This window comes from Bombina bombina, chromosome 5, assembly GCF_027579735.1.
Source record: "Bombina bombina isolate aBomBom1 chromosome 5, aBomBom1.pri, whole genome shotgun sequence".
In the NCBI taxonomy this organism is placed as follows: Eukaryota; Metazoa; Chordata; class Amphibia; order Anura; family Bombinatoridae; genus Bombina; species Bombina bombina.
In genome coordinates, this window is record NC_069503.1 from 116,743,512 (window position 1) to 116,887,690 (window position 144,179).

The 144,179-nt window shown below is 40.2% G+C and overlaps 2 protein-coding genes and 1 long non-coding RNA gene across 3 annotated transcripts in view; all 3 read right to left on the reverse strand.

Moving 5' to 3' along the window:
* Positions 1–28,895: 28,895 nt before the first annotated feature.
* On the reverse strand, positions 28,896–29,899 carry LOC128661376 (oocyte zinc finger protein XlCOF6-like; the record flags this gene model as incomplete). The annotated part of the gene is made up of 2 exons (XM_053715637.1): positions 29,124–29,899; positions 28,896–29,058 (listed from the first exon to the last, which is right to left on the reverse strand). Coding segments are annotated over exons 1-2 (939 nt in total), but the record flags the coding sequence as incomplete, so codon positions are not given.
* A 2,353-nt stretch (positions 29,900–32,252) lies between these two features.
* LOC128660052 (uncharacterized) lies at positions 32,253–119,017 on the reverse strand. Its single transcript, XR_008402504.1, has 4 exons — positions 118,914–119,017; positions 75,225–75,340; positions 37,195–37,305; positions 32,253–32,401 (listed from the first exon to the last, which is right to left on the reverse strand). It is a non-coding gene; the product is annotated as an uncharacterized LOC128660052 (long non-coding RNA).
* A 15,121-nt stretch (positions 119,018–134,138) lies between these two features.
* The window catches only part of LOC128660048 (oocyte zinc finger protein XlCOF6-like), a 324,095-nt gene continuing 314,054 nt past the window's right edge, over positions 134,139–144,179 (reverse strand). The window contains exon 3 of the mRNA XM_053713647.1: positions 134,139–135,875. Coding sequence (XP_053569622.1) covers positions 134,929–135,875 — 947 coding nt within the window. The 3' untranslated portion in view covers positions 134,139–134,928. The remainder of the gene's footprint in view (positions 135,876–144,179) is intronic.

The following is a 144,179-nucleotide window of genomic DNA, read 5'->3' on the forward strand; positions in this document are numbered from 1 at the left end:
TTGAGTTAAGACCATGTATCAATTATAGGGGTCTTAATCGTCTTACCATTAAGAATGCTTACCCTATTCCGCTCATTACAGAACTCTTTGAGCACCTCAAGGGAGCTACGGTCTTTACTAAACTTGATTTGAGAGGAGCGTACAATCTCGTTAGGATTAAGGAGGACCACGAATGGGAAGCAGCATTTAACACCAGGAGTGGGCATTATGAGTATCTTGTAATGCCCTTTGGCCTATGTAATGCTCCTGCTGTTTTTCAGGAATTTATTAATGATGTCCTATGAGATATGTTGCAACAGTGTGTTGTGGTGTACTTAGACGACATCCTCATACACTCACCCACACTTGAGGCTCATCGTTCTGATGCTACACGGGTTCTTCAGAGACTACGTGTGAACATTCTGTTTTGTAAACTCGAGAAATGTGAGTTCCATCAGACTCAAGTAACCTTCCTACGTTATGTTCTCCAAGGATCCTGACAAGTTATCTGCAGTTCTGCAGTGGCCTCGCCCAGTTGGTCTTCGGTCTATTCAACATTTTTTGGAGTTTGCCAATTACTATAGAAAGTTTATTTAAAAACTTTTCTTCCTTGGTCAAATCTATCACAGACATGACCCGTAAAGAGAATGATCCACTCCATTGGTCACCTACTGCCATTAAGAACTTTGATAGTCTTAAGACTGCCTTTCTTTCTTGAGGTCGATGCGTCTGAGACTGGACTAGGTGCCCTCTTGTCTCAACGTCCTACGCCTGATGGTTCCTTGCATCTGTGTGGTTTCTTCTCTAAGAAATTGTCTCCAGCGGAGTGCAATTATGAAATTGGCAACAGGGAATTACTGGCCATAATTTTGGCACTTAAGGAATGGAGGCATCTTCTCGAGGGTACTAGCGTGTCAGTGCTTATTCTTACTGACCACAAGAATTTAACTTATCTATCTGAAGCAAAACGTTTGTCGCCCTGACAGGCCAGATGGGCACTATTTTTGTCTCGGTTTAATTATGTGGTCTCCTACCTGCCTGGTAGTAAGAATGTTAGGGCTGATGCCCTCTCTCGACAATTTTCGCCTCTGTCCAAGGAGGAGTCTGTACCTACTCCTGTTATTCCTCCTGACAATATTTTTACCATACGTACTAATTTAAATTCTCCCTTGGGGGAGGAGATCCTGGCTGCACAAATCAATGCACCTCCTGAGAAACCTAGTGGAAAGTGTTTTGTTCCTGAGAATCTTCAAACTAAACTTTTGCACACTTACCACTATCCTAAAACCGCAGGTCACCCAGGCAAGAACCAAATTATTTGGTCTGTCACTCGACAATTCTGGTGGCCAGGTCTTCATTCTGATGTTGCTGCGTATGTTGCCTCCTGCTCAGTTTGTGCACAAAATAAGACTCCTTGACGTCTTCCTGTGGGTCTTCTTCAACCTATTGCTAATGGTGAGCGTCCTTGGACACATCTTTCCATGGACTTCATTGTCAAGCTCCCTGTTTCCATTGGCAATACTGTTATCCTTATGGTGGTTGACCGTTTTTCTAAAATGTCACATTGCATTCTCTTGATGAAGCTGCCTACCGCTCAGGAGCTTGCTTCAATTTTTGCCCGGGAGGTCTTCCGTTTACATGGGTTACCCAAGGAGATAGTGTCGGACCGGGGTAGCCAGTTTGTCTCAAGATTTTGGCGTTCCTTTTGTGCTCAAATGGGGATCCAGGTTTGCTTCTCATCAGTATATCACCCTCAATCCAATGGGGTTGCGGAACGGTCTAATCAAGCTCTGGAACAGTTCCTCTGTTGCTATGTCTCAGATCACCACAATAATTGGTCTGAACTGTTACCTTGGGCAGAGTTTGCTCGTAATAGTGCTATTAATGCTTCCTCCAAGTTATCCCTGTTCATGGCGAATCATGGGTTTCAACAATCCTTGTTGCCCGATTCATTCATGTCTCAGGGTATTCCGGCTTTGGAGGAGCATCTCCGGCAACACCGGTCCACGTGGGTGCAGATTCAGGATTGCCTTCATCGTTCTATGCAGCGCCAAAAGTTCCAGGATGATCGTAGGCGTCTGCCCGCACCTTCCTACCAGGTTGGTGAGAGAGTTTGGCTGTCCTCCCGCAACTTGAACCTTCGTGTGCCTTCCAATAAATTGGCTCCCCATTATGTTGGTCCTTTTCGAATACTCCGACGGGTTAATTCTGTGGCCTACGCTCTTGACCTTCCTCCTGCTATAAGCATCTCCAATGTTTTTCATGTCTCCCTCTTGAAACCATTAATTTGTAATCGGTTTACCACTGTGTTGCCTCGTCCCCGTCCTATCTTTGTTGACAACCATGAGGAGTATGAGGTCAGCAGCATTATTGACTTTCGTATGTCCAGGGGCCGTGTACAGTATTTGGTTCACTGGAGGGGCTATGGTCCGTAGAAGCGTTCTTGGGTTCCCTCCTCTGATGTTCATGCTCCTGCCCTCCTCCGTGCCTTCCATGCCCATTTCCCCAATAAGCCTTTTGTCCTCCCGCGGGGGAGGGGTCGTTGAGGGGAGGGTACTGTCAGGGTTTTTTCCCTGTTGTGTTTGCCATGTGCTGCTGGCAGCCATTTTACTCACCTCTCGTCCTGACTATGGTGCATTGTGGGGGATGCTGCTCATTTCCTGCACTTCCTTTTATGGCCAGACTGGTGAGCATCATCCATGTGAGACAGGATGCAGTCTCAGAATTGTGATGTCATCACTTATTATTTAAAGGGCCTCTGTTCAGTATGCTTTGCCTTTGCGTTGTCTCAGACCTGTTTGTGAGAGTTCCTGTGTATTACCTGGCTGCCTGACGTCCTTCCTGGTTCCTGATCCCTGGCTTGTTCCTGACTCTGCTGTTTTCCTTGTTCCTGATTCCGGCTCGTCTGACTATTCGCTTTGGCTCCTGACTCGGCTCGTCTGACTACCAGCTCTGGTTTTGACTCCTGGCTTGTTATTTGACTTGTGGACTTTTTATTATTTTTTGTTATTAATAAAGGTGTGATTATTTTTGCACTTCTCGTCTCAGTCTGATTCCTGACAGTCTGACATCCTTCCATTCACTTAACCCTATAGAATACATACGCTCTCTCCCTACAAATAGCTATATATCCCACACTATATATACTTATTCTGTGAAGTCTTGTACATGCTCAGTAGGAGCTGGTGATTTAAAAAGTTTAAATATAAAAAGTATGTGCACATTTTGTTAATGGAAGTAAATTGGAAAGTTGTTTAAAATTACATGCTCTATCTTAATAATGAAAGTTTAATTTTGACTTGAGTGTCCCTTTAATCAGATCTCGCTTTGTGCTATCTTGTTGTGAATACTTGTTTAATGAAGATAACATCGTGACAAATTTAATAAGATATTGATTACCTAGAATATAATTTTATTAATTATCTGTTATTATTTAAAGTCATTTAAAGGTGCAAAAATGCTCTAATAAATTAGATCAGTTTATTATTTTACCACTGATTGTATATAACTATGTAGATGATACAAAGAAACAAGAAACCGCACATGGCCTAGAACCGTGTATACTGTTGTAAGATGATATATGAGAAATTTGCACTCACATTTGATGATGCACCCCTCTTGGTGCAAATGGAGCAGGCTGGAATCTAACGGTCATCCAGCAGACGGCCTCCGGTGTGACTCAAACTTTAATGGTTCAGGATGCAATATCACAGTATAAGAAGCACCAAATACCAGGTTTATAGTAGATAAAAACAACACCCTGTAAAGGATATAATGTAACAGAAGCCCACATGGCCACACACCCTCTCACTATATGGGACTTAAATATTTTTATTTTATTATATCATCCTGTTTATTGTATTCAGTTGTTCACCTTTGTTACAGAGTGTTATAATATATCACTGATTTCCATTAGCCCAAGGGCGCCCCCTATTTATTTATTCTTTTATATAACTATGTGTTTAACTCCTGCAACGTCAGCTCTGGAGCAGCACTGTAATACTGGGAGCTAGCCGATCATATCTTGTGAGCCAATGACAAGAGACAAATGTATGTAGCCACCTATCAGCAATCAGCTCCCAGTAGTACAGTTCTGCTGCTGGGAATATGTACATATTCTTTTTCAGCAAAGGATATCAAAAGAAAAAAGTAAATTTGATAACAGAAGTGAAATTAAAAGTGTCTTAAAAACATAATTTATGCTTACCTGATAAATGTATTACTCTTGTGATGTATCGAATCCAAGGATTCATCCATACTTGTGGGATATTCCCCTTCCTTACAGGAAGTGGCAAAGAGAGCACCCACAGCAGAGCTGTCTATATAGCTCCTGCCTTAGCTCCACCCCCCCAGTCATTCGACCGAAGGCTAGGAAGAAAAAGGAGAAACTATAGGGTGCAGTGGTGACTGAAGTTTTTTAAATAAAAATATACTGCCTGTCTTAAATAAACAGGGCGGGCCGTGGACTTGATACATCACAAGAGAAATAAATTTAACAGGTAAGCATAAATTACGTTTTCTCTTGTAAGATGTATCGAGTCCACGGATTCATCCATACTTGTGGGATACCAATACCAAAGCTTTAGGACACGGATGAAGGGAGGGACAAGACAGGTACCTTAAAAATGGAAGGCACCACTGCTTGTAGAACCGTTCTCCCAAAAATAGCCTCCGAAGAAGCAAAAGTATCCGATTTGTAAAATTTGGAAAAAGTATGATGCGAAGACCAAGTCGCCGCCTTACGAATCTGTTCAACAGAAGCCTCATTTTTAAAAGCCCATGTGGAAGCCACTGCTCTAGTAGAATGAGCAGTAATTATTTCAGGAGGCTGCTGGCCAGTAGTGATGTCGCGAACCTAAAATTTTCGGTTCGCGAACGGCGGACTCGAACTTCCGGTATTGTTCGCGAATGCGCGAACCGCCATTGAATTCAATAGGCAGGCGAACTTTAAAACCTACAAGGACTCTTTCTGGCCACAATAGTGATGGAAAAGTTGTTTCAAGGGTACTAACACCTGGACTGTCGCATGCTGGAGGGGGATCTCTGGCAAAACTCCCATGGAAAATTACATAGTTTATGCAGAGTCTGCTTTTAAGCCATAATGGGCCTAAATCAACTAACATTCCCAAAGTGGCTGTCTCAAAACATCCCGGACAGAAGATAGATTGATAGATAGGATAGATATACATAGATTGATAGTTAGATAGAATCATTAGAATAGAAATAGATAGATTTGTTAGATATATAATTACCCTAATAAAGTCTAATAATTAAACATGCGTTCTTGGACCCAACTAGCTTGTGTTAATTAGTACTTTTCTTAGCACTTTAATCCCTGTTCCCCCCCCCCCTATCGGGGGTGTTCTATATGGCCTGTCTGATTACCCTGAAAAAATATAATAATAACACATGCGGTCTGGTACCTATTTTAACTAGGTTGTGTTTTAAGTACTACCATTCTTAGCACTTTAATCTCTGTAACTCCCCCTATTTGGTGAGGTCTATACGGCCTGGATGATTACCCATACAAAATATAATAATAAGACATCTGCTCTTGGTCTGCGACCCATGGTAACTATGTTGTGTTAATTAGTAATGTCCTTCGCATTTTAATAGCTGTTACTCATACTCACCCTATCGGTGGAGGTCTATATGGCCTTGCATGATTACCCTTACAAAATATAATAACCAAACATATGCTCTGGGACCCATGGTAAGTAGGTTGTGTTACGTAGTACTGTTCTTTATGTTAAGAAGTGCAATGCACATATGACTCTATGAGTGGTCGCACTGGCTGGCTGCTACGTAGGGCAGCAATTAACAACAGTATGCTGTGTAAGTCAGATAGACAGTTAGACACAGGCCTGATAGAAAATACAATTAGATTACACTAGCATAATGATTTAAAGACTTTTTTTTGGCAATTTAAAGAAAAAGGTTAAGCACATACATATGAGTCGTGGCTAATAGCCTTGGAAGGGCAGCTATTAAAAACAGTAAGCTCTAAGTCGGATACACACACGCCTGATAGAAAATACTATTAGATTACACTAGAAAAATGATTGGGGGGGGGAATTAAAAAAAGGTTAAACACATATGAGTCATGGCTCATAGACTAGGGAGGGCAGCAAGTAAACACAGTAGGCTCTGTATGTCAGCAAAACATACAGGCCGGATAGAAAATTATATTAGATTACACTAGCAAACAAATTTAAACTTTTTTTTTTATATTAAAATTAAGGTGAAGAAGAAGAATAGATATGAGTGCTGGGTGGCTGCCTGGCACAGACCAATTAACCAAAAGACTGAAAAAAAATGAGGTATATTAATGCTGAGTGAGCCTGACAGACACAGGCCTGATAGTAAATGCAATTAGATTACACTAGCAAAATTTTTTTTTTTTTTATTTTTTTTTTAAATTTAAAATAATGTTATAAACGGATATTTACACTGGTGGCTGCTGGCTGGCACAGAGCAATGAACCAGAGTATATGCTGTGTGACACTGGCCTGATAGAAAATGAAAAAAAATTACACTAGAAAAATAATAAAATTTTTTGGTTAGTTAAATTTAAACTAATGTTGTTAGGTGGTGTTATCAGTGGTGGCAGTAGTCGCAGCATATGCTGTGAGCCTTAAACACACAGCCTGAAAGCCAAGCAAATGCTAATAAAAAGAAAAAGAAAAAAAAGGCACGAAATATAGCCCTAAAAAGGGCTTTTTGGGGTGCTGTGCTTGCAGCAGAGATGATTGGAGTCCTTCTGGACTGTAAATACACTAGCCTAGCTATGTTTTTACTATTAATGTCAGGAGCAAAAACACAACACGTCCTCTCATTAAGAAAGCAAGGTCGTTATGAGTCTAAAATGGCGGATTCCGAGTAGCTGGGAGGGTCTGTGAGGGAGTGTCTGATGTTGATTGGCTCTAATGTGTCAGGCGGCTGTGACATAAAGGGTCAAAGTTTCCACAATGATGACACATAGGGGCGGATCAAACATCGCCATGTGTTCGCCCACAAACGCGAACGCGAACAAGCTATGTTCGCTGTGAACCGTTCGCGGGACATCACAACTTGCCAGCAGTCTCATAAGCCAAACGGATGATGCTTTTCAGCCAAAAGGAAAGAGATAGCCGTAGCCTTTTGACCTCTCCGTTTACCAGAATAAACAACAAACAATGAAGATGTTTGACGGAAATCCTTAGTTGCTTGTAAGTAGAACTTTAAAGCACGAACCACATCAAGATTGTGCAACAGACGTTCCTTCTTTGATGAAGGATTAGGACACAGTGAAGGAACAACAATCTCCTGATTGATATTCCTATTAGAAACAACCTTAGGAAGAAACCCAGGTTTGGTACGCAAAATCACCTTATCTGCATGGAAAACAAGGTAAGGTGAGTCACACTGTAAAGCAGATAACTCAGAAACTCTTCGAGCCGAAGAGATAGCTACTAAAAACAAAACTTTCAAAGATAGAAGCTTAATATCTATGGAATGCATAGGTTCAAACGGAACCCCTTGAAGAACTTTAAGAACTAAGTTTAGGCTCCATGGTGGAGCAACAGGTTTAAATACAGGCTTGATCCTGACCAAGGCCTAACTAAATGCTTGAACGTCTGGGACATCAGCCAGACGTTTGTGTAAAAGAATAGACAAAGCAGATATTTGTCCTTTTAAGGAACTAGCTGAAAATCCCTTCTCCAATCCTTCTTGGAGAAAAGACAATATTCTAGGAATCCTAATCTTACTCCATGAGTAACCCTTGGATTTACAACAATAAAAATATTTGCGCCAAATCTTATGATAAATCTTCCTGGTGACAGGCTTTCTAGCTTGAATCAGGGTATCAATGACCGACTCAGAGAAACCACGCTTTGATAGAATCAGGCATTCAATCTCCAAGCAGTCAGACGCAGAGAAATTAGATTTGGATGTGTGAATGGACCTTGGATTAGAAGGTCCTGCCTCATTGGCAGAGTCCACGGTGGAACCAATGACATGTCCACTAGGTCTGCATACCAAGTCCTGCGTGGCCACGCAGGTGCTATCAGAATCACCGAAGCGCTCTCCTGCTTGATTCTGGCAACCAGACGTGGGAGGAGAGAAAACGGTGGAAATACATTGGCCAGATTGAAGGACCAGGGCACTGCTAGAGCATCTATCAGTACCGCCTGGGGATCCCGGGACCTGGACCAGTAACAAGGAAGTTTAGCATTCTGATGGGACGCCATCAGATCCAATTCTGGTGTGCCCCATAGCTGAGTCAGCTGGGCAAATACCTCTGGATGGAGCTCCCACTCCCCCGGATGAAAAGTCTGACTACTTAGGAAATCCGCCTCCGAGTTCTCTACCCCTGGGATATGGATTGCTGAGAGATGGCAAGAGTGATCCTCCGCCCATCGGATTATTTTGGTTACCTCCATCATCGCTAGAGAACTCCGTGTTCCTCCTTGATGATTGATATAAGCTACAGTTGTGATGTTGTCCGACTGAAATCTGATGAATTTGGCCGCAGCTAGCTGAATATCGTTCTCAGTTCTAGAATGTTTATCGGGAGTAGAGTTTCCTCCCGAGACCATAAGCCCTGTGCTTTCAGAGAGTTCCATACTGCACCCCAGCCTAGCATGCTGGCATCTGTCGTTACTATGAGCCACTCCGGCCTGCGGAAACACATTCCCTGAGACAGGTGGTCCTGAGACAACCACCAGAGAAGATAATCTCTGGTCTCCTGGTCCAGATGCAGTTGAGGAGATAAATCTGCATAATCCCCATTCCACTGTATGAGCATGCATAGTTGCAGTGGTCTGAGGTGTAGGCGGGCAAAAGGAACTATGTCCATTGCCGCTACCATGAGTCCGATTACCTCCATACACTGAGCCACTGATGGCTGAGGAATGGAATGAAGAGCTCGGCAAGTGGTTAAGAGTTTTGATTTTCTGACCTCCATCAGAAATATTTTCATTTCTTCCGAGTCTATCAGAGTCCCTAGGAAGGAAACTCTTGTGAGAGGGAAGAGAGAACTCTTTTTTATGTTCACCTTCCACCCATGAGATCTCAGAAAAGCCAACACGATGTCCGTGTGAGACTTGGCTAGCTGGAAAGTCGACGCCTGAATCAAGATGTCGTCTAGATAAGGTGCCACTGCTATGCCCCGCAGTCTTAGAACTGCCAAAAGGGACCCTAGCACCTTTGTGAAAATTCTGGGAGCCATAGCCAACCTGAAGGGAAGGGCCACAAACTGGTAATGCCTGTCCAGAAAGGCAAATCTGAGGAATTGATAATGATCTCTGTGAATAGGGATGTGTAGATACGCATCCTTTAAGTCCACGGTAGTCATATATTGACCCTCCTGGATCAACGGTAGAATAGTCCGAATAGTCTCCATCTTGAATGATGGTACTCTGAGGAATTTGTTTAGAATTTTGAGATCCAAGATTGGTCTGAAAGTTCCCCTTTTTTTTTGGGAACCACAAACAGGTTTGAGTAAAACCCTAGCCCTTGTTCCGCTATTGGAACTTGGCGGATTACTCCCATGGTATGTAGGTCTTCTACACAGCGCAATAACACCTCTCTTTTGTCTGGTTTGCAGACAATTGAGAAATGTGAAATCTCCCCCTTGGGGGAGAGTCTTTGAAGTCCAGAAGATATCCCTGGGACACAATTTCTAAGGCCCAGGAATCGTGAATATCTCTTCCCCAAGCCTGAGCGAAGAGAGAGAGTCTGCCCCCTACTAGATCCGGTCCCGGATCGGGGGCTACCCCTTCATGCTATCTTAGAGGCAGCTGCAGGCTTCTTGGCCTGTTTACCCTTGTTCCAAGCCTGGTTAGGTCTCCAGACTGGCTTTGCAGCAGGGGAAGCTGAAGCGGGACCACGCTTGAAGTTCCGAAAGGAACGAAAATTATTTTGTTTGGTCCTCATTTTATGTGTTCTATCCTGAGGGAGGGCATGGCCTTTCCCTCCAGTGATTTCTGAAATAATCTCTTTCAGTTCGGGCCCGAATAGGATCTTTCCTTTGAAAGGGATGTTCAAAAGTTTAGATTTTGATGACACATCAGCAGACCAGGACTTAAGCCATAACGCCCTGCGTGCTAAAGTGGCAAAACCTGAATTTTTTGCCGCTAATTTAGCCAGTTGGAAAGCGGCATCTTTAATGAAAGAATTAGCCAACTTAAGGGCCTTAATTCTGTCCATAATATCCTCTAATGGAGTCTCCATCTGAAGAGCCTCTTCTAGAGCCTCGAACCAGAAAGCAGCTGCAGTAGTTAGAGGAACAAGGCACGCAAAAGGTTGGAGAGGAAAACCTTGATGAACAAAAATTTTCTTCAGGAGACCCTCTAATTTTTTTATCCATAGGATCATTGAAAGCACAACTGTCTTCGATAGGTATAGTTGTACGCTTAGCCAAAGTAGAAATAGCTCCCTCCACCTTAGGAACTGTCTGCCACGAGCCCCGCATGGTGTCAGATATGGGAAACACTTTCTTAAAAACAGGAGGGGGAGCAAACGGAATACCTGGTCTATCCCACTCCTTAGTAACAATATTCACAATCCACTTAGGGACTGGAAAAACATCAGTGTAAACAGAAACCTCTAAGTATTTGTCCATTTTACACAATTTCTCTGGGACCACTATAGGGTCACAATCATCTAGAGTCGCTAATACCTCCCTGAGCAATAAGCGGAGGTGTTCAAGCTTATCAGAATCTGTCTGAGGGAGCGTCTTTCCTGAATCAGAAATTTCTCCCTCAAATAACCAATCCCTTACCCCTACTTCAGAACATTGTGAGGGTATATCGGATACGGCTACTAAAGCGTCAGACGGCTCAGCATTTGTTCTTAAGCCAGAGCTGTCACGCTTTCCTTGTAAACCAGGCAGTTTGGATAAAACCTCTGTGAGGGTTGTATTCATAACTGTGGCCATGTCTTGTAAAGTAAATGAATTCGACGCACTAGCGGTACTAGGCATCACTTGTGTGGGCGTTACTGGTTGTGACACTTGGGGAGAGCTAGATGTTAAACCCTCATTTCCTTCTGTCTGAGAATCATCTATTGCAATATTTTTAAGTGCTAAAATAAGCTCTTTATAATTTATAAGTTGAACAAAGAGGCAAGGATCCAGTAGAGAAAGTTCAATAAAAGTTGAAATTTATTAGACAAGCTTTAAAAACCAAACGTAGCTGGCAACAAAACCACGGACAAAGCCAGGGTGTGTGTGTGCGTGACACCTAACGGCTTACATGTTTCGGCATTCAGCCGTAATCATAGCCCTAGGTGTCACACTTGTGAACAGAGTTAAAAAGCAATTGATACAAAGTGATTGGTTAAAATAAGAAAGCACGCCCACACACTACTTAATAACGATTTAACCCTTAGAGACCTGCACAATTTAAACAATTTAAGTAATTTAAACAATTTAAAGTTCTGCACAATTTAAAGAACATTTTATATAGCATAATTGTATTAAAGGAATGCAAAATATAACTACTATCCTGTAAATAGATATGCTTACTCATAACATACAGAGGTAATGCAGAGTTCAGAGTATATGTCATAAATACTTCAAAATGGGGCAATATATGTTGAATATATCAAAATTTGCCAAAAACATATGTATATTTTCCAAAGTCATATAAGGACCTAGGACCAATGTTAGGAGATGCTTAAATACATATATAAATACATAAATAAAGGTATTACTGTTATCACTACCTGACATCTATGGTGACTTGGGTATGAAGGTAAAATTTCTGTAAAGTTTATTATGGCACACCATGGTCAGATAGCCTGTGTACACTGGGATATCATGGCCCACGAAAATGTTGGTAATAGGGAACATAATTAGCTAGAATGTTTAAGGGCATGGAGAGCTATCTGTGTATAAAAAACACAGAGATGTAGAACATATATATGTAACATATATATATGTAGATGTATACAAAATCTAGACACACTTATAAATGATTCTAACTGAAGTAGGTCAGATTATTCCCAGAAATTGATAAGGTCGTATTTGGAATTGAGACCCAATGGTAACCTTGTTTTGAGTGTGAATATCCAATATACTTCACGCTTGGCTAATATATTTTCTGGATTCCCCCCCCCCCCCCCCCCCCTTTTGGGCACTTTGACTTTTTCTATTGCGACCCATTTAAATGAGCTGAGGCTGCAATTATGTTTTTGTGCAAAGTGTTGCACCAAAGGTGTAGTGGAGGTACATCTACCTATCGTAGACATGTGTTCCCTGATACGGGTATTGATGTCTCTTGACGTTAGGCCTACATATTGGACTTTGCAGGCTGTACATATGATAAGATAGATTATATCAGTACTTTGACAGTTTAGGCAGTCTTTAATAGGGTAGATTTGGCCTGTGATGGAAGATGTAAATTCTCTAGTGACCAATACATGATCACAAGGCTTACATTTGCGATGCCCACATCTAAACATTCCAAAATGTTGTAGCCAAGAGCTGGATGAGGACGATGTCAGTTTCAATTGTGTGGGGGACAGTATTGATCCCAGAGTGGGACATTTTTTATATGAGCATCTCACTCCTTGTTTCACTGTCTCTACTAACTTGTCATCTGCAGCTAGTAGGGGGAAATGTTTTCTTATAATGTTACAAATTTGGGGATATTGAGCACTAAACGTGGTTACAAAATGTAGCCCCTTAAAGTGGTCTCCAGTATTTTTTGGTTTGTCAATTAGTAGATGTTTTCTATCAAGAGTATCAACCGTGTGTCTAGCTTCTGTGATATGACTGCGTGCATATTTTCTCTCCTTAAGTCTGTGTTCAAGTAAACTCGCCTCCTGCACATAATCAGCTTGTTTGCTGCAATTGCGTTTTAGTCGGACAAACTGTCCTTTCGCCACCGCGTAAGACGTATTTTCGGGGTGGCAGCTAGTTGCGTGCAGGAGGGTGTTGCCTGAAATGGGCTTACGATACACCCTAGAATGAATGTCACCATTTTGTTCTCCTTTTAGGCATAGGTCTAAGTAGTTGATAGTGACTGCATCAGTAGTATAAGTAAAGCTTAGGTTCCAATTGTTATTATTTAACATATCCATGAAACCTATGATCTCAGTGGAAGGGCCCGACCAGATAAACAGAAGGTCATCTATATCATCTTTAGTAACTGTTTAGCATATTGCTGTAGTTGCTTATTTGTTTAATTATATATTTTTTTCTCACATGTGTTCTATTTATCTCCACTTACATGTTTTCTATACATGTTACATCCCTCTTCTCTAATGCTTAGAGATACAATTGTGTTTTTAACTATGTTTCACTATACCACTCCCACTTGGGGAGTGGTTAACAGGTATATCAGGTGCTCTGTTCTGAACACCTGTTATCAGTCTATGACTACGGCCACTTGGTGCCGAAACCGGTCAGACCTTCTTTTATGTTCTCTATGCTAATATGATTTTGTGACTTGTTTTACCACTTGGAAATTTCTAAATAAAGGCTTTTTTACATTTTTTAATATGGAACTGGAGTAACTTTTTATCCCTTTCCTTGGATTAGCATTGGATACTCTTTTTTTTTTTCCTCATCTATATATCGTTTAAAAAACATATATGATGTCTATAGAGATTATTTTCTCCAAAAATATGGTCCAGTTCCCATTTTCCAAGGAACGAATTCGCATATGAGGGGGCGTATTTCGCCCCCATCGCCGTACCACATTTCTGGACAAAATAACGTCCTTCAAAAGAAAAAAAGTTATGTGTAAGCAGAAATTCAAGGATGCATGTTATATATTCCTGAAAATCTGTTGTATACTCTGTGGCAGTACTTAAAAAGTATTTGATGGCCTCAATACCTTTTTTGTGCGGAATTGTGGAATACAGTGATACCACATCAACTGAAAGCCAGTGATAATTAGATTGCCATTTTGTATGTGTCAACAGGTTTAATATATGCTTGGAGTCTTTTGTGTAGGAGGGTAGGGCACCGACCAAAGGTTGTAATATAGCATCAAACCATTGTGAGAGTCTTTCAAACAGTGAGTCTATGCCGCTCACTATAGGGCGGCCTTTTACATTAGTGAGCGATTTATCAATAAATTTGTACATAATATTACTCTTTACTTGAGTTTGTGTTTGCACTTTGGGTATGGTGTTGGCAACGATGTTAGTTTTTAGGATGCTTGTTTGTGCATTAGAAGTAGTATTAGTTTGAGTGACTATGTCTGTTTCATTTTCTGTACCAGAAGTGTACTCATCAGATGATCTGTCTGTGTCACTGTCTGAAAATGTTCCACATGTTCCCTAAGCTGCATAAATCGCTCACTAATGTAAAAGGCCGCCCTATAGTGAGCGGCATAGACTCACTGTTTGAAAGACTCTCACAATGGCTTGATGCTATATTACAACCTTTGGTCGGTGCCCTACACTCCTACACAAAAGACTCCAAGCATATATTAAACCTGTTGACACATACAAAATGGCAATCTGCAAAGTCCAATATGTAGGCCTAACGTCAAGAGACATCAATACCCCTATCAGGGAACATATGTCTATGATAGGTAGAGGTACCTCCACTACACCTTTGGTGCAACACTTTGCACAAAAACATAATTGCAGCCTCAGCTCATTTAAATGGGTCGCAATAGAAAAAGTCAAAGTGCCCAAAAGGGGGGGGGGGGGGGGGGGGGGGGGGGGGAATCCAGAAAATATATTAGCCAAGCGTGAAGTATATTGGATATTCACACTCAAAACAAGGTTACCATTGGGTCTCAATTCCAAATACGACCTTATCAATTTCTGGGAATAACCTGACCTACTTTAGTTAGAATCATTTATAAGTGTGTCTAGATTTTGTATACATCTACATATATATGTTACATATATATGTTCTACATCTCTGTGTTTTTTATACACAGACAGCTCTCCATGCCCTTAAACATTCTAGCTGAATATGTTCCCTATTACCAACATTTTCGTGGGCCATGATATCCCAGTGTACACAGGCTATCTGACCATGGTGTGCCATAATAAACTTTACAGAAATTTTACCTTCATACCCAAGTCACCATAGATGTCAGGTAGCGATAACAGTAATACCTTTATTTATGTATTTATACATGTATTTAAGCATCTCCTAACATTGGTCCTAGGTCCTTATATGACTTTGGAAAATATACATATGTTTTTGGCAAATTTTGATATATTCAACATATATTGCCCCATTTTGAAGTATTTATGACATATACTCTGAACTCTGCATTACCTCTGTATGTTATGAGTAAGCATATCTATTTACAGGATAGTAGTTATATTTTGCATTCCTTTAATACAATTATGCTATATAAAATGTTCTTTAAATTGTGCAGGACTTTAAATTGTTTAAATTACTTAAATTGTTTAAATTGTGCAGGTCTCTAAGGGTTAAATCTTTATTAAGTAGTGTGTGGGCGTGCTTTCTTATTTTAACCAATCACTTTGTATCAATTGCTTTTTAACTCTGTTCACAAGTGTGACACCTAGGGCTATGATTACGGCTGAATGCCGAAACATGTAAGCCGTTAGGTGTCACGCACACACACACCCTGGCTTTGTCCGTGGTTTTGTTGCCAGCTACGTTTGGTTTTTAAAGCATGTCTAATAAATTTCAACTTTTGGGGGCGGAGCCAGCAGCCGAAACAACAAGACGTCTTTTACCAGGGCTCCTGCAGTAGATTTTTTTAAAAAAGGAGTATTTACAACAAAAAATGGAATCCTAAACTGTTACTTAGGCAATACTTAAGTTCTAGAACTTGCAGCAGTTGACATAGACTTCCCTGTCAGAGTATTTGGCGATGTAACAGCATGGAGATCATTCTGGCCTGCTGAGATAAATACTTGGAGTAAGCCGCCATTATATGAAACATGTACGCATCTTAGATATCGGCGGAGCTGCCTTTATTTCTTCACACTCTAACCCAGATCTCACACAACCGATGGAGAAGCAAATTATACTGGCGTTACGCAAATTACTACTCTCCACCGAAACCCACTACCAAGAACTCACTGGGGAACTGAGGGCAGCTTTGATCCTAAAAAGAAACACATCGGTTCCATGGGGGACAGAGGAAACTACCAGACCAGACACCGTAGATATCCCTTACCATGGAGGAGAGGAATCTCAAGTTCTGAAGGAAGGGAGTTATGTGGATGTGCGGAGTGCTGAGCCTGATATAGTGATCAGAACGGATTACTATCAGCGGCCCACTGTCTCTGAAACGAAAGGCACACTGCAATTTGAAGAGCAACCGCAAGATCACTCAACATGGGCTGATGTAGTAGCAGCGGTGCCGCACCATACTACAGATGCGTGGCAGCTCCGGAGGCCTGTTACGCCGGATGATCGTTACTTTGGAGTGCAAAGTGGGAGCCCGCTTGCAGTATCCTATCCACTCAAAGCCAGAGGCAGTATGATTGACGTGCTAGTCGGCGATGCCGAGATAATTAAGAGACTATGGGCAGTACGACATATATCGATTCATGTGCTGAGAGGACTCAGATCTGGAGTGGGGTAACTCTATACTGGCAGCCTTGATATTCACAGAGCCCTACTCTTGCTTGTGAGTGACAGAACTTACAACTGTAGTGTGGTTTCTTGTGTGATTTATTCAAACCTTTCATTTGTCATTATCTACCCGCATTCTTGGACTATGAGTATATCCGTGTCATGTTGTTTTACTTAACTCTGTGCAATGTTTATGGTGGCCATTTGCTGAAGTGTTTGGTTCCCAGGTTGATGGGTATCTAGCCCATTTAGCAAGCTTTCCTATAGGTATCTAACTGTTGGCACTGCTCTCTATCTGGAGATATGTAGCTTCTCAGCAGGACATACGAACTCTGCCTCCTTTACAGACAATAACATAGATTTAACGATCTCCCTTGTCAATAAGATGCTACAGGTCATGTCTGAAGAGTTAAGCTGTGTGACACTGATTGCAAGTCCGGAACGTTCAAATTTTGTTATAGGCGTAAAGTTATATTTTACTATGTTTTTGCTAATTGCACACAGTTTATAATCTAATAGCTTCCAACATGTTACAGGACTGATCACAAGTTATTCAGGTGCGTTAGGTATAGTTTATTAATGTCTGTATTACTTGCCTAGCATAGTGTTGGTCCTAAATGTTCTGTTGTATAAATCCAGTTTTTATTATTGCTCATATGTAAGATATATAGATATGTGCTCATTCACACTGATACGGATGCATAACACTTTTCCACAGGTCTATAGCATACTAGAGGTGGGTTTACAGATCTATGTCTTAAGTAAGAGTGCTCTAATGCTCACATATAAACACTATGGAGGGAATTTCTTTATAGATGGATATTAACATGACTGGTCCGATTCATGGTAATGTCATTCCTATTTCCCACCTCTTTAGTTTAGTTTGTCAGAGGTGCTGTAATAGTCCAAGATAGCGCTATAATATGTTTAGAGATCATCATACCTGATAACTCAGATATGTTGTTTAGACCTATGTTTCATGTCTATGTATAAATACTTGTGCAGGGGTATTGAAAACTGAGTTCGACAACCCTTTTACCTCTCTAAGCACTACACTTTTAAGTCACAATTTCAGTGTATTTTTGCTTGAGTAACATCACTATATATCCTTAGCCAAGTCCTATGCATGTTATATGTGTCCCACATGTTTTTCTCAATGGCAGAATAGATGCTCTGTATATATGCACAAATCCATATGTTAAACAATTGCTACACACTCTTACTTCACCCCTATATGAGTCTCTCTTCTAACAGTGGATTAAGGGTTATGTACTAGACTCTGATGCACACCTTGCATACTTTAACTAGCAGAGTTGCAGCTTACTAAAGTCATGTAGAACCTACGCAGGGAGTCAGCATAGTATGCCTAATAAGCCCAATTTAAAGATTTATTGAGAATAGTTTGTTCTTTTGATATGTTTCAGCCTCATGAACTAAGGTTGAGATACATTTATTTTATTATTGTAATATCAGGAGTGTCTATCCCTTATAGATCAGGTTTAACGTTTACAAATATTACATTAGCACATAGATAAGCTGAGGTAAATTTATCTGCATTATATAGTCAGAGTTGAAAGATAGGTGCAGCTTTCATACATTTGAGTCATATGCATGTTATATGTGTCCCACATGTTTATCTTAATGGTAGAATAGATGCTCTGTATATACGCACAAATCCATATGTTAAACAATTGCTTTACACTCTTACTTCAACCCTATATGAGTCTCTCTTCTAACAGTGGAATAAGGGTTATGTACTAGACTCTGATGCACACCTTGCATACTTTAACTAGCAGAGTTGCAGCTTACTAAAGTCATGTAGAACCTACGCAGGGAGTTAGCATAATATGCCCAATAAGCCCAATTTAAAGATTACATTTAAATGCACTTCAATAGGGCTACTATTCCATAACATAAGCTTGCTCCAGGTAGGTAACCTTTTCTTAGTATATCATTGACATTTGTCAAGGTTATACTTTCTAATCATTCTAAGTTGGTAAGTTTGCTTTAGACACCCTAATTGTGAGTCAGGATGTTACAGTGTACATGGATAATGTATGTTTACTTAGAAGGGTTCGGTATACCTATCTAGGCTTGTTCTGCTGGTTGCGGCCGGACCAGTGGAATTGGCATTATACGTAAATGATACAGAAGAGACTCCTCTCCTCCCTTTCCCGTCGGTACTTGTTGCCTGCGGGTCATACGCCTTCTCCCTTTTCCCTTGTCGCCGGTAGATGGCACCTCCCCAGGAGAGGAGCTCCTCTAGAAGCCCTTTATATCTCGTTTTATACTATGTTTCATATTATCTACCTTATATCTCATGTTACATACACCCTGATACTCTGCTATGAGAATAATTGTTCCAGAATGTAATCTGACCCGTATTATACACAAAACCCAGGATACTTGAACAGGTCTCTACGTAAGCGTATATATAAAGTTCAGCTATAATGATGACAGCCTGGAAAGTCTGTAAACTCTAATAGAATCTATAGCTTCGTCCCCCCCCCCCCCGCCCTCATAGCTATAATCCACTCTTATACTAGGTGGATAAATAAGCGGTATTAACCCGCTACAGACATCATTTTGTCATAAGTTGCTCTTAGTCTTTTGTTTACCATGAAGATGAGGCTTTCTGCCTCCTGTTCACGTATATCTAATAGGAGCAACTTGTTTTGATTCCCTATAATTTGTCAATCCTTCAAAAACAAATACACCTCTATTATAATAAACGTATCACCCTATAGGAAGTATAATTTACCAGGGTTGTTTAAATTCTTTCATTATTATCTTTATGTTATGACATAGGAAACGAAATAGAAAAGAGGTAAACTCAGAATGTAAAAGTTGTACTTCGCATTTACAGCCAATGTCTTATAAATAACATATGTTATGTCTTATAGCAAGCTGCTGATTGTATACTGTCTGATGTTTTGTATCTTTGATATTGCCTCAATAAAAAACTTTGATTTAAAAAAAAAAATTCAACTTTTATTGAACTTTCTCTACTGGATCCTTGCCTCTTTGTTCAACTTGTCATTTTGCACCAGCTGTGGATCCACCTATACTCTTCTATGGATGTTGCAATCCCAAGTGAAGACTGAGTCCCGCCCCCCGACCGGAGTCCCAGGATACGTCAGGTCTGACGTCTGCAGTGACGAATCGGAGGAGCGAGCTACCCTGAGGCTACAGCCTGTGCCGGAAGTGTTGGAGCGAGACGCTCACCGACGAAAGGTTCGGTTGATCAGCACACAGGTTCCTGGTAAGCTCACACTGTATCCCTGGGAGGTCAGCAGAGGAAACACTTGGGGGCGAGTGCGGTCGCATTTGGTAAGTCCCGGGACCAACGTTTGTGTCTCAGACATTTATCTTATTATTTGGATGGTATTTTGGAGTGACAACCACTCCCCCTTTCACTGCTCTTTATAATTTATAGACATATCAGTGCAAGTGGGACACATTCTAAGAGGGTGTTCCACAATGGCTTCCAAACACATTGAACAAGGATTTTCCTTGGTGTCAGACATGTTAAACAGGCTAGTAATTGTTACGGTACCAACAGGATACCAAGGGTTAACACCAGATGAACAATGTCCTGAATATGGGATCAGCAACTCACAACCCAGCCAGTTTTCAGGATTAAAACAGAGTGACATTTATTAAAGGCTCTATGCCTAGTATTTATGCAGGTCTGCCCCCAGCTGGGGGGTTGAAAGAATATTGTACATTAGATAGAGAGCAAACGCCCTTTTACATGCCACAATACAGTAGAATTACATTACTTAAGCAGATAATAATGCAGTCCATCTTATCACTAGCAGTCTGACTCTGGAGATGATTAGACAATGGGAATGTTTATCACTAAACTTAATTAGAGCACACAATAGCTGAGGCCAGCAACCTTGTATTTAGAAAATAGCTTCTGAAAGCTGAACAAGGTTAACTGTTACAGTTCTGACCGAAGGGTCTGTCACATATACATAGCACACAATACAGCCTATAGACAACCTTTCTTACATTATAGTCCAGATGTCTTAGAGGAGAGAAGGGAAAGAGGTGATATGATAGCAACTTTCAAGTACATTAAAGGGTTTAGTAAAACTGAGGCTGTGGGTATTTTACATAAAATGGAAAATTCAAGAACAAGGGGTCATGAGCTCAAGCTAAAGGGTAGTAGATTCAGGAGTAATTTGAGGAAGCACTTCTTTACAGAAAGAGTGATTGATTTATGGAATAAACTTCCTCAAGAGGTAGTAGCAACAAACACTGTGGGGGACTTTAAAAATGCATGGGACAAGCATAGGGCTATCCTACGAACTAGATAAGTTTATACTGTTAGGTAAGGTGGGGCAGACTTGCTGGGCCTATGGCTCTTATCTGCCGTCAATATCTATGTTTCTATGTAGAAGTGGCTAGGTTTGCCACAATGCTCCCCCAGAACCAAGCCGGCATACACAGTCTGATCCCAACGGATCGGCTTGGGGATGTCTGGGGAAGTACTCACAGATCACTTTTCAAGTTCAGTTTGTCTGGATAACCCGTCAGCGTTACCGTTTTGTTTTCCTGGACGGTAATGGATTGTAAAGTCGAAGGGCTGCAGCGCCAAACTCCAGCGCAGCAACCTGGCATTGTCCCCGGCCACACGGTTCAGCCACACCAAAGGGGTGTGATCTGTGAGTAAGGAAAAAGGTTGTCCATACAGGTACGGCTGCAACTTTTTGAGGGCCCACACCACGGCCAGGCATTCTTTTTCGATGGCGGCGTAGCTTACTTCACGGGCAACAACTTTCGGCTCAAGTAAGCTACGGGGTGTTCTCCGCCATCTGCTCCAACTTGGCTCAGCACTGCCCCCCCCCTGTGGAACACTCCGGCAGACCCGGCTTGACCCTTTGGTGGGTCAACCTGGGGATGACCGGACTAGGAGGTGGTAGGCATGTCAGTTTGCCAGGACAATCCATCTGTATTCCCGTTATGAGAGAGAATTCCTGCCCGTATAAATAAGGGTTCAACTTCTTCAGTGCCCAGACCAGGGCTAAATAGTCCTTCAAAATCTCATCAGCTTCTTTACGAGTTTTTTTTTTTTGTACCTGCTCTTTATAGGTATCCACATACTGACATAGGGTGCCCTTGAGTTGCTGCACCTCACTATGAGCCAGCGTCAGCTTTTCCTCCAGTGTCACTAAGTTTGTCTTTAATGTTTCATGTTCCACTCTCAAGATGGTGTTTTCTGCAGTCTGTCGGTGCAGTTTGTCTAGCAGAGATTCCCGTTCTAAACGTGCTTTTTCCTCTGCACTCCTCTTCTCTCCCGCTAGCACTGTTACATGATTATTTAACGTGACCATTTCATCCTCTACGTGACTCTTCTCCTTCATCAGCGCATTGTAACGGGACTTCCACGTATCAATAGCGGATAGAGATTTACTGAGCTCAGCGTCCTGGGGCTTAGCAGCAGGTGGATCAGTCTCTGCTGCATGGATCTGGGCACGGGTAGTCACAGGGTTAACATCAGCGGGACCCATGGGAGCATAGGCAGAAACAAGGGGGGCCAAGTTATTTCCAAGGAGAACATCAGCAGGTAAGTCCTTCTTGACCCCCACATTCACAGGTCTAGCGCCCACTCCCCAATCCAAATGTACCCTGGCAACAGGTAGGCGGAACACAGTGCCCCCTGCTATCCTCACAGCCACAGTGTCTCCAGTGTGCTGTTTCTCAGACACCAAGTTCTTTTGAAGCAAGGTCATGGTAGCACCAATATCCCGTAGACCACTGACCTCCTTCCCATTCACTTTAACCAGTTGCCGGTTATTCCGGTGGACAGCTTGCACGGGGTCTGCTTCATGTAGGCTGCCCCAGCATTCTGGCGCCTCTACGTAGCGGGCCGCAGGCTGAGGATTACGTGGGATTCCGCCGGCAGGTCTTCTCCAGGACTGTGCTTGGTTTGCTGCATTTAGGGGACACTCTGGTCTTTTGTGCCCTAGTTGCTTACATCCAAAGCACCGAATAGGTTGTGAGTAGCCCCGCGAATTGAACCGGGCTCTCTGAGGGTAGTTCATGGCCTGGACCGACATCACCTCATGAAGAATTCCCAGGGGTTCCTCGGCTTGGGTGCTCAACACCTCATGAGCGGCTGGCTCCATTTGGTAATGGTGAGCAGCCGCCCTTGGGGCCAGGTTCTGTCTGACCTGGTTCCAAGCTTGTCTGCTCCGATTTTGGGTGCACTCACGTGCCATATGTCCCCACTGCTTGCAGGTGTGGCATAATATATATTCGCCCATCCGTTGTATCGTGAGGGGGGTGGTGGATTCCCTGGGGCTGGGTGAAAAGGTGTCGCTGTGGGGTTGTTAGGCTGTAAAGGACTGGGTTGTCCCGTGGTTCGAGCGTACGTCTTAGGCAGTAGTCCATGGTGCCTCCTGGCATCAAAATGCTGGTCTGCTAATATGGCTGCTTCGGTTAAGGTGAGGGGTTTTCGATCTCTCACCCATTCTTGGGCTTCTAGGGACAAGCCGTTAAAGAATTGCTCCAACAGCATCAGTTGTCGCAATTCTTCCATGGTGGTAGCTTGGCTGGCCTGTATCCACCCCTGAGATGCTTGATCCAGCTTGTGGGCCCACTCTGCATGGGAATCTCTTTCTGGCTTGCGCAGGCCTCTAAACTTGCGCCGGTATGCCTCTGGGGTAATGGCATATCTTTCCAAGATCGCTCTCTTCACTTTAGCGTAATCCTTGCTGTCCCCCCTGGGTACAGCGCGATACGCTTCCGCTGCCCTACCGGCTAGCTTGCCTGCTAGCACCGGCACCCATACAGACTGCTCCAAATCATGTAACTCGCACAGTCTCTCAAAATCCTGTAAATACCCATCAATCTCATCCTTCTCCTCACAAAACATTTTAAAGGCATGGTATGGGATTTTGGGTCTTACTGGGTTGCTGAGTGCTTCCGAAATGGATTCTGCTCGGGAGGATGCATTCCGCGGACTGTGTGCCATCATGTACTCCTGCACATCTGCCATTACCACGGATAGCATGTCCCGTGGTACAGTTTGGGGTAAAAATTCCAGCCTGGTCCTCATTTCCCTCTGGTATAGGGTCTCCTCCATGGCTGCTGGAGGCGTAGCACTGCGAGCTCTGTCTCCCTCCATCAGCTCGGCAATTAATATAGCCTTGGGTTTGCTGCTGGCTATCTTTCCCCTGGCTTGTGTAGTTGCTCTTCTGGGCGATAAGGTTCATCCCGTCGCTTGCCACCAATTGTTACGGTACCAACAGGATACCAAGGGTTAACACCAGATGAACAATGTCCTGAATATGGGATCAGCAACTCACAACCCAGCCAGTTTTCAGGTTTAAAACAGAATGACATTTATTAAAGGCTCTATGCCTAGTATTTATGCAGGTCTGCCCCCAGCTGGGGGGTTGAAAGAATATTGTACATTAGATAGAGAGCAAACGCCCTTTTACATGCCACAATAGAATTACATTACTTAAGCAGATAATAATGCAGTCCATCTTATCACTAGCAGTCTGACTCTGGAGATGATTAGACAATGGGAATGTTTATCACTAAACTTAGAGCACACAATAGCTGAGGCCAGCAACCTTGTATTTAGAAAATAGCTTCTGAAAGCTGAACAAGGTTAACTGTTACAGTTCTGACCGAAGGGTCTGTCACATATACATAGCACACAATACAGCCTATAGACAACCTTTCTTACATTATAGTCCAGAAGTGGCTAGGTTTGCCACAGTAATGTAACAAGCAAGCTTGGAAAACACTTTAATCAAAGCAAATAACACTTAGAAAAAAACGGTACTGTGCCTTTAAGAGAAAAAAAGCTGCACAAACTCTGCAAAACAGTGTAAAAAAGCAGTAAAATCAACAAAATTTTTACAGTAGCATCATAAAGCCTTAGTAACTTTGCACAGCTATGCAAATAAACAATTAACCCCTTAATGTAAAAACCGGATTGACAAAACGTCAAAAACCAGTAAAAACGTTCAGCACCTTGCCACAGCTCTGCTGTGGCGCCTACCTGCCCTTTAGGAACGATTTGTGGGGAAATAAACTTCTTTACAGCCCTCAAACACAGTAGGAACCTCTGGAGAAGCAGCTGGATGTCTCTGAGGAAAAGAAACTGCGCAACTGAGGCGCGAAAATAGGCCCCTCCCACCTCACTCAATGTTATGGGGCCTAAAAGAAACACCACAGAGTGTTTCTTAACCTAGCCATGTGGGTTAATAACCCTTAAACAAGCCACAATGACCCCTTAAAGTCCCTCAAAAAATGTTATATTTTGCATTTCTTATAAAAAACAAAAACGTTTTTTCCTATCAGTGTCACCAGTAACTAATGAGCCCTTTATGCAAGCTGGGATTCCTACTAAGTCTCTGAATACAGCTTACCCTTCCCTCATGGGGATATTGCCAGCCTTTTCTAGAATTAACACAGTCTGTCTAGAAAAAAATAGACTGAACTTACCTCAATGCAGTTTAGCCTGCAAACCGTTCCCCCAACTGAAGTTTTCCTGTACTCTTCAGCCTTTGTGAGAACAGCAGTGGATCTTAGTTACAAAGTGCTAAGATCATCATCCTCCTTGCAGAAATCTTCATCCCTTTTCTGCCAGAGAGTAAATAGTACACACCGGTACCATTTAAAATAACATTTTTGTCACCACACTCACTTTACCCTTCCTAGTACTTAGAGTAGGCAAAGAGAATGACTGGGGGGTGGAGCTAAGGGAGGAGCTATATAGACAGCTCTGCTGTGGGTGCTCTCTTTGCCACTTCCTGTAAGGAAGGAGAATATCCCACAAGTATGGATGATTCCGTGGACTCAATACATCTTACAAGAGAAATTACAAATTCTATCTGAATCATGAAAGTGTAATTTCCTATCCATTTAAGTATTATAAAGTCTTGCTGGTAATTAATAATCTGGGTTTGGTGTAAGTTGGGGGGTTAATTTGATATTGTTTTATGTACTGTTAAAGGGACAGTAAAGTGAAAATTAAACTTAAATGTATTGGAAAGAACATGACATTTGCAACAACTTTCCAATTTAATTATATTATCATTTGTGCTTAGTTCTCTTAGTATCCTTTGTTAAAGAGTAACCCTATGTGAACTCATGAGCGTGCACGTGTCTTCAGACAGCAGAGTTTGCAACAACATATATAGCATTGTTATACATAGTTACAAACACTGCTGCACAGAGTGCTAAATGCACGTGCATGCCCCTAAGCTCATATCAGCCTCCTAGGTTTACTCTTTAACAAATTATACTAAAAGAACAAAGCAAATTATATAACAGAAGTGAATTGGAAAGTTGGGTAAAATTGCTGCTCTGAATTATCAGCGTTTAACTTTCATTGTCAGATTTGGCTTCTGTATTTGATGATGTTTTCCTAATTATTCTGTGATATTTTGTTTTTAATTATACAAAAAACACAAAATACTGGTCTGGATTACAATCACTTTTTATTTGCAGGAAAAACCATTAAATCATTATATAGTCAAAAGGAGCATTACATGATATCTGCACACAATCGGCTAGATTTAGAGTTTGGCGTTAGCCGTCAAAACCAGCGTTAGAGGCTCCTAACGCTGGTTTTGGGCTACCGCTGGTATTTAGAGTCAGTCAGGAAAGGGTCTAACGCTCACTTTGCAGCCGCGACTTTTCCATACCGCAGATCCCCTTACGTCAATTGCGTATCCTATCTTTTCAATGGGATCTTTCTAACGCCAGTATTTAGAGTCGTGGCTGAAGTGAGAGTTAGAAATCTAACGACAAAACTCCAGCCGCAGAAAAAAGTCAGTAGTTAAGAGCTTTTTGGGCTAACGCCGGTTTATAAAGCTCTTAACTACTGTGCTCTAAAGTACACTAACACCCATAAACTACCTATGTACCCCTAAACCGAGGCCCCCCCACATCGCCGCCACTCTATTAAAATTTTTTAACCCCTAATCTACAGACCGCACACCGCCGCCACCTACGTTATCCCTATGTACCCCTAATCTGCTGCCCCTAATACCGCCGACACCTACATAATATTTATTAACCCCTAATCTGCCGCCCCCAACGTCGCCTCCACCTACCTACACTTATTAACCTTTAATCTGCCGACCGGACCTCGCCGCCACTATAATAAATGTATTAACCCCTAAACCGCCTCACTCCCGCCTCAAAAACCCTATAATAAATAGTATTAACCCCTAATCTGCCCTCCCTAACATCGCCGCCACCTAACTTCAAGCATTAACCCCTAATCTGCCGACCGTACCTCACCGCTACTCTAATAAATGTATTAACCCCTAAAGCTAAGTCTAACCCTAACACTAACACCCCCCTAAGTTAAATATAATTTAAATCTAACGAAATAAATTAACTCTTATTAAATAAATTATTCCTATTTAAAGCTAAATACTTACCTGTAAAATAAACCCTAATATAGCTACAATATAAATTATAATTATATTGTAGCTATTTTAGGATTAATATTTATTTTACAGGCAACTTTGTATTTATTTTAACCAGGTACAATAGCTATTAAATAGTTATAATAGCTACCTAGTTAAAATAATTACAAAATTACCTGTAAAATAAATCCTAACCTAAGTTACAATTAAACCTAACACTACACTATCAATAAATTAATTAAATACAATACCTACAAATAAATACAATTAAATAAACTAACTAAAGTACAAAAAATAAAAAAGAACTAAGTTACAAAAAATAAAAAAATATTTACAAACATTAGAAAAATATTACAACAATTTTAAACTAATTACACCTACTCTAAGCCCCCTAATAAAATAACAAAGCCCCCCAAAATAAAAAAATGCCCTACCCTATTCTAAAATTAAAATAGAAAAGCTCTTTTACCTTACCAGCCCTTAAAAGGGCCCTTTGCGGGGCATGCCCCAAAGAATTCAGCTCTTTTGACTTTAAAAAAAAACATACAATACCCCCCCAACATTACAACCCACCACCCACATACCCCTAATCTAACCCAAACCCCCCTTAAATAAACCTAACACTAAGCCCCTGAAGATCTTCCTACCTTGTCTTCACCATGCCAGGTATCACCGATCGCTCCAGGATCCGAAGGCTGGAGATCCATCATCCGGCTGAATTCTTCTATCAAGCGACGGCTGAAGAGGTCCAGAAGAGGCTCCAAAGTCTTCCTCCTATCCGGGCAGAAGAGTAGATCCGGACCGGCAACCATCTTCTTCAAAGCGGTGACAAGCGGCTCCATGTTGAAGACCTCCGGCGCGGATCCATCCTCTTCTTGCGACGTCCTAAGTCCGAATGAAGGTTCCTTTAAATGACGTCATCCAAGATGGCGTCCCTCGAATTCCGATTGGCTGATAGGATTCTATCAGCCAATAGGAATTAAGGTAGGGAAAATCTGATTGGCTGATTGAATCAGCCAATCAGATTGAGCTCGCATCCTATTGGCTGTTCCGATCAGCCAATAGAATGCGAGCTCAATCTGATTGGCTGATTGGATCAGCCAATCGGATTGAACTTGAATCTGATTGGTTGATTCCATCAGTCAATCAGATTTTTTTTATTGTAGCTTGCCAAGCTTATTTCACTACCAGCAGAGTTTTCCATCGAATTTGGCTCTGCCGAGGATTGTTTGCTTATTTCCACCTTGCAGCATTGATTACATACAAAGAGCAGCTGCACGCTGTTTCTTCTGACAGCACAGCTACTCAAGATTTGGATTCGATTCACTGAGGAGAGCCCACAGCCGTCCACCTGGGATCTCGGATGCCATCCGGCACAGCGTACTGACTGCTGCAAAAACGTCAGCCTGCCTATTCGCACCACTTTTAATAAGGGTGCCAATACTCTTGTGAGTATATTTCCATTTGTTTTCACCTTCACTGTGAATTTTGCATATGAAACCTACTTGCACAATGAGGCGCTGTCTTCTTTTTTACCATTTCTATTCATATAAAGACTCATTTATTCTGTAAATGTAATTATTTCCTCCCGTATGTAAATCAAACATACAACTCCTAACACTGGCATATTAATAAACAACACTGGGGGTACTTTGGTGGTGAATGGTTGTGTAAACTGGTCAGTATGAGGACAGATTTGTATATTCCTGTGTGGTGTTATTGGATTCTATCACATTGATATGAGCGAAGCTTAGGTGCACATATATAGAGGAACAAAGGACAGCAGGAGAGCACTTCCAATCTGGGGCTTTTATAACTGGGATTTAGAAAGTATTATTTACAATAACATCCTTTTTGATGCTTCTATTTAGAGAGTTTGTAAAGTTTATTTGTGTGTAAATATTTGGTGTTTTGTGATACCGGATTTCAATTTAAAAAAAAAAAAAATCCACTTTCTAAACATGTGAAAGGTTTCTTCCTTTGTGAATCCTTTCATGTTTATTCAGATCACTCTTTTCTGTAAAACTTTTTCCACACTCTGTACATGTGAAAGGCTTTTCTCCTGTGTGAATCCATTCATGAATTTTCAGACTATCCATTCGTGTAAAACGTTTTCCACACTTTGAACATGTGAAAGGCTTTTCTCCTGTGTGAATCCTTTCATGAATTTTCAATTACTCATTTGTGCAAAACTTTTTCCACACTCTGTACATGTGAAAGACTTTTCTCCTGTGTGACTCCTTTCATGATTTTTCAGATTACTCATTTGTGTAAAACTTTTTCCACACTCTGTACAAGTTAAATGCTTTTCTCCTGTGTGAATCCTTTCATGTTTTCTCAGACTACTATTTTCTGTAAAACTTTTTCCACACTCTGTACATGTGAAAGGCTGTTCCCCTGTGTGAATCCTTTCATGTTTATTCAGACTACTCTTTTCTGTAAAACTTTTTCCACACTCTGTACATGTGAAAGGCTGTTCCCCTGTGTGAATCCTTTCATGTTTATTCAGACTACTCTTTCCTGTAAAACTTTTTCCACACTCTGTACATGTGAAAGGCTTTTCTCCTGTGTGAATCCTTTCATGACTTTTCAGATAACTCTTTCCTGTAAAACTTTTTCCACACTCTGTACATGTGAAAGGCTTTTCTCCTGTGTGAATCCTTTCATGAGTTTTCAGATACCTCTTTTCTGTAAAACTTTTTCCACACTCTGTACATGTGAAAGGCTTTTCTCCTGTGTGAATCCTTTCATGAGTTTTCAGATGATACATTCGTGTAAAACTTTTTCCACACTCTGTACAGCTAAATGGTTTCTCCCCTGTGTGGGTCCTTTCATGAGCTATAAGTTTTGTCATTTGTATAAAACATTTGTTGCACTCAGTACATGTGTGCGACTTCTCACCTGTGTGAATTTTGTGGTGCTCTAGGAGATGAGACTTATATCTAAAGCTTTTCTCACATTCTGTAGATTTGAAAGGTCTCTCCTTTGTATGAATCATTTGGCTCGACTGTAGACATTTCTCTTCTTTAAAATTTTTTGAAAACTCAGTAAATGTTTGTGGCTTATCCTCAGGGATAATCATTTCACTAGATAAGGCATAAATGTTGTCCTCTTGTTTAGAAACATAGAAACATAGATATTGACGGCAGATAAGAGCCATAGGCCCAGCAAGTCTGCCCGACCTTACCTAACAGTATAAACTTATCTAGTTCGTAGGATAGCCCTATGCTTGTCCCATGCATTTTTAAAGTCCTCCACAGTGTTTGTTGCTACTACCTCTTGAGGAAGTTTATTCCATAAATCAATCGCTCTTTCTGTAAAGAAGTGCTTCCTCAAATTACTCCTGAATCTACTACCCTTTAGCTTGAGCTTATGACCCCTTGTTCTTGAATTTTCCATTTTATGTAAAATACCCACAGCCTCAGTTTTACTAAACCCTTTAATGTACTTGAAAGTTGCTATCATATCACCTCTTTCCCTTCTCTCCTCTAAGCTATACATACTTAGCAAAGGGATCAAACTAAAAAAGGATCAAATACATAAGGATATTTGAGTTATTTCAGAAAGGTATATAACATTTCTCTTTTAAATTGTTGTTACTTGAATAGTTTGTACTTTCAGATAATATATTTTGTATTTCTATTAACTTTATATTTTGTTTTTTTATAGGTGGTAGACCTGAACTGTGAATTAGTTTCACTACAGAAATTGAATAGTTAAAGGTGGTAGACCTGAACTGTGAATTAGTTTCACTACAGAAATTGAATAGTTAAAGGTTTGAGTTAATTTACATTCTTTTGTATTCTGGTTTTTAGTATTGCAATTAGATAACAATTAGATTGTTTGCATAGGTGAGCAATTAGGAGGGACCCCACCCTATCTTTCTGAGGGTATTTAAAGAGATCTGTTTAGCTCTGCTTCTTAGCAAAGGGATCAAACTAAAAAAGGATCAAATACATAAGGATATTTGAGTTATTTCAGGAGTTATTCAGGGTTATTCAGGCTTATTCAGTAGTAAATAATACTTATATTTTTCTAATTGTTAAAGTGTTGCATAGTTTAAAATGTCTCAGATACAGTGCAATGGGTGTTTTGCACTTTTTAATCGTTCTACTTTTTGGAGATTTAGGGGCTGTCCTGTTTGTAAGCAGTTTTCCCTGTTAAGGGAGGAAATAGCTAAACTTCAAGCTAAGGTAAGTAACATACCTGTTACCTCTACAAAGCTGCCTCAGAAAGAAGCCCCTCTACCCCAGAGATCAGCAAGGAGAGGCAGATGGATCACTGTAGGCTCTGGAAGTATTAGAACAGTAGACCAGAAGCATTGCCCACAACCTCTGCCATTGCAAAACTCCTATGCTGCTCTTGCCGAATACACTTGTGATGAGGAGATTGCTGTTTCTGAGCCCTCTGAAGCTGTAACAGGTAATTTAAATCTATTGGCACCTGATTCTCCAGGTAACATAACACAGGAAAGAACTGCAGATGTGTTTTTGAGAAAAAGACTGTTAGTGGGTGACTCTATTTTGAGGAATGTGTATTTAGGTGAAAGTAAAGGAGAAACAAGGGAGGTTAGATGTCTTCCAGGAGCTACTGCTCACAGGGATAAGAATCGTATTTTGAGAATTGTTAAGGCAGCAGGAAAGGGAAGTGAGTTAGATGTGATTGTTCATTTAGGAACAAATGATCTGGCTAGTAATCATGTTGCTGCTGTTCAGAAAGAGTTTTGTGACCTAGGTAATCATTTAGAGAATGTGGCATCAACTCTATCATTTTCTGCTATTTTACCTGTGTATGACCAGGAAGCAGGAAAGATGGAGCGGATAACAACATTTAATTCTTGGTTAGATAAGTGGTGCAGGGAACGAGGATTTGGTTTTATTGGCCATTATAGCTCTGTTTGGAAAGATACTAGGTTATTTAGGAGAGATGGCTTGCATTTGGATGCTAAAGGAACAGAGTATCTGGGAGAGGAGTTCAAATACTTTATTAGAAATCATTTAAACTAATAAAGGGGGGTAGCATTAATATATCCACCTGTCCCCCACAGCATGCCAAAACTGTTAGTCCAAGTAACAATTCTAGAAATTCTAGTAGAAAAATTCTTCGTGCCATGAGCACAAATGCTCGCAGCTTAGGAAATAAATTACCTGAACTCATTTCAATAATGACTAGGGACAACTTGGATTTAGTAGCTATAACAGAAACATGGTACAGTGATTTGCATGACTGGGATATAGTCATACCTGGATACAGGTTATTTAAAAAGAACAGAGTAGGAAAGAAAGGTGGAGGAGTTGCTTTGTATGTTTGATGACTAAATTACTCTCTGTACATAATGATTGCTGCCCAGTTCCTGCCAATTCACCATCTCCTTTAAATATCTCATGTGATTTCCCCAATGTTTGTGAATATTCATTAGTGTCTAAAAATGTTGGAGTCTGTGGTATCATTCTGATGCTTCCTGTAGTGAGGGATGGATATGAACTATTCATGTGTTGGTCTACATAAAAAGAAATGAAATAAAGAAAAATAACATTTATTACTTATAATATAATCAATCTTAATAAAAAATCATATTCTTCAATATGCAACAAAATGTCTTCCATTTTGTGTTTATTTTTAAATGTATTTACCTGTAAATCACAAATTAAAAAAATGACGACAAAGAATGTTGCATGATGTTCTCAGCCAGGGAACAAGTACATCTGTATTCTGGGCAAGAGAGGTGGCACCGCCATCCTCATTTAACATTGCACAAGCAACTGCACATAGAGTGCTGCATGGCTCATGCTCAACAAGTTGGGTGAGAACATGATGTCTTAATTATCACAGACTATTAATCAGTGTGAGATCTTTTCAGAGGGTAAGGAGCAGTGATTTTACAATACTTTTAAGCTTTCAGCTGTGGTTGTTTAATTTATATAAACAACCAAAAACTTTATTAGTTTAATAATATTTACTGCAAAATTAAGCACACAAATCAGGGGCGGTTCTGGGGTGGGGAACACTTACTGGGAACAAGGTAGTCATTTAAGTGTAGTTATGGGTGTTCCATGAGCAAGGTCAGGGCAGGGGAAGTTGGAGTTGTAGGTGTTCTAAGTTCAGAAGTCTGAGGGCGAGGTTAGCCAGTTGTTGGACATGATCGGTCTAAAAGGACAGAGGGGGGAGTAGTATTTTCTTTCATGTAATTGGCAAGAGTCCATCATGAGCTAGTGAGGTATAGGATATACATTCCTACCAGGAGGGGCAAAGTTTCAAAAACCTCAAAATGCCTATAAATACACCTCCCACCACACCCACAACTCAGTTTTACAAACTTTGCCTCCTATGGAGGTGGTGAAGTAAGTTTGTGCTTGATTTTATCTTCTATGATAAGCGCTTCTCAGCATATTGAAGCCCAATTCCTCTCAGAGCACAGTGTTTGTCAGTGGGATGTGATGAGAGTATCGCCTATTGATTTTATGGTATATACACACGGGAAATCTTTTCAACGGTTCTATGTTATTGGTCGTAGGGATTCATCTCCTACCTCCCTTTTCAGATCAACAATATACTCTTATATAACATTACCTGTGCTGATAGTTTTCAGTACGGGTTTGGCTATCGGCTATATGTGGATGGGTGTCTTTCATAAGTATGTATCATTATTTAAGACACTCTCAGCTATGGTCTGGCGCTTTATGTATTAATATAAAGTTTTTTGTTTTTTTTAATAAATTTTATTTATTGCGATTCAAAAAGGATATACAAACATATATGTCTATGAATGTTACAGAGAAATAGGTAGGAACATGGGAACAATTGTTATGCATCCAATTATCACAAAGCATGAAGATCAGACATCAGCAAGCTAAATATGTATAATATATACCTTTTAAACTATATGCCATCTAGGAAGAAAAACTATAAGGCCACTCTTGGACCTCACATTGTTATAAAAAGAAAATACAATAGTATAGAAGGCAATCAGGATCAGGTAGAGACCACTTTTGGATCTCAGATTATGAATCAACAGTTTCTTATTTTTGTACTATAAAGCAAGCTCTTTGATCAACTTTAAATGTGACAAGGAAGATGGAACGGTAGATTAATTAGAGAATACTATGTCACGTGAAAATATATATAAGAACAACAATAAATATAACTATATTATATGTAGTAACGGATGGAATTGCTATAGGACTTATTTTCCTATGCTCACGATGTGAGCTCATTGGAGTATATGGGGGGGGAGGGAGGGATGGGGTAAACTGATCAAATATAAATGTTGTGGAGGTTGAATTACTAAGAACTAGATCAAATAAAGTAAGAGTTTTGTGTCCAATAAATGTATGAGTAATATATAGCCTAACATATTAAACTTTGAGATAAATCACCAACAGGAAATATGCAATGTCAATAGTAGGCGTTACAGTGGAATCTGAGTCTAGACATATAGCATGGCTCACAGATATTAATAATGTAATAATATATCCTGACTCTTTTAGGGTCTCCAGAATATATTAAAACCAATATGTAGAGTAGGTTATAGGGATAGAATACTAACATTTGAGAGCTATACAGCACAGGGACTTATATAAAAATAGGAGATTATTTATGAATGTAGTTTAGGTAGCTTTTATGGAGCAAACAGTATGATTTGTATAGTACTATAGAAAGATAAAAGTTAAGAGCATGTTGCTACATTTAATTAAATCAAAGGCCTTAAGCCTATACAAGAGATCCCCTGTGGGGGGCTATATACAGGGGGGAGCCTGGTACTAAATTTTAGGAACTAAACTTGCGTGTGTGTAAACTAAATCTACTCAAAAAGGAGAAAGTAATTGTGATTGCCCCTGGATAATATGTACCTCACTATATATATCCCTATATGTATGTATATAGATCAGACCTCTCCTTATGGTCTTGATGCAATGAGAGCTCGGTTACATGCATTCCTGCAAATAAAAAATAAATTATGTAGACATGCCGCTCCAGCCGCTGGAGGCATGCCACTTGGTATAGGTCAAGGGTTTGAATGGGAGAGGGCAGATAGAGAGACATATTAGAAATATGTTACTGGGTAGATAGTTTCAATCAACTGCAAAGTAAGTAGGGTAATGGAGAGGAAGATATAGTTACACACTCTAACACGCAACACTAACATCAACAGTATAAAAAAGTGTCCTCAATAATATAGTAAGACAATAAGGCATTATAGGAAACATCATATGGTATACTGTAGTAAGGAGACAAAACTTGTCATCACCTCAACGTTAATTACTCCTCAATGCGCATATAGGACACTAGACTGCTTAGACAAAAATTTCTTGACTTATCCTCTGACTTATAATTGCAATATAAATGACATTAGACTCATTATTACTTATTGCTAGGCTCCATAACTTGATTCCAATAGCTCCAGTCAAATCAGGATGGAAAACTGAGTACATATTATAAATTGCTAGCTAGCAAAACAGAATTTAAAATGCTACTTAACATGTTTAACTTACAATACAACTGCCGAATAACCTATTAACAGTCCATAGCTAAGAGTTTTGTCACATTAATCCACATAGTCTCTGCGAGGGGCTTAGCATTTTAACCCACTCCATCTTTTCGGGCAGTTTGTTGTAACCACATTACTATTAATACCTTCCATACCGCATGTTTGTCCTTTTCAGGGAACACAACTACAACTGAAGCCAGGATATATCTCCTTATCGCATCATGACTTCTGTCCCAAGCTCCCAAACTGTCGACAAGAAATGGTTCAGTGTAAAGCAGCTGCTCTATCTCCAAGGCTAGCCAGGATACAATCTGATCCCCACAGCACTTCGGTTCGCCAAACAAACCTGTCGACTTTACCCATCTCTGCAGTACTCCAGCTGTCGATGCATAATGGTCCTCTCCGCATATCTTGTCACAAGTACCTGCTCCGGTGTCTGTCACTTCTTCAGCCGCCCTCAGCAGACATAGCCAGCGGTTCCACAAAGGAGGATAGTTCCGTTTCTGGGCCTCAGCCCTCTCTCTCTGTTGGTAGACTAAAGTGAGAGGACCGACTTTCACCTCACTGCCAGGCTCAAGCGACAAGTCCCTAAGATCATCTGGGGTAAGTATATAGTCCGGCGGCTGCTGCTTATTGTTAGTACCGACCGTAGGGCTTGCGTCCTCTGTTACCTCCGAGATCATGGCACGATCAGTGCGGACTATCTGCGATAAGGAAATCCAGTTCTTGTAGGAGCAATGCTTCGAATTCTGAGAATATGATATGTATCGCTCTGACAGCAGCTTCCATTTTGAGGTTAGGATTGTTGTATGTCAGATCAGCTTACGTGCACCACTTAGATGGCCCCTTCTCAAATGCTAGAGCTGAAGGCTTCAGTAGTCTAGGCCTCAAGATTAGCCTCGTGGTCTATAAAGAGAGTTTAGGTCAAGCTGCGGGTCTGTTGCATAACTAAGACTCCAGACTGGTAGTAGTAGAAAATATTGTATTGGTGAGTCACAGATATCTTAATATTCAAAGGATTAGACCCTAAAAAGATTAGAAAAAGTCAGGAGCTCTCTTAACACACGTCTTTCCTCTTCAGCTGTTAACTCCGCCCCCTTAATATAAAGTTTCAAATATATGTATGTTACTTCTATTTGCCATGAGTCAGGTCTATGTATATTTCCCTTTGCAAACTATCAGTTTCAGTATGGGAATCATGTTTTAGGAAGTTAATGTTCTTACCTGGGGTATAGTCTCTTTTTCAAATGGACTTGTTTCTCTTTAATTTCGAGGGCAAAATTAGGCTCGTGAGGTCGCAAAATGTGTTAATTTATTGTGTTATTCTTGGCACGAATGTCTGTCTATGATGACGCAAGTTCGTAATTTCCTGCGTCTTTGTTGACGCCAGGTTGTTTGGCATGAAGTTGCGTCGGTCATGACGTCATTTCCTGATGTTTGTTGGAGCCAAAAAAAAAATGTTTCTACTTCATTATGCGCCATACTTGGTGCCAAAAAAATTGGTTTTATTTTACCCCACGTCCTATGTGCCTCTTGCCTTCTTTATGCTCAGAGGGCTATGCTGTTTGCATTTTTCCCCATTCCTAAAACTGCTATATGAGAAAATTGAATATTTTGTCTGAATGTTATTTTTTCTTTTACATTTTGCCCTGACCCTCATCCCAATGGGGGTTGCTCTTTCTTTATAATGTCACAAAATGTACTTAAAAGATGCAGATATAAATATAATAGTTTATATTTGTTTAATGAATTATTTATTCTATTTTCCCAGTAATTAAAGTCAGAATACTATCTATTTTACTCACCTAACACATATGAGTTCATGCTGATAAGAGGCTCCAATGTCTGTGCTCAGGAAGAAGGTTCCCTTATTCACTCCAGTTACATCAATACCTCTCTCAGTGCTCTGGCCGTGTCTGTAAAAAATATATTAAATGGTTTAGACAGATAATAATAAATAATGGTTCTGATTAACTGTACGTATGGTATAATTAAAGGCACACATAACAATTCATGCGATACAGATCAGCTGATTAGGTTATTACATATGTTCTATTGATTCACCACAAGCATTTAGTAGAGTTAACACTGTGTGTGTTATAATTGCCCCTTAAAGAGATATTAAAGTCCAAATTAATCTTTCATGATTCAGATAGGGCATGTAATTTTAAACAACTTTCTAATTTACTTTTATCATCAAATTTGCTTTGTTCTCTTGGTATTCTTAGTTGAAAGCTAATCCTAGGAGGCTCCTATGCTAATTTCTAAGCCCTAGAAGGCTGCCTCTTATCTAAATGCATTTGACATTTTTCACCGCTAGAGGGTGTTAGTTCATGTGTTTCATAAAAATAACATTGTGCTCATGCACGTGGAGGTATTTAAGAGTCAGCACAAACTGCCTGAAATGCAAGTCTGTCAAAAGATCTGAGATAAGGAGGCAGTCTGCAGAAACTTAGATACAAGGTAATTACAGAGGTAAAAAGTATATTTCTATAACAGTGTTGGTTATGCAAAACTAGGGAATAGTAAATAAAGGGATGATCTATGAAACAATATTTTCTCCTGAAATAAATGTTAAATATAATTTGTTTAAATATAAGTTAAATTGGATACTGCAGTATGGGTATTTTACTTACTACTAACTCTCACTGTCAGACATTTTGTATTTGTCATGTGCTCTACCCCCATCCTTTAAATTCTCTTGGTCAATACTGTGTTGTCTTAAATCACACTGCAATTGGGTATGAGAGAGATAGGCACTAAAATGTGTATTTCAATTGCTATCTTAGATATAGGAAGTGTTTGTGTTTACATAGAGTAATAACTAGAGCTGCAACAACTAATCGATATAATCAAAAATAATCTATTATGAAAATAGTTGTCAATGAATCTCATAATCGATTAGTTGGTTTGCACACAGCACCAGCTGCTTCACTCCATGGTTATGTCCTTAGTCTAAAGGATGTCTACAGACATTTACTTTTCACTTTTTATGGACAGTAAGGCCTAGATTTGGAGTTCGGCGGTAAAAGGGCTGTTAACGCTCCGCGGGTTTTTTTCTGGCCGCACCATAAATTTAACTCTGGTATCGAGAGTTCAAACAAATGCTGCGTTAGGCTCCAAAAAAGGAGCGTAGAGCATATTTACCGCAAATGCAACTCTCGATACCAGAGTTGCTTACGGACGCGGCCGGCATCAAAAACGTGCTCGTGCACGATTCTCCCATAGGAAACAATGGGGCAGTTTGAGCTGAAAAAAAACCTAACACCTGCAAAAAAGCAGCGTTCAGCTCTTAACGCAGCCCCATTGTTTCCTATGGGGAAACACTTCCTACGTCTGCACCTAACACTCTAACATGTACCCCGAGTCTAAACACCCCTAACCTTACACTTATTAACCCCTAATCTGCCGCCCCCGCTATCGCTGACCCCTGCATTACACTTTTAACCCCTAATCTGCCGCTCCGTAAACCGCCGCCACCTACGTTATCCCTATGTACCCCTAATCTGCTGCCCTAACATCGCCGACCCCTATGTTATATTTATTAACCCCTAATCTGCCCCCCACAACGTTGCCGACACCTGCCTACACTTATTAACCCCTAATCTGCCGAGCGGACCTGAGCGCTACTATAATAAAGTTATTAACCCCTAATCCGCCTCACTAACCCTATCATAAATAGTATTAACCCCTAATCTGCCCTCCCTAACATCGCCGACACCTACCTTCAATTATTAACCCCTAATCTGCCGACCGGAGCTCACCGCTATTCTAATAAATGTATTAACCCCTAAAGCTAAGTCTAACCCTAACACTAACACCCCCCTAAGTTAAATATAATTTTTATCTAACGAAATAAATTAACTCTTATTAAATAAATGATTCCTATTTAAAGCTAAATACTTACCTGTAAAATAAATCCTAATATAGCTACAATATAAATTATAATTATATTATAGCTATTTTAGGATTAATATTTATTTTACAGGCAACTTTGTAATTATTTTAACCAGGTACAATAGCTATTAAATAGTTAAGAACTATTTAATAGTTACCTAGTTAAAATAATAACAAATTTACCTGTAAAATAAATCCTAACCTAAGATATAATTAAACCTAACACTACCCTATCAATAAAATAATTAAATAAACTACCTACAATTACCTACAATTAACCTAACACTACACTATCAATAAATTAATTAAACACAATTGCTACAAATAAATACAATTAAATAAACTATCTAAAGTACAAAAAATAAAAAAGAACTAAGTTACAGAAAATAATAAAATATTTACAAACATAAGAAAAATATTACAACAATTTTAAACTAATTACACCTACTCTAAGACCCCTAATAAAATAACAAAGCCCCCCAAAATAAAAAATTCCCTACCCTATTCTAAAATACAAATATTACAAGCTCTTTTACCTTACCAGCCCTGAACAGGGCCCTTTGCGGGGCATGCCCCAAGAATTTCAGCTCTTTTGCCTGTAAAAAAAAAAATACAATACCCCCCCCCCAACATTACAACCCACCACCCACATACCCCTAATCTAACCCAAACCCCCCTTAAATAAACCTAACACTAATCCCCTGAAGATCTTCCTACCTTGTCTTCACCATACCAGGTTCACCGATCCGTCCTGGCTCCAAGATCTTCATCCAACCCAAGCGGAGGTTGGCGATCCATAATCCGGTGCTCCAAAGTCTTCCTCCTATCCGGCAAGAAGAGGACATCCGGACCGGCAAACATCTTCTCCAAGCGGCATCTTCTATCTTCTTCCATCCGATGACGACCGGCTCCATCTTGAAGACCTCCAGCGCGGATCCATCCTCTTCTTCCGACGACTAGACGACGAATGACGGTTCCTTTAAGGGACGTCATCCAAGATGGCGTCCCTCGAATTCCGATTGGCTGATAGGATTCTATCAGCCAATCGGAATTAAGGTAGGAATTTTCTGATTGGCTGATGGAATCAGCCAATCAGAATATAGTTCAATCCGATTGGCTGATCCAATCAGCCAATCAGATTGAGCTCGCATTCTATTGGCTGTTCCGATCAGCCAATAGAATGCGAGCTCAATCTGATTGGCTGATTGGATCAGCCAATCGGATTGAACTATATTCTGATTGGCTGATTCCATCAGCCAATCAGAAAATTCCTACCTTAATTCCGATTGGCTGATAGAATCCTATCAGCCAATCGGAATTCGAGGGACGCCATCTTGGATGACGTCCCTTAAAGGAACCGTCATTCGTCGTCTAGTCGTCGGAAGAAGAGGATGGATCCGCGCTGGAGGTCTTCAAGATGGAGCCGGTCGTCATCGGATGGAAGAAGATAGAAGATGCCGCTTGGAGAAGATGTTTGCCGGTCCGGATGTCCTCTTCTTGCCGGATAGGAGGAAGACTTTGGAGCACCGGATTATGGATCGCCAACCCCCGCTTGGGTTGGATGAAGATCTTGGAGCCAGGACGGATCGGTGAACCTGGTATGGTGAAGACAAGGTAGGAAGATCTTCAGGGGATTAGTGTTAGGTTTATTTAAGGGGGGTTTGGGTTAGATTAGGGGTATGTGGGTGGTGGGTTGTAATGTTGGGGGGGGGGTATTGTATGTTTTTTTTTACAGGCAAAAGAGCTGAAATTCTTGGGGCATGCCCCGCAAAGGGCCCTGTTCAGGGCTGGTAAGGTAAAAGAGCTTGTAATATTTGTATTTTAGAATAGGGTAGGGAATTTTTTATTTTGGGGGGCTTTGTTATTTTATTAGGGGGCTTAGAGTAGGTGTAATTAGTTTAAAATTGTTGTAATATTTTTCTTATGTTTGTAAATATTTTATTATTTTCTGTAACTTAGTTCTTTTTTATTTTTTTTACTTTAGATAGTTTATTTAATTGTATTTATTTGTAGCAATTGTGTTTAATTAATTTATTGATAGTGTAGTGTTAGGTTAATTGTAGGTAATTGTAGGTAGTTTATTTAATTATTTTATTGATAGGGTAGTGTTAGGTTTAATTATATCTTAGGTTAGGATTTATTTTACAGGTAAATTTGTTATTATTTTAACTAGGTAACTATTAAATAGTTCTTAACTATTTAATAGCTATTGTACCTGGTTAAAATAATTACAAAGTTGCCTGTAAAATAAATATTAATCCTAAAATAGCTATAATATAATTATAATTTATATTGTAGCTATATTAGGATGTATTTTACAGGTAAGTATTTAGCTTTAAATAGGAATTATTTATTTAATAAGAGTTAATTTATTTCGTTAGATAAAAATTATATTTAACTTAGGGGGGTGTTAGTGTTAGGGTTAGACTTAGCTTTAGGGGTTAATACATTTATTAGAATAGCGGTGAGCTCCGGTCGGCAGATTAGGGGTTAATAATTGAAGGTAGGTGTCGGCGATGTTAGGGAGGGCAGATTAGGGGTTAATACTATTTATGATAGGGTTAGTGAGGCGGATTAGGGGTTAATAACTTTATTATAGTAGCGCTCAGGTCCGCTCGGCAGATTAGGGGTTAATAAGTGTAGGTAGGTGTCGGCGACGTTGAGGGGGGCAGATTAGGGGTTAATAAATATAACATAGGGGTCGGCGATGTTAGGGGTAGCAGATTAGGGGTACATAGGGATAACGTAGGTGGCGGCGATTTGCGGTCGGAAGATTAGGGGTTAATTATTTTAAGTAGCTTGCGGCGACGTTGTGGGGGGCAAGTTAGGGGTTAATAGATATAATACAGGGGTCGGCGGTGTTAGGGGCAGCAGATTAGGGGTACATAAGTATAACGTAGGTGGCGGTCGGCAGATTAGGGGTTAAAAATTTTAATCGAGTGGCGGCGATGTGGGGGGACCTCGGTTTAGGGGTACATAGGTAGTTTATGGGTGTTAGTGTACTTTAGGGTACAGTAGTTAAGAGCTTTATAAACCGGCGTTAGCCAGAAAGCTCTTAACTCCTGCTATTTTCAGGCGGCTGGAATCTTGTCGTTAGAGCTCTAACGCTCACTGCAGAAACGACTCTAAATACCGGCGTTAGGAAGATCCCATTGAAAAGATAGGCTACGCAAATGGCGTAGGGGGATCTGCGGTATGGAAAAGTCGCGGCTGAAAAGTGAGCGTTAGACCCTTTAATCACTGACTCCAAATACCAGCGGGCGGCCAAAACCAGCGTTAGGAGCCTCTAACGCTGGTTTTGACGGCTACCGCCGAACTCTAAATCTAGGCCTAAAAGTTTCTTTTTAAGTTTACAAATACTTTTGGCTTATGTGCAACCCGGAAATAATAGCAGTCATCATTTGGATTGTTTATAAAAAATCCGGTGATTTGGGACTATGCATTGTATGATATAGTGCACAGCTTATTATTTACACCTAGCCCTAGATTGAAGGGAGTTATTTGAATTGATTTGCACTATTATCTGTGTGCACAATTATTAGCGGATCGCTTGCTATTGCTGATTTTAGGTACGGTATAGATAAATATGCAAGGCTTTTTTTAAAAAATATTTTTAATTAATTAATGTACAAAATTCAACCTCTAATTATATATATGTTATTTTAAGAGCAGACTAGATATTTTTTCCCTAACCTTGTAGCTGATTGTTTACCATTGCATATATATATATATATATATATATATATATATATATATATATATATTCAAGATATTTTTATGTTAGAACTTACTTTGTTAAGAGGCCACTTGCATTTGTGGAGCTAACAAAGATAAATAATCCCACCTTGGTGAAATTGGCAAAACCCTACTTATGCATCTCAACACCAACTAAGCGTCTCTTCTCTGCTGAAGGCAAAATAGCTTTGATATGATTTTAAATACAGGGAAAAAAATATTTTTTTAATTTTTATCCTATTAGTCGATTAATCGAAAAAATAATCGGCCGATTAATCGATTATGAAAATAATCGTTAGTTGCAGCCCTAGTAATAACAATGAGATTTTTTTGATAAGTTCAGTCCATTTAAAAAGGACCATAACATATAGAATTACAAAACAGATGCATAATAAAAATGCAATGCAATAAAACATACTATGAAAGTTAAAAGAGCAATAGATTGTTTTCTGATAAATGTAGTTCTGCCCCTGTACCATGTCAGGGTACAGGTAAATGACATTTTATATATATATATATATATATATATATATATATATATATATATATATATATATATATATATATATATAAATAATACAAAAGACCTGATAAATTTATTTCTTCTACGATATGACAAGTCCACGGATTTCATCCTTACTTATGGGATATTAACCTCCTGCCAGCAGGAAGTGGCAAAGAGCACCACAGCAGAGCTGTATATATAGCTCCTCCCTTCCCTCCACCTCCAGTCATTCAACCGAAGTTAGGAAGAGAAAGGAAAAGCCAAAGGTGCAGAGGTGACTGAAGTTTAACTAAAACATAAATTATATACCTGTCTTAAAAAATGACAGGGTGGGCCGTGGACTCGTCATATCGTAGAAGAAATAAATTTATCAGGTAAGCATAAATTTCCTTTTCTTCTACAAGATATGAAGAGTCCACGGATTTCATCCTTACTTATGGGATACAATACCAAAACTATAGGACACGGATGAAAGGGAGGGACAAGACAGGGACCTAAATGGAAGGAACCACTGCCTGAAGAACCTTTCTCCCAAAACTAGCCTCAGAAGAAGTAAAAATATCAAATTTATAAAATTTGGAAAAAGTGTGAAGAGATGACCAAGTTGCAGCCTTGCAAATCTGTTAAACAGAAGCATCGTTTTTAAATGCCCATGAGGAAGCCACAGCACTAGTAGAATGAGCCGTAATTCTTTCAGGAGGCTGCTGTCAAGCAGTCTCATACGCCAGACGGATGATACTCTTCAGCCAAAAAGAAAGAGAGGTAGCCACAGCTTTCTGACCCCTACGTTTTCCAGAAAAAACAATGAATAATGCAGATGATTGACGAAAATCCTTAGTCGCCTGCAAGTAAAACTTCAGGGCACGGACCACGTCCAAGTTATGCAACATACACTCCTTCTTAGAAGAAGGGTTAGGACATAATGAAGGAACAACAATTTCCTGATTAATATTCTTATTAGAAACAACCTTAGGAAGGAAACCAGGTCTGGTACGTAAAACCACCTTATCAGAATGGAAGATAAGATAAGGTGAATCACATTGTAATGCTGAAAGCTCCGAAACTCTACGAGCAGAAGAAATAGCAACCAAAAATAAAACTTTCCAAGATAACAACTTAATATCTATGGAATGCATGGGTTCAAACGGAACCTCTTGAAGAATATTAAGAACTAAATTCAAACTCTAGGGTGGAGCAATTGGTCTAAACACAGGCTTAATTCTGGTTAAAGCCTGACAAAAAGACTGAACGTCTGGAACATCTGCCAAACGTTTGTGTAGTAAAATTGACAAAGCAGAGATTTGTCCCTTTAAGGAAGTTGCTGATAACCCTTTCTCCACTGATGGCCGAGGATTGTACTGAAGGGCTCGGCATGTATTCAGAATCCTTAACTTTCTGACCTCTGTCAAGAAAATTTTTATGGATATGGAATCTATTAGAGTTCCCAGGAAGGGAACCTTGGTCTGTGGAATTAATGAACTCTTTTGTAGATTCACCTTCCACCCGTGAGTCCTCAGAAAGGACAGCACCATGTCTGTATGATACTTTGTCAGATGGCAAGACGACGCCTGGATCAGAATATTGTCCAGATAAGGCGCCACTGCAATACCCTGCGGCCTGAGAACCGCCAGGAGAGACCCTAGAACCTTCGTGAAGATCCTGGGTGCTGTGGCCAACCCAAAGGGCAGAGCCACAAACTGAAAATGTATGTCCAGGAAGGCAAACCTTAGGAACTGATGATGATCCTTGTGGATAGGAATATGAAGGTATGCATCCTTCAAGTCCACGGTAGTCATATATTGACCCTCCTGGATCAATGGCAGAATTGTTCGAATAGTCTCCATTTTGAAGGATGGGACTCTGAGAAACTTTTTTAGACTCTTTAGATCTAAAATGGTTTGAAATGTGCCCTCTTTTTTGGGGACCACAAATAGATTTAAGTAAAACCTCTGTCCCTGTTCCAGTCTTGGAACGGGATGAATTACTCCCATAGTAGAGAGGTCTTTTACAAAATGTAAGAACGCCTCTCTTTTTGTCTGGTCTGCAGACAATCGTGACAGAAGAAACCTCCCCCTTGGGAGAGAACTTTTGAATTCCAGCTGATACCCTTGGGACACGATCTCCAGTGTCCAAGGATCCTGAACATCTCTTACCCAAGCCTGGGCAAAGAGAGAAAGTCTGCCCCCTACTAGATCCGGTCCCGGATCGGGGGCCGCCCCTTCATGCTGTTTTGGTAGCAGCAGCGGGCTTCTTGGGTTGTTTACCCTTGTTTCAAGCCTGGTTGGGTCTCCAGACGGACTTGACCGAAGCAAAATTCCCTTCTTGCTTGGCAGAAGAAGAGGAAGAAGAGGGGACTCCTTTAAAGTTCCGAAAGGAACAAAACTTATTTTGTTTACCCCTCCTGAGGCAGGAGATGACCCTTCCCTGCCGTAATGTCAGAAATAATCTCTTTCAAGTCAGGCCCGAATAGGGTTTTCCCCTTGAAAGGAATAGCCAAAAGTTTTGATTTAGATGACACATCAGCAGACCAGGATTTTAACCATAACGCTCTACGCGCTAAAACAGCAAATCCGGCATTCTTAGCCGCCAACTTGGCAATCTGAAAGGCAGCATCTGTAATAAAAGAATTAGCCATCTTAAGAGCCCTAATTCTATCTAAAATATCCTCTATAGGAGTCTCAGTCTTAAGAGACTCTTCTAAAGCATCAAACCAGAAGGCCGCCACAGTGGTAACTGGTACAATGCAGGCCGCTGGTTGTAAGAGGAAACCCTGATGAATAAACAATTTCTTTAGAAGACCCTCCAATTTCTTATCCATAGGGTCTTTAAAAGCACAGCTGTCCTCAATAGGGATAGTTGTACGCTTAGCCAGGGTAGATATAGCTCCTTCCACCTTAGGGACTGTTTGCCAAGAGTCCTGAACAGTGTCAGATATGGGATACATCTTCTTAAAATTAGGAGAGGGTGAGAACGGATACCCGGTCTGTCCCATTCCCTCTTAAAAATCACCGAGATTCTCTTAGGAACCGGAAAAACATCAGTGTAAGCAGGTACCTCTAAGTATTTGTTCATCTTACACAATTTCTCTGGTGGTACCACAATAGAGTCACAGTCATCCAGAGTCACTAAAACCTCCCAAAGTAACAGGCGGAGATGATCAAGCTTAAATCTAAAGGACATGACGTCCGAGTCCGTCTGAGGTAATGCACTTCCTGAATTGGAAAGTTCCCCCTCAGACAGAAGTTCCCTGACCCCCACTTCAGATCCCTGTGAGGGTACATCGGAAATAGCTAACAAAGCATCTCAGTATTCAAATTGACCTCTGCCCTGCTGCGTTTACCCTGTAACACTGGCAACTTAGATAATACCTCTGTAAGGGTAGTTGACATAACTGCAGCCATATCCTGCAGAGGAAATGAATTAGACGTGGTAGAAGAACCAGGCGTTGCTTGGGTGGGCGTTAAAGGTTGTGACGCTTGGGGAGAATTTGGCGGGTTCACCCTGATTCTCCTCAGACGGAGAATCATCCTTAGGCACATTTTCTTTACATAAAATCTGTGCTTTACATTGTAAGGCCCTCTCAGTACACGAGGGACAAAAAAGTCAGAGGGGGTTCCACAGAGGCATCTAAACACATAGAACAAGTAGTTTCTTCCTCAGTGTCAGACATGTTAAACAGACTAGCAATAATCACAATAGTCGTTCTTTACTTAAAATATTGAACTCTGATTCAAATTATAGGTAAAAATGAAAATGCAACAAAAAACTGTACTGCGCCTTTAAATTTTAAACGCTCTGCTGTGGTGCCTACCTGCCCCCGGAACACACAGCTGTTGTCAAATAGCCTTAAAGACCCTTCTAAGGCCGATACAATTTAGGCCCCACCGGAGCCCCAGATACTGCCTCTTATGCGATCTGGATGAAACTGCTCGTCCTGAGCGCGCAAAAATAGGCCCCGCCCATCGTGGGCGTAACTCTACTCTGAATAAGACCCGCATGGGTCGCAAGTAACACAAACATGTCGACTGAAAATTTAGCCCTGTGCCCTCTTAATAAAAACATCATAAAACTGTACTCTCCCCCTTCAGGTCAGAGATTTAACAGTCCTTATAACCGCAAGTCCCAGCGTCCAGCCCTTGAATAAGCCAAAGAATATTTACCTACTTTAGCAATCAGTATAAAGGGATTCCAGGTACACCAAATCTCATCATATAGTGTATTCTGCTTACCCCTCCCCATATAGGGACAAAATGTCAGCCTGTTCTGATGCATCAAGTCTACCCAGAAACAAAAGACTGAACATATCTCAATGCTGCTTGTAGCAAGACACTGTTCTCCACACTGAAGATTTTTCTTTTTTTTTTTTTTAAATGATATATTTATTAACCATTTCAGTATGCAATTACATAAAGTTAGAGATATAAATAATCAATTACATTCAACGGCATTATTGGAAGGATCACAATGTACATCTGTGCAAGAAAAGAACAAAATAATGCTAGTATTGCCGTCAATAAGAAAAACATGTTAGGCATTGTAAAATGAACTATGCCAGACATTACAAATATAAACAACATATTAAGTACTCTAACTTAAAGTTAACAGACATATATTTGCTATCTAAATATTGCCATTAATTAACAATATTTGTGATTTCAAAAATAAATAAATACATTTGCATACCAAATGGTGATTTTCTTAATAAACTAAAACAAACAAACGAGGACGAAGGAAAGAAAAATAAAAGAAGAAAAGAAAAAAGGAAGAAAGAACAAACAGACCCCTTCCCCATCTCCATCCTCTCCTCACCCCCTCCAACTTCCTATTAATCAGGGTATTCCCTATTTGCAATGGCCATTTCCATATAAATAGAGCCCCTAAATGGAGAGATTATTTGCTTCTGTATTTCTTCAGGAAAGCTAAGAATTATACTTTTCCATTTATAGAAAAATTGTTTAATTTGAGATTCGGAATTTACTGAGGTATCCATTTGTTCCAATATTAATTGATTTTTGAGCTTCTGTATGAATTCCTTCAAACTTGGAACTTTATTGGATTTCCAGTATTTCAAAATTAGAAGTCTTCCCGTAATAATTATCAAGTTTAATTGACGGGTATTTTTAAGCATTTTAAATATATATTACTTTGATTAATTTTATTAATCCAGTTAGTTATTTTGTACTAAATTTTTTTTAATATTAGTGCAATTCCAAAAACAATGGTCTAGATCTGCATTTATGGTTTTACATTTATGACAGCGTGCCAGTGTTTTATCCCATCTGGCTTTCACCAGGGGTGTAATATAAATTCTATCTATAACTTTCGTATGAGATTCCCTCCATGAGGAGGAAATTGTTGTTCTGTCCATAAGATTAAAGCTTTCCTGTATTCTTTCTGGTGCAATCTGCCAGGTATCTGCTAATCTTTGCAGATTATTATGGCCATAGGAAGCAATAATTATTTTATATGAAGTTGAAATGCTGTATCTACCTGCCTTAAAAAGAGTTACCACAGGTTCTAATTTATTCCATTCCTCTGCCTCTATATTATTCTGTGAGATTCCTTGTATATAGTGCCTTATTTGTAGGAAGGCAAAGAATTCTCTATTTGTTACATCAAATTCCTGCTTAATTTTTATAAAGGTTTTACTCTCCCTTGACTCTTTATCTATTACTTGTGTAACCATCTTAATTCCTTTCAGCACCCATTTTTTTAAAATCTTAGATTCTAGGCCTGGAATAAAGTTAGGGTTTCCCTGAATAGGGAGATATTTAGAATAAGACACATTCATGTCTGTCTGAGTATTTTTTGCCATGCCATAATTATCGACTGAATAATAGGGTACCGTCTAATTTTATACGGGCATTTGTCCACAGGAGTGTGAAGAAGTGCACATAAAAAAAATGGATATACTAAGATTTCTTCTAGTGGTAGTACTACGTAATAGTCTGCTCCCGTTAACCAGTCTATGGCTACCTTCCCAGGACAGACTAGATTATAAACCTCTATGTTCGGTAATGCAAGTCCTCCTTCCCTTCTAAATAATGTAAGTTTCTTGTATGATATTGCCCTTCTTTTCTTACCCCCAAAAAATTGTGTACATGCTTGTTTAAATGTATTGAGCTCCTGCTTTTTTTATAAGAATTGGTAAATTTTGCATTAAATAGAGCAATTTAGGAAATAACATTTTTATTAAGTTAATTTTGCCGGTTAAAGTACGCTTAAATTTTGCCCACTTTTCCATGTCATGTTTTATTTTAAGGAAAATTGGAGGGTAGTTAAAATCATACCATTTTTTTAAATTAATCGATAATTTAATGCCCAGATAAACAAAAAAATCTTTTGCCTCTTTGAAAGGGGGGGGGATTGCAATGAATTCTTATTTTTACTTAACCAATACATTTCTGATTTTAAGGAATTGACTTTGTAACCTGCAAAGGTCCCAAAGTCTTGTAATATTTGAGTTAAGACTGGTATATTCTTTTTTGTGTTAGATACTAATACTAATAGGTCATCAGCATATAGCAGTGTTGTTATTCTCCTTTTGCCCAACCTGATCCCATCCAGTTCTTTCCTTAACTGTATAGCAAGGGGTTCCAATGCCAAGCTAAACAAATAGGGGGACAATGGGCAACCCTGTCTTGATCCCTTATGTAAGGGAAAATAATCCAAAAGAGTGTCATTCACAATGACAGCCGCCGTAGATGAGTTATATATTGAACAAGTGAATTACAGAAAAGGACCCTCGACTCCATACTTTCTTAGTGCTGTAAACAAATGATCCCATATGGAGTTGAAGGCCTTTTCTGCATCAATTGAGACTATTGCTGTGTCTAGTCCTAGTGTAGTGTATTCCTTATCTGATTGGTTTTGAAAAAAATTAAGTATAACTGGAGTTTACGTAAGTTATGCAAAGAGTTTCTGCCTGGCATAAAGCCTACTTGATCTTTATGAATTAATGAGTCGACAAGGGATTTAAATCTATAAGCAATTATGGACATCCGTATTTTATAGTCGCTATTTAATAGCGAAATCGGTCTGTAAGAGCTGATCTCTTCTGGATTTTTATTTTTTTAAGGATCAAAGCTATAAGAGATGCAGCAAAATACTTTGAGCATGGAATATTCTCAATAAAGTATTGATTAAATAAGGATGCTAACAGGGGTGCAATATCTTCAGAAAGGATCTTATACAACTCCGTAGGAAGTTGATCTGGCCCTGCGGCCTTGTTTGCTGTCAATTTTTTAATTGCATTTGTTACCTCTAACACTGTAATATGCGAATTCAGTTAATCTAATCTAGCCCTTTCTAACCTTGGGACCTGTATTATTCCCCATAAGTGATTTCTGATTTGCATATTTACTGCAGTCTCTGCATATACTTCCTGAAAATACAAAAATATATAATTTTGAATTTCTTTAATATTGGTAATTCGGCCTGATAGGGTCTTAATGGGTCCAATTGTATCCCTCCTTTTTTTAAATTGGTTAGATTTACTAGGAATTTCCCGGCTTTCCCTCCATGTCTAAAGAAGAAGTACCTTTTCCTAAGATCATCTTGTGCTACCTTTTGCGCTAAGAATATTTCTCTTTCCTTTTTAACTTTTTGGTAGACTGTCCATAATACCCTTGAGGGGTCACTAATGTAAGAATTATATATATTACGCAACTGAGAAGCAAGTTCAATATCTCTAGACATGTATTTACGCTTTTGAACTACCAAGTATGCTTTGATTTTACCCCTTATCACAGCTTTAAAAGTCTCCCATAAAATTTCTAATTTGACCTCTGGTGTTGAATTGGTCTGAATAAAGTCTAACCATTTTATTCTTAGCCATGCCTTAAATTGGGTATTTGTGGTGAGATATCTGGGGAAGAAAAACCTATTAAAACTGCTTTCTTGTAAACTATTTATTTTAAGATTCAAAGTAATAATAGCGTGGTCTGATATGATTATTTCTTGTATTTCAGACTTCATCTCTAACTTTAACATTTTTTAACTTACTAAAAAATAATCTATCCTAGACATTGTACGATGTGAGTGAGACTCACATGAAAATTTCCTCGTATCTGGGTTTTGCACCCGCCAAATGTCTTTTAGATATAATGAATTACAAAAATTCCTAAGTAATTTAACTTCCTGTTTACTGTTTCTATTTAATGAGGGTTTTAATCTATCTAATGTAGGATACCTGGCTAGATTAAAATCACCTGCAACAATCAAGTTATCTGAAAAACTGGATATCAATTTGTACTGTAGATTTGCCCAAAAGACTTTGTCTATTTTATTAGGGCCATATACATTACACAGTGTGAGCTTTGCTCCTGCTATTTCAAGTTGAACAATAAGATACCTTTCTTCTGGGTCTAAATACTTTCTTAAAGTTTTATATTGAAGTTTTTTGTGAAACAGGAGTGCAACTCCCTTTTTCCTGCTTACACAAGGAGTACCAACCACTTCTCCCACCCAATCATACTTAAGTTTACTTAATTCAGTCTCATTCAGGTGCGTTTCTTGTAGAAAAGCAATGTCAGTTTTGTGTCTTTTTAACTGTGCCAGGATTTTTTTGCGTTTTTGCGGCGATGTAATACCCCCAACATTCCAGGAGACAAAATTAACCATGTGAACCATTTAAAAATATCATCAAGGTTCAAGCCACCTTACCAAATATGTAAAAGTTCTAGGTATTAATGTCAGTGAAGAGAAGCAGGAGGAAGTGGGAGAGAGGAGGAAGAGGAGGAGGGGGAGGGAGAAAAAAAAACAAAAAAACAAACAAACCCTGTCCCTTAAAAATAAAAGAAATATTGAAAAGCATCAAAATCTTTAGCCGAAGCCCATTCCATAGGCAGCTTATTCTCATAATCCATGTATACATGTCTGTAGTAATTTAAAACAGTTTTGTAAATCATCATTTCAAAGTGGGATGGTTTTCACCTTTGTAAATTCCCTGACTTCCTCAGGAGTATTAAGAATCTTATTTTCACCATCTGTTAATATCTTAATTTTTGCGGGGTAAATAACCGTGGCTTTTATGCCTGCCTGTATTAGCTTTGTACATAAGGGAGTAATTTCTCTTCGTTTTTGAGATGTCTCAGCTGAGAAGTCTTGAAACATTAACACAGATTTGCCTTCCATTATTAATGGGGCCTTCTGTCTATAATATTGCATAAGCTTAACCTTGTCCTGAAAATTGAGGAACCTGGCAATAATCGGCCTAGCCTGGATTGTTCCATCTGGTAGTGTTTTTAATGGACCCAGTCGATGTGCCCTCTCAACTGCTAATGGTAGTACATTAGGTGATATTCCTAGTCTCTGCGGTATTATTAAGGAGATAAGGTTAAGTAGGTCTTGATACTCATTTGTCTCTGGTATACCCAAAAATCTGACATTATTACGTTGTGCACAATCTTCTAAGTCATTTAGCTTATACTGTAAACTTGCTATATGTAAACCTTGATCTTTCACTATTTGCTCCTGTATTATCTTAGCGTCCTCCAAATCAGAGATACGCTGCTCTGCCTCATTTAATCTTAACGTAAACTGTTTAATTTCTACAGTCAGTCTACTTATATCCATTTTGATTTGATCAAACTGAGGTAGCATAAGTTCAGCTATCTGTTTAACTATATCTTGCGGTTCTAGTATAGCAGTATCTGTAATAGTAGCTATTGGAGGGGTGTTCCCTGTGTTTTCAATACTCACTCTATTTTTCCTGTCTCTAATTTTAACTGGCATATTTGGTGATTGAGCTTTATAGTTCGTAATGAATTTCTCCATGTGAATGACAAAAAAAATACCAAAAATACAGTGACAATACAGTGACATAAAAGTAAATCAATGTGGATAAATTTGGTTACACAATGAGTAGTGTTCTTGTGCTAAGTATATTGTCTATTACCAATACCTAAAAGTGTTTTTTTGCTTTTTTTCTTCCCTTTTTTGTTATTTTTTGGTTATAAGATTGCAATTATCGGAGGTCAGCTGACCTTACGTGAAAATTGTGAACAAGTGGTTCCTTTTACAAGAGTGCCCTATATAACTATTAACTCATATAACAACAATAAAGCAGTCTTAGATATCGGAGCTTAAATAGACTTAAGTTAACAGTAAAGCAATTTCAATATGTTATAAACAACATTTTACCACTTATCTGATACTAAATTCTACTACTAAATGCTTAAGCGAATGTACCAGTTAAGGTAGTCTATTCAATGATTATGAGTGCTTACTATCAGATTAAGAAGGCCAAGAATAAACATAGTGAATGACTATACAAGGTAAACCATTGCATTTTATCCCAATATTTTGTTGCTTTGCCCCTTTTAAGTTTACTTTCTTTTATAGTTAACTGCTACAGCACATGAAAAAAAGGGGAAAAGAAAAAGGAGTGAATATATAACACATATAACTTGGAAGGTAGGCACTGTCCTTATTATAGCAAACAAGCTAACGATGTTATATGGCCAGCAAGTTCATCCAGCTGTCTTCCAGAGAAAAAAGGAACAGAAAAACGTATATATGCCTTGCACACAGGGAGTAAATTGCCAGCTAAGGTGGGTTATCCCTTATTATTAGATTCTCTGCTGCTGGCTGCTTCAACACAAATAAATCTCCTAGAAACCGACTTTATGTGTTTTGCAATGATGTTTCAAACCCCTAGGACATTGGTAGATTAGTAACCCAGGAAAGTTCACTGAAACAATGCAGGAGACAGTGCAGTTCACAAGCCATGTCCCAAAGTAAGGGATAGAAAGTGTTATATGTGAGAATAAATTTAGACCAGACTTAGGCCACCTCTTTTTTTTTGTATTATGTCTCTCTTTTATGCTGGCAGCCTTCCATGGCAATACTGGTAAAGACAATACCTGGTCAGTAGATCGTGTGCGTAGATTACATGTGCTTCGTGGGTTCAATGTGAGCTATGCTCACCACACCTTCTGTTGGGACACTGAAGATTTTTCTTACACTGCCTTCAGCTGCGCTGTGGGAATCTTCATGGATCTTAGATAATGTTTGCTAAGATCATCAACATCAGGGCAGAAAATAAGATGTCTCCACTTCTGTTGTGAAGTAATAGACTGACGATTTCTCCCTGAGAAAAATAGTACTCACTGGCACCATTTTAAAATAAAAAAACTTCTTGATTGAAGAATCTAAACTAACACCTCACTTTACCTCTTCCTACTACTAACACAGGCAAAGAGAAGGACTGGGGGTGGAGGGAAGGGAGGAGCTATATATACAGATCTGCTGTGGTGCTCTTTGCCACTTCCTGCTGGCAGGAGGTTAATATCCCATAAGTAAGGATGAAATCCGTGGACTCGTCATATCTTGTAGAAGAAAAATTTACTTGAAACCCATATTCAATCCTCCCCCACTTCTGTTGATTACACAGGATGGGTCACAAAGTCACTTAAAAAGAAATGTTGTCAAAGTTATTTTGAGGAAGAGCAGAGGTTTATAGCTTGATATAGGATAGGACCATTGAACCATTTCAAAGAAAAGACAGATTGTCTCAAAAGATAGTCATCTGTATATTCTATGTATTCCACATCTGAGAACAAAGGATTGTTTCCAAAAGATATCCCGCTGAGGTGTGAAGTTAAAATCCCTTTCTACTCTGAAACCATCTATATTTTTTGGTTGTTATAAATCTCGGATCAAACAGGAAATCTCCCTTTCTTGATTTACAGAACATCTGAAAACAGAATGATCAGATAGATAACCTCATACAGTGTTACACAGACACAATGTCTGGGAAATGGCTGAGGCTACAAACGTCTTCAAGAAATTGTGGCTTTTGACAACCACTTGTAAAATGACCCCTGCTGTGTATTGAAGCCATGAAAGTTTGACCAGCAAAAACACGTTTACAATGTAGCCAATTGAATTAATTTTTTTTTAATAGAAATTGATATAATTTTGTTTGTGTATAACAATGTGTAATCAGCTGGATTTTATATGAATAAGGGAATACTCAAATGAGTGTATGTATATATATATATAAAATCAACAAACTTGCACTATTTTACTGCCAGTAAAATATTTCACAAAAAAGACCAGTGAGTGCAAGTTTGTTGCTTTTCTATATTGATCCCTACTAGCACCCTGGCAGTTGCTACAAAGTGAGAGTGCACATCTCTGCTACTGATATATATATATGTGTATGTGTGTGTGTGTGTGTGTGTATATGTGTGTGTGGGGTATATATATATATATATATATATATATATATATTATATATATATATATATATATATATATATATATATATATATATATATATATATATATATATATATATATATATATATATATATATATATAATACATAGAAACACCCAGCACTCACCAGCTAGCTCACAGCTAAGATAAAATCACAACTGGAAAGGTTAGTTACCGCATCTGGCCAAATGGGAAAGCTCAGGCACCACGTCAAGGTCCTTTCCATTGCCTGAGTCCCTAACACAGCCACACCATCATGCGAGCTCACAAAGCCAAACAGACTGAGAACAAAGAAGGGGTGCACAGGTGGATGTAATCACCCAGAGAAAATACAAAACATGGAAGGGAACTGCACTCCAAGACCGAACCAGGTACACATCCTGTGACTCAGCAACATCCAGCCCTGGGTGCTAAATAGCACTCCAAAAAAGCTGTGATGTCACCAGAGCCACAGGCAGTTAACCCCAGTCCGGAATGGGTGCAAGAAACAAGGGGGATTACAAACAAAAAAGTAATACAACACATAGAAACACCCAGCACTCACCAGCTAGCTCACAGCTAAAATAAAATCACAACTGGAAAGGTTAGTTACTGCATCTGGCCAAATGGGAAAGGAGAGAGAGAGGAGAGAGGAGAGAGGAGAGAAGAGAGAAGAGAGAAGAGAGAAAAGAGAGAGAAGAGAGAGAAGAGAGAGAAGAGAGAGAAGAGAGAGAAGAGAGAGAAGAGAGAGAAGAGAGAGAAGAGAGAGAAGAGAGAGAAGAGAGAGAAGAGAGAGAAGAGAGAGAAGGGAGAGAAGGGAGAGAAGGGAGAGAAGGGAGAGAAGGGAGAGAAGAGAGAGAAGAGAGAGAAGAGAGAGAAGAGAGAGAAGAGAGAGAAGAGAGAGAAGAGAGAGAAGAGAGAGAAGAGAGAGAAGAGAGAGAAGAGAGAGAAGAGAGAGAAGAGAGAGAAGAGAGAGAAGGGAGAGAAGGGAGAGAAGGGAGAGAAGGGAGAGAAGGGAGAGAAGGGAGAGAAGGGAGAGAAGGGAGAGAAGAGAGAGAAGAGAGAGAAGAGAGAGAAGAGAGAGAAGAGAGAGAAGGGAGAGAAGAGAGAGAAGAGAGAGAAGAGAGAGAAGAGAGAGAAGAGAGAGAAGAGAGAGAAGAGAGAGAAGAGAGAGAAGAGAGAGAAGAGAGAGAAGAGAGAGAAGAGAGAGAAGAGAGAGAAGAGAGAGAAGAGAGAGAAGAGAGAGAAGAGAGAGAAGAGAGAGAAGAGAGAGAAGAGAGAGAAGAGAGAGAAGAGAGAGAAGAGAGAGAGAGAGAGAGAGAGAGAGAGAGAGAGAGAGAGAGAGAGAGAGAGAGAGAGAGAGAGAGAGAGAGAGATGTATGTGAAGTTGAGCGGATGGCTGAAGAAGGAAATTGAATCCAGGATGAAGATATTATGATTTTATGTTGTTTAATAAAAGATATGGTTTTAAACGCATTTTATATATTATAAGTGGAATAAATTCACATGTGGTCTTAAAATAATCAGAATAAATAATGTGACATAGTACAGTACATTTGAACATGTAACTTATAAATATAAAGAAATTATAACATTTTATATTACACATTTTAAAGAAATGCTTTTAAATGTTAGAAATTATTAAATGAAACTGTTTGTTTGTCTGTTGCCCCCGATGGCCAAGATCCAGTATGACAGCCAGAAGGCCTTTGGCTGTTAAAAATGAAATTTCCCAGGGCCAATCCGATAAGACCTCCCAGATATCCAATGAGAAGGGACAAGCTAGAAGGGCCAATCCGAGACAAGCTTCCGTTGTGCATTTCCAATTTCACCAATGATTGAAACATATATAAGCTTAATGCAAGATAGGAGCAGGGCACATGCTGCTGAGCTAACTTGTAACTGGAAATTGGCTGCGTTTGAAATACTGTTACTATAAGCAAAGATGGGCTACCTTTTTCCTTATCCTTTGCAAAATACGCTTATTTGTATTCTGAGGTGAAACAAAAAAGTTTTTGAAAATTGGATATCGATTTGTTTATTTTTGGTAAAGTATAAAAGGTTGCTAATTACAGGTAAATGTCTAAAACAAAATATATGCATAGTCACTGCAGTTAAATTACAACTGATAGATTTAAAGAGCATATTTATATTTTAGAATTATATTCATAGTCCTGAATAGTTTTAAGCTTGCCTTTTTGTATGCAAAATATTTAAAACAAACATCCATTATTGATGTAGGTAGCAGACAAAGGAATAAATTGTGTTTTAAAACTAACATTTCATAGCCTGTGTATTTTAAACTAATTTATCTTTGCAAATATAGATATATATATCTCAGAATTTGTCTTAACTGTAGGTAACTAAGAATTTAATTCAGCTTAGATAAATTGGCATAGAAGTTTGATTATTGGCACAAATAATATATACTATCTTGATGCTTTAAATTATAATTGTATTAGAATCAAATTGTAGCTATAGAGCTGATTGTACTGTTTGAATGTTAGTCTTGGTTTCAGTGTGATATTTTAAATGTTTTGGGAGGCTATTGTGAATAAGGCAACTTTTATGATCTATGCATTGCATATTTTAATAATTCAAACGTGTATAGTATTGATTCATATTTTCGTTCTTACAAATATATTTCAATGTGTTTATAGATATTAACTAATAAAAAGAATTCAGGAATTTTATTTTAATTTTATGGTTTTTGGTATATGCATATTTTATTGGGGTTTAGTTTAAAGGATAATGATTAAATATATATAAATATATATTGTGTTATAACCCTGCCATATACTGACGACAACCACGTGACAGCTATCAACCAATAACAGGCTCATGTTTTTATATAATGTGAACTCCTGCATATGCTATGTAGGAGCCGCTGCCTCAGGTCATTTAAAAGGCTGTGAACAATTTAATAATGAAAATAAATTACAAACAGCAAACAGTTATTTTACATAAAAACTAAACTTAAAGGTGAAATTTCCCATACACTTTATACTATTTTATACACTGGTAAAACAAGTCATTAGAAACACATTAAAGGGACAGCAAAGTCACAATTAACCTTTTATAATTCAAATTAAAACAAATGTCCAATTTCCTTCTGCTTTATTAACTTGAAGACCTTTGTGACAAAGCATATAATGCACTATGGTGCGCTAGCTACTGATTAGTGGCACATACAATAAAATAATATGCAGATCACAAGATATTTATGATTAGATCAGTAAATGTGATGAGACTAATACAACAGGGCCATAAGCTGAGTGATATTTATTACTGGAGCAAATAGCAGCTTCAGACTAACATTAAATGAAAATGGTTTATCTAGGCTGTATAATTAATTATAAATCTATAGGGAAATACAGGATTCTAATTGGCTGATACTTAAAAATATATTGCTCATTGGATAACAGCAGCACCCCCCACAAATGTAGTATTGGACAGACCTCCTCAAGCTTGAAAACTGCTATAAATCATTAGCTTTTTGAATCAAAGAACTAACAATAAATTCATCAGCACAGCATGAAACATATAGAAAACAAATTAAATAAGTACAGTTGAGTTTTTTTGTTAACATAAACTCAGTTTCTAATATGAAGTAAAATTATTTATCTTTATCATAGCAAAATACATAACAATATTTTCTCATCATCTAATATAAAAGGCCAAGTGTGTTTGTCCGAAGTTGTCATGCGCAGTAGAGACAGCGCAAGGACAAACACACCTGGCCTTACCTGATTTGCTATATGCAGCACGGTGTGGCGAAAGTGGGCGTGGCCGGTCATGGCCACGAGAGAGGGGAGAGAAATAGAAAAAGAGGGGGAAAGACAAGAAGATATGGGAAAGAGCTAAAGAGAGGGGAAAGAGAGAGCAAAAGAGAGGGAAAAGAGCAAAATAGAGGGAAGAGAGAGAAAAAGAGACGGGGGAAAGAAAGCAAAAGAGAGGGGGAGAGAGAGCAAAAGAGAGGGATGGAGAGAAAGAGCAAAAGAGAGGGGAAAGTGACAGAGCAAAAGAGAGGGGGGAGAGAGAGCGCAAAAGAGAGGGGGGGGGGGAGAGAGCGCAAAAGAGAGGGGGAGAGAGAGCGCAAAAACAGAGGGGGAGAGAGAGCGCAAAAGAGAAGGGTGGAGAGAGAGAGTGCAAAAGAGAAGGGGGAGAGAGAGAGTGCAAAAGAGAAAGGGGAGAGAGAGAGAGCGCAAAAGAGAGGAGGAGAGAGAGAGAGCGCAAAAGAGAGGGGAGAGAGAGCGCAAAAGAGAAGGGGGAGAGAGAGGGGGATGGGAGAGAAAGGGGGGATGGGAGAGAGAGGGGGGGATGGGAGAGAGGGGGGGATGGGAGAGAGGGGGGGGGATGGGAGAGAGAGGGTGGATGGGGAGAGAGAGGGAGGATGGGGAGAGAGAGCAAAAGAGAGGGGGAGAGAGAACAATAGAGTGTGGAAGACAGAGAGCAAAAGAAGAGAGGGGTAGAGAGAGGGGGGAGAGAGAGCAAAAGAGAGGGGGAGAGAGAGAACAATAGAGAGGGGGAGAGAGAACAATAGAGAGATATGACGCCCACATTATTGGCGCCAAATACAACGCCCATACTTCTGGCGCCAAGTATGATGCCACATCCTCTGACGTCGAAACCGACGCCCACATTTTTTGCCGCAAAAAATGTCTGAATAGGCATGCGTCAAAAATGACGTTAACAGAATACAACTTCCGGCGTCAACTACGGCGCCGGAAATGACAAATTTTTGCGCCAAAAAAGTCAGCGCCAAGAATGACGCAATAAAAAGAAACATTTTCTGCCCCCGCGAGCCTAACAGCACGCAGGGAAAAATGGTCAATTAAAATTTTCAAGGTAAGGAAAAATAAATTGAATTGAAATGCATTATCCCAAATAATGAAACTGACAGTCTGAATTTTAAAGGAATACTGATTAACCTGAATCATGGCAAATATAAGTTTAAAGACATATATTTAGAACTTTATAAAGTGCCCAACCATAGCTTAGAGTGTCACAAAAAATAAGACTTACTTACCCCAGGACACTCATCTACATATAGTAGATAGCCAAACCAGTACTGAAACGAGAATCAGTACAGGTAATGGTATATAAGGAGTATATCGTCGATCTGAAAAGGGAGGTAGGAGAAGAAATCTCTACGACCGATAACAGAGAACTTATGAAATAGATCCCCTAGAGGAAGACCATTGAATTCAAATAGGCAATACAATCTTCACATCCCTCTGACATTCACTGCACTCTGAGAGGAAAACCGGGCTTCAACCTGTTGCGAAGCGCATATCAACGTAGAATCTAGCACAAACTTACTTCACCACCTCCACGGGAGGCAAAGTTTGTAAAACTGAATTGTGGGTGTGGAGAGGGGTGTATTTATAGGCATTTTAAGGTTTGGGAAACTTTGCCCCTCCTGGTAGGAATGTACATCCCATACGTCACTAGCTCATGGACTCTTGCTAATTACATGAAAGAAATGCAATTCTGTCAAAAGCACTGAGATAGGGGGCAGTTTACAAAGGCTTAGATACAAGGTAATCACAGAGGTAAAAAATGTATTAATATAACTGTGTTGGTTATGCAAAACTGGTGAATGGGTAATAAAGGGATTATCTTTTTTTTTTTTTTAAAACAATAAACTTTCTGGAGTAGACTGTACCTTTAAATTAACTTCTATTTTCAAATGAACTGTTTTTCTTTGTATCCTTTGTTGACATCAATATGTAAATATCCTATACTATTGGGGGCTATCTGGGGATTGGTGGGTACACACATATGTGTTTAGCTAACTGCTAGTTGTGCATTACTGCTCTGGAGCTGATTTTAACTAAGTTATATGTAAGCAATAGGGCATTCATTTCTTATTGTAGTTTTGTGTCCTTTTACTGATCAAAGATAAATGCATAGTATTTATTAACCCCTTCAGTATTGTTCTATTGATTCACCACAAGCATTTAGAAGAGTTAACACTGTGTGTGTTATAATTGCCCCTTAAAGGGATATTAAAGTCCAAATTAATCTTTCATGATTCAGATAGGGCATGTAATTTTATACAACTTTTTAATTTACCTTTATCATCATATTTGCTTTGTCCTTTTGGTATTCTTAGTTGAAAGCTAATCCTAGAAGGCTCCTATGCTAATTCCTAAGTCCTAGAAGGCTGCCTCTTATCTAAATGCATTTTACATTTTTCACAGCTAGAGGGTGTTAGTTCATGTGTTTCATATAAATAACATTGTGCTCATGCACATGGAGGTATTTAGAATCAGCACAAATTGCCTGAAATGCAAGTCTGTGAAAAGATCTGAGATAAGGAGGCAGTCTGCAGAAGCTTAGATACAAGGTAATTACAGAAGTAAAAAGTATATTTCTATAACAGTGTTGGTTATGCAAAACTAGGGAATAGTAAATAAAGGGATGATCTATTTTATCAAACAATAACATTTTGGGTGTTTACTATCACTTTAAATATGAATCTTCCCAGATCTGTACAACATAATGGTAGAAAAACATAATTTATGTAAGAACTTACCTGATAAATTCATTTCTTTCATATTAACACGAGTCCATGAGCTAGTGACGTATGGGATATACATTCCTACCAGGAGGGGCAAAGTTTCCCAAACCTTAAAATGCCTATAAATACACCCCTCACCACACCCACAAATCAGTTTAACGAATAGCCAAGAAGTGGGGTGATAAGAAAAAAAGTGCGAAGCATATAAAATAAGGAATTGGAATAATTGTGCTTTATACAAAAAAATCATAACCACCACAAAAAAGGGTGGGCCTCATGGACTCTTGTTAATATGAAAGAAATGAATTTATCAGGTAAGTTCTTACATAAATTATGTTTTCTTTCATGTAATTAACAAGAGTCCATGAGCTAGTGACGTATGGGATAATGACTACCCAAGATGTGGATCTTTCCACACAAGAGTCACTAGAGAGGGAGGGATAAAATAAAGACAGCCAATTCCTGCTGAAAATAATCCACACCCAAAATAAAGTTTAACAAAAAACATAAGCAGAAGATTCAAACTGAAACCGCTGCCTGAAGAACTTTTCTACCAAAAACTGCTTCAGAAGAAGAAAACACATCAAAATGGTAGAATTTAGTAAAAGTATGCAAAGAGGACCAAGTTGCTGCTTTGCAGATCTGGTCAACCGAAGCTTCATTCCTAAACGCCCAGGAAGTAGATACTGACCTAGTAGAATGAGCTGTAATTCTCTGAGGCGGAATTTTACCCGACTCAACATAGGCAAGATGAATTAAAGATTTCAACCAAGATGCCAAAGAAATGGCAGAAGCTTTCTGGCCTTTCCTAGAACCGGAAAAGATAACAAATAGACTAGAAGTCTTACGGAAAGATTTCGTAGCTTCAACATAATATTTCAAAGCTCTAACAACATCCAAAGAATGCAATGATTTCTCCTTAGAATTCTTAGGATTAGGACATAATGAAGGAACCACAATTTCTCTACTAATGTTGTTGGAATTCACAACTTTAGGTAAAAATTCAAAAGAAGTTCGCAACACCGCCTTATCCTGATGAAAAATCAGAAAAGGAGACTCACACGAAAGAGCAGATAATTCAGAAACTCTTCTAGCAGAAGAGATGGCCAAAAGGAACAAAACTTTCCAAGAAAGTAATTTAATGTCCAATGAATGCATAGGTTCAAACGGAGAAGCTTGAAGAGCTCCCAGAACCAAATTCAAACTCCAAGGAGGAGAAATTGACTTAATGACAGGTTTTATACGAACCAAAGCTTGTACAAAACAATGAATATCAGGAAGAATAGCAATCTTTCTGTGAAAAAGAACAGAAAGAGCGGAGATTTGTCCTTTCAAAGAACTTGCGGACAAACCCTTATCTAAACCATCCTGAAGAAACTGTAAAATTCTCGGTATTCTAAAAGAATGCCAAGAAAAATGATGAGAAAGACACCAAGAAATATAAGTCTTCCAGACTCTATAATATATCTCTCGAGATACAGATTTACGAGCCTGTAACATAGTATTAATCACGGAGTCAGAGAAACCTCTATGACCAAGAATCAAGCGTTCAATCTCCATACCTTTAAATTTAAGAATTTCAGATCCGGATGGAAAAAAGGACCTTGTGACAGAAGGTCTGGTCTTAACGGAAGAGTCCATGGTTGGCAAGATGCCATCCGGACAAGATCCGCATACCAAAACCTGTGAGGCCATGCCGGAGCTATTAGCAGAACAAACGAGCATTCCCTCAGAATCTTGGAGATTACTCTTGGAAGAAGAACTAGAGGCGGAAAGATATAGGCAGGATGATACTTCCAAGGAAGTGATAATGCATCCACTGCCTCCGCCTGAGGATCCCGGGATCTGGACAGATACCTGGGAAGTTTCTTGTTTAGATGAGAGGCCATCAGATCTATCTCTGGGAGCCCCCACATTTGAACAATCTGAAGAAATACCTCTGGGTGAAGAGACCATTCGCCCGGATGCAACGTTTGGCGACTGAGATAATCCGCTTCCCAATTGTCTACACCTGGGATATGAACCGCAGAGATTAGACAGGAGCTGGATTCTGCCCAAACCAAAATTCGAGATACTTCTTTCATAGCCAGAGGACTGTGAGTCCCTCCTTGATGATTGATGTATGCCACAGTTGTGACATTGTCTGTCTGAAAACAAATGAACGATTCTCTCTTCAGAAGAGGCCAAAACTGAAGAGCTCTGAAAACTGCACGGAGTTCCAAGATATTGATCGGTAATCTCACCTCCTGAGATTCCCAAACTCCTTGTGCCGTCAGAGATCCCCACACAGCTCCCCAACCTATGAGACTTGCATCTGTTGAAATTACAGTCCAGGTCGGAAGAACAAAAGAAGCCCCCTGAATTAAACGAAGGTGATCTGTCCACCACGTTAGAGAGTGCCGAACAATCGGTTTTAAAGATATTAATTGATATATCTTCGTGTAATCCCTGCACCATTGGTTCAGCATACAGAGCTGAAGAGGTCGCATGTGAAAACTAGCAAAGGGGATCGCGTCCGATGCAGCAGTCATAAGACCTAGAATTTCCATGCATAAGGCTACCGAAGGGAATGATTGAGACTGAAGGTTTCGACAGGCTGTAATCAATTTTAGACGTCTCTTGTCTGTTAAAGACAGAGTCATGGACACTGAATCTATCTGGAAACCCAGAAAGGTTACCCTTGTTTGAGGAATCAAAGAACTTTTTGGTAAATTGATCCTCCAACCATGATCTTGAAGAAACAACACAAGTCGATTCGTATGAGACTCTGCTAAATGTAAAGACTGAGCAAGTACCAAGATATCGTCCAAATAAGGAAATACCACAATACCCTGTTCTCTGATTACAGACAGAAGGGCACCGAGAATCTTTGTGAAAATTCTTGGAGCTGTAGCAAGGCCAAACGGTAGAGCCACAAATTGGTAATGCTTGTCTAGAAAAGAGAATCTCAGGAACTGATAATGATCTGGATGAATCGGAATATGCAGATATGCATCCTGTAAATCTATTGTGGACATATAATTCCCTTGCTGAACAAAAGGCAATATAGTCCTTACAGTTACCATCTTGAACGTTGGTATCCTTACATAACGATTCAATAATTTTAGATCCAGAACTGGTCTGAAGGAATTCTCCTTCTTTGGTACAATGAAGAGATTTGAATAAAACCCCATCCCCTGTTCCGGAACTGGAACTGGCATAATTACTCCAGCCAACTCTAGATCTGAAACACAATTCAGAAATGCTTGAGCTTTCACTGGATTTACTGGGACATGGGAAAGAAAAAATCTCTTTGCAGGAGGTCTCATCTTGAAACCAATTCTGTACCCTTCTGAAACAATGTTCTGAATCCAAAGATTGTGAACAGAATTGATCCAAATTTCTTTGAAAAAACGTAACCTGCCCCCTACCAGCTGAACTGGAATGAGGGCCGTACCTTCATGTGAACTTAGAAGCAGGCTTTGCCTTTCTAGCAGGCTTGGATTTATTCCAGACTGGAGATGGTTTCCAAACTGAAACTGCTCCTGAGGACGAAGGATCAGGCTTTTGTTCTTTGTTGAAACGAAAGGAACGAAAACGATTGTTAGCCCTGTTTTTACCTTTAGACTTTTTATCCTGTGGTAAAAAAGTTCCTTTCCCACCAGTAACAGTTGAAATAATAGAATCCAACTGAGAACCAAATAATTTGTTTCCCTGGAAAGAAATGGAAAGTAGAGTTGATTTAGAAGCCATATCAGCATTCCAGGTCTTAAGCCATAAAGCTCTTCTGGCTAAGATAGCCAGAGACATAAACCTAACATCAACTCTAATAATATCAAAAATGGCATCACAGATGAAATTATTAGCATGCTGGAGAAGAATAATAATATCATGAGAATCACGATTTGTTACTTGTTGCGCTAGAGTTTCCAACCAAAAAGTTGAAGCTGCAGCAACATCAGCCAATGATATAGCAGGTCTAAGAAGATTACCAGAACATAGATAAGCTTTTCTTAGAAAAGATTCAATTTTTCTATCTAAAGGATCCTTAAACGAGGTACCATCTGACGTAGGAATGGTAGTACGTTTAGCAAGGGTAGAAATAGCCCCATCAACTTTAGGGATTTTGTCCCAAAATTCTAACCTGTCAGGCGGAACAGGATATAATTGCTTAAAACGTTTAGAAGGAGTAAATGAATTACCCAATTTATCCCATTCCTTAGAAATTACTGCAGAAATAGCATTAGGAACAGGAAAGACTTCTGGAATAACCGCAGGAGCTTTAAAAACCTTATCCAAACGTATAGAATTAGTATCAAGAGGACTAGAATCCTCTATTTCTAAAGCAATTAGTACTTCTTTAAGTAAAGAGCGAATAAATTCCATCTTAAATAAATATGAAGATTTATCAGCATCAATCTCTGAGATAGAATCCTCTGAACCAGAAGAGTCCAAAGAATCAGAATGATGGTGTTCATTTAAAAATTCATCTGTAGAGAGAGAAGATTTAAAAGACTTTTTACGTTTACTAGAAGGAGAAATAACAGACAAAGCCTTCTTTATGGATTCAGAAACAAAATCTCTTATGTTATCAGGAACATTCTGCACCTTAGATGTTGAGGGAACTGCAACAGGCAATGGTACATCACTAAAGGAAATATTATCTGCTTTAACAAGTTTGTCATGACAATTATTACAAACAACAGCTGGAGGAATAGCTACCAAAAGTTTACAGCAGATACACTTAGCTTTGGTAGATCCAGCAGGCAGTGGTTTTCCTGTAGTATCTTCTGGCTCAGATGCAACGTGAGACATCTTGCAATATGTAAGAGAAAAAACAACATATAAAGCAAAATAGATCAAATTCCTTATAAGACAGTTTCAGGAATGGGAAAAAAATGCCAAACATCAAGCTTCTAGCAACCAGAAGCAAATGAAAAATGAGACTGAAATAATGTGGAGACAAAAGCGACGCCCATATATTTTGGCGCCAAATAAGACGCCCACATTATTTGGCGCCTAAATGCTTTTGGCGCCAAAAATGACGCCACATCCGGAACGCCGACATCTTTGGCGCAAAATAACGTCAAAAATGACGCAACTTCCGGCGACACGTATGACGCCGGAAACGGAAAATAATTTTTGCGCCAAAAAAGTCCGCGCCAAGAATGACGCAATAAAATGAAGCATTTTCAGCCCCCGCGAGCCTAACAGCCCACAGGGAAAAAAGTCAAATTTTTGAGGTAAGAAAAAATATGATAATTTAAAGCATAATCCCAAATATGAAACTGACTGTCTGGAAATAAGGAAAGTTGAACATTCTGAGTCAAGGCAAATAAATGTTTGAATACATATATTTAGAACTTTATAAATAAAGTGCCCAACCATAGCTTAGAGTGTCACAGAAAATAAGACTTACTTACCCCAGGACACTCATCTACATGTTTGTAGAAAGCCAAACCAGTACTGAAACGAGAATCAGTAGAGGAAATGGTAAATATAAGAGTATATCGTCGATCTGAAAAGGGAGGTAAGAGATGAATCTCTACGACCGATAACAGAGAACCTTATGAAATAGATCCCGTAGAAGGAGATCACTGCATTCAATAGGCAATACTCTCTTCACATCCCTCTGACATTCACTGCACGCTGAGAGGAAAACCGGGCTCCAACTTGCTGCGGAGCGCATATCAACGTAGAATCTAGCACAAACTTACTTCACCACCTCCCTTGGAGGCAAAGTTTGTAAAACTGATTTGTGGGTGTGGTGAGGGGTGTATTTATAGGCATTTTAAGGTTTGGGAAACTTTGCCCCTCCTGGTAGGAATGTATATCCCATACGTCACTAGCTCATGGACTCTTGTTAATTACATGAAAGAAATCTATTTATGATTGGGGCCATATCACAACTTTACAAATATATTATAATCTTTATTTTCTGTCATTTATATGAAACAATATTTTCTCCTGAAATAAACGTTAAATATAATTTGTTTAAATATAAGTTAAATTGGATACTGCAGTATTGGTATTGTACTTCCTACTGATTCTCACTGTCAGACATTTTGTATTTGTCATGTGCTCCACCCCCCATCCTTTAACTTCTCTTGGTCAATACTGTGTTGTCTTAAAGAGACAGTCAACGCCATAGATAATAATAAGATAGATAATCCCTTTATTACCCATTCCCCAGTTTTGCAAAACCAACAGTTATATTAATATACTTTTTACTTCTGTGACTAACTTGTATCTAAGCATTTTCTGACCACCCCTAATCACATGACTTTTAGTTATTATCTACTGACCTGCATTTTAGCCAATTAGCAAAGTGTCTGCCACTAGCCACGGGCGTGATCACAATGCTATCTATATGGCCTACATGAGCTAGCTCTCCCCTGCTGTGAAAAGTAAATAAAATAGAGGAGGCCTTCAAGGGCTTAGAAATTATCATATGTGCCTTCCTAGGTTTGCTTTCAACTAGAATACCAAGAGAACAAAGCAAAATTGTTGATAAAAGTAAATTGGAAAGTTGTTTAAAATAACATGCCCTATTTGAAAAATGAAAGTTTTTTTTGGACTTGACTGTCCCTTTAAATCACACTGCAATGGGGTATGAGAGGGATAGGCACTAAAATGTTCATTTCAATTGCTATCTTAGATATAGAAAAGAAAAGGAAGTGTTTGTGTTTACATAGAGTAATAACATAATGAGATGTTTTTTGACAAGTTCAGTCCATTTAACCCCTTAACGACCAACGACGTATGGGGTACGTCCTGCAAAAAAATGCAGTTAATGACCAAGGACGTACCCCGTACGTCGTTGGTCTTTGAAAGCAGTGGAAGCGATCCTGATCACTTCCAACTGCTTTCATGTTATAGCAGTGATGCCTCGATATTGAGGCATCCTGCTATAACATTTTTTAGCCGTCCGATGCAGAGAGAGCCACCCTGTGGCCCTCTCTGCATCGGCCATCAATGGCCATGTTCGTTGGTGGGTGGGAGCTGATCTAGGGAGGCGGGTGGGCGGCCATTGGTGGGAAGGGGGGCGGGATCGAGTGCGCGCACGTGCGCGGGTGCGCGCGCGTGCACGGGAGCGGGTGCGGGTGCGGGTGCGCGCGCGCGGGGGGGTGGGAAACCTACACTATGGAACAACAGGGGTACTTGGTGGGAGAGAGGGTGGCATCATAAAACATTTAAACGATCTGGGAGGGTGGGAGGTTGGGGGTTGAGGGGGGGCAGCTACATAATTGAGGGGGGGCAGCTAAATAATAAAATAAAAAAAAATTGATAAAAAAACATTTGAGTTCAAACTGGGTACTGGCAGACAGCTGCCAGTACCCAATATGGCGCATAATAAGGCAGAGAGGGGGGTTAGAGAGCTGTTTGGGGGGGATCAGGGAGGTTGGGGGCTAAGGGGGGATCCTACAGAGCAGAATGATTATTGTTTTTTTTTTTTTTAAATCCCCAAAAAACTCTTATTTTAGTACTGGCAGACTTACTGCCAGTACTTAAGATGGCGGGGACAATTGTGGGGTGGGGGAGGGAAGAGAGCTGTTTGGGAGGGATCAGGGGGTGTGATGTGTCATGTGGGAGGTTGATACCTACACTAAAGCTAAAATTAACCCTACAAGCTCCCTACAAGCTCCCTAATTAACCCCTTCAATGCTGGGCATTATACACGTGTGGTGCGCAACGGCATTTAGCTGCCTTCTAATTACCAAAAAGCAAAGCCAAAGCCATATATGTCTGCTATTTCTGAACAAAGGGGATCCCAGAGAAGCTTTTACAACAATGTATGCCATAATTGCACAAGCTGTTTGTAAATAATTTCAGTGAGAAACCTAAAATTGTGAAAAATGTAACGCTTTTTTTTATTTGTTCGCATTTGGCGGTGAAATGGTGGCATGAAATATACCAAAATGGACCTAGATCAATACTTTGGGTTGTCTACTACATTATACTAAAGCTAAAATTAACCCTACAAGCTCCCTACAAGCTCCCTAATTAACCCCTTCAATGCTGGGCATAATACACGTGTGGTGCGCAGTGGCATTTAGCGGCCTTCTAAATACCAAAAAGCAATGCCAAAGCCATAAATGTCTGCTATTTCTGAACAAAGGGGATCCCAGAGAAGCATTTACAACCATTTATGCCATAATTGCACAAGTTGTTTGTAAATAATTTCAGTGAGAAACCTAAAGTTTGTGAAACAATTTGTGAAAAAGTGAACAATTTTTTTTATTTGATCGCATTTGGTAGTGAAATGGTTGCATGAAATATACTAAAATGGGCCTAGATCAATACTTTGGGATGTCTTCTAAAAAAAAATATATACATGTCAAGGGATATTCAGGTATTCCTGACAGATATCAGTGTCCCAATGTAACTAGCGCTAATTTTGAAAAAAAAGTGGTTTGGAAATAGCAAAGTGCTACTTGTATTTATTTCCCTATAACTTGCAAAAAAAACAAAGAACACGTAAACATTGGGTATTTCTAAACTCAGGACAAAATTTAGAAACTATTTAGCATGGGTGTTTTTTGGTGGTTCTAGATGTGTAACAGATTTTGGGGTTCAAAGTTAGAAAAAGTGTGTTTTTTTCCATTTTTTCCTCATATTTTATAATTTTTTTTATAGTAAATTATAAGATATGATGAAAATAATGGTATCTTTAGAAAGTCCATTTAATGGCGAGAAAAACGGTATATAATATGTGTGGGTACAGTAAATGAGTAAGCGGAAAATTACAGCTAAACACAAACACTGCAGAAATGTAAAAATAGCCTTGGTCCCAAATGGACAGAAAATGGAAAAGTGCTGTGGTCCTTAAGGGGTTAAAAGGACCATAACAGAATTACAAAACAGGTGCATAATAAAAATACAATGCAATAAAACGTAGTATGAAAGTTAAAAGAGCAATAGATTGTTTTCTGATAAATGCAGTTCTGCACCTGTACCATGTGACAGCTATCAGCCAATAACAGACTCATATTTTTATATAATGTGAACTCCTGCATATGCTAAGTAGGAGCCGCTGCCTCAGGTCATTTAAAAGGCTGTGTACAATTTAATAATTAAAACGTTATGTGGGAAACGTAACAATATCTAATCAAGCCCCATAGCCATAATTAGAACCAATGCAATAAAGTGTCAGCAGATGCTGTCAATGTTATTGTTTTGGTAAAAAGACCCAATAATAGTAATTAGTAATGGGGGGTGCTCACTGTTTAATAAGTAACAGAAAAAGTGCAAAGAAAAAATATGACAGTAATAGAGCACTCACAGGAAATCTATCATAAGTGAACAATGACAGTAGAGGCTGTCCAAAGTTTGTGTAATTTAAAGATTAAAGGGACACTCAGGCTTTATTACATTTTCATGATTCAGATAGAACAGCAATTTTAAACAACTTTCCAATTTACTTCCATTAAAAAAAATGTGCACAGTCTTTTATATTTACACTTTTTTTGAGTCACCAGCTCCTACTTAGCATGTGCAAGAACTCAGAATATACGTATATGCATTTGTAATTGGCTGATTGCTATCACATGGTACAGGGGGGAGTGGAAACATACATAACTTTAAAATGTGTTAGAAAAGAATCTACTACTCATTTGAAATTCAGAGTAAATGCTATTGTATTGTCTTGTTATCTTGCATCTGTTGATTATGCAAATCTGCTGTGTTTACTGGTCCTTTAACATTTATTGAGATACAATAAAAATGGGTAGACACAAACTACTAGTGTAGATATAAATAAAACTTAAGATTAAAAATAATCAACAAGCTAGCTTATCCACAAAAACCCCTAGCCGTACCAGTCAATGATTGGGAACAAATTATTTTGTGCTCTCTCCCCCCTTCTCTTTTGCGCTCTCTCTCCCCCTCTCTTTTGTGCTCTCTCTCTCGCCCTCTCTTCTGCGCTCTCTCTCTCCCCCTCTCTTTTGCGCTCTCTCTCTCTCCCCCTCTCTTTTGCGCTCTCTCTCTCTCTCCCCCTCTCTTTTGCGCTCTCTCTCTCTCTCTCCCCCTCTCTTTTGCGCTCTCTCTCTCTCCCCCTCTCTTTTGCGCTCTCTCTCTCTCCCCCTCTCTTCTGCGCTCTCTCTCTCTCCCCCTCTCTTCTGCGCTCTCTCTCTCTCCCCCTCTCTTCTGCGCTCTCTCTCTCTCCCCCTCTCTTTTGCGCTCTCTCTCTCTCCCCCTCTCTTCTGCGCTCTCTCTCTCTCCCCCTCTCTTCTGCGCTCTCTCTCTCTCCCCCTCTCTTTTGCGCTCTCTCTCTCCCCCTCTCTTTTGCGCTCTCTCTCTCTCCCCCTCTCTTTTGCGCTCTCTCTCCCCCCTCTCTTTTGCTCTGTCTCTCACAACATGAAACATATAGAAAACAAATTAAATAAGTACAGTTGAGTTTTTTTTAACAAACTCAGTTTCTAAGATGAAGTAAAATCATTTATCTTTATCATAACAAAATACATAACAATATTTTCTCATCCTATAATATAAAAGGCCAAGTGTGTTTGTCCGAAGCTGTCATGCACAGTAGAGACTGCGGGCAAGGGCAAACACACCTGGCATTACCTGATCTGCTGTTTGCAGCATGGTGCGGCGAAAGTGGGCATGGCCGGGGCGGTGGGCAGGTCCGGTCGGCACGAGAGAGGAGAGAGCAATAGAAAGAGAGGGGGAGAGACAAGAAGATATGGGAAAGTAGGGATGAACCGAAATTTTGGCAGCCGAAATTTTCAGCCGAAAATTAGCCTATCCCATTCGGGTCGAAAGACGGACAAACCGGACGAAAATTGCATGCTCTATCTGCCCCACAACTTCACTTACTGGCCGCCTCTTACTGCATCCACTCGCACCTAAAATTAAGTCCGGTGCAGCAACTACATTTCCCAGAATACCACTCACTGCAGCACAGACTCCTCCCTCCTTTCCTACCTAGAGCGGTTCCTTCCTCTTTCTGTATAATCTGCACTTCCTGTTCTGAAGGCTCCGGTGTAGTTTGCTTAGTGCTGTGGAAGAAGAGTTGCTCCGGTTCAGCAGTTCAGCTCTGTGAGGGAGGTTTGATTTACAGCTGTGTAGTGTTAGGAGGTAGAGGGGGGTTGCTCTGTGTTAGGCTGCTGTAAATCAAACCTCCGTTGTCTCTAACAGAGCTAAACTGCTGAACCGGAGCAACTCTTCCTCCACAAAATGCTGAATAATTGCAGTAATAGACAAAGCTTCTACGTTTTAAATCCCTAGGAAACAGTTATGCAAGCAGGGCTTTTACTTAGTGTATTGAACAGATTTTGTTATGGAGAAATGCAGCAGAATAAAACCCTTTCCAACTTCATAACACCCATTAATACTTTACTATTTATAACCAGCCTACATACTGTTTAATTGTGTAGCAAAGAATAAATATACAGTGATTTATATAATAAGAATATGAATTTAAATAATAAGCATATTTATAAAAATGTTTTGTTCACATAAAAAAGGAACAAAATAATAAACTTTTAAAAGGGGATATTTATTTCTGCATTGAACATACTTCATGCCACCTTTGTTGTTTAACACACATGCAGTAGTCCTGGTCTGCCAATAAATATTAATACTGCAGTGTAAACCATTTCTTGCAAGTTTTAATTATCTAGCCCTTACTGTTTTGCATAGATAGAAAAGTTTTCTAGGACTATACTGAATTTGTATAACTAGTAAACCAAAAGAAAATCTCTTAAATCTGATTCTGTTACTGAATGAAGAATGTATATTGATATTAAATAATCAACAATATATTATTCTTCACTCAGTCACATATAACAGAAACAGATTTAACAGATTTTTATTTATATTGTTTTTTATTTTTCTGTCCAATTTCAGTGTGGTTAATGGTTATTTATTTATTGGCTTGTAGGTTTTTTATTTCAGATCCATTAAATTCATTAAAAACTCTAATATAATAAAATTATATAAAAAAACCTATTTTAAAATCATTTTTGAAAAAAAAGTCAGTTTCGGTTTTGGTTTTCGGCCAAGGGCATCCTGAATTTTCGGTCAGAGGGATGTGAAGAGAGTATCGCCTATTGATTTTATAGTATATACTCACGGGAAATCTTTTCAAGGGTTCTCTGTTATTGGTCATAGGGATTCATCTCCTACCCCCCTTTTCAGATCGACGATATACTCTTATATACCATTACCTCTGCTGATAGTTTTCAGTATGGGTTTGGCTATCTGCTATATGTGGATGGATGTCTTTCATAAGTATGTATCATTATTTAAGACAATCTCAGCTATGGTTTGGCGCTTTATGTATTAATATAAAGTTTTAAATATATGTATGATACTTCTATATGCCATGAGTCAGGTATATGTATATTTCCGTTTACAGACTATCAGTTCCAGTATGGGAATCATGTTTTAGGAAGTTTATTTTCTTACCTGGGGTATAGTCTCTTTTTTCAAATTGACTTGTTTCTCTTTAATTTCAAGGGCAAAATTAGGCTTGTGAGGTCGCAAAATGCTGTAATTTATTGCGTCATTCTTGGCACGAGAATTGTTTGGTGCGAATGTGCATCTACGATGACACAAGTTCGTCATTTCCTGCGTCTTTGTTGACGCCAGGTTGTTTGGCATGAAGTTGCGTCATTTCTGGATGTTTGTTGGCACAAAAAAAAAATGTTTCTACTTCATTTTGCGTCATGCGCCATACTTGGTGCCAAAAAAATTGGTTTTATTTTACCCCACTTCCTATATGCCTCTTGCCTTCTTTATGTTCAGAGGGCTATGCTGTTTGCATTTTTTCCCATTCCTAAAACTGCTATATGAGGAAATTGAATATTTTGTCTAAATGTTATTTTTTCTTTTACATTTTGCCCTGACCCTCATCCCAATGGGGGTTGCTCCTTCTTTATAACTGTAACAAAATGTACTTAAAAGATGCAGATATAAATATAATAGTTTATATTTGTTTAATGAGTGATCTAGTCTAAAGTCAGCATAATATCTATTTTACTCACCTAACACATATGAGTTCATGCTGATAACAGGCTCCAATGTCTGTGCTCAGGAAGAAGGTTCCCTTATTCACTCCAGTTACATCAATACCTGATATCTCTCAGTGCTCTGGCCGTGTCTGTAAAAAGTATATTAAATGGTTTAGACAGATAGTAATAAATAATGGTTCTGATTAACTGTACATATGGTATAATTAAAGGCACTTGTAACAAGTCATGTGATACAGATCAGCTGATTAGGTTATTACATATGTTCTATTGATTCACCACAAGCATTTAGTAGAGTTAACACTGTGTGTGTTATAATTGCCCCTTAAAGGGATATTAAAGTCCAAATTAATCTTTCATGATTCAGATAGGGCATGTCATGTTAAACAACTTTCTAATTTACCTTTATCATCAAATTTGCTTTGTTCTCTTGGTATTCTTAGTTGAAAGCAAAAGAGAGGGGAGAGAGACAGAGCAAAAGAAAGGGGGGGAGAGGGAGAGCAAATGAGAGGGATGGAGAGAAAGAGCAAAAGAGAGGGATGGAGAGAAAGAGCAAAAGAGAGGGATGGAGAGAGAGAACACAAAAAAGAGAGGGGAAAGAGACAGAGCAAAAGAGAGGGGGAGAGAGATCAAAAGAGAGGGGGAGAGAGAGAGAGCAAAAGAGAGGGAGAGGGAGAGAGAGCAAGGGGTGGGACTGCTGTACTGCAAAAAATGGCCAGTGTGAACCGGCTTTAGGGCTAGTCGTTATATAAAACACAACAGTGTGTTAATAAAGATTTATGTCAGGTTTTGCATATTACCGTTTAGCAGAAGCTCTGTAAGTATGAAGTCTCTCTGGTTCCTCCTTTGATATCACTGAGTGTTACACAGATATTTATACTAATGTGGGAGGGTCACCTTTCTCTGTGTGACTCACATGAGTACAACTTGTCAGTTGGGAGACAATGAGAGGGTCACACCTGGACTTTTGTTCTCATATAGATGTCTATTGTCCCCTCTGGTGTCACATGAGTCCCTGCCTCCCCCTCAGGGTGTGATTATCATATGGATAAGTAAGGAGGAAACAAACTGTTTATTTAAATGTGGGGGTATTTTCTGTTGTGTCCTAAAATATCTCAGTCTACAGCATTATATTATGTTTTTATTGATGGAAATTGATATTTTAACATAATTTAATTGAAAAAAGATTTTTATTATTTTGCTCCTCAAGTATACATCACAACAGTAATATAACAGTAAATTAATCTTACAGGTACAGGTCACAGTCATAGATAACAAGTCACAGCCAAGGGTGTATGGAAGGAAACATAGTTGGTCATTACAATATGCACTCCAGGTCAGAAAGTAAAGTGCTTCCTTCACATCATTGTTGTCCCAACCCAAAGGGGGTTTCCACTATATTTTAACAGAACTTAGTTGCAAACAGATGTATAATATTAACCTGTTATACATATGAGATACATATATAGGAGCAGCAATACACTACTGGGAGCTAGCTGAACACATCTAGTTAGCCAATCACAAGAGATAAATGTGTGCAGGCACCAATCAGCAGCGAGCTCCCACTAGTGTAGGATATGTGCATATTCTTTTTAAACAAGGGATACAAAGAAAACAAAGCATAAAAGAAGTTAATTTAAAGTGTTATAAAAAGAAATGCTCTTTCTGAATCATGCATATTTAAAGGGACACTGAAGTCAAAATAAACTTTTATGATTCAGAAAGAACCTGCAGTTTATAGACACTTTACTTCCATTATCAAAGCTACAGTTTTATACCCTGCTAAATTAAAAATATTTACTAAATATGAAACCCTAATATTTGACAATTTTAATTAAGCATCACTATTTCTTTTAACCCCTTCACCCAATACGACATATATATACGTTGTGCGGTACTTTGACTATCGTACCGCACAATGTACATATACGTTGTTGCTTCAGGAGGCTCCAGCAATCTCGGCTGTTAATTTACAGACGAGATCTGGAGCTCCTGAAGCTGCAGGCATCTCCCGCATATGGAGCCAGAGCACAATCAGTGCTCCGCCTCCAAATGAGGGCAGATGCCTGATCATTACAGACGATGACACTTTGTGTGTCACCGTCTGTAACGACCTTCTGCTGGAGCCTGCGGGAGGTGTGGGCGGCAGTCGGGTGGGCGGCCCAGCAGGAGAGGTGGGAAGGGGACAGGAGGAAGTGGGAGGGGCCCTACGCTGTGGAAACATTTAAGCAAAGGGAGTAGAGACAGTTAGGGATGGGGCAGCTATGCTACTGAAAATGTGATCTGGGGGTGTGGGGGGACCCCCTAACTAAAAATCACGGATGGGGGGAGCTGGTTAAAAACTACCTACAACAAATATTAAAAAAGCCTGATAAACAGAAAAAATTTATAAAAATGGTTTTATATGTAATGACAGGCAGCTGCCAGTACCTAAAATGGCGCCTAACAGTAAAAGGGGGGAGATTTAGAGAGCTGTTTAGGGGGATCAGGGAGGTTGGGGGATAAGGGGAGATCCTACACTGGAGAAAAATATTTTAAAAAAAGTATTTTTTCATACTGGCAGATTTCCAGAACCTAAGATGGGGGTTACCAGTGGGGGGTGAGAGAGGGAAGAGAGCTGTTTAGGAGGGTTCAGGTAGAGATCAGGGGGTGGGGAGTGTCAGGTAGGAGGCTAATCTCTACACTAAAGCTAACATTAACCTTTTAAGCTACCTAATTAACCCCTTCACTGCCGGGAATAATAGAAGTGTGGGGCACAGCAGCAATTAGCAGCCTTCTAATTACCAAAAAGCAATGACAAAGCCATATGTGTCTGTAATTAAAGGATCCCGGAGAAACTTTTACAAACATTTGTGCCATGATTGCACAAGCAGAATGTAAATAATTTCTGTGAGAAACCCAAAGTTTGTGAAAAAAGTACCAATTTCTTTTATTTGATGGCATTTGGCGGTGAAATGGTGGCATGAAATATACCAAAATGGGCCTGGATCAAGACCTTGAGTTGTCTATTTAAAAAAAATATATAGATTTGATAGGTAAATAAAATAAAACAAGGCTCTATTTCTGTTTATATGGAGTGATAGCAAAAATGCTAAAAATTCTCTGGTATTTTGGGCAAGTTTTGTCTGGAAGTCCCGGTAGTGAAAGGGTTAAAAGAATCTTCATAAGCCCAATAGCACTAGCTGATTCAATAGGTTAATAAAAGACATTAATGTATAGCAGCTCATTTTAAGAACAATAATCAAAATGTATTTAGCCCTATACAATATTATCACAGTACATAGCTAGAATGGCCAATGCTAGTGTGACTATTAGGCTGCCTGAGGGACCTTCAGCTATAATGGAATGTCTGGGATCATCAGTTTTGGAGGGTGAGATTATCTTTCTTTCTCCTCCTTCTCCCCCTCACACGCGCTCTCTTCCCTTTTCACCTATTGTCTTGTTAAATGCAAGGTCAGATATCCAGAGGAGTAAACATCTTATCGTGGAATGTGGGGGGTATTACGTCCCCATTTAAGAGGACTCTTATTATCAAACACCTAGGTAAAAATAATCCAGATATTGCTGGTATCCAAGAGAGCCATCTTAATTTACAAGAAATGGAGAAATTTAAGATGAAATGGGTGGGAGATGATATTGCAACCCCCGCAAATCTAGGAAAAAAGGAGTAGAAATACTTTTTAATAAAAACCTTAAAGGGACAGTATACACCAGAATTGTTATTGTTTAAAAAGATAGATAATCCCTTTATTACCCATTTCCCAGTTTTGCATAACCAACACAGTTATATTAAAGGGACAGTCTACACCAGAATTTGTATTGTTTTAAAAGATAGATAATCCCTTTTAACCTCTGTGATTATCTTGTATCTAAGCCTCTGCAAACTGCCCCTTTTTTCAGTTCTTTTGACAGACTTGCAGTCTAGCCAATCAGTGCCTGCTCCCAGATAACTTCTCGTGCACGAGCACAGTGTTATCTATATGAAATATGTGAACTAACACCCTCTAGTGGTGAAAAACTGTTAAAATGCAATCTGAAAGAGGTGGGCTTCAAGGTCTAAGAAATTAGCATATGAACCTCCTAGATTAAGCTTTCAACTAAAAATACCAAGAGAACAAAGCAAAAATGGTGATAAAAGTAAATTGGAAAATTGTTTAAAATTACATGCTCTATCTGAATCATGAAAGTTTATTTTGGCCTAGACTGTCCCTTTAATATATGTTTTACCTCTGTGATTACCTTGTATCTACAGGGAGTGCAGAATTATTAGGCAAGTTGTATTTTTGAGGATTCATTTTATTATTGAACAACAACCATGTTCTCAATGAACCCAAAAAACTCATTAATATCAAAGCTGAATAGTTTTTGAAGTAGTTTTTAGTTTGTTTTTAGTTATAGCTATTTTAGGGGGATATCTGTGTGTGCAGGTGACTATTACTGTGCATAATTATTAGGCAACTTAACAAAAAACAAATATATACCCATTTCAATTATTTATTTTTACCAGTGAAACCAATATAACATCTCAACATTCACAAGTATACATTTCTGACATTCAAAAACAAAACAAAAACAAATCAGTGACCAATATAGCCACCTTTCTTTGCAAGGACACTCAAAAGCCTGCCATCCATGGATTCTGTCAGTGTTTTGATCTGTTCACCATCAACATTGCGTGCAGCAGCAACCACAGCCTCCCAGACACTGTTCAGAGAGGTGTACTGTTTTCCCTCCTTGTAAATCTCACATTTGATGATGGACCACAGGTTCTCAATGGGGTTCAGATCAGGTGAACAAGGAGGCCATGTCATTCGATTTTCTTCTTTTATACCCTTTCTTGCCAGCCACGCTGTGGAGTACTTGGACGCGTGTGATGGAGCATTGTCCTGCATGAAAATCATGTTTTTCTTGAAGGATGCAGACTTCTTCCTGTACCACTGCTTGAAGAAGGTGTCTTCCAGAAACTGGCAGTAGGACTGGGAGTTGAGCTTGACTCCATCCTCAACCCGAAAAGGCCCCACAAGCTCATCTTTGATGATACCAGCCCAAACCAGTACTCCACCTCCACCTTGCTGGCGTCTGAGTCGGACTGGAGCTCTCTGCCCTTTACCAATCCAGCCACGGGCCCATCCATCTGGCCCATCAAGACTCACTCTCATTTCATCAGTCCATAAAACCTTAGAAAAATCAGTCTTGAGATATTTCTTGGCCCAGTCTTGACGTTTCAGCTTGTGTGTCTTGTTCAGTGGTGGTCGTCTTTCAGCCTTTCTTACCTTGGCCATGTCTCTGAGTATTGCACACCTTGTGCTTTTGGGCACTCCAATGATGTTGCAGCTCTGAAATATGGCCAAACTGGTGGCAAGTGGCATCTTGGCAGCTGCACGCTTGACTTTTCTCAGTTCATGGGCAGTTATTTTGCGCCTTGGTTTTTCCACACGCTTCTTGCGACCCTGTTGACTATTTTGAATGAAACGCTTGATTGTTCGATGATCACGCTTCAGAAGCTTTGCAATTTTAAGAGTGCTGCATCCCTCAGCAAGATATCTCACTATTTTTGACTTTTCTGAGCCTGTCAAGTCCTTCTTTTGACCCATTTTGCCAAAGGAAAGGAAGTTGCCTAATAATTATGCACACCTGATATAGGGTGTTGATGTCATTAGACCACACCCCTTCTCATTACAGAGATGCACATCACCTAATATGCTTAATTGGTAGTAGGCTTTCGAGCCTATACAGCTTGGAGTAAGACAACATGCATAAAGGGGATGATGTGGTCAAAATACTCATTTGCCTAATAATTCTGCACTCCCTGTAAGCCTCTTCAGACTGCCCCTTATCTCAGTGCTTTTGACAGACATGCAATTTAGTCAATCAGTGCAGACTCCTAAATAACTGCACAGGAGTGAGCACAATGTTATCTATATGACACACATTAACTAGTACCGTCTAAAAGTAAAAAACTTTCAAAATGCTCTGAGCTAAAGGGCAGTTTTCAACGGTTTAGAAATCAGTTTGAGCCTAGCTAGGCTTAGCTTTTCAAAAATACCACCAAGGGAACAATGCAAATTTAATGATAAAAGTCAATTGGAAAGTTGTTTAAAACTGCATGCCCTATCTGAATCATGAAAGTTTTTTTTGGACTTGACTGTCCCTTTAACTATGAAGTTTGTGAAAAAGTTAACGATTTTCTATTTGATCGCATTTGGGGGTGAAATGGTGGAAATAAATATAGCAAAATGGGCCTAGATCAATACTTTGGGTTGTCTACTAAAAATAAATATATAGTTTTAATAGGTAAAGAAGAAAAAAAAAACCAAGACTCTATTTCTGTTTAAATGGCAAAAATGCTCCATTCCGCACGAGCCTTCAACCTGGCCGGGAACAGAAGTTATGAAGGAGTGGTCTAAAGATCGCTGCTCCATAACTGATCTGCTGCCTCTGAGTCTGCGGTCTGCAATCCACCCGATCCTATACGATCGGACTGATTGATACCCCCTGCTAGCGGCCGATTGGCCACGAATCTGCAGGGGGCGGCATTGCACAAGTAGTTCTGGTGAACTGCTTGTGCAATGTTAAATGCCGTCGGCATTCAGCGATGTCTGTAGGACATGATAAGCTACAGCGTATCATGTCAGACAGACATTGATAAATTGCCCTTAAAGGGACATGAAACCCAAACATATATTTTTTTAGGATTCAGATAGAGAATACAATTTTAAACAACTTTCTAATTTACTTCTATTATCTCATTTGTTTCATTCTCTTGCTATCATTTGTTGAATTAGCAGCAATGCACTAATGGTTTCTAACTGAACTTATGGGTAAGCCAATCACAATCAATATATATATGCAGCTACCAATCAACAACTAGAACCTAGGCTCTCTGCTGCTCCTGAGCTTTCCTAGATAAAGCTTTCAGCAAAGGATAGCAAGAGAAGGAAGCAAATTAAATACTAGAAGTAAATTGGAAAGTTGTTTAAAATTGTATTCTCTATCTGAATCATGACAGAATTTTTTTTGGGTTTCATGTCCCTTTAAGTCTGAATTCCCCGTTTCTTAAGGGGTTAAAGTAAGTTTTTTTGCTAATGTATTATATATATATTCACATATACATACACATGACAATAGGAAACAGAGAGATATTAATAAAACACAGACCAGTAAAGTAACAAGAGATATAAAACAAATAACAGACAGAATATAAAACAAAAGACAATACTATCTGAGAATACACAAAACCACAGAGAATGTGACAATCAGCATAAGGTGGTGTGTATTAACCCTTCACTAGCACAGACAGCATCACAGTGTGTATTAACCCTTCACTAGCACAGAGAGCAGCACAATGTGTATTAACCCTTCACTAGCACAGAGAGCTGCACAGAGTGTATTAACTCTTCACTAACACAGAGAGCTGCACAGTGTGTATTAACCCTTCACTAGCACAGAGAACAGCACAGTGTGTATTAACCCTTCACTAGCAAAGAGAGCAGCACAGTGTGTATTAACCCTTCACTAGCACAGAGAACAGCACAGTGTGTATTAACCCTTCACTAGCACAGAGATCAGCACAGTGTGTATTAACCCTTCACTAGCACAGAGAGCAGCACAGTGTATATTAACCCTTCACTAGCACAGAGAACAGCACTGTGGGTATTAACCTCTCACTAGCACAGAGAGCTGCACAGTGTGTATTAACCCTTCACTAGCACAGAAAGCTGCACAGTGTGTATTAAACATTCACTAACACAGAGAGCAGCACAGTGTATATTAACCCTTCACTAGCACAGAGAGCAGCCCAGTGTGTATTAACCCTTCACTAGCACAGAAAGCTGCACAGTGTGTATTAACCATTCACTAACACAGAGAGCTACACAGTGTGTATTAACCCTTCACTAGCACAGAAAGCTGCACCGTGTGTATTAACCCTTCACTAGCAAAGAGAGCTGCACAGTGTGTATTAACCCTTCACTAGCACATTGAGCGGCACAGTGTGTATTAACACTTCACTAACACAGAGCCCCAAGGCAGAACACTGTGTGATCTGCGTTCTCATCACAGAAACTGAAGGGTCTCGACTCTGCAGAAAGAACGGCAGCTAAACAACATTTTTGCCTGCACTTTTAATTTCTGCCTGCAGGTGTCACTGTTCCGTTCTATCTCAATGGAAATATGTGCTATGTTCCTCTCTTTATATTTTCCTTCCATTTCCTGAACTCCAGTGCGGTACAAGGAACAGCACATTGCAGAAAAGGTAAGTCAGGGCTTAACAAATGTATTCTAGGACTCTAGGAGCCAACCAAAATACTTAGATTTTTTTGTTCTTTAATAAGTGTGTATATATGTTGTGTGTGTGTATATATATATGTTGTGTGTGTGTGTGTGTGTATATATGGTGTGTGTGTTTGTGTGTATATGGTGTGTGTGTTTGTGTGTATATGGTGTGTGTGTTTGTGTGTATATATGGTGTGTGTTTGTGTGTATATATGGTGTGTGTTTGTGTGTATATATGGTGTGTGTGTTTGTGTGTATATATGGTGTGTGTTTGTGTGTATATATGGTGTGTGTTTGTGTGTATATATGGTGTGTGTATATGGTGTGTGTGTGTATGGTGTGTGTATATGTTGTGTGTGTATATATGGGGGTGTGGGTAAAAGCCGGATCTTGCCGGATCCATGCCTAATTTAGACAAATACACACATATTTAATTGTTTTCCATACAAACACATCCAGACACTTCTGGATCCAACAACATTTTACTGCAAAACATTTGGGTCCTTTCAGAACCAGCACTTTTTTACAGAAAATAAGCTGGATCCATGCCTAATTTAGACAAATACACACATATGTAAATGTTTTCCATAAAACACATCCAGACACTTCTGGATCCAACAACATTATACTGCAAAACATTTGGGTCCTTTCAGAGCCAGCATTTTTTTACAGAAAATAAGCCGGATCCATGCCTAATTTAGACAAATACACACAAATGTAAGTGTTTTCCACACAAACACATCCAGACACTTCTGGATCCAACAACATTATACTGCAAAACATTTGGGTCCTTTCAGAACCAGCACTTTTTTTACAGAAAATAAGCCGGATCCATGCCGAATTTAGACAAATACACACAAATGTAATTGTTTTCCATACAAACACATCCAGACACTTCTGGATCCAATAACATTTTACTGCAAAACATTTGGGTTCTTTCAGAACCACCACTTTTTTACAGAAAATAAGCTGGATCCTGCCGGTTCCATGCCTAATTTAGACAAATACACACAAATTTAATTGTTTTCCATACAAACACATCCAGACACTTCTGGATCCAACAAGATTTTACTGCAAAACATTTTGGTCCTTTCAGAACCAGCACTTTTTTAGAGAAAAACAGCTGGATCCTAGCGGATCCATGCCTAATTTAGACAGATACACACAAATTTAAAGGGACATTCAACACTTACTGTAACATGTTTTGATATTGTAAATAAAAAAACGGAGGTCCGCTTACACTATACCCCTCCTCCCTTGCCGCCTTGCTTCTGTCCTAATCAGCGGCGCTAACTACTCTAATACCCGGTCAATATGGATGCCGAACTCCCCCCACTGTTACGTAGCTGCCTTCTTCTTCAACTGATAAGCAAATCAGAATCCAGTCCTCGGACAGAAATTGCACGCACTTATTTGTCTAAATTAGGCATGGATCCGGCAGGATCCGGCTGTTTTTCTGTAAAAAAGTGTTGGTTCTGAAAGGACCCAAATGTTTTTGAGTAAAATGTTGTTGGATCCAGAAGTGTCTGGATGTGTTTGTGTGGAAAACACTTACATTTGTGTGTATCTGTCGAAATTAGGCATGGATCCGGCAGGGACCGGCTGTTTATCTGTAAAAAAGTGTTGGTTCTGAAAGGACCCAGATGTTTTGGAATAAAATGTTGTTGGATCCAGTAGTGCCTGGATGTGTTTGTGTGGAAAACACTTAAATGTGTGTGTATCTGTTGAAATTAGGCATGGATCCGGCAGGATCCGGCTGTTTTTCTGTAAAAAAGTGTTTTTGTGCAAAATATTGATAGATCCAGAAGTGTCTGAATGTGTTTGTGTGGAAAACACTTACGCTTGTGTGTATCTGTTGAAATTAGGCATGGATCCGGCAGGACCCAGCTGTTTTTCTGTAAAAAAAGTGTTGGTTCTGAAAGGACCCAGATGTTTTTGAGTAAAATGTTGTTGGATCCAGTAGTGTCTGGATCTGTTTGTGTGGAAAACACTTAAATGTGTGTGTATCTGTCGAAATTAGGCATGGATCCGGCAGGATCCAGCTGTTTTTCTGTAAAAATTGTTGGTTCTGAAAGGACCCAGATGTTTTTGAGTAAAATGTTGTTTGATACAGAAGTGTCGGATGTGTTTGTGTGGAAAACACTTAAATGTGTGTGTATCTGTCTAAATTAGGCATGGATCCGGCAGGATCCAGCTGTTTTTCTGTAAAAAAGTGCTGGTTCTGAATGGACCCAAATGTTTTTGAGTAAAATGTTGTTGCATACAGAAGTGTCTGGATATGTTTGCGCGTGCAATTTCTGTCCGAGGACTGGATTCTGATTTGCTTATTAGTTGAAGAAGAAGGCAGCTACGTAACGGTGGGGGGAGTTCGGCTGCCATATTTACCGGTTATTAGAGAGGTTAGCGACGCTGATTAGGAAAGAAGCAAGGCGGCAAGGCAGGAGGGGTATAGTGCAGGCGCATCTTCGGTTCTTTATTTTCAATATACAATCATGTTAAATGAAGTGTTGACTGTCCCTTTAACCCTTCACTAACAGAGAACAGCACAGTGTGTATTAACCCTTCACTAGCACAGAAAGCATCACAGTGTGTATTAACCCTTTACTAGTACAGAGAGCTGCACAGTGTGTATTAACCCTTTACTAGTACAGAGAGCTGCACAGTGTGTATTAACCCTTCACTAACACAGAGAACAGCACAGTGTGTATTAACCCTTTACTAGCACAGAAAGCATCACAGTGTGTATTAACCCTTTACTAGCACAGAAAGCATCAGTGTGTATTAACCCTTTACTAGCACAGAAAGCATCACAATGTGTATTAACCCTTTACTAGTACAGAGAGCTGCACAGTCTGTATAAACCCTTCGCTAGCACAGAGAGCAGCACAGTGTATATTAGCCCAAGAGTTGAACAGCACTTTAGTATCCCATTGCCTGGCACAGGCATCTGAATAACATGCACTAAAAGAACAACATTTATAACTATTATAAACTTTTTAAGAAGACTAGAAAGTGACTAAAACCTTTAATCACACAACACACACAGCCTGACTCACTCACCCAGCAACAGCTCCACAGGAAGCAAAATGGGAGGAGAACAACAGTGAGTTCAATACTGGACTACATCTCCCAGAATACATGCTTAGAAGTCACATGTTAATCAGCAGCCAATCAGACAAAAGAAAATATGCAACCATTTCAAAGACAAATTGGGTGCTTTTTAAAATTGCTTAAATCTTCAAATTCATAAAATTTAGTAACTGAGCCAATTGTCACTGCCATATCCTCTACTAGTACATTACAGCTACACTATATACATAAAGCTACACAATATATATTAGCACTTTCACTAGTACATTACAGCTACACTATATACATAAAGCTACACAATATATATTAGTACTTTCACTAGTACTGAGACAGCTGCACTTTATATTAACCCCTTCACTAGCACAGTGCTCATATATAACCCCTTCACTAACAGAGTGAGGTGCACATGGAGTTATCTCTTTAAAGGGATAAGAAAGTTAAAGTAAAACTTACATGAGTCAGGTAGAGTATGTCATTATAAACACATTTCCAATTTACTTTTATCATTAAATTTGCTTTGTCTTCTTGGTATTCTTTGTTGAAAAACAGAATTTATGCTTACCTGATAAATTACTTTCTCCAACGGTGTGTCCGGTCCACGGCGTCATCCTTACTTGTGGGATATTCTCTTCCCCAACAGGAAATGGCAAAGAGCCCAGCAAAGCTGGTCACATGATCCCTCCTAGGCTCCGCCTACCCCAGTCATTCGACCGACGTAAAGGAGGAATATGCATAGGAGAAATCATATGATACCGTGGTGACTGTAGTTAGAGAAAATAATTCATCAGACCTGATTAAAAAAAACCAGGGCGGGCCGTGGACCGGACACACCGTTGGAGAAAGTAATTTATCAGGTAAGCATAAATTCTGTTTTCTCCAACATAGGTGTGTCCGGTCCACGGCGTCATCCTTACTTGTGGGAACCAATACCAAAGCTTTAGGACACGGATGATGGGAGGGAGCAAATCAGGTCACCTAGATGGAAGGCACCACGGCTTGCAAAACCTTTCTCCCAAAAATAGCCTCAGAAGAAGCAAAAGTATCAAATTTGTAAAATTTGGTAAAAGTGTGCAGTGAAGACCAAGTCGCTGCCTTACATATCTGATCAACAGAAGCCTCGTTCTTGAAGGCCCATGTGGAAGCCACAGCCCTAGTGGAGTGAGCTGTGATTCTTTCAGGAGGCTGCCGTCCGGCAGTCTCATAAGCCAATCGGATGATGCTTTTAAGCCAAAAAGAGAGAGAGGTAGAAGTTGCTTTTTGACCTCTCCTTTTACCAGAATAAACAACAAACAAAGAAGATGTTTGTCTGAAATCCTTTGTAGCCTCTAAATAGAATTTTAGAGCACGAACTACATCCAAATTGTGTAACAAACGTTCCTTCTTTGAAACTGGATTCGGACACAAAGAAGGCACAACTATCTCCTGGTTAATGTTTTTGTTAGAAACAACTTTCGGAAGAAAACCAGGTTTAGTACGCAAAACCACCTTATCTGCATGGAACACCAGATAAGGAGGAGAACACTGCAGAGCAGATAACTCTGAAACTCTTCTAGCAGAAGAAATTGCAACCAAAAACAAAACTTTCCAAGATAGTAACTTAATATCTACAGAATGTAAGGGTTCAAACGGAACCCCTTGAAGAACTGAAAGAACTAAATTGAGACTCCAAGGAGGAGTCAAAGGTTTGTAAACAGGCTTGATTCTAACCAGAGCCTGAACAAAAGCTTCAACATCTGGCACAGCCGCCAGTTTTTTGTGAAGTAAAACAGATAAAGCAGAAATCTGTCCCTTCAAAGAACTTGCAGATAATCCTTTCTCCAAACCCTCCTGTAGAAAGGATAGAATCTTAGGAATTTTTATCTTGTTCCATGGGAATCCTTTAGATTCACACCAACAAATATATTTTTTCCATATTTTATGGTAAATTTTCCTAGTTACAGGCTTTCTAGCCTGAACAAGAGTATCAATGACAGAATCTGAAAACCCACGCTTTGATAAAATCAAGCGTTCAATCTCCAAGCAGTCAGTTGGAGTGAAGCCAGATTCGGATGTTCGAATGGACCTTGAACAAGTAGGTCCTGTCTCAAAGGTAGCTTCCATGGTGGAGCCGATGACATATTCACCAGGTCTGCATACCAAGTCCTGCGTGGCCACGCAGGAGCTATCAAGATCACCAAAGCCCTCTCCTGATTGATCCTGGCTACCAGCCTGGGAATGAGAGGGAACGGTGGGAATACATAAGCTAGGTTGAAGGTCCAAGGCGCTATCAGTGCATCTACTAGAGTCACCCTGGGATCCCTGGATCTGGACCCGTAGCAAGGAACCTTGAAGTTCTGACGAGACGCCATCAGGTCCATGTCTGGAATGCCCCATAATTGAGTTATTTGGGCAAAGATTTCCGGATGGAGTTCCCACTCCCCCGGATGGAAAGTCTGACGACTCAGAAAATCCGCTTCCCAATTTTCCACTCCTGGGATGTGGATTGCAGACAAGTGGCAGGAGTGATTCTCCGCCCATTGAATTATTTTGGTCACTTCCTCCATCGCCAGGGAACTCCTTGTTCCCCCCTGATGGTTGATATATGCAACAGTCGTCATGTTGTCTGATTGAAACCTTATGAATTTGGCCTTTGCTAGTTGAGGCCAAGCTTTGAGAGCATTGAATATCGCTCGCAGTTCCAGAATGTTTATCGGGAGAAGAGATTCTTCCCGAGACCATAGACCCTGAGCTTTCAGGGGTTCCCAGACCGCGCCCCAGCCCACCAGACTGGCGTCGGTCGTGACAATGACCCACTCTGGTCTGCGGAAGCTCATTCCCTGTGACAGGTTGTCCAGGTTCAGCCACCAACGGAGTGAATCTCTGGTTCTTTGATCTACTTGGATCGTCGGAGACAAGTCTGTATAATCCCCATTCCACTGTCTGAGCATGCACAGTTGTAATGGTCTTAGATGAATTCGTGCAAAAGGAACTATGTCCATTGCCGCAACCATCAAACCTATTACTTCCATGCACTGTGCTATGGAAGGAAGAAGAACAGAATGAAGTACTTGACAAGAGCTTAGAAGTTTTGATTTTCTGGCCTCTGTCAGAAAAAACAAAATTTATGCTTACCTGATAAATTCATTTCTCCTGTAGTGTGGTCAGTCCACGGGTCATCATTACTTCTGGGATATTATCTCCTCCCCCACAGGAAGTGCAAGAGGATTCACCCAGCAGAGCTGCTATATAGCTCCTCCCCTCTACGTCACCTCCAGTCATTCGACCAAAGGACCAACGAGAAAGGAGAAGCCCAAGGGTGTAGTGGTGACTGGAGTATAATCCAAAAAAATTTTTAGCCTGCCATAAAAAACAGGGCGGGCCGTGGACTGACCACACTACAGGAGAAATGAATTTATCAGGTAAGCATAAATTTTGTTTTCTCCTGTTAAGTGTGGTCAGTCCACGGGTCATCATTACTTCTGGGATACCAATACCAAAGCAAAAGTACACGGATGACGGGAGGGACAGGCAGGCTCTTTATACGGAGGGAACCACTGCCTGAAGAACCTTTCTCCCAAAAACAGCCTCCGAAGAAGCAAAAGTGTCAAATTTGTAAAATTTGGAAAAAGTATGAAGAGAAGACCAAGTTGCAGCCTTGCAAATCTGTTCAACAGAAGCCTCATTCTTAAAGGCCCAAGTGGAAGCCACAGCTCTAGTAGAATGAGCTGTAATTCTTTCAGGAGGCTGCTGTCCAGCAGTCTCATAGGCTAATCGTATTATGCTACGAAGCCAAAAAGAGAGAGAGGTAGCCTAAGCTTTTTGACCTCTCCTCTGACCAGAATAAACGACAAACAGGGAAGACGTTTGACGAAAATCCTTAGTTGCCTGTAGATAAAATTTCAGGGCACGGACTACATCTAGATTGTGTAGCAGACGTTCCTTCTTCGAGGAAGGATTAGGACACAAAGATGGAACAACAATCTCTTGATTGATATTCCTGTTAGTGACCACCTTAGGTAGGAACCCAGGTTTAGTACGCAGAACTACCTTGTCTGAATGAAAAATCAGATAAGGAGAATCACAATGTAAGGCAGATAACTCAGAAACTCTTCAAGCCGAGGAAATAGCCATTAAAAACAGAACTTTCCAAGATAACAACTTGATATCAATGGAATGAAGGGGTTCAAACGGAACACCCTGTAAAACATTAAGAACTAAGTTCAAACTCCATGGCGGAGCAACAGTTTTAAACACAGGCTTGATCCTAGCTAAAGCCTGACAAAAAGCTTGAACGTCCGGAACTTCTGACAGACGTTTGTGTAAAAGAATGGACAGAGCTGAAATCTGTCCCTTTAAAGAACTAGCGGATAACCCCTTTTCTAAACCTTCTTGTAGAAAAGACAATATCCTTGGAATCCTAACCTTACTCCATGAGTAACTCTTGGATTCGCACCTATATAAGTATTTACGCCATATTTTATGGTAAATCCTTCTGGTAACAGGCTTCCTAGCCTGTATTAAGGTATCAATAACTGGCTCAGAAAAACCACGTTTTGATAAAATCAAGCGTTCAATTTCCAAGCAGTCAGCTTCAGAGAAGTTAGATTTTGATGTTTGAATGGACCCTGGATCAGAAGGTCCTGTTTCAGAGGTAGAGACCAAGGCGGACAGGATGACATGTCCACTAGATCTGCATACCAAGTCCTGCGTGGCCATGCAGGTGCTATTAGAATCACCGATGCTCTCTCCTGTTTGATTCTGGCAATCAATCGAGGAAGCATCGGGAAGGGTGGAAACACATAAGCCATCCCGAAGGTCCAAGGTGCTGTCAAAGCATCTATCAGAACTGCTCCCGGATCCCTGGATCTGGACCCGTAGCGAGGAAGCTTGGCGTTCTGACGAGACGCCATGAGATCTATCTCTGGTTTGCCCCAACGTCGAAGTATCTGGGCAAAGACCTCCGGATGAAGTTCCCACTCCCCCGGATGAAAAGTCTGACGACTTAAGAAATCCGCCTCCCAGTTCTCCACTCCCGGGATGTGGATTGCAGACAGGTGGCAAGAGTGAGACTCTGCCCAGCGAATTATCTTTGATACTTCCATCATTGCTAGGGAGCTTCTTGTCCCTCCCTGATGGTTGATGTAAGCTACAGTCGTGATGTTGTCCGACTGAAACCTGATGAACCCCCGAGTTGTTAACTGGGGCCAAGCCAGAAGGGCATTGAGAACTGCTCTCAATTCCAGAATGTTTATTGGAAGGAGACTCTCCTCCTGATTCCATAGTCCCTGAGCCTTCAGAGAATTCCAGACAGCACCCCAACCTAGTAGGCTGGCGTCTGTTGTTACAATTGTCCAGTCTGGCCTGCTGAATGGCATCCCCCTGGACAGGTGTGGCCGATAAAGCCACCATAGAAGAGAATCTCTGGTCTCTTGATTCAGATTCAGAGTGGGGGACAAATCTGAGTAATCCCCATTCCACTGACTTAGCATGCACAATTGCAGCGGTCTGAGATGTAGGCGTGCAAAAGGTACTATGTCCATTGCCGCTACCATTAAGCCGATCACCTCCATGCATTGAGCTACTGACGGGTGTTGAATGGAATGAAGGACCCGGCATGCATTTTGAAGCTTTGTTAACCTGTCTTCTGTCAGGTAAATCTTCATTTCTACAGAATCTATCAGAGTCCCCAAGAAGGGAACTCTTGTGAGTGGAAAGAGAGAACTCTTCTTTTCGTTCACCTTCCATCCATGCGACCTTAGAAATGCCAGTACTAACTCTGTATGAGACTTGGCAGTTTGAAAGCTTGAAGCTTGTATCAGAATGTCGTCTAGGTACGGAGCTACCGAAATTCCTTGCGGTCTTAGTACCGCCAGAAGAGTACCCAGAACCTTTGTGAAGATTCTTGGAGCTGTAGCCAATCCGAATGGAAGAGCTACAAACTGGTAATGCCTGTCTAGAAAGGCAAACCTTAGATACCGGTAATGATTTCTGTGAATCGGTATGTGAAGGTAAGCATCCTTTAAATCCACTGTGGTCATGTACTGACCCTCTTGGATCATGGGCAAAATTGTTCGAATCGTTTCCATCTTGAACGATGGAACTCTTAGGAATTTGTTTAGGATCTTTAAATCCAAGATTGGCCTGAAAGTTCCCTCTTTTTTGGGAACTACAAACAGATTTGAGTAAAACCCTTGTCCTTATTCCGACCGCGGAACTGGATGGATCACTCCCATTAATAAAAGATCTTGTACGCAGCGTAGGAACGCTTCTTTCTTTATTTGGTTTGTTGACAACCTTGACAGATGAAATCTCCCTCTTGGGGGAGAGGATTTGAAGTCCAGAAGGTATCCCTGAGATATGATCTCTAACGCCCAGGGATCCTGAACATCTCTTGCCCAAGCCTGGGCGAAGAGAGAAAGTCTGCCCCCTACTAGATCCGGTCCCGGATCGGGGGCCCTCGATTCATGCTGTCTTAGGGGCAGCAGCAGGTTTCCTGGCCTGCTTGCCCTTGTTCCAGGACTGGTTAGGTTTCCAGCCTTGTCTGTAGCGAGCAACAGCTCCTTCCTGTTTTGGTGCAGAGGAAGTTGATGCTGTTCCTGCTTTAAAATTACGAAAGGAACGAAAATTAGACTGTCTAGCCCTAGGTTTGGCTTTGTCCTGAGGCAGGGCATGGCCTTTACCTCCTGTAATGTCAGCGATAATCTCCTTCAAACCGGGCCCGAATAAGGTCTGCCCTTTGAAAGGTATATTAAGCAATTTAGATTTAGAAGTAACATCAGCTGTCCAGGATTTTAGCCACAGCGCTCTGCGTGCCTGAATGGCAAATCCGGAATTCTTAGCCGTAAGTTTAGTTAAATGTACTACGGCATCTGAAATAAATGAGTTAGCTAACTTAAGGGTTCTAAGTTTGAGTGTAATCTCATCTAGTGTAGATGATTCGAGTGTCTCTTCCAGAGACTCAAACCAAAATGCTGCTGCAGCCGTGACAGGCGCAATACATGCAAGAGGTTGCAATATAAAACCTTGTTGAACAAACATTTTCTTAAGGTAACCCTCTAATTTTTTATCCATTGGATCTGAAAAGGCACAGCTATCCTCCACCGGGATAGTGGTACGCTTAGCTAAAGTAGAAACTGCTCCCTCCACCTTAGGGACCGTTTGCCATAAGTCCCGTGTGGTGGCGTCTATTGGAAACATTTTTCTAAATATCGGAGGAGGTGAGAACGGCACACCGGGCCTATCCCACTCCTTAGTAACAATTTCAGTAAGTCTCTTAGGTATAGGAAAAACATCAGTACTCGCCGGTACCGCAAAATATTTATCCAACCTACACATTTTCTCTGGTATTGCAACTGTGTTACAATCATTCAGAGCCGCTAACACCTCCCCTAGTAATACACGGAGGTTTTCCAGCTTAAATTTAAAATTTGAAATATCTGAATCCAGTCTGTTTGGATCAGAACCGTCACCCACAGAATGAAGTTCTCCGTCCTCATGTTCTGCCGCCTGTGACGCAGTGTCTGACATGGCCCTAATATTATCAGCGCACTCTGTTCTCACCCCAGAGTGATCACGCTTGCCTCTAAGTTCTGGTAATTTAGCCAAAACTTCAGTCATAACAGTAGCCATATCCTGTAATGTGATTTGAAATGGCCGCCCAGATGTACTCGGCGCTACAATATCACGCACCTCCCGAGCGGGAGATGCAGGTACTGACACGTGAGGCGAGTTAGTCGGCATAACTCTCCCCTCGTTGTCTGGTGAAATATGTTCAATTTGTACAGATTGACTTTTATTTAAAGTAGCATCAATACAGTTAGTACATAAATTTCTATTGGGCTCCACTTTGGCATTAGCACATATAGCACATGAATCTTCCTCTGAATCAGACATGTTTAACACACTAGCAATTAACTAGCAACTTGGAAATGCTTTTTCAAGTAATTTGCAATAATATGAAAACGAACTGTGCCTATAAGAAGCACAGAAAAAATTATGACAGTTGAAAATAATTAAGTTATAGCATCAAATCTTTGTAAGAAATATACAATTTTAGCAAAGGATTGTTCCCATTAGCAAAGGATAACTAACCCTGGCAGCAGAAAAAATACACAAATAAACGTTTTTTATCACAGTCAACTACACTCTTCACAGCTCTGCTGTGATGATTACCTCCCTCAAAAAAGGCTTTGGAGATCCCTGAGTTCTGTAGAGATGAACCGGATCATGCAGGAAGAAAATGAACCTCTGACTGAGTTTTTTGATGCGTAGTAAAAGCGCCAAAAATGGCCCCTCCCCCTCACACATAACAGTGAGAGAGATCAGTGAACTGCTTTAATTTAAACAAAACTATTGCCAAGTGGAAAAAATAGTGCCCAAAACATTTTTTCACCCAGTACCTCAGAGAAATAAACGTTTTTACATGCCAGCAAAAAAACGTTTAACCTCAATAAATTAATTGTTATTTAAAACCTATTGCAAGTCCCTGCAAATTAGGTTAAGTCTATGCATACAGTATAAATCCAGTGAAGTACCATTCCCCAGAATACTGAAGTGTAAAATATACATACATGACAGCCTGATACCAGCTACATCTACTGCATTTAAGGCTGAGTTTACATTATAACGGTATGGCAGGATTTTCTCATCAATTCCATGTCAGAAAATAACAAACTGCTACATACCTCTTTGCAGATTAATCTGCCCGCTGTCCCCTGATCTGAAGTTTACCTCTCCTCAGATGGCCGAGAAACAGCAATATGATCTTAACTACTCCGGCTAAAATCATAGAAAAAACTCAGGTAGATTCTTCTTCAAATTCTACCAGAGAATGAATAACACACTCCGGTGCTATTATAAAATAACAAACTTTTGATTGAAGGTAATAAACTAATTAAATCACCACAGTCCTCTCACACATCCTATCTATTCGTTGGGTGCAAGAGAATGACTGGAGGTGACGTAGAGGGGAGGAGCTATATAGCAGCTCTGCTGGGTGAATCCTCTTGCACTTCCTGTGGGGGAGGAGATAATATCCCAGAAGTAATGATGACCCGTGGACTGACCACACTTAACAGGAGAAATCTTCATTTCTAAGGAGTCTATTATTGTTCCCAAGAAGGGAACTCTTGTTGACGGGGACAGAGAACTTTTTTCTATGTTCACTTTCCACCCGTGAGATCTGAGAAAGGCTAGGACAATGTCCGTATGAGCCTTTGCTTTTGACAGAGACGACGCTTGAATCAGTATGTCGTCCAAGTAAGGTACTACTGCAATGCCCCTTGGTCTTAGCACCGCTAGAAGGGACCCTAGTACCTTTGTGAAAATCCTTGGAGCAGTGGCTAATCCGAATGGAAGTGCCACAAACTGGTAATGCTTGTCCAGAAAGGCGAACCTTAGGAACCGATGATGTTCCTTGTGGATAGGAATATGAAGATACGCATCCTTTAAATCCACCGTGGTCATGAATTGACCTTCCTGGATGGTAGGAAGAATTGTTCGAATGGTTTCCATCTTGAACGATGGAACCCTGAGAAATTTGTTTAGAATCTTGAGATCTAAAATTGGTCTGAATGTTCCTTCTTTTTTGGGAACTATGAACAGATTGGAGTAAAACCCCATCCCTTGTTCTCCTAATGGAACAGGATGAATCACTCCCATTCTTAACAGGTCTTCTACACAATGTAAGAATGCCTGTCTTTTTATTTGGTTTGAAGACAATTGAGACCTGTGGAACCTCCCCCTTGGGGGTAGTTCCTTGAATTCCAGGAGATAACCTTGAGAAACTATTTCTAGCGCCCAAGGATCCTGAACATCTCTTGCCCAAGCCTGAGCAAAGAGAGAGAGTCTGCCCCCCACCAGATCCGGTCCCGGATCGGGGGCCAACACTTCATGCTGTTTTAGTAGCAGTGGCAGGTTTCTTGGCCTGCTTACCCTTGTTCCAGCCTTGCATCGGTCTCCAGGCTGGTTTGGTTTGAGAACTATTACCCTCTTGCTTAGAGGGTGTAGAATTTGAGGCTGGTCCGTTTCTGCGAAAGGGACGAAAATTTGGCTTATTTTTAGCCTTAAAAGACCTATCCTGAGGAAGGGCGTGGCCCTTTCCCCCAGTGATGTCTGAAATAATCTCTTTCAAGTCAGGGCCAAACAGCGTTTTACCTTTGAAAGGGATGTTAAGCAATTTGTTCTTGGAGGACACATCCGCTGACCAAGACTTTAGCCAAAGCGCTCTGCGCGCCACAATAGCAAAACCTGAATTTTTCGCCGCTAATCTAGCTAATTGCAAAGTGGCGTCTAAGATAAAAGAGTTAGCCAATTTAAGTGCTTGAACTCTGTCCATAACCTCCTCATACGAAGAGTCTTTATTGAGCGACTTTTCTAGTTCTTCGAACCAGAAACACGCTGCTGTAGTGACAGGAACAATGCATGAAATTGGTTGTAGAAGGTAACCTTGCTGAACAAACATCTTTTAAGCAAACCCTCTAATTTTTTATCCATAGGATCTTTGAAAGCACAACTATCTTCTATAGGGATAGTAGTGCGTTTGTTTAGAGTAGAAACCGCCCCCTCGACCTTGGGGACTGTCTGCCATAAGTCCTTTCTGGGGTCGACCATAGGAAGAAGAATAAAACTACATTTAAACACCAAAAAACTCTTAGCCATCTCCGTGGAGATGTTGCCTGTGCAACGGCAAAGAGAATGACTGGGGTAGGCGGAGCCTAGGAGGGATCATGTGACCAGCTTTGCTGGGCTCTTTGCCATTTCCTGTTGGGGAAGAGAATATCCCACAAGTAAGGATGACGCCGTGGACCGGACACACCTATGTTGGAGAAACTAAAGCTAGGTAGGCTCGTATGCTATTTTCTAAGCCCTTGAAGGCCGCCTCTTATCTTAGTGTATTTTGACAGTTTTTCACAGCTACACAGTGCTAATTCATATGTGCAATATAGATAACATTGTGCTCACTCCCATAGATTGGCTAAAATGCAAATCTGTCAAAAGCACTGAGATAGGGGGCAGTTTACAAGGGCTTAGATACAAGGTAATCACAGAGGTAAAAAGTGTATTAATATAACTGTGTTGGTAATGCAAGACTGGTGAATGGGTAATAAAGGGATTATCTATCTTTTAAAAAAATACAATTTTTGGTGTAGACTGTCCCTTAAATAGATTCCAGGAATTGATAGATTTCGTCTTTACTGCTAAAGATCTTTACCCTATCCTGTAAATAAGCTTTGACCTTATAGCAGGGAAAAATACAAAGGCTTTAAATCCTTTTTTATTTAACTCATTGCAGGCTGGGATCAGCTCTTTTCTTACTTTACCTGTCTCTACTGTGTAATCTTGATTGATAGTGATATTTTCTCCCTTGAACTGTAAGTTTGTAGTTTGTTTATAAGTACTAAAAAAAGTGATTTCATTTGAAAGTTCAAAGACTTTACTATCACTGGTCTAGGGAGGTCTCTGGTGAAGTTATTATTTGTCATTATATGGATTCTATGTACTCTTTCTAGCTAGGTACCTGGTTTTCTTTAAGTGTAATTAGTGCTTCTGGTTTAACTGTTTTAGCAATCGCTAGTACTCTTAGATTATTTTGCCTTGAGAGATTCTCTAGTTCTCAAGTTACAGTTCAGGCTGGCAAAGGTTAATCCAAAAGAGTTGTCAGGCAAAGCAGAGATCAAGTTAGAGTTCAGGCAAGCACAAGATAACATAGAAAAAATGTACCCAGGATACAGATGAATCCAACAAACAGGCAGTGAGGATCTGAGATGCTGGAAATTTGAAGACCCGTCTGACATTATCAGAATGGGCCGGCACAGAGAGACTGCATCACGTTGCTAGGCAACATGATGCAGCAAGCAGAGAACAGATCCAAGAGCGATGGCGGCATGGTTGGAAGCGGCAGATCGTGACAATACCTCTAACCCTACAAATGAGAAGTGGGACAGGTATATCCTAGCTAAATCAGAAAGAGAGCTATTTAAAAAGCAAGAGTTATATCAAGAAGATATAAGAGTTAGAGCACGTTAAAATTAAAGCACGTAAAGTCTGCCCAATATTGTTCTAGGATTATTAGAACTGAACAAAATAATAATATGATTGAGGCAAACAAAAAATCAAGGTGTAAGATATACTGATACTACAGATATTAGTAATATATTGCTTGAGTAATATAAATATATCTATACTACATGTGAGGTAAATGAACTGAATAGGAAGACATTTTGGGATAAAATATCTTTGTGTGATAGACATAGTTAAAGCATCAACTGTGCAAAATACATATAGATTAATATTTTTCGAAAAGTACATTTGTAAAAATATACTTTTACATTTGCCGCTCCTGTGTATTTTTACAACAATGCTGACACTCCCTAAAGAAAGGGCTGAGCTGAAAGAGAAGTTAGCGCGCCTCCCCCCTCCAATAACAAATTCTATATGTAAATAAGCCGTGCACAGATGTGAATAACTATGATGTGAAGCACTATGTGCTGAGGTGGACAAAATACTGGCTCTGAGCAGTCCAGGGCTCAGGGCTGATACCGGGAGAGCAGAGTGAGTGGAGGTTGCTACTTCAGTAGAGGCTGAGCTCCCGAGGTCTAGGCTAGTAAGCAGAGAGGCTGATTGGGCAGTGAGAGACAAGTGCTGTAAGTGCAGGGACCGCAAGACATCTGCTGTTTCCAGCTCCTACAAAGCCCCTGTATCCTAATGCTGCTGGTACACAAATCAATATAAGTGGGATTATCGCGGCTATCGCACCTAAGAGACCGGCAGGGTCAGAGTGTGGACATCCAGAAGCTAACTCTGCCTACACATCAATAATCTAACTATTGGAGAAAGCTTGCAGCAGCACTGTGCACCGCCACATCTATGAAAAAGCCTGCTAGTGGGCAAAGAATGCTGCCTGCGATGCGCTTCTTTCATAGATCCCACTTATATTGATTTGTGTACCAGCAGCACTAGGATTCAGGGGCTTTGTAGGAGCTGGAAACAGCAGATGTCTTGCAGTCCCTGCCCTTACAGCAGTTGTCTCTCACTGCTCAAGTGCTTCTGTTTACCATCTTGGGAACTCGTGCCATGGGATTACCACCACCGGTCTAACGTTTGTAGAAAATAAATGAGCAAAATGTAGCCTATAGGTTACCAGTTTGCTAAAGAACCCCAGGTAATTACATCTAGTTTTAGTAATTGCTTACGAAAATGTCGATCACACCTGTCAACTCTCCCTTAAACAGCATCTGTTAGCTACTAAAGGCCTGTTCTTATATGCAGAGTGCCTGTGTGTTTGGTACCCTTTACAAAGAATAACAGCAGAAAAGTAATCACTGCTGAACACGGATGCGCATTTATTGAGTGCTGGTCTGTGTTCACTCTAGCAGTGACGTCACCATGGGGGATGGAACAAGTGCTCCTGTGGCCGCACGGCCCAAAAAAAAACAAATAGGTACGGCAGGGATGGAGTGTGCAGCAGCTACCTGAATATAGCTATCTACATCGAGACTTTATACAAGACTCGATACAAGATTTCATCTTGGGTGCTCTGGAGGAGTCGACATATTGATTGGACCAATCCCTGTGACGCAAACAGCTCCAGCGTGTCTGTCGGGTGACCCACAACAGTCCCGACCTGCTACTACCGGCACTTTGATTGTGCTGCTTCATCTGTGAGTAGTTTGTGCATTTGGGGGGAGGGCTCTAATCTTTGCCTCTGGTTATCCCATACGATACTGCTCTATGTTTGGCGCCTCTCCTTTTTTGTCTTTACCGTCTGTAGGAGTCCATTCTGGATCATCTTTTTGGGAGTGCAGCCTGAATCATCTGGTTCCGTTTGAAGTCTAATCGCTGTACACAAGCGCACCTCTTTGGGGACTATCGATCCTTATTTGTTTGGTAATTGCTATGAGCGGCTTAAAACGGATCTTTACAAAAATAAAAGACTTAGTTATAAAACTATTTAGTAAAAAAGCCACATACACATAGGTTTAGTTTTGATTGTTAATTATATTAAAATTAGGACTTGATTTAGGTAAACTGTCCCTTTAACATAGTTTCATTTTATTCAGTCTTATCTTTTTAACAAGGTCAGCATTTCCCAGTTTTTGGTTCTTTACATAAACAATCTTATGTCTAAAGTTCTGTAACTTTCCACTGATTATGTTGCAATAAGGGGGCGTGTATGAAGCAATTTACAATATATGTGATGTATACTATATAACCACAGCACTGTTAATAATAAACAGAGCAGACTAGGGCTATATTATGTGTGCATGTCTGATTTTGCTCTCCAAGGCCTTGTATGGTGGATTATTCAGTTCCAGGTGAATACTGATTAGTGATAATTGGTATCCCGGCCCTGAGAGGTGTCAGGGTTTTTTCCCTGTTATCTTTGCCATGTGCTGTTGGCAGCCATTTTACTCACCTCTCTTCCTGACTATGGTGCATTGTGGGGGATGCTGCTCACTTCCTGCACTTCCTTTTATGGCCAGACTGGTGTGCATCATCCATGTGAGACAGGATGCAGTCTCAGAATTGTGATGTCATCACTTATTATTTAAAGAGCCTCTGTTCAGTATGCTTTGCCTTTGTGTTGTCTCAGACCTGTTTGTGAGAGTTCCTGTGTATTACCTGGCTGCCTGACGTCCTTCCTGGTTCCTGATCCCTGGCTTGTTCTGTTACAGAAGCATTAGTTATTTTGTTGTGAAGAGCTTATTTCCCAGCAGCAATGCCTGAACCAGCAAGCCAGCGCCTAAGAAGGGCTCCAAGAAAACCGTAACAAGTTTCATTTCATAAAGAGTTAACTCTTTTTTTTCAGCTTTTAGAAACTATTGTCTAATCACCTCTGGAGCCAGACTGCTAATTGATAAGATGAACTTATAAACTTGTTATCTTAAGTACTGTAATCCTATTGTGGCCTGTCAAAGGACAGTGCTCTCTATCTAAATGTGTGATGGGGGATTTTGTGCTTCCCCCCCTCTCCCCCTGGGAGTGCCCTGTGTGCATGTAACTTTAATAAAAAGCAGGCTGGGCATCCCAGTCCTGAGTTCTTGTTTGACCCTCAATCGCAGTGTTGACTCGTTTTTGTGGGCAGAAGGGTATCCTAGCTGTACTGCAGCTAAGGGAGATTATTCTATATTTGCGAGACTCATATAGAATACTATGGAAAGCAGCTTCTCCCCTCTTTAGCAATAGGGATCCAGGCTACTAAGCGGTCCATCTCTCAGCGAGACTAAGGGTAAGCGTAACATTTGGCGGCAGCGGCGGGATTTTCCTGGATTTCCTAGGAGAGGTACAGAACGGATGGAGAGCGCTTACGAAAAATTGAAGCGTACAACCCTAAAGGATTTACTTGAAAGCAGAGGGGGGTACGCCAGCAACCGGCCGAGGAGAGAGCTGATCGCAGAATTGACCGAACTGGATCAGAGCTTCACAATGGCGGAAACACCGACCACGATTAGTGACGAAAAAACCAGGATTGTTCGGGAAAGGCTCTCATTATACGGGCCGAACCCCTCCATGGAATTGGTACAGCAGTTGATGGCGGAGGCGGACGAGGATATACGAGAGACTCGAGCCCACGAACTCAACCTAGCGAACGCACACCGCAATGCTGAAGCCCCGCAGGTAATCATCCCTGTCGAAAATGCTGGGAGGCCCAAGATACCCTATGCGGCATTTCGACCCTTCCTAGAGAGCGAGACAGGGATTGATGAATATTTGGCGGACTTCGAAAGGCAATGTGCCCTGCACCAGATTCCCAACAGAGAGTGGCCCACGATATTGTCTGGGAAACTATCCGGGCGAGCCCTGGAAGCCTTTCGTACTCTGGGTGCTGAGGAAGTGACACAGTATGAGCTAGTTAAGGAGACACTGTTGCGACGGTACGCTGTAACTCCGGACACGTATCGCCGACAGTTTCGGGGCACGGAAAAGAAGCCTAACGATACCCATATGGAATGGGCGCACCGAATGCGGAGAGCGGCAAATCACTGGCTGAGCGGAAGTAAAGCGGTGACTGGGGAGGAAATTTTACAATTGTTTCTCTTAGAACATTTTTATAATGGCATGGAACAGCAAGGGAAGGAATGGCTGCGAGACAGGCGGCCTTCTACCTTAGAAGAAGCAGCCAAATTGGCCGATGAACATTATGACTCCCGTCTTCACGAACCCATGAACTACCGAGCTCCAGCACGGGTCGAACCCAGAGAGGTTTACCGTGCACCCCCTCGTGCTGAATTCCGAGCCCCGGTGCCCACAGGGCCCGTCCGACACTCAGGACCACCCAATAACAGCTCTGAGCGTCCCAGACCGACTTGCCACCGATGCAAGCAACCAGGGCATTTCATGGCTAGCTGCCCCCTTAATACGCACCAGACACCCAGGAATTACAATGACCCCTCTGGGTCCTATCGTCCGGCCCGGGCCCTCTGTGTTAACCAAGAGGCCCCTATGGAGGGATATGTGGGGCCGCTTCACGAGGCAGACCCTGTATATGCTGCCTCAGATAACCGCCAGCACCATCGGCAGAGGGTATGGCTCGAGGGGCGATCTACCGAGGGATTGCGAGACACAGGGGCTACTATCACGCTGGTACAGAGTCATTTGGTGCCAGAGCACAAGCGATCCGGACAGACTGTGGCCGTTAGAGTGGCGGGGGGGGATGTGTACAAAATTCCAACAGCTAAAGTGCATCTTGATTGGGGAGCGGGAAAGGGGGCTGTGAACGTGGGCCTAATGGATAATTTACCTGCCGAAGTACTACTGGGCAACGATTTGGGCCCCATGACTTCTGCCTATGCTCCAGTATGCAACAACGAGGCGGACCCAGTGACTACACGGGCCCAAGCCCGGACGGAGCGAGAGCTTTCACCAGTGCGGGAGACACAGGTAAGACCTACCCCGACCTTGCCTGACAGGTTAGGCCCCATACCCTGGGACACCCCAGATGCTTTCGAGGCAGAGTCTAAGACTGACCCGACCTTACAAAAGTACCGGGAACGAGCAGAGACCGGAGGGGGCGGGGCAGATAACGAAACATTCTTATGGGAAAAAGGGAAACTATACCGCTGGACAGAGAAAAGGGGACAGCGTAGGCGACAGCTGGTAGTGCCCCACAAATACCGTCAAGAAATCCTCAAAATAGGCCACGACATCCCCTTAGCAGGCCACCTAGCCGTTACCCGTACCCTACACCGCATTACTCACACGTTCTTTTGGCCAGGGGTGCACGCTGACGTTAGAACTTACTGTAACACCTGCGATGTGTGTCAACGAGTAGGAAGGCGAGGCGATCACCCTAAAGCCCAGCTAGTAAATATGCCCATTGTAGAGGAACCCTTCAGCCGGGTTGCTATTGACCTAGTGGGACCACTGGCTACCCCTAGTCCCTCCGGTAAGCGATACATTCTTACCGTAGTGGACTACGCTACCAGGTACCCAGAGGCTGTCGCCCTATCCAACATACAAGCGGATACGGTAGCGAATGCACTAGTACAGGTGTTCTCCCGGGTAGGATTTCCAAAAGAAATCCTATCCGACCGAGGCACCCAATTTACGGCTGAATTGACCCAACAACTCTGGCAGGTTTGCAAAATTAAGTCCCTCCTAAGCTCCCCATACCACCCCCAGACGAACGGGCTGTGTGAGAGGTTCAATGGGACCCTCAAGCAAATGCTCAAGACGTTCACTCAGGAATACCGAGACTGGGAACGCTTCCTGCCGCACCTCCTATTTGCTTATCGGGAGGTGCCCCAGGAAACGACAGGGTTCTCTCCCTTCGAGTTGCTCTACGGAAGAAAGGTACGGGGACCCCTAAACCTGATCCGGGAGCACTGGGAGGGAGAGATGGAGGCTGACGGTGTCCCAATTGTGCCATACGTGCTGGAACTCAGGGACCGAATGGAGCAATTAGCCAAATCCGTGCGGGCTAATCTCCAGTTGGCCCAGAGAAGACAGAAAGTATGGTACGATCGGGGGGCCCGAAAGAGAATCTTCACCATAGGACAAAAGGTGTTAGTACTTAAGCCGGTGAAGACAGACAAATTGCAGGCGTCCTGGCAGGGTCCCTACCAGATCGTAGAGAAAAGGGGAGACACCACTTATGTGATAGCTAGCTGCCACGACAACAATCTTAGAAAGACATTCCATGTAAACATGCTCAAGGAATATTTTGAGCGACCAGAGAACGTGACGGCCGTATGTTGTTCCCCTCAGGAAGACCCCGACAGTTTACCCATTCCAGACCTATTAGAAAAGAGCCTCCCCACAGGTATAGTGGCGCAGGTTCAGATAGGGGACCGACTTAGCCCCACTGAAAGGGAGCAGCTCAACCAACTCCTCCAGTCCAAACACCTCACCTTCTCCCCGAAGCCAGGGTACACTACTTTAACCACCCACCAGGTAGATACTCCGGGACAAGCTCCCTTGCGCCAGGCTCCGTACCGAATCCCCGAAGCAGTTAGGACAGGAATGAAGAAGGAGATCGATGAGATGCTCCAGCTCAGGGTAATTGAGCCCTCCGATAGTCCCTGGGCCTCCCCAGTTGTCTTGGTGCCCAAGAAAGATGGGACCACCCGGTTCTGCGTAGACTATCGGAGGCTCAATGAAAATACCGTGACGGACGCTTACCCTATGCCCAGGGTAGACGAGCTACTCGATCGTATAGCCAGGGGAAATTACCTGACCACTATTGACCTCTGCAAAGGTTACTGGCAGATTCCCCTGGCCCCGGAGGCTATCCCCAAGTCGGCATTCGTCACCCCATTCGGCTTATATCAGTTTAGGGTAATGCCGTTTGGGATGAAGAATGCCCCAGCTACATTCCAGCGCTTGGTGGATAGGCTCCTGGATGGCTTCCAGAGTTTTGCTTGCGCCTACCTGGACGACATAGCGATCCACAGTGAGTCCTGGGAGGACCACTTAGCTCATGTGGGAATGGTTCTGGATCAGATCCGGGCTGCTGGCCTGACTCTGAAGCCAGAAAAATGCCACTTTGGGATGGCCGAGGTACAGTACCTGGGTCACCGGGTGGGGTGTGGAAAGCAGCGACCAGAGCCGGCCAAAATAGAAGCTGTCGCCAATTGGCCCACCCCCATCACTAAGACTCAGGTCCTAGCCTTCCTGGGCACGGCAGGGTACTATAGACGGTTCGTACCAGACTACAGCACACTTGCCAAACCCCTGACTGACTTGACCAAGAAGAACTTACCTCGACAGGTCCTGTGGTCTCCCCACTGTGAAACGGCTTTCCAGGCTCTCAAAAATGCTCTAATTAACGCTCCTGTCTTGGCGGCCCCAGCCCTTAACAAACGTTTTATCGTCCATACCGATGCTTCCATGTTCGGGCTGGGAGCCGTCCTCAGCCAAGTAGGCGAAGATGGAGGGGAGCATCCAGTTGCCTACATCAGCCGGAAGCTCCTGCCCCGCGAAGTCAGCTATGCAGCGGTCGAAAAGGAGTGTTTGGCTTTGGTGTGGGCATTAAAGAAATTGACTCCCTATTTATATGGTCAGGAGTTCACTCTGGTCACCGACCATAACCCGTTGGTGTGGCTGAACCGGGTCTCTGGAGATAACGGCAGGCTATTACGTTGGAGCTTATCGTTGCAAACCTTCAATTTCACCATTACTTACAGACCTGGGAAACAGAATGGCAACGCCGACGGGTTGTCCAGACAAACCGACCTCAGCCCCGCATAACCAGCGGTCTGGACAGCCTTAGTCTGCCCCGAAAAGGGGTCAGACCGTGTCTGCCAGAGTGTTCCACAGAAAGGGAGCAATGTTACAGAAGCATTAGTTATTTTGTTGTGAAGAGCTTATTTCCCAGCAGCAATGCCTGAACCAGCAAGCCAGCGCCTAAGAAGGGCTCCAAGAAAACCGTAACAAGTTTCATTTCATAAAGAGTTAACTCTTTTTTTTCAGCTTTTAGAAACTATTGTCTAATCACCTCTGGAGCCAGACTGCTAATTGATAAGATGAACTTATAAACTTGTTATCTTAAGTACTGTAATCCTATTGTGGCCTGTCAAAGGACAGTGCTCTCTATCTAAATGTGTGATGGGGGATTTTGTGCTTCCCCCCCTCTCCCCCTGGGAGTGCCCTGTGTGCATGTAACTTTAATAAAAAGCAGGCTGGGCATCCCAGTCCTGAGTTCTTGTTTGACCCTCAATCGCAGTGTTGACTCGTTTTTGTGGGCAGAAGGGTATCCTAGCTGTACTGCAGCTAAGGGAGATTATTCTATATTTGCGAGACTCATATAGAATACTATGGAAAGCAGCTTCTCCCCTCTTTAGCAATAGGGATCCAGGCTACTAAGCGGTCCATCTCTCAGCGAGACTAAGGGTAACCGTAACATGTTCCTAACTCTGCTGTTTTCCTTGTTCCTGATTCCGGCTCATCTGACTATTCACTTGGCTCCTGACTCGGCTCGTCTGACTACCAGCTCTGGTTTTGACTCCTGGCTTGTTATTTGACTTGTGGACTTTTTATTATTTTTTGTTATTAATAAAGGTGTGATTATTTTTGCACTTCTCGTCTCAATCTGATTCCTGGCACCCTGACATTACGCAAAGGCCATGAATCCTGATGGTGCTAATAATCAACCTTTACCTGCCATCATTTCCAGGATGGATGAACAGGATCACCGCTTGGATCAATTTGCACTAGCCCTGCAAACCCTGCTGACTGGCACTGCACATTTGGACCAAAGTGTTCCGCAAGTTATGGCTGCTCCTATTTCCACTGCTGCACCTATGCCTACCAGGAGCATGTTCGGTTCTGCACCTCTACCTCAGCAATTTGGAGGCGATCCTATTCAGTGCAGAGGGTTTTTGAACCAGGTGGGCATTTACTTTGAGATGTTACCTCAGGTGTTTCCCTCTGACAGAGCTAAGGTGGGATTTCTCATCTTTTTACTCTCTGACACAGCTCTTGCCTGGGCTAATCCCTTGTGGGAGACTAATAAACCTGTGATTTCAAATTACCCTGAATTTGTGGCCTCCTTTCGAAGTGTATTTGATGTTCCGGCTCGCTCCTCCTCTGCTGCTAAACAACTCATGTCCATTCAGCAAGGTACAAAATCTGTTGCTCAGTATGCTATTGAGTTCTGTACGCTTGCCGCAGAGGTAGGTTGGAACAATGAAGCCCTTGTTGCCGCCTTCTTTCATGGGCTCTCTGATGCGATTAACGACAAAGTTGCTGCCAGATATTTACCAGAGGATCTCGAGGCATTGGTGTCTTTTTTCATCCTAATTGACATCAGACTCAGAGAGAGGCCCTCTTTCAAGGAGTGCTTGTGGAAGCCTCCTGTTCCGTTGTCTCCTACATGTTCGTTCCCACCCATGCCTCCCTCTCCTCCCATGCCTCCTGGTCCAGAGTGACCAGGTACTGCTGAGCCAATGCAGTTGGGATTCACGCGTCTCTCCATGGCGGAGAGGGCCTTTAGGAGGAGGGAGAGGCTCTGCCTCTATTGTGGGTTACAGGGTCACCTTTTGAAGTCTTGTCCTAAACGGCCGGGAAACGCTCACACCTAAGGTCCTGTTGGGAGCAGACCATGGGTGGTTTATCCTCGTCCCCGGAACCGCTTAAGGAGAAACCTTTTGTCACGGTTGTCCTTTCCTGTGTGGACTCCTCCATAGTCACTCAGGCTCTTGTTGACTCCGGTGCTGCGGGCTATTTCATTGACAGTGCTTTTATATCAAAGTACTCCATTCCTGTTTTGCCTCTGTCCTTTCCGCTTGCTATTGAGGCCATTGATGGCAGGCCCCTTTAGCCCGCACTCGTTACTCACGAAACTGCTCCGTTGTCCATGGCTGTTGGGGCTCTCCATTTTGAAACTCTCCAGTTCCAGGTGATAAACTCTCCGCATTTTCCGGTTGTTCTGGGTTATCCCTGGCTCCAAAAGCACAATCCCAGTCTCGACTGGCGAAGGTTCGAAATTTTGTTGTGGTTCCCGCAATGTATTTCCACTTGTCTTCAGAAACCAGTTAAAGTCTTGTGCACTTCTGCGGTATCTCAATTGCCAGAGGAGTACAGAGAATTCCTAGACGTGTTTGACAAGGTGCATGCCGGTACGTTGCCTCCTCACCGGTCTTACGATTGTGCCATAGACATGCAACCCGGAGCCATTCCTCCTCGGGGCCGGGTGTACCCTCCGTCTGTTGCAGAGAAATGAGCTATGGAGGAGTATGTTGCTGATGCTCTGTCATGGGGGATCATCCGCAAATCCTGCTCTCCTGCAGGGGCTGCCTTCTTCTTTGTAAAGAAAAAGGGTGGCGAGATAAGACCATGTATCAATTATAGGGGTCTTAATCGTCTTACCATTAAGAATGCTTACCCTATTCCGCTTACTACGGAACTCTTTGACAACCTGAAGGGAGCTACGGTCTTTACTAAACTTGATTTGAGAGGAGAGTACACTCTCATTAGGATTAAGGAGGGCCACGAATGGAAAACAGCATTTAACACCAGGAGCAGGCATTATGAGTATCTTGTAATGCCCTTTGACCTATGTAATGCTCCTGCTGTTTTTCAGGAATTTATTAATGATGTCCTACGAGATATGTTGCAACAGTGTGTTGTGGTGTACTTAGACGACATCCTCATACACTCACCCACACTTGAGGTTCATCGTTCTGATGTTACACGGGTTCTTCAGAGACTACGTGAGAACGGCCTGTTTTGTAAACTTGAGAAATGTGAGTTCCACCAGAATCAAGTTACCTTCCTAAACTATGTTATCTCCGTTGCAGGGTTCTCCATGGATCCTGACAAGTTATCTGCAGTTCTGCAGTGGCCTCGCCCAGTTGGTCTTCGGTCTATTCAACGTTTTTTGGGGTTTGCCAATTACTATTCAAAGTTTATTAAAAACTTTTCTTCCTTGGTCAAACCTATAACAGACATGACCCATAAAGAGAATGATCCACTCCATTGGTCACCTACTGCCATTAAGGCCTTTGATAGTCTTAAGACTGCCTTTGCTGCCGCTCCAGTTCTGGCTCATCCTAACCCTGTCCTGCCTTTCGTTCTTGAGGTTGATGCGTCTGAGACTGTAGTAGGTGCCCTCTTGTCTCAACGTCCCATGCCTGACGGTTCCTTGCATCCGTGTGGTTTCTTCTCTAAGAAATTGTCTCCAGCGGAGTGCAATTATGAAATTGGCGACAGGGAATTACTGGCCATAATTTGGGCACCTTCTCGAGGATACTAGCGTGCCAGTGCTCATTCTTACTGACCACAAGAATTTAACCTATCTATCTGAAGCAAAACGTTTGTCGCCCCGACAGGCCAGATGGGCGCTATTTTTGTCTTGGTTTAATTATGTGGTCTCCTACCTGCCTGGTAGTAAGAATGTTAGCGTTGATGCCCTCTCTCAACAATTTTCGCCTCTGTCCAAGGAGGAGTCTGTACCTACTCCTGTTATACCTCCTGACCATATTTTGGCTACCATATGTACTAATTTGACTTCTCCCTTGGGGGAGGAGATCCTGGCTGCACAAACCAATGCACCTCCTGAGAAACCTAGTGGTAAGTGTTTTGTTCCTGAGAATCTTCGAACTAAACTTTTGCACACTTACCACTATCATAAAGCCGCAGGTCACCCAGGCAAGAACCAAATGATTTGGTCTGTCACTCAACAATTCTGGTGGCCAGGTCTTCGTTCTGATGTTGCTGCATATGTTGCCTCCTGCTCAGTTTGTGCACAGAATAAGACTCCTCGACGTCTTCCTGTGGGTCTTCTTCAACCTATTGCTAATGGTGAGCGTCCTTGGACACAATCTTTCCATGGACTTCATTGTCAAGCTCCCTGTTTCCAATGGCAATACTGTTATCCTTATGGTGGTTGGCCGTTTTTCTAAAATGTCACATTGCATTCCCTTGATGAAGCTGCCTACCGCTCAGGAGCTTGCTTCAATTTTTGCCCGGGAGGTCTTCCGTTTACATGGGTTACCCAAGGAGATAGTGTCGGACCGGGGTAGACAGTTTGTCTCCAGATTTTAGTGTTCCTTTTGTGCTCAAATGGGGATCCAGCTTTCCTTCTCCTTGGCATATCACCCTCAATCCAATAGGGCTGCGGAACGATCTAATCAAGCTTTGGAACAGTTCCTTCATTGCTATGTCTCAGATCACCACAATAATTGGTCTGAACTGTTACCTTGGGCAGAGTTTTCTCGTAATAGTGCTATTAATGCTTCCTCCAAGTTATCCCCGTTCATGGTGAATTATGGGTTTCAACCATCCTTGTTGCCCGATTTATTCATGTCTCAGGGTATTCCGGCTTTGAAGGAGCATCTCCAGCAACTCCGTTCCACGTGGGTGCAGATTCAGGATTGCCTTCATCATTCTATGCAGCGCCAAAAGTTCCAGGCTCATCGTAGGTGTCTGCCTGCACCTTCCTACCAGGTTGGTGAGAGAGTTTGGCTGTCCTCCCGCAACTTGAACCTTCGTGTGCCTTCCAATAAATTGGCTCCCCGTTATGTTGGTCCTTTTCGAATACTCCGACGGGTTAATCCTGTGGCCTACGCTCTTGACCTTCCTCCTGCTATGCGCATCTCCAATGTTTTTCATGTCTCCCTCTTGAAACCATTGGTTTGTAATCGGTTTACCACTGTGTTGCCTCGTCTCCGTCCTATCTTTGTTGACAACCATGAGGAGTATGAGGTCAGCAGCATTATTGACTCTTGTATGTCCAGGGGCCGTGTACAGTATTTGGTTCACTGGAGGGGCTACGGTCCGGAGGAGCATTCTTGGGTTTCCTCCTCTGATGTTCATGCTCCCGCCCTCCTCCGTGCCTTCCATGCCCGTTTCCCCAATAAGCCTTTTGTCCTCCCGCGGGGGAGGGGTTGTTGAGGGGAGGATACTGTCAGTGTTTTTTCCCTGTTGTGTTTGCCATGTGCTGCAGGCAGCCATTTTACTCACCTCTCTTCCTGACTATGGTGCATTGTGGGGGATGCTGCTCACTTCCTCCTTCCTGCACTTCCTTTTATGGCCAGACTGGTGTGCATCATCCATGTGAGACAGGATGCAGTCTCAGAATTGTGATGTCATCACTTATTATTTAAAGAGCCTCTGTTCAGTATGCTTTGCCTTTGTGTTGTCTCAGACCTGTTTGTGAGAGTTCCTGTGTATTACCTGGCTGCCTGACGTCCTTCCTGGTTCCTGATCCCTGGCTTGTTCCTAACTCTGCTGTTTTCCTTGTTCCTGATTCCGGCTCGTCTGACTATTCACTTGGCTCCTGACTCGGCTCGTCTGACTACCAGCTCTGGTTTTGACTCCTGGCTTGTTATTTGACTTGTGGACTTTTTATTATTTTTTGTTATTAATTAAAAAGGTGTGATTATTTTTGCACTTCTCGTCTCAGTCTGATTCCTGGCACCCTGACATTACGCAAAGGCCATGAATCCTGATGGTGCTAATAATCCACCTTTACCTGCCATCATTTCCAGGATGGATGAACAGGATCACCGCTTGGATCAATTTGCACTAGCCCTGCAAACCCTGCTGACTCGCACTGCACATTTGGACCAAAGTGTTCCGCAAGTTATGGCTGCTCCTGTTTCCACTGCTGCACCTATGCCTACCAGGAGCATGTTCGGTTCTGCACCTCTACCTCAGCAATATGGAGGCGATCCTATTCAGTGCAGAGGGTTTTTGAACCAGGTGGGCATTTACTTTGAGATGTTACCTCAGGTGTTTCCCTCTGACAGAGCTAAGGTGGGATTTCTCATCTTTTTACTCTCTGACACAGCTCTTGCCTGGGCTAATCCCTTGTGGGAGACTAATAAACCTGTGATTTCAAATTACCCTGAATTTGTGGCCTCCTTTCGAAGTGTATTTGATGTTCCGGCTCGCTCCTCCTCTGCTGCTAAACAATTCATGTCCATTCAGCAAGGTACAAAATCTGTTGCTCAGTATGCTATTGAGTTCTGTACGCTTGCTGCAGAGGTAGGTTGGAACAATGAAGCCCTTGTTGCCGCCTTCTTTCATGGGCTCTCTGATGCGATTAACGACAAAGTTGCTGCCAGATATTTACCAGAGGATCTCGAGGCATTGGTGTCTTTTTTCATCCTAATTGACATCAGACTCAGAGAGAGGCCCTCTTTCAAGGAGTGCTTGTGGAAGCCTCCTGTTCCGTTGTCTCCTACATGTTCGTTCCCACCCATGCCTCCCTCTCCTCCCATGCCTCCTGGTCCAGAGTGACCAGGTACTGCTGAGCCAATTCAGTTGGGATTCACGCGTCTCTCCACGGCGGAGAGGGCCTTTAGGAGGAGGGAGGGGCTCTGCCTCTATTGTGGGTTACAGGGTCACCTTTTGAAGTCTTGTCCTAAATGGCCGGGAAAGCTTCCCCCAAAATGGTGCATTGTGGGGGATGCTCCTCACTTCCTCCTTCCTGCACTTCATTTTATGGCCAGACTGGTGTGCATCATCCATGTGAGACAGGATGCAGTCTCAGAATTGTGATGTCATCACTTATTATTTAAAGGGCCTCTGTTCAGTATGCTTTGCCTTTGCGTTGTCTCAGACCTGTTTGTGAGAGTTCCCGTGTATTACCTGGCTGCCTGACGTCCTTCCTGGTTCCTGATCCCTGGCTTGTTCCTGACTATGCTGTTTTCCTTGTTCCTGATTCCGGCTCGTCTGACTATTCGCTTTGGCTCCTGACTTGGCGCGTCTGACTACCAGCTCTGGTTTTGACTCCTGGCTTGTTTTTTGACTTGTGGACTTTTTAACATTTTTTGTTATTAATAAAGGTGTGATTATTTTTGCACTTCTCATCTCAGTCTGATTCCTGGCACCCTGACAAAAGGGACCTTAAAACAGGTCTGGCATTAGCAACTGGGATTCACACGGGGTAAGTACAGAGATTCTATCCCGCTTCCCTTCTGTGAATTGGAGCCAAGAGGTCTGGCCATTTAATATTATGAGGGGGTTGGAGTCCCTCCTCAGTTTAGAGTCTTGCTATCATGGGGATGACAGTCCCACCAAATGTAAGGGTTAAAGTCCCACATACATAGATATACTGTATTTATACTGTAGACAGACATAGATATCACTGGAGCTGAGTAATCACTGATTGATGCTTATTTATATTGTATTATTTTGTGTTATATTGTATTGTGCTGTATTTACAAGTATTGTTGTAGTTAAAAACTACAATTTTTTTTAAAGGTAAAGACATCTTTATGGTAAGATCATTCCTTTCACTGTCAAACACTTGGAATTACAAAACCCAAATAGCAGATACCATACAAGTTAAGAAAGGAAAAATGCATATGCTTTAGTAACACGGATCCAATAAGAGCCTTGGTAAGTAGATAATATACCATCATTACCATCATAAGTATTCCACTTCCAAAACTCATATTTATCTGTATAGTTGTTATAAATTTCTAGCTAAGGTGTGTCCTTAATCTCTTTATTTTGAGTAGTTTGATAATACACTATCGCCTAGATTTAGAGTTCTGCGTTAGCCGTCCAAACCAGCGTTAGGGGGTCCTAACACTGGTTTTGGCCGCCCGCTGGTATTTAGAGTCAGTCAGGAAAGGGTCTAACGCTCACTTTCCAGCAGCGACTTTTGCATACCGCAGATCCCCTTACGTCAATTGCGTATCCTATCTTTTCAATGGGATCTTTCTAACGCTGGTATTTAGAGTCTTGGCTGAAGTGAGCGTTAGAACTCTAACGTCAAAACTCCAGCCGCAGAAAAAAGTCAGGAGTTAAGAGCTTTCTGGGCTAACGCCGGTTCATAAAGCTCTTAACTACTGTGCTCTAAAGTACACTAACACCCATAAACTACCTATGTACCCCTAAACCGAGGTCCCCCCACATCGCCGCCACTCTAATAAAAAATTTTAACCCCTAATCTGCCAACCGCACACCGCCGCAACCTACATTATCCCTATGAACCCCTAATCTGCTGAACCTAACATCGCCAAAACCTACATAATATTTATTACCCCCTAATTTGCCACCCCCAACGTCGCAGCTACCTACCTACACTTATTAACCTTTAATCTGCCGACCGGACCTCGCCGCCACTATAATAAATGTATTAACCCCTAAACCGCCTCACTCCCGCCTCAAAAACCCTATAATAAATAGTATTAACCCCTAATCTGCCCTCCCTAACATCGCCGACACCTAACTTCAAGTATTAACCCCTAATCTGCCGACCGGACCTCGCCGCTACTATAATAAATGTCTAACCCTAACACTAACACCCCCCTAAATTAAATATAATTTTTATCTAACGAAATAAATTAACTCTTATTAAATAAATTAATCCTATTTAAAGCTAAATACTTACCTGTAAAATAAACCCTAATATAGCTACAATATAATGAATAATTATATTGTAGCTATTTTAGGATTTATATTTATTTTACAGGCAACTTTGTATTTATTTTAACTAGGTACAATAGCTATTAAATAGTTAATAACTATTTAATAGCTACCTAGTTAAAATAATTACAAAATTACCTGTAAAATAAATCCTAACCTAAGTTACAATTAAACCTAACACTACACTATCAATAAATTAATTAACTAAACTATCTACAATTATCTACAAATAAATCAACTAAACTAAATTACAAAAAAAAACAAACACTAAATTACAAAAAATAAAAAAAGATTACAAGAATTTTAAACTAATTACACCTACTCTAAGCCCCCTAAAAAAATAACAAAGCCCCCCAAAATAAAAAAATGCCCTACCCTATTCTAAAATAAAAAGTTAACAGCTCTATTACCTTACCAGCCCTTAAAAGGGCCTTTTGCGGGGTATGCCCCAAAGAAAACAACTCTTTTGCATTTAAATAAACATACAATACCCCCCCCAACATTACAACCCACCACCCACATACCCCTAATCTAACCCAAACACCCCTTAAAAAACCTAACACTAAGCCCCTGAAGATCTCCCTACCTTATCTTCACCACGCCGGGTATCACCGATCCGTCCAGAAGAGGGTCCGAAGTCTTCATCCTATCCGGCAAGAAGAGGACATCCGGACCGGTAGACATGTTCATCCAGGCGGCATCTTCTATCTTCATCCATCTGGCGTGGAGCGGGACCATCTTGAAGCAGCCGACGCGGATCCATCCTCTTCTTCCGGGGACTCCAGACGAATGAAGGTTCCTTTAAGTGACGTCATCCAAGATGGCGTCCCTCAAATTCCGATTGGCTGATAGGATTCTATCAGACAATCGGAATTAAGGTAGGAAAAATCTGATTGGCTGATTGAATCAGCCAATCAGATTCAAGTTCAATCGGATTGGCTGATCCAATCAGCCAATCAGATTGAGCTTGCATTCTATTGGTTGTTCCGATCAGCCAATAGAATGCAAACTCAATCTGATTGGCTGATCCAATCAGCCAATCGGATTGAACTTGAATCTGATTGGCTGATTCAATCAGCCAATCAGATTTTGCCTACCTTAATTTATTTAATAAGAGTTAATTTATTTTGTTAGATAAAAATTATATTTAACTTAGGGGGGTGTTAGGGTTAGACTTAGCTTTAGGGGTTAATACATTTATTATAGTAGCGGCGAGGTCCGGTCGGCAGATTAGGGGTTAATACTTGAAGTTAGGTATCGGCGATGTTAGGGAGGGCAGATTAGGGGTTAATACTATTCATTATAGGGTTTTTGAGGCGGGAGTGAGGCGGTTTAGGGGTTAATACATTTATTATAGTGGCGGCGAGGTCCGGTCAGCAGATTAGCGGTTAATAAGTGTAGGTAGGTATCGGCGACGTTGGGGGGGGCAGATTAGGGGGTAATATAACATAGGGGTCGGCAATGTTAGGGGCAGCAGATTAGGGGTACATAGGGATAATGTAGGTTGCGGCGGTTTACGGAGCGGCAGATTAGGGGTTAATAATAAAATGCAGGGGTCAGCGATAGCGGGGGCGGCAGATTAGGGATTAATAAGTGTAAGGTTAGGGGTGTTTAGACTTGGGGTACATATTAGGGTGTTAGGTGCAGACTTAGGAAGTGTTTGCCCATAGGAAACAATGGGGCTGCGTTTGGTTTTTTTTTTAACTCAAACTGCCCCATTGTTTCCTATGGGGATATCGTGCACGAGCAAGTTTTTGAAGCTGGCCGCGTCCGTAAGCAACACTGGTATTGAGAGTTGAAGTGGCGGTAAATATGCCTGCACGCTCCCTTTTTGGAGCCTAACGCAGCCCTTCAGAGAACTCTAAATACCAGCGTTGTTTAAAAGGTGCGGGGAAAAAAAAACACGCTTAGCTAAAGCACCCCTTCTAACGCAAAACTCTAAATCAAGGCGTAAGGAATGATTGTCATGGGAAATTCCTAATGCTAAAATATTGCAGCATTCTCTTTCAACTATAAAAGGTGCAAACATACTCTCTATACTCCGGGTGAATACTGATTAGTGATAAGTAGTATCCTGGCCCTGAGAGGACCTCTAACAACTGTGAACAGGATTTAAAATCTTTATATTTTCCATCCTCTACTATAACTTTAATTTTTAAGAGAAAGACCCGTAATCCCCTTCATTTTATGGACCCTTCTACTTAATAAAAAAATAATACAAACTTTGAATGTATAACATTGCAAAGAGATTGAAAAAAAAAGAAACCTCTTGATTCATATTTCTCAATCTGGGTTTATGGTGGGTAGAAATCCTGTGAAAAATATACGTAAAGACTTTTTAGTTTTAGATCATCATTGGAATAAACCAACTACAAATAAATCACATTATAAGGTCGATTCTGCTCTATTGACAACCAAGGCTAAAAAGGCATTCAACTCCATAGAATGGGATTATGTTTATTCTACTTGAGATCATGTTTTATTTAAAGGCCACTTCTGCAATTTTCTACACTATACAAAAATCCCTTTTCAAATTTATTGACTAATAGACTTGCCCTACCTAAAAAAATATTTTTATTGAAAGGGACAAGACAAGGGTGTCCACTCACTCCCTTCCTCTCCAATATTCATATTGAGCCATTAGCTATTTATCTATGACAGATAATGAAAAGTATCCGTATAAGGGGTTAGAATGTAGTATTATCTTTTTACACTGACAATTTAATGATCTTTCTGAGTGGCACTCAGCATAGCATCCCTTTATTTAGACGTTATTCAGGAATACAGTTTGTTCTCAGGATACAAAATTAATTTTGATAAAACTGATATCATGTGGATAACACTTTAAAGGGAAGTAATCTTAGTCACCCTTTTAAAGAGGTAGAACATATTAAGCAACTACAAATGATGCCAGATGTCTTTATGTGTACCTTAATAAAAAAAATACTACTTTGAACAGGATTTAAAATCTTTATATTTTCCATCCTCTACTATAACTTTTAATTTTAAGAAAGACCCGGAATCCCCTTCATCTTTTAGATCCTTCTACTTAGTAAAAAAATATTACAAACTTTTAATGTAAAACATTGTAAAGAGATTGAAAAAAAATAATTAAACCTCTTGATTCATATTGCTCAATCTGGCTTTATGCTTGGTAGAAATCCTGTGAAAAATATACGTAAAGCCTTTTTAGTTTTAGATAATCTTTGGAATAAATTAACTACTAAGAAGTCACATCATAAGTTTGATTCTGCTTTATTGACAGCTAATGCTGAAAAGTAATTTTGCTCCATAGAATGGGACTATATGTATTATACTTTAAATTCACAGACCTGAATATTTCAGCTGTCCCACTGGCCTCTGCAATCAGGTATCCTCCGGGAAGATAGTTCCCCACCCACCCCGTCCCTTACCCCACCCACCCCAAGCTCATTTCCTCATTTATAGATAGTCTCCCATACAACTTTCATTCTCCTAAACTGACAGCTGCAAACACTGATCAGCACATCCTTCCATTCACTTAACCCTATAGAATACATACTCTCTCTCCCTACAAATAGCTATATATCCCACACTGATAGTATATACTTATTCTGTGAAGTCTTGCACATGCTCAGTATGAGCTGGTGATGTAAATAGTGTAAATATAAAAAGACTGTGCACATTTTGCTAATGGAATTAAATTGGAAAGTTGTTTAAAATTGCTGCTCTATCTGAATAATAAAAGTTTAATGTTGACTTGAGTGTCCCTTTAATCAGATCTCGCTTTGTGCTATCTTGTTGTGAATCCTTGTTTAATGAAGATAACATTGTGACAAATTTAATAAGATAGTGATTACCTAGAATATAATTTTATTAATTATCTGTTATTATTTAAAGTCATTTAAAGGTGCAAAAATGCTGTAATAAATGAGATCAGTTTATTATTTTACCACTGATTGTATATAACTATGTAGCTGATACAAAGAAACAGAAGCGCCACATGGTCTAGCACTGTGCATACTGTTGTAAGATGATATATGAGAAATTTGCACTCACATTTGATGATGCACCCCTCTTGGTGCAAATGGAGCAGGCTGGAATCTAACGGTCACCCAGCAGACGGCCTCCGGTGTGGCTCAAACTGTAATGGTTCAGGATGGGATATCACAGTATAAGAAGCACCAGATATCAGGTTTATAGTAGATAAAAACAACAACCTGTAAAGGATATAATGGAACAGAAGCCCACATGGCCACACACCCTCTCACCAGGGACGTGCACTCATAAGAGGCAGGTGAGGCAGTGCCTCCCCCTGGCCAATCTATGTATTACACCCTTTTTGTAAAAATTTAAAAAAAAAAAAAATAATCCTTTTTTTTTTTTCAAATCTATATTTTTTTTAATAAACAGGTGACCCCCCCTACCCCCCCCACCCCTCCACCAAATTTATTTTATGTGCATGCATTGTGCAAAACTTATTATACTTATTATACAATCAATACTACACATACATTCATATTGCGCAATAATAAACTGGAGGCTAGCTATCCTTATATTGCGCAATATGAAATGTATGTATTGGGAACTATGGGCCGCTGAGAGACTGCTGCTGCCATCAAGAGGATAATCAGTGCAATGCAGCAGTGCTCTCAATGCGGCCCATGCTCCCACACCGGAGGCTCGCCTCGGGAGCAAGTTGGCCGTCTCAGCCAATCAGATCTCTCAGTATTGCCCGGCTGCCCGCAACTGTGTCTGAGTCTGTCTGGGCGGGCTGCCGGAATTGAGGCGCGCGTCGTCAGCGTCTGTCACGTGCCCGGCGTCGTCTCAGCCTCAGACTACTACTAGTGAGACGGAGAGTCGGACATCGAGCAGCAGCACTGAGTATTGATTCTTTTACAGCTACGTAGTAAAAAATCTACAGTCTTAGACGACGACGGATTTGATCATCTCTTAGGTAGGTAACCGTAGTAGGGAAAATGAAATATGTAAAACATTTATATTAATTTTGAATGAAGATCTTTGCAACAACTCAGAGATTAATTAATTTATGATTCACATTCAGCAAAATTCTTTTGCATCTAAATTTTTATTTAGCTCTACCTTTTTTTACTCAGTATTTTTTAACATTAAACTTCATAATGTATGAGGTGTATTGCCATAAATATACTAAATGTGGGGTGTGTTATTGAAACTATTCCACAGTGGAATAGTTTCAATAACACACCCCACATTTAGTATATTTTATGGCAATACACCTCATACATTATGAAGTTTAATGTTAAAAAATACTGAGTAAAAAAAGGTAGAGCTAAATAAAAATATAGATGCAAAAGAATTGTTAAAGGGACGTGGAGGTGATATATTTTTGCTGAATGTGAATCAGAAATTAATCTCTGAGTTGCAAAGATCTTCATTCAAAATTAATAAATGTTTTACATATTTCATTTTCCACTGGAAAATGAAATATGTAAAACATTTATTAATTTTGAATGAAGATCTTTGCAACTCAGAGATTAATTAATTTATGATTCACATTCAGCAAAAATATATCACCTCCACGTCCCTTTAACAATTCTTTTGCATCTATATTTTTATTTAGCTCTACCTTTTTTTACTCAGTATTTTTTAACATTAAACTTCATAATGTATGAGGTGTATTGCCATAAAATATACTAAATGTGGGGTGTGTTATTGAAACTATTCCACTGTGGAATAGTTTCAATAACACACCCCACATTTAGTATATTTATGGCAATACAGTACACCTCATACATTATGAAGTTTAATGTTAAAAAATACTGAGTAAAAAAAGGTAGAGCTAAATAAAAATATAGATGCAAAAGAATTGTTAAAGGGGCGTGGAGGTTATATTTTTGCTGAATGTGAATCAGAAATTAATCTCTGAGTTGCAAAAGATCTTCATGCAAAATAAATGTTTTAAAGATATTTAGAACTGTCATTTTGCTAGCAACATTTGTGTTGTTTTACAATTCAGTTACAAACTTCTTAAACAGCCTTTTGAGTATTGTTTATCTTACCTCAATAGGTACTAGTGGAAATATGTTTAAAACATTTATTAATTTTGCATGAAGATCTTTGCAACTCAGAGATTAATTTCTGATTCACATTCAGCAAAAATATAACCTCCACGTCCCTTTAACAATTCTTTTGCATCTATATTTTTATTTAGCTCTACCTTTTTTTACTCAGTATTTTTTAACATTAAACTTCATAATGTATGAGGTGTACTGTATTGCCATAAATATACTAAATGTGGGGTGTGTTATTGAAACTATTCCACAGTGGAATAGTTTCAATAACACACCCCACATTTAGTGTATTTTATGGCAATACACCTCATACATTATGAAGTTTAATGTTAAAAAATACTGAGTAAAAAAAGGTAGAGCTAAATAAAAATATAGATGCAAAAGAATTGTTAAAGGGACGTGGAGGTTATATTTTTGCTGAATGTGAATCAGAAATTAATCTCTGAGTTGCAAAAGATCTTCATGCAAAATAAATGTTTTAAAGATATTTAGAACTGTCATTTTGCTAGCAACATTTGTGTTGTTTTACAATTCAGTTACAAACTTCTTAAACAGCCTTTTGAGTATTGTTTATCTTACCTCAATGTGGCCAATACACAACATATATAAAAAGAGCTCCTACATATCACAAAACCACTGTGCATTATTTCGGAGGACAATGGTCCTTTTCAAATGACAGAAAAAGCAGTTGAAATAATGAATATTAACGAAAGTGCATTGTAAAGATTTTCCTTTAGTTTGCATAATTGAACATTTTAAGGGGAAACATGTTTTGAGTTTAATGTCCATTTGAATTTCACAATTGAACTAATCACAGATTGAATATACTAAGCTAAAAAAAAGCCATTTAGAGACAGTCTATAAAATATATGAGCAAATAATTAACAACTTCAAGTTGATTTAACAGTTTTATGTTGTTTGAAGTAGCAGTCTGTTTTTTCTCATTCACTGGCCTAAATTCAAGTTTTCCAATATATTTATCAAATTGGATGAGAATCCATTTCCCACTCATCCACTACCCAATTTTTGATCCAATTAAGCTTCAACTTATCATAGTTGAAGGGACAGGCTACACCTTATTCATCTTAAAGTCTTACCTTAGAGTAAGCTGCTAAATAACCTCATGCGCCCTTTTTTATACCATGCAGCAGGAACAGTAAAAAAAAAGTAACTTGAAAATGAATATTGTTTCTGGCCACTTTGAAATGGCTGCCAAGCTCTGTTAAATCCAACTAATGAGCCTTTTGTGATTGGACGCCATATGCAGCCCAGTGGTCGGAGCTTAGCAGCCATTTCAAAGTGGCCAGAAACAATATTAATCTTAAAATAACTTTTTTACCGTTCCTGCTGCATGATATAGTAAAGGTGCAGGAGGCTATTTGCAGCTTAATCTAAGGTAAGACTTTAAGACAACTAAGGTGTAGACTGATCCTCACCTGGGTTTTGACTTCAAATGCTTATAATGGGTGTTAATGGATCTGGAATTCTTGAACTATATTTTTGACCCTTTTGAGGGTTTTTCTTATTGAAACTTTATGTCCCATTCAAAATATTTTTTTTTTTTTGAGGATACACAAAAATATACATTTGATGCTAATAGAATCAGTATTCAAGAGACATATATGTGTATATTAGTAGAATGTCCTCTTTTTAATCCCTTTTAAATGTGGGATGGATCACTCTTGGACCCTTAGTGGTTGAACCTTAGGTAAGGGTAGGGATTATACAACAAGACAAGTACACAAAAACAAACACTTTTAGTTAAACTAACTAGAGGCCTTAGCCTAACCTTCCGGTTGCCATCAAGGGGAAACCTGTGTATTATAATTAGAGGGTAAAAAGACTACCCCTTAGGTTTTTTAAGGCCTGATGAATGTAAACCTCAATGGTATGTTAATATAAACTTAATTGCGCTTTCCATGTAAAGATTATATTCAACAGTTCTTTCTATGCATTCCAATCTGGAGTGAGTTATAGACAGGAAGATCTTGTTCCTTTGAAATCTGCTCGATAGCTCAGGTCTAGTTAAACTGATTAATTTCAGCTTGCTTGGCTTTGCTGCAACACAAGCGGACAGCCCCACCTAATGGCTATTTTAATAAATGCACTGCTTCTCAATGCTTTTCAATAGCAGTCACATGACTGGAAAAAAAGGTTGTTATTCTGAAATGGTGTAAATTGAACCGTTGTAAAACGAGGGCCACCTGTAAAGCTTTCTTTAAACGTAATGATGATTAATTCCACTTGGCAGTTTTGTTTTGATATATATATAATATTTTTTGCACACAAAATGTGAGACAATATGTAAACGATATAATAGGACAAGAAGTACCTGTAATTGAAGGTGCCCCTAGGCAGCTCTCAGCTTTGTGACAAACTTTACTAAAGTTTTTCCGGTGAGTAATGCCAGCAATGACAAGCATATCATGTGACAATTTCTATAGGGTCACTGTGTTAGTTTGGGGGTGAAAAGGTTAATCAAGGGGAGAGGAATATTTCATAATTGCAGAATAATAAATCACATTTTATTTGTATTGCACAGCAGATTTCAGGCAGTCAAATGGTTAAACATGCAGCTTTATTCTGCGTTCCTGTATAACTATTGTACTTTCCAAGGCTTAGCAAGCTGTGTGATGTATGTGTGATGTAACGCACAATCACACCTGACAATGCAAATGAGTATAATTATATGCTGTCTTGTGTTCCTGTATAACTATTGTACTTTCCAAGGCTTAGCAAGCTGTGTGATGTATGTGTGATGTAATGCACAATCACACCTGACAATGCAAATGAGTATAATTATATGCTGCGTTGTGTTCCTGTATAACTATTGTACTTTCCAAGGCTTAGCAAGCTGTGTGATGTATGTGTGATGTAATGCACAATCACACCTGACAATGCAAATGAGTATAATTATATGCTGTGTTGTGTTCTGTTGAATTATACTTGACAACGTTTGAAGGTCTGATTATTCTGATATATTGGGGAACAAAATCCACATTAGGGCTTTATTGATAATTTGACATTCTGTGTAAGTTAAAGTTACTACTATTGATATAATTCTCAAAACCTTTTACTCTTACTATTTTTGTAGTAACTGTTTTTGTCAGTGCTTAGTGCTATAATGTGTGTTTTTCACACCAATTTATAGCACTGACAAAAACAGTTACTAAAAAAATATTAATAGTAAAACGTTCTGAATCTGAACGTGGGACCAGGTGGCTTCCTTGCTTGCTATTATGGACTGTGTCACTGGACTGTCACCTTCACTTGGTTGATTTTTTTGAGTGGCCTCAGGGAATAGGGAAAGTGGACTCAGGACGGAGTCAAAACAGTAACTAAAATTATTAAGAGAGAGACTGAGTAACGTTCAATCACCCACGTGGGGTGGGACCGGGTGGCTTTATGGCTACAGGCCAGGGAGGCTTACTAGTCAGCTCAGGCTTGGCTTGTTGCGAGGTTGGCTGCGTATTAGTAAACTAAAATGAAAATATTAAGGCTGCTTGAAATTTTAAAAACATAAACACTTGACTGTTCACTTGATTTTTTGTGTGTGGCCTCAGGACAGGAGTGAGACAGTGAGTGAATGGTTGTTATTATTATTAAATCTATATTCACAATGCCCAACCCATGATTCTTCTATGAGATATCAGACATGGATCTACATTTTTGTGTGTGACTGTTGCAATGTAATTTGAAGCATGTGTGAGAAATATCAGGGAATATAAATAGGATTAGGCATTAGGCACCAATTGACAGTGTCAATTCAATTAAAAATTATTTTTGCATGAAAGTAATTCAATAAAAGAAAAAAAACATACTTTGGTGCCTACTGCCTAATCCTATTTATATTCCCTGATATTTCTCACACATGCTTCAAATTACATTGCAACAGTCACACACAAAAAAGTAGATCCATGTCTGATATCTCATAGAAGAATCATGGGTTGGGCATTGTGAATAATATAGATTTAATACTATAACAATAAATATATACTCTGTCTCTGGATGAGCATTTTTGTGTTAGCATCATGAAACAGGTAATTGGTTTAGGATTTAGAATTGCCACTGTGGTTAAGGTTAATAGAGCCCAGGGACAGCAATAATATACCAAATTTGTTGACCAAAAATTTACAATCCTGTGATACTGGACAGTGACACAAGTCAGGGCACACTTTTGCAATGCACATGTGTCAAACCTTAACAAACAATAAAAACGTCCACATCAAAGGTAGAGCAGAACAGAATAGCCCTCTGTCATTGTTTTTGTTACACTGATTTTGATTTAAAGGGACAGTCTACCATAGAATTGTTATTGTTTCAAAAGATAGATAATCCCTTTATTACCCATTCCCCAGTTTTGCATAACCAATACAGTTATATTAATATACTTTTTACCTCCCCCTGATCACATGACTGTGACTGTTTATTATCTATTGTCTTAAATTTAGCATTGTTTTGTGCTAAATCTTAAATAACCCCCTGTGCCTGAACACAGTTTTATCTATATGGCCTAAGTTTACTTTGTCTTTGTGTTGAAAACAGATTTAAAAAGCATGTGATAAAAGGCAGCCCTCAAAGGCTTAGAAATTAGCATATGAGCCTACCTATGTTTAGTTTAAACTAAGAATACCAATAAAAAAAAAGCAAATTTGATGATAAAAGTAAATTGGAAATTTGATTAAAATTAAAAGTCCTATCTGAATAATGAAAGTTTAGTTTATACTAGACTGTCCCTTTAACATATTACACTGAATAAAAATAAGTACTTAAATATTATATATAGTACATTACTTTGTAATGTGTTATTGACTGTGGATTGTCAAGTATTAGTCTTTGGTCAGATGTAAAGAGAATTTTGTGACTATTTTCTCCTCACTATTTTTCATTCAAATGTATTAATCTAGATGGAGAATACAAAATCTCAGTAAAGTTATCAGGGTTGTAATCCACCATTAAGTAAATTTTGACCATTCTACCTACATATTTCATACCACTGATATTTATTTTATATAAGGTCTTAAAGGGACGCTGTACCCATTAGTTTCTTTCTTGATTCAGATAGAGCATGCAATTTTAGATAACTTTCTAATTGTCTCCTATTATCACTTTTTCTTCATTCTCTTGCTATCTTTATTTGAAAAGCAAGAATGTAAGTTTAGTAGCCGGCACATTTTTGGTTCAATACCTGGGTTGTACTTGCTGATTTGTGGCTAAATGCACCCACCAATAAGCAAGCGCTATCCAGGGTGCTGAACCAAACAATGGCTGTCTCCTTAGATTAGATGCCTTATTTTTCAAAAAAATATAGCAAGAGAGAAGAAAATTTGATAATTTTTTATTAGTATTGTACATTACATTGCCAGGTTGCCTATATTCTGCTGCTTGAGAATATCAAAGAATAAAAAATTACTCATGTCATCTGCTATCGTATGTCACAGTCTACAGATGTTTATCCATTTTAGTGTTTTTTAATGTAGTTTATTCAAATTCCTTTTGACCTTGCCCTCGTTTTGATGTTCCAGTTGTTGCGCATGCGTAGATAGTTATTCAGAATCTGACTGCAGTTTAAAAGATATCAGCTCCCATATCGCAATAAGGACAGGGCTACACTACACAGAGCATATCTAGATGTTCATTATGCAAGAAGGCAAGTAAGTTGTTTGTTGTTTTTTACACAATATGTATATTTTTAGATTTACTTTGATTAACTCTAGTTCTCTCCTTCTGATTTCTCTCATTTTTTTATCTGTTTCCAGGTGTTCAGTATTCTAATTTTTGGAAAATGGAAAACACTATATCCAACCTTAGAAATTTCTCAAGATTGGACTTTCCCGCAAAAAAAGAAGTAATAAATAAAGGAAGACCAATGCCTGAGCTGAAGGACTTACTTCAAAAAGACAAAACGATGACACGTACATTCCAAATTGAATGGTATCAAAGGAAAGAATGGCTGTGTGGCTGTGCTACAAAGAATCGCCTATACTGCTTTCCGTGTATTTTATTCTCCACTACAGATAATGTTTGGACAAATGCTGGATTTGGAGATTTAAAAAATCTATCAAGGGGCACTAACAAACATGAGAAATCGACCAGTCACATTCAAAACCAATTTGCTTGGAAAACCTTTGGATTAGCGAGAAGGATAGATACTGCTTTAAATGAACAGCGGAGATTAGATATCATCAACCACAATGCAAAAGTGACTGAAAACCGTGAGATTTTAAAAAACCTTATTCAAGCAACCTTCTATCTAGGCAAACAGGAAATAGCATTCCGTGGTAACGAGGAGGGTGCAAAGTCCTCTAATCGTGGCAACTATGTGGAGCTATTGCATATGTTTGCATGGAAAGATGCAACTTTTGCAAGACATTTGCAAACATCCACTGTGTTTTCTGGATGTTCAAATAGAATCCAGAATGACTTAATCGAAGCAGTAGCTGATATAGTGAGAGATGATATAAGAAAGGAGATTAATGCAGCCCCCTTTGTTGCTGTGGAAGTAGACGAGACAACCGATGTTACAAACATAACACAAATCTCTGTAATTTTGCGTTATGTGGCTAAAAGTGAGCTGAACAGTGAGATAATTGTGAAGGAGGCGTTCTTAGGATTTGATGAAGTGGTTGACAGACGAGCACCAGCTATTGCAGACTATGTATTGGGAGTGTTGGAGAAATATAATTGTCTTGAAAAGCTGGTAGCTCAGACTTACGACGGAGCCTCTGTGATGGCATCAGCTATTAATGGGGTGCAAGCAAAGATTAAAGAAAAAGTACCTGAAGCAACTTTTATTCATTGTTATGCACACAAGTTAAACCTGGTGCTCTCTAATTCTGCAAAATCTATAGAAGAGTGTAAAGTATTTTTTTCTACACTTGAGGGAATGGCTACGTTTTTCAGTAAATCGACAAAGCGCACCCACCTACTGGACGATATGGTGAAGAGACGTTTACCGAGAGCAGCACCCACCAGATGGAGTTCAAATTCCAGACTAGTGCAGACGGTCAACATGTATCAAAGTGATATACGTGCTATGTTCCTGTTTCTCAGAGAAAATCCAGATGGTTGGGATCATGAGACCTTGATGATGTCTGAAGGATATTACTTCTTTCTGAATAAAGCATCAACCTGCTTCTTGCTTATGACATATGAGGCCATTTTCATACAAACTGACGCACTCTTTCGATTGCTGCAGAGTAAAGTGATGGATGTTGGATTCTGCTGTCGGAGAATTGCTGATACCATGAAATTTCTTGAAAATCACAGACAAGAGTTTGACAATTTGTATGGTACATTTGAGGCGGATTGCATCAGAATGGGGCTGACAGACAATGTAAGGAGTAAACAGCCAATAAAAGATGTGAGGAGAAGGTTGTTTTACAACATTATGGACAATGTAAACGTTCAAATGAAAGCTCGGTTTGACCATTTTGCTGAGCTAGAATTCCTTTGTTTGGTCGATTGCACTAAATTGCTTGAGATGTCCAAACATATTGATGACCAAAAACTGCAGAGCCTAGCAAGATATGGCAAATACTTTGACTTAGTTCGATTAAAATCTGATCTAATTGGATGTTATAGTTCAGAAATGGTGAGAAATGATTGCAAATCACCTACAGATCTACTAAACTTTTTGGCCAACAACGATCTCATGAAGACTGTTCCAGAGGCAGTGAAATTACTGAAGCTGGTTCTCACAATACCAGCTACAACGGCCTCTGTTGAGAGGTCCTTCTCTGCTTTAAAGCGCATAAAAACTCATAGCAGGAATCGGACCAGTCAAGGACGACTTTCCTCTTTGGCTGTTTTAGCTATTGAGAGAGAAAGACTGGTACAGTTGCATGAAAAGAACTGTGAAGATTTTCTTAATAAAGTGATTGAAAACTTTGTTAAAAAAGATAGAAGGATTGACCTTGTCTACAAATGAGGGAAATGAACAAGACCAGTCACAGTAAAAAAGTTTTGATTGTTAATATGTTAATATTTGTTAGATGTTTTATAATATAAGTTATTAAAGACCTATTTTAAACATAACAAAATGTTTTTTTCTTTTCTTTAAAGTTAATTTGCAATACCATATTCTGGTATTGCAATATATGATCAAACTTTAAAAAAATGCTTTATTCTCAAGGTCAACAGATTGCAGTTGAACTGGTGCTTTAGTGCAACGTTTCTTAACCGTGGCCCTCAAGTAGCCTCAACAGACCAGGTTTTCATTATAGATGAACCAGTGCACAATTGAAGTGCTCAGCTTAGCAGCAGTAATACCATGGATGGATTGTTTTCTAACCTGCTATCAACCATCAGCTGATTATTTCACCAATGCAGCACTGGTTCGGCTATAATGAAAGCCTGGTCTTTTGGGGCACTTGAGGACTTCAGTTGAGAAACAATGCTTTAGTTGAAATGCCTAATTTTACATTTTAATTTCAAAGGGACTTGCAGAAAAATTTCATTATCATCATAGAAAGTGGAGAAATTGCTGTCTCTGAGAAGGTAAGACCATGCACTCTTATTTTTTCATTTGTATAAATAGTGACCTTGTTGTCCTTCACTACGGTCTTTACTTTGTAAAATGTCCACCACAGCCTTTGTCTGTGCCTATACCTGTTCACCAGCTGCCACTGGTTCACAACATTTTTATATTTACTGAATAATGAAGGAATCTATAAGCATAATTTGCAGCATTGAAGTAAAAAAGTATGTTTGAAACATATTTTAATGGGCCTGGATTTCTAGATCTCATAATCAGAGCAAGCATTTTGTTATCTGGCAAGAGTTTCTGTTACAATCCTTTAGACTAAAAACAGATGTTTACTAAGTTGACCAGTTTTCAAAGACACCATTGAAAGGGAGATGAAACCCATATGTTTTCTTTCATGATTTAGAAAGAGCATGCAATTTTAAATAACTTTCAAATTTACATCTAATATCTGATTTTTTTTCATTCTTTTGATATCCTTTGATGAAAAGCATATCTAAATATGCTTAGAAGCTACTGAGCTTATTTAGATATGAATTTCAACAAAGGATATCTGTTTTCTTCATTCTTTTGATATCCTTTGTTGAAAAGCATATCTAAATATGCTCAGTAGCTAGTGAGCATATTTAGATATGATTTTCAAAAAAGGATATCTGGTTTTCTTCATTCTTTTGATATCCTTTGTTGAAAAGCATATCTAAATATGCTCAGTAGCTACTGAGCATATTTAGATATGATTTTCAACAAAGGATATCTGGTTTTCTTCATTCTTTTGATATCCTTTGTTGAAAAGCATATCTAAATATGCTCAGTAGGTACTGAGCATATTTAGATATGATTTTCAACAAGGGATATCTGGTTTTCTTCATTCTTTTGATATCCTTTGTTGTAATTCATATCTAAATATGCTCAATAGCTTCTAAGCATATTTAGATATGCTTTTCAACAAAGGATATCTAAAGAATGAAGAAAACCAGATATCCTTTGTTGAAAATCATATCTAAATATGCTCAGTAGATACTGAATGGTGGCTGCATATAGATATTGGCTCGCCCATGTGCAATTGCTATTTCTTCAACAAAGGATATCTAAAGAATGAAGGCGTATCCGATTCCTAGACACTGCCTCACCAGCCTCTGAAGTCACCGCACATCACTGCCTCTCACTATATGGGACTTAAATATTTTTATTTTATTATATCATCCTGTTTATTGTATTCAGTTGTTCACCTTTGTTACAGAGTGTTATAATATCTATATCACTGATTTCCATTAGCCCAAGGGCGCCCACATTTATTTATTCTTTTATATAACTATGTGTTTAACTCCTGCAACGTCAGCTCTAGAGTGGCCCTGTAATACTGGGAGCTAGCTGATAATATATTGTGAGCCAATGACAAGAGGCAAATGTATGTAGCCACCTATCAGCAGTCAGCTCCCAGTAGTACAGTTCTGCTGATGGGAATATGTACATATTCTTTTTCAGCAAAGGATATCAAAAGAAGAAGGTAAATTTGATAACAGAAGTGAAATTAAAAGTGTCTTAAAATTACAAATTCTATCTGAATCATGAAAGTGTAATTTCCTATCCATTTAAGTATAATTTAAAGGGACAGTCTACCATATAATTGTTATTGTTTTAAAAGATAAATAATCCCTTTATTACCCATTCCCCAGTTTTGCATAACCAACACTGTTATATTAATATACTTTTTACCTTTGTGATTACCTTGTATCTAGGAACTGTCTTCCAGCCCCCTGATCACATGACTGTGACTGTTTATTATCTATTGTCTTAACCCCTTAATGACCGGACCATTTTTCAATTTTCTTACCCTTAATGACAATGGCTATTTTTACATTTCTGAAGTGTTTGCGTTTAGCTGAAATTTTCCTCTTACTCATTTACTGTACCCACGTATATTATATACCGTTTTTCTCGCCATTAAATGGACTTTCTAAAGATACCATTATTTTCATCATATCTTATAATTTACTATAAAAAAAATATATAAAATATGAGGAAAAAATTGAAAAAACACACTTTTTCTAACTTAGACCCCCAAAATCTGTTACACATCTACAACCACCAAATAACACCCATTCTAAATAGTTTCTAAATTTTGTCCCGAGTTTAGAAATACCTAATGTTTACATGTTCTTTGCTTTTTTTGCAAGTTATAGGGCAAAAAATACAAGTAGCACTTTGCTATTTCCAAACCACTTTTTTTAAAAATGAGCGCTAGTTACATTGGAACCCTGATATCTTTCAGGAATCCCTGAATATCCATTGACATGTATATATTTGTTTTTAGAAGACATCCCAAAGTATTGATCTAGGTCAATTTTGGTATATTTCATGCCACCATTTCACTGCCAAATGCGATCAAATAAAAAAATTTTTTGACTTTTTCACAATTTTTTTCACAAACTTTTGGTTTCTCGCTGAATTTATTTACAAACAACTTGTGCAATTATGGCATAAATGGTTGTAAATACTTCTCTGGGATCCCCTTTGTTCAGAAATAGCAGACATATATGGCTTTGGCGTTGCTTTTTGGTAATTAGAAGGCCGCTAAATGCCGCTGTACACCACACGTGTATTATGCCCAGCAGTGAAGGGGTTAATTAGGGAGCTTGTAGGGAGCGTTTAGGTTTAATTTTAGCTTTAGTGTAGTAGACAACCCAAATTATTGATCTAGGCCCATTTTGGTATATTTCATGCCACCATTTCACCGCCAAATACGATCAAATAAAAAAAACTGTTACATTTTTCAAAATTTTAGGTTTCTCACTGAAATTATTTACAAACAGCTTGTGCAATTATGGCACACATGGTTGTAAATGCTTCTCTGGGACCCCCTTTGTTCAGAAATAGCAGAGATATATGGCTTTGGCGTTGCTTTTTGGTAATAATAAGGCCGTTAAATGCTGCTGCGCACCACACTTGTAATATGCCCAGCAGTTAAGGGGTTAATTAGGTAGCTTGTAGGCTTAATTTTTAGCTTAAGTGTAGAGATCAGCCTCCCACCTGACACATCCCACCCCCTGATCCCCCCCTGACCCCCCTCAAACAGCTCTCTTCCCTCCCCCACCTCACAATTGTCACCGCCATCTTAAGTACTGGCAGAAAGTCTGCCAGTACTGAAATAAAAATATTTTTTTTATTTTTTTTTATTTTTTTCATATAGTCTGCAGTGATGGATCCCCCCTTACCCCACAACCTCCCTGATCCCCCCCATACATCTCTCTAACCCTCCCCCTCTTCCTATTTGCCGCCATCTTGGGTACTGGCAGCTGTCTGCCAGTACCCAATTTGCCCCCAAAAATAGTTTTTATTAACTTTTTTATATAAAACTTTTGTTTTCTGTAGTGTAGCTGGCCCCAATAAATAATCTACTTCCCTCCCCCTCCCAGATCCCTTACTAAACAATAGAGCTCCCCCTGCATCTGCCTCTGTATTTTTTTTTAATTTTTTTTACTTGCGGTCATTTTGCGTGCACGCGTATGCGCGTGCACCCGCCGCCGCCGCCTCCGCCCCCCCGGCCACAACCGGAACCGCGCAACCGCAGACAAACCATTGTTACATTGTGATTGCTCCGGTAAGGAAGTTGGAGCATACCCTCCTCCTACAAGCTGCTCCCACCCACCAACGAAAGTGTGAACAACAATCGCTGATGCAGAGAGGGCCACTTAGTGGCCCTTTCTACATCGGTGGGTAAAATAGGGGATTGCAGTGAAGCCTCAATATTGAGGCATCACTACAATCCCTTGTAAGCAGCTGGAAGCGATCATGATCGCTTCCAGCACTTCTAACAACAGAGGACATACCAGGTACGTCAATTGTCATTAAGGGGAGTTTTTCCAATGACGTGCCTGGTACGTCCTCTGTCATTAAGGGGTTAAATTTAGCATTGTGTTGTGCTAAATATTAAATATCCCCCTGTGCCTGAACACAGTGTTATCAATATGGCCCACGTGTACTTTCTGTCTCTTTGTGTTGAAAAGAGATTTAAAAAGCATGTGATAAGAGGCAGCCCTCAAAGGCTTAGAAATTAGCATATGAGCCTACCCATGTTTAGTTTAAACTAAGAATAAGAGAAAAAAGCAAACCTGATGATAAAAGTGAATTGGAGAGTTGATTAAAATTAAAAGTCCTATCTGAATAATGAAAGTTTAATTTATACTATACTGTCCCTTTAAGTAACAGAAAATGTCTGTGTATAAAGTCTTGCTGGTAATTAATAATCTGGGTTGATGTAGGCCGAGGGGTTCATTTGATATTGTTTTATGTACTGCTAAAAGGAACAGTAAAGTGAAAATTAAACTTAAATGTATTGATAAGAACATGACATTTGCAACAACTTTCCAATTTAATTATATTATCATTTGTGCTTAGTTCTTTTAGTATCCTTTGTTAAAGAGTAACCCTATGTGAACTCATGAGCGTGCACGTGTCTTCAGACAGCAGAGTTTGCAACAACATATATAGAATTGTTATACATAGTTACAAACACTGCTGCACAGATACACGTGCATGCCCCTAAGCTCATATCAGCCTCCTAGGTTTACTCTTATACTAAAAGAACAAAGCAAATAAAATAGAAGTAAAGTTGGGTAAAATGATGCTCTGAATTATCAGCGTTTACCTTGCATTGTCAGATTTGGCTTCTGTATTTGATGATGTTTTCCTAATTATTCTGTGATATTGTGTATTTAATTATACAAAAAACACAAAATACTGGTCTGGATTACAATCACTTTTTATTTGCATGAAAAACCATTACATCATTATATAGTCAAAAGGAGAATTACATGATATCTGCACACAATGGTATAAATATACCTAACACTTGTGCTCTTGATACAAAGCGATTTATCAGATATATAATGTTCCCCTTTAGTTATAGTAGCTATTTAAATTAAACTGATTATGATCACGTATGTTACTGATATTGTGTCTCATGAAATAAAATCAGTTTCCCCTCAGTAATTCCTCTGGTATATGACATGCACAATGCTAAGCATCTATTGCTATAAGAAAAGGTTTATCCACATGATGTGAACATTAAATATATCTCCCAGGTGTCAATTATTTGAGACTGATCTTGTTTATTTAAGTTTCTAAAGCTCTATTCATATAAAGACTCCTTTATTCTGTCAATGTAATTATTTTCTCCCCTATGTGAACTAAAAGTACAACTCCTAACACTGGCATATTAATAAACAACACTGGGGGTGCTTTGGTGTTAATTGGCTGTGTAAACTGGTCAGTATGAGGACAGATCTGTATATTCCTGTGTGGTGTTTGGATTCTATTGCATTGAAATGAGAGAAACTGAGGTGCACATATATAGAGGAACAAAGGGCAGCAGGAGAGCACTTCCAATCTGGGGCTTTTATAACTGGGATTTAGAAAGTATTATTTACAATAACATCATTTTTGATGCTTCTATTTATAGAGTTTGTAAAGTTTGTGTGTAAATATTTGGTGTTTTGTGATACCGGATTTCAATAAAAAAAACTTTTTCCACTTTCTAAACATGTGAAAGGTTTCTTCCCTTGTGAATCCTTTCATGCTTTTTCAGATGATTCATTTGTGTAAAACTTTTTCCACACTCTGTACATGTGAAAGGCTTTTCCCCTGTGTGACTCCTTTCATGTTTTCTCAGACTACTATTTTCTGTAAAACTTTTTCCACACTCTGTACATGTGAAAGGCTTTTCTCCTGTGTGACTCCTTTCATGAGTTTTCAGACTATCCATTCGTGCAAAACTTTTTCCACACTCTGTACATGTGAAAGGCTTTTCCCCTGTGTGACTCCTTTCATGAATTTTCAGACTACTTATTTGTGTAAAACTTTTTCCACACTCTGTACATGTGAAAGGCTTTTCTCCTGTGTGACTCCTTTCATGAGTTTTCAGACTATCCATTCGTGCAAAACTTTTTCCACACTCTGTACATGTGAATGGCTTTTCCCCTGTGTGACTCCTTTCATGAATTTTCAGACTACTTATTTGTGTAAAACTTTTTCCACACTCTGTACATGTGAAAGTCTTCTCTCCTGTGTGAATCCTTTCATGAGTTTTCAGATGATCTATTTGTGTAAAACTTTTTCCACACTCTGTACATGTGAAAGGCTTTTCTCCTGTGTGAATCCTTTCATGAGTTTTCAGATTACTCTTATCTGTAAAACTTTTTCCACACTCTGTACATGTGAAAGTCTTTTCTCCTGTGTGAATCCTTTCATGAGTTTTCAGATGAGCTATTCGTGTAAAACTTTTTTCACACTCTGTACATGTGAAAGGCTTTTCTCCTGTGTGAATCCTTTCATGAGTTTTCAGATTACTCTTTCCTGTAAAACTTGTTCCACACTCTGTACAAGTGAAAGGCTTTTCCCCTGTGTGATTCTTTTTATAAGTTTTCAGACTATCCATTCGTGTAAAACTTTTTCCACACTCTGTACATGTGAAAAGTTTTTCTCCTGTGTGATTCTTTTTATGAGTTTTCAAATTATTCATTTGTGTAAAACATTTGCCGCACTCAGTACATGTGTACTATTCATGTGTTTGTCTACATAAAAAGGAATTAAATAAAGAAAAAAAAACAATATTTATTATTTATAATATAATTAATCTCAATACAAAATCATATTCTTTTATACGCAACAAAATGTCTTCCATTTTGTGTTTATTTTTAAATGTATTTACCTGTAAATGACAAATTAAAAAATGATGACAAAGAATGTTGCATAATGTTCTCAGCCAGGGAACAAGTACATCTGTATTCTGGGCAAGAGAGGTGGCACCCACCATCCTCATTTAACAATGCACAAGCAACTGCACATACAGTGCTGCACGGCTCATGCTCAACAAGTTGGGTGAGAACATTATGTCTAAATTATCACAGACTATTAATCAGTGCGAGATGTTTTCAGAGGGTAAAGAAGCAGTGATCTTACAATACTTTTAAGCTTTCAGCTGTGGTTGTTTAATTTATATAAACAGCCAAACACTTTATTAGTTTAATAATATTTACTGCAAAATTAAGCACACGAATCAGGGGCGGTTCTGGGGGGGAGAACTCACTGGAAACAAGGTAGTCATTTAAGTGTAGTTATGGGTGTTCCATGAGCGAGGTCAGGGCAGGGGAAGTTGGAGTTGCAGGTGTTCTAAGTTCAGAAGTCTGAGGGCGAGGTTAGCCAGTTGTTGGACATGATCGGTCTAAAAGGACAGAGGGGGGAGTAGTACTTTCTTTCATGTAATTGGCAAGAGTCCATGAGCTAGTGACGTATAGGATATACATTCCTACCAGGAGGGGCAAAGTTTCCCAAACCTCAAAATGCCTATAAATACACCTCCCACCACACCACAACTCAGTTTTACAAACTTTGCCTCCTATGGAGGTGGTGAAGTAAGTTTGTGGTTGATTTTTCTTCTATGATAAGCGCTTCTCAGCATATTGAAAGCCCAATTCCTCTCAGAGTACAGTGTTTGTCAGAGGGATGTGAAGAGAGTATCGCCTATTGATTGTATGGTATATACTCACGGGAAATCTTTTCAAGGGTTCTCTGTTATTGGTCGTAGGGATTCATCTCCTACCTCCCTTTTCAGATCGATGATTATACTCTTATATACCATTACCTCTGCTGATAGTTTCAGTATGGGTTTGGCTATCTGCTATATGTGGATGGGTGTCTTTCATAAGTATGTATCATTATTTAAGACACTCTCAGCTATGATTTGGCACTTTATGTATTAATATAAAGTTTTAAATATATGTATGTTACTTCTATTTGCCATGAGTCAGGTCTATGTATATTTCCCTTTGCAGACTATCAGTTTCAGTATGGGAATCATGTTTTAGGAAGTTTATTTTCTTACCTGGGGTATAGTCATTCTTGGCGCGAGATTTTTTTGGTGCGAATGTGCGTCTATGATGACGCAACTTCGTCATTTCCTGCGTCTTTGTTGACGCCAGGTTGTTTGGCATGAACTTGCGTCATTTCCGGATGTTTGTTGGCACCAAAAAAAATGTTTCTACTTCATTTTGAGTCATGTGCCATACTTGGTGCCAAAAATGTGGTTTTATTTTACCCCACTTCCTATATGACTCTTGCCTTCTTTATGTTCAGAGGGCTATGCTGTTTGCATTTTTTCCCATTCCTAAAACTGCTATATGAGGAAATTGAATATTTTGTCTAAATGTTATTTTTTCTTTTACATTTTGCCCTGACTCTCATCCCAATGGGGGTTGCTCCTTCTTTATAACGTCACTGACACAAATGTACTTAAACAATGCAGATATAAATATAATAGTTTATATTTGTTTAATGAGTGATCTATTCTATTTTCCCAGTAATTAAAGTCGGCATACTATCTATTTTACTCACCTAACACATATGAGTTCATGCTGATAACAGGCTCCAATGTCTGTGCTCAGGAAGAAGGTTCCCTTATTCACTCCAGTTACATCAATACCTGATATCTCTCAGTGCTCTGGCCGTGTCTGTAAAAAGTATATTAAATGGTTTAGACAGATAATAATAAATAATGGAAAAAGCCTTAAAGGGCGAAACGCGTCAGCAGTCTAGACGCCTTTTAACTACACTCTGTCAATACTATGTTGAGACACTAGTAGAATTAGTTGAATTTGCTAGCTTTAATTACAATCTTTACTTAAAAAATATGTGGTATTAACTTAACCGTTACGATGCTAACATATAACTGGGTCAGAACGCTGAATCACCAATAGTGGGTACCGAATGAGTGGTAACTGAGTACATGATACCTACGATAGTGGTGTAACCAAACTCCTATATACTGATAGGTGTGAGTGTGTTATTAGTTTTAGAAACTATTGCTACCGCGATATAGCGCATATGATAAATATAATCTGGAGCGGGATTTGACATCAGCTTTCTCGTTTATGTGTTGCAAGAGATCTGATTGCAAGTGGAGCGTGGCTCTATATAATATTAGCAAAAATATTTAATAGCAAACCTATAATGTCATCTAAGACAAAAGGCTCTCTGATACTATAGAGGGATTAGTGGATAACGCACAAACAAAACTCAGGCAGAGAAAGCAGTCATATTATATAAAACTTGGAATAGCCCACCAGCGGTGTCAATAAGATACAGAATATTTAGTATCTAAGTAAAAGTGTCATCTATGACAAACTGCAAACAGAAATTACAGATGTAACAGTGGGTTTTGAACTAATATACACAAACAGTGATAGCAAGTATTGTATATCTACTTCGTAACAGCCAAAGGCAACGATAACAGATACATACAAACAGTGATAGCAAGTATTCTGCATTTACTTTGTAACAACTAAACGGCGACAATAACAGATACATTTTTCAGGTTAACAATTTTGATTAATGATATGCTTGTTGAATGTTTCTGACCGCACCAAGTATATTTGAAACCATCAATAAACTTGTTTGTTTATCACAAGTAACATTGAGATTAACCCTATTCTCTACAATCTACAAGTACCGTTTGCCATACAAGTGAAACTAACACACTCATTATATACTATTCATATGCATTGTTATAAGCCACTTTTGATCTGTATGTAATTAGTGGACAGTATTTATAACACTGTGTTTGGTAAACCACCAGAAAACCAATAAGGTGGATTTAGAATACAATAATGGAGCTATATATTGTACTCTCCACACAGTAATATGAAGTGAAAGATGGAATGATACAATACACATATAATCTAAACCACCAGTATAAAAATATTGGATACCGGAATGTCCATAACAATTCATATGTACCCTCCCACTGAATAGCGTTGTATTTTTTAAGTAGGACACCTCCTAACAACAAATGGAGAGAAGTGGGCATATACTAGACTGGAGATACATCCAGATCTATTCAATGTAGTACTCTAGTGCACATAGTACTATAATTTACACATGCCCCACTCAATTTTGTAATTGCTATATTTCTATATTTGCGCCACGTACTCAACACCAGACAACTTAGGACCTAAATTTGTGACATTTACCTGTAATTAGGCCACATTTCATTAAATACATTTAGTCACTTATAGGACCATCTGGGATTAAGTACTACAGAGTGTGAATTTTAATCATTTAGTTAGTTTTGTTTTTTATTAGCTATTTATTAAAAGTTATGTTTTAACTATATTCAGAACAAACCGCCTCTAAGTCTGGGCAGAGAGTGCTAATGTGCATTCTTTCAGTGGATAATCTATTATCCACTATCTCTTTGGTCAATTTAACTAATGCACAGCACCAACCCGCATAAATTTAGATATTAAATGATACATAGTGCAATTACAAGAGATTACATAAGAACGCTATAAGAATATCAAATAATCTGCGGGGATTGCCACCTAGTTAGTGCCATTGTTAACTTGTTTTGTATAGATAATAATAAAACATAATTTATGCTTACCTGATCAATTTATTTCTCTTGTGGTGTATCCAGTCCACGGATCATCCATTACTTGTGGGATATTCTCCTTCCCAACAGGAAGCTGCAAGAGGATCACCCACAGCAGAGCTGTCTATATAGCTCCTCCTCTTCCTGCCACCTCCAGTCATTCGACCGAAGACAAACAAGAGAAAGGAGAAACCATAGGGTGCAGTGGTGACTGTAGTTTAAAAATAAAACATACCTGCCTTAAAATGACAAGGCGGGCCGTGGACTGGATACACCACAAGAGAAATAAATTTATCAGGTAAGCATAAATTATGTTTTCTCTTGTAAGGTGTATCCAGTCCACGGATCATCCATTACTTCTGGGATACCAATACCAAAGCTAAAGTACACGGATGAAGGGAGGGACAAGGCAGGAACTTAAACAGAAGGTACCACTGCCTGTAAAACCTTTCTCCCAAAAATAGCCTCCGAAGAAGCAAAAGTCTCAAATTTATAAAACTTTGAAAAAGTATGAAGCGAAGACCAAGTCACCGCCTTGCAAATCTGTTCAACAGAAGCCTCATTTTTAAATGCCCATGTGGAAGCCACAGCTCTGTAGAATGAGCTGTAATCCTTTCAGGAGGCTGCTGGCCAGCAGTCTCATAAGCTAAGCGGATTATACTCCTTAGCCAAAACGAAAGAGACGTTGCCGAAGCCTTTTGGCCTCTCCTCTGTCCAGAGTAGACAACAAACAAAGCAGATGTTTGACGAAAATCTTTAGTAGCTTGTAAATAAAACTTTAAAGCACGAACCACGTCAAGATTGTGTAAAAGACGTTCCTTCTTTGAAGAAGGCTTAGGACACAATGACGGAACAACAATCTCCTGATTGATATTCTTATTAGATACCACCTTAGGAAGAAACCCAGGTTTGGTACGCAAAACTACCTTATTTGCATGGAAGATCAGATAAGGGGAATCACACTGTAAGGCAGATAACTCGGAAACTCTACGAGCCGAGGAAATAGCTACCAAAAACAGAACTTTCCAAGATAAAAGCTTGATATCTATGGAATGAAGAGATTCAAACGGAATCCCTTGGAGAACTTTAAGAACCAAATTTAAACTCCATGGCGGAGCAACTGGTTTAAACACAGGCTTGATTCTAACTAAAGCTTGACAAAACGCCTGAACGTCTGGACTATCCGCCAGACGCTTGTGCAAAAGAATAGACAGGGCAGAAATCTGTCCCTTTAATGAACTAGCTGACAATCCCTTTTCTAATCCTTCTTGGAGAAAAGATAATATTCTGGGAATCCTGACTTTACTCCATGAGTAACCCTTGGATTCACACCAATAAAGATATTTACGCCATATCTTATGATAGATTTTCCTGGTGACAGGCTTCCGTGCCTGAATTAAGGTATCAATGACTGACTCGGAGAAGCCATGCTTTGATAAAATCAAGCGTTCAATCTCCAGGCAGTCAGTCTCAGAGAAATTAGATTTGGATGGTTGAAAGGACCCTGAAGTAGAAGGTCCTGTCTCAGAGGCTGAGTCCATGATGGAAGAGATGACATGTCCACTAGATCTGCATACCAAGTCCTGCGTGGCCACGCAGGCGCTATCAAAATCACTGATGTTCTCTCCTGCTTGATTTTGGCAATCAGACGAGGGAGCAGAGGAGCAGGTGGAAACACATAAGCCAGGTTGAAGGACCAAGGCGCTGCTAGAGCATCTATCAGCGTTGCCTTGGGATCCCTGGACCTTCTACATTCTGGCGAGACGCCATGAGATCCAGTTCTGGTTCGCCCCAACGTTGAACCAATTGAACAAACACCTCCGGATGGAGTTCCCACTCCCCCGGATGAAAAAAGTCTGTTGACTTAGAAAATCCGCCTCCCAGTTCTCTACACCTGGGATATGGATAGCTGATAGGTGGCAAGAGTGAAACTCTGCCCAACGAATTATCTTTGAAACGTCCAACATCGCTAGGGAACTCCTTGTTCCCCCTTGGTGGTTGATGTAAGCTACAGTCGTGATGTTGTCCGACTGAAATCTGATGAACCTCATTGTCGCTAGCTGAGGCCAAGCTTGAAGAGCATTGAATATCGCTCTTAATTCCAGAATGTTTATTGGGAGGAGGGTCTCCTCCTGAGTCCACGATCCCTGAGCCTTCAGGGAGTTCCAGACTGCCCCCCAGCCTAGAAGCCTGGCATCTGTCGTTACTATTGTCCAATCTGGCCTGCGAAAGGTCATACCTTTGGACAGATGGACCCGAGAGCAACCAGAGAAGAGAATCCCTGGTCTCTTGATCCAGATTTAGCAGAGGGGACAAATCTGTGTAATCCCCATTCCACTGACTGAGCATGCAGAGTTGCAGCGGTCTGAGATGTAGGCGGGCAAAAGGCACTATGTCCATTGCCGCTACCATTAAGCCGATTACTTCCATACACTGAGCCACCGAAGGGCGAGAAGTAGAATAAAGAACACGGCAAGAATTTAGAAGTTTTGATAACCTGGTCTCTGTCAGGTAAATCCTCATTTCTACAGAATATATCAGAGTTCCCAGAAAGGAAACTCTTGTGAGAGGGGATAGAGAACTCTTCTCTTCGTTCACTTTCCACCTGTGCGACCTCAGAAATGCCAGAACTATGTCCATATGAGACCTGGCAATTTGGAAATTTGACGCCTGTATCAGAATGTCGTCTAAATAAGGGGCTACTGCTATGCCCCACGGCCTTAGGACCACCAGAAGTGACCCCAGAACCTTCGTAAAGATTCTTGGAGCTGTAGCTAACCCAAAAGGAAGAGCTACAAACTGGTAATGCCTGTCTAGGAAGGCAAACCTGAGAAACCGATGATGATCTTTGTGTATCGGAATGTGAAGATAAGCATCCTTTAAATCCACTGTAGTCATGTATTGACCCTCCTGGATCATAGGTAGGATGGTACGAATGGTCTCCATCTTGAATGATGGGACCCTGAGAAATTTTTTTAGGATCTTGAGATCTAAGATTGGTTTGAAGGTTCCCTCTTTCTTGGGAACCACAAACAGATTTGAATAGAAGCCTTGTCCCTGTTCCTCCTTTGGATCTAAGAAATCACTCCCATAACTAGGAGGTCTTGAACACAATGTAAGAATGCCTCTCTTTTCATCTGGTTTGCAGATAACTGTGAAAGGTGAAATCTCCCTTTTGGAGGGGAAGCTTTGAAGTCCAGAAGATATCCCTGGGATACAATTTCCAATGCCCAGGAATCCTGGACATCTCTTGCCCAAGCCTGGGTGAAGAGAGAAAGTCTGCCCCCTACTAGATCCGTCACCGGATCGGGGGCCAATACTTCATGCTGTCTTTGAGGCAGCAGCAGGCTTTTTGGCCTGCTTACCTTTGTTCCAAGCCTGGTTAGGTCTCCAGACCGACTTGGACTGGGCAAAAGTTCCCTCTTGTTTTGTATTAGAGGAAGTTGATGCCGCGCTCGTCTTAAAGTTTCGAAAGGCACGAAAATTAATCTGTTTGGCCCTTGATTTATTAGACCTGTCCTGAGGGAGGGCATGACCCTTTCCTCCCGTAATATCAGAAATGATCTCCTTCAAACCAGGCCCGAATAGGGTCTGCCCCTTGAAGGGAATATTAAGAAGCTTAGACTTTGAAGTAACGTCAGCTGACCATGATTTAAGCCATAGCGCCCTACGCGCCTGAATAGCAAAACCAGAATTTTTAGCCGTTAGTTTAGTCAAACGAACAATGGCATCAGAAACAAATGAATTGGCTAGCTTAAGTGCCCTAAGCTTGTCAAGTATATCGTCCAATGGGGTCTTTCCCTGTAAAGCCTCTTCCAGAGACTCAAACCAGAAGGCCGACGCAGCAGTGACTGGGGCAATGCATGCAAGAGGTTGTAGAATAAAACCTTGTTGAATAAACATTTTCATAAGGTAACCCTCTAACTTTTTATCCATTGGATCTAAGAAAGCACAACTGTCCTCGACGGGGATAGTAGTACGCTTAGCTAGGGTAGAAACTGCTCCCTCCACCTTAGGGACCGTCTGCCATAAGTCCCGTGTGGCGGCATCTATTGGAAACAATTTCTTAAAAATAGGAGGGGGAGAGAACGGTACACCTGGTCTATCCCATTCCTTAGTAATAATTTCTGAAAACCTTTTAGGTATCGGAAAAACATCAGAGAAAACAGGCACTGCATAGTATTTATCCAATCTGCACAATTTCTCTGGCACTGCAATGGTGTCGCAGTCATTCAGAGTAGCTAAAACCTCCGAGTAGCATGCAGAGGTGTTCAAGCTTAAATTTAAATGTTGCCATATCAGAATCAGGTTGAATCATCTTCCCTGAGTCAGACACATCACCCACAGAAAGAAGCTCTCCT